Source organism: Seriola aureovittata, chromosome 4 (genome assembly GCF_021018895.1).
Source record: "Seriola aureovittata isolate HTS-2021-v1 ecotype China chromosome 4, ASM2101889v1, whole genome shotgun sequence".
NCBI classification, from domain to species: domain Eukaryota; kingdom Metazoa; phylum Chordata; class Actinopteri; order Carangiformes; family Carangidae; genus Seriola; species Seriola aureovittata.
This window is the reverse complement of record NC_079367.1, coordinates 15,326,909-15,471,087: the sequence shown is the minus strand read 5'-3', so window position 1 is coordinate 15,471,087 and position 144,179 is coordinate 15,326,909. Positions and strand designations below refer to the sequence as shown.

The 144,179-nt window shown below is 39.7% G+C and overlaps 2 protein-coding genes across 17 annotated transcripts; both read left to right on the top strand.

The window, feature by feature from the left end:
- The first annotated feature begins 30,000 nt into the window (after window positions 1-30,000).
- On the top strand, window positions 30,001-79,504 carry elna (elastin a). Of its 14 annotated transcripts, none has more exons than XM_056374149.1 (52): window positions 30,001-30,290; window positions 40,647-40,715; window positions 41,012-41,059; window positions 42,254-42,337; window positions 42,785-42,811; window positions 54,681-54,806; window positions 54,952-55,023; window positions 56,222-56,251; window positions 57,281-57,325; window positions 57,737-57,811; window positions 58,575-58,622; window positions 58,749-58,811; window positions 59,224-59,247; window positions 59,341-59,415; window positions 60,358-60,399; window positions 60,497-60,583; window positions 60,683-60,733; window positions 60,870-60,977; window positions 61,193-61,225; window positions 61,411-61,566; window positions 61,695-61,868; window positions 62,034-62,147; window positions 62,564-62,677; window positions 62,962-63,081; window positions 63,605-63,733; window positions 64,238-64,360; window positions 64,891-64,977; window positions 65,508-65,594; window positions 65,711-65,782; window positions 65,880-65,912; window positions 66,119-66,193; window positions 66,329-66,367; window positions 67,281-67,400; window positions 67,491-67,526; window positions 68,012-68,062; window positions 69,529-69,555; window positions 69,672-69,686; window positions 69,804-69,833; window positions 69,989-70,015; window positions 70,573-70,599; window positions 70,774-70,821; window positions 71,889-71,924; window positions 72,011-72,085; window positions 72,239-72,295; window positions 72,598-72,633; window positions 72,994-73,068; window positions 74,230-74,268; window positions 74,755-74,811; window positions 75,417-75,449; window positions 76,516-76,551; window positions 77,573-77,641; window positions 77,827-79,504. In XM_056374149.1, exons 1-52 carry the CDS (start codon window positions 30,215-30,217, stop codon window positions 77,871-77,873), a joined length of 3,447 nt encoding a protein of 1,148 aa, XP_056230124.1. In that variant the 5' UTR covers window positions 30,001-30,214; the 3' UTR covers window positions 77,874-79,504. The 14 variants fall into 14 exon arrangements, with proteins under 14 accessions (XP_056230124.1, XP_056230135.1, XP_056230133.1 ...); XM_056374160.1 differs by having other exon boundaries at window positions 42,251-42,337; window positions 64,891-64,960; window positions 65,572-65,594; XM_056374158.1 differs by having other exon boundaries at window positions 42,251-42,337; window positions 64,891-64,960; window positions 65,566-65,594.
- Window positions 79,505-81,528: 2,024 nt separating this feature from the next.
- On the top strand, window positions 81,529-135,140 carry limk1a (LIM domain kinase 1a). Of its 3 annotated transcripts, XM_056374586.1 has the most exons (16): window positions 81,529-81,864; window positions 84,233-84,332; window positions 108,367-108,505; window positions 123,320-123,429; window positions 124,791-125,006; window positions 125,311-125,416; window positions 125,935-126,146; window positions 126,262-126,448; window positions 126,739-126,825; window positions 128,895-129,026; window positions 129,147-129,206; window positions 129,690-129,755; window positions 130,206-130,377; window positions 130,540-130,595; window positions 131,333-131,490; window positions 131,731-135,140. In XM_056374586.1, the coding sequence occupies exons 1-16, from the start codon at window positions 81,807-81,809 to the stop codon at window positions 131,903-131,905; spliced, it is 2,034 nt and encodes a 677-aa protein (XP_056230561.1). In that variant the 5' UTR covers window positions 81,529-81,806; the 3' UTR covers window positions 131,906-135,140. The 3 variants fall into 3 exon arrangements, with proteins under 3 accessions (XP_056230561.1, XP_056230562.1, XP_056230563.1); XM_056374587.1 differs by lacking the exons at window positions 81,529-81,864; window positions 84,233-84,332 and adding an exon at window positions 93,031-93,185; XM_056374588.1 differs by lacking the exons at window positions 81,529-81,864; window positions 84,233-84,332; window positions 108,367-108,505 and adding an exon at window positions 117,151-117,342.
- Window positions 135,141-144,179: the final 9,039 nt, after the last annotated feature.

The window sequence follows — 144,179 nt, the reverse complement described above, 5'->3', positions numbered from 1 at the left end:
TACCACGAAACACTGTTTCCATGAATGAAATTGAGATGTATAGAGTGGTATGTTAAGTTTAATTTTTTTAATAAAAACAAGGTAGATGAGTATCCGGGGTGCTTCAGAGGAATGACAAAATTTGATTCACATACAAATAACAAGGAATTCACAAATATATTTTGTTATTTCAACTTTTAGTAGTGATAGTGACGACACACTGTTGTTCTCAAAAGATGTCAAAGATCATTCTCGATTCAAACAAGTGTATTGGCAAAGATACAAGAGTGCAAAACATGTCACTAATGCATTAGATATAAGGATGTTGTAAGAAGTTCCATTCATTGTAGAAGATAACAACAGATGGTTTTACTTGAAGGGGAAATCCTGTAAGGTTTATTTTTCTATGGCTTTTGCTTGTTCAATTATATTCTCATGGTGGTTGGTGTTTATTATGCAGATACACGCATCTCCAAACCGGCAGGGTGTTCCAGTCAGATTATAGAAGTTCCTCCAAAAGAGACGGTGCCGTCAATATCATGGAAAGATATTCTGACAGAATGTGGCAAACATTGCTTCCATATGAGAATAATTTCCTGCTTATGTTCAAAGTCAACAGCGTCAGAAAGGAAAAATGCCCTGAAAAGTCAATGAAGCATGTTTTCCTTTTCTTTTGGTGGAGCCTAGATTGATAGATATGTGTCAAATTAAGGCCTCTGATTGTAACTCGGTAAGACAAACTTTATGACATGATATTAACTTCTTTATGAGATGCACCGATTTCACAGGAATCGAGCTCAAGAGAAACTGGAAACGGTGTCGGATGACTACAGTGTTTAGAGCTGCTCTAGTCTGTGCTTACATTTTACCTCACGTTTACCACAGAATAATCGATAAAATGTGACGTGTATGTCCAAGAGCCTATGACCTGATCAGAGGTTTTTAACTGTAAACCCGCAGATTACACTTGGCATGCATTAACAGCGGTGCTACAACACTAGCTTTGTTACATCCACAAGTGCTGTACAAGTATTCTATAAAATCTCAAATTAACTCATTGTTCAAGTAACGTTTATTTATATTTTTTTCTAACAATTTTGAACAGTAATTGTTAATGTATACTGGAAAAGATAAAACATTGCTGATGATCTGCAGCATGTGTGAAATTTCTCCAGCATTTGGCCTGCACCATAAATCAACAAAGCTAATACTTGGAAAAGGTCAGTGAAGTGGGATTTTAGCTTTTTATGGCCGAAGTTGGGGAAATGATCACTCCAGATCTTAGTCCTGGAAGCTGCACCTCTTCAGTTTGTAACTTTTGTTTCCAAACTGAAATTTATTGCGGAAAAAAGGTTAAACCAAAAGGTTAGAAGCACAGTTTTGTCTTCCTGGATTGTACATACTCCCAAGGCATGATGAATTGTGGCACTTACCTAGGCAATGTTTTCTAGTGAAGTCGGTGTTAGACTCTTCTCACTAACATATTGACATATGGCTCCAAACTACAGGGTACTTACATTGACAATTTTAAGAAGTCTATGTGATGACTTTGTTCTATGTTATAAGAAAAGTTATTTGATCCTCAGTCTCCTGACCTATCACTAGGTCATAGGGTATGTGTAGTGTGGCAGTGTGCACATGTTGGGCTGGAATACTATCTGTCTGTAATCTTACCAAGTCTTTCCACTACTGCAATCATGAGTACAACCTTGCAGTCAGGTTTGTCAACACATAACATTCTTTAGCAATACTGTTGCTGGATGTTATTTGACCATGTATTGGGCATTAGACACTGCCAACCCAGCTTTGATGTTTCCAATGCAATTTGAACATCTGAAAGGCCAAACACTCAAACAGATGTAATCATTTGGTGCACTGTGTGCCAACACGACCTTAAAATTAAAGAGGATTGATTCAGTCTTTTGTATTTTGATGCTACCCAGATGGGAATCATTTTAGTATTCAGTGGAAAACCCAGTTTGACATGAGCATGTTTGTCTGTTTTGCCATAAACATGATTAATGGGGTTTTGTGTGTGTGGGGTATCATTAAGGTTAGATCAAGCTTTATTATTGGTATCAACATTTATTTTCATGACATCTAGTTTTGTCCAGCAAACACAAATTGTCATTCAGCTGATGGTTTTATTGTAAACATTTATATTTTCTGGAAATTGTTTTATTTGTTTTACATGTATTTAATCCACTTTAGCTCCTTTTCATGGTTGAAATGTAGTCAAAGCTGTAGTCAGTCAATGGCATGTTGTATTGAAGATTGATTGCTATTTTGTATTTTCTAGAGAACATTATATTTTCTAAAAGCATCAATGTGCATTACACTTGACACTTTGTTTTAATTTTGGCTTTGTCCATATATCTTATACTGAAAGAGGCAGTCCCCATCTACAGTATGTAAATACACTTTACACTTGCTCAGATAGGTTAATTGTTTCCTCTTGAACTGATAACCCGAGGCTGAGTTCACATATCTTCATCTTGCATTTGGGAATTTTGAATTGATGGTAAGCTGCAGATGATCTGTGTAATTGAAATGTACACTTGGCATTTACCATAGAGCAAAATCAAGTCTTCCCACACTATTACAGCTGAACCAACAACCCCAGGCCATGGCAGGCTGTTGGGAAGATCATCAATTTATATAGCAGAGAAGCAGTTGAAACTTCCTCCACATGTATCAAAGCAGGGGAGTAGCTGATGGACTGTATGACCCCTGTACACTTTATGTGCTTCATGTGGAATTATAGTTTTCTTAGACCTGTTATTCAGGGAAAAATAAAAAAACAATGAGATATCCACCTTAAGAAAAATGTGGCACCACTCGTGATTTATAGCAAAGAAGTGAGAGGAGTGCAGCTTTTGTACAGTCCCATTGTGAATTTGTGGCAGTGACATATAACATGGGAAGTTTATTAAATTGTGATCTCATATTTTTGGCTCTGTAGGTCATCGGCTGCCTTAATGTTATCCCTGGAAAACGGCGTGGCAGACATAAAGTGACATTAGTTATCATTAGCACCTGCAATATTACAAAGTATTTTTCATATTATTAAACACACTGAATTATGAAGCAAAGCTGCTAGGGCAATCTTTTCTAAAGTGCTAGAGTATTATCATCTAAAACTGCTAGATATATTATATGTGTGGTTGCACTTCTATGTCAAAAAAATACAATTATTCAGGTGATAATACATCATATATCCAGGTGTTAATCTGTATTATGATGATAAAGTTTAATTATGCAGGTGTTCAGAAGTGCTTCACCTTCAGCACTTTAACCAGGACACTGTGGTGACTGTGTTAAGGTAAAGATAATAGTACAAACAGTGAAAGTTGTAAAGTATAAATCTACTTAGCCAATGGTGGAGTCAAATCCATTTAAGATGAAGAATTACCACCAAAAAACTATTTAGAATATTCTTTAGTACTTTGTACTGAAGTGGCCTTGCATATAGAAGTATCAAACTCAACTGTACATAGACTTGATGGCGTCCCTTAAGCTCACTTCATTGTTTTTAATTCAGTTTGAATGAATAGTTTTGGCAGATTGGACAATAGTATTTATTATTCAATCATATCTCAGTTTCAGTGAAACATAACAACACTGTTAAACACCACACAGTTTGCAGTTGTCTCATCCATATGATTACATTGAACTGTTCCTGCTCAAAAGAACATTTCAATCATAATTATATAACAAAATACATAACTGTATTTACGTTGAGTAATATTTAAAAAATAACAGTAGTTTATGTGTTGTGTGCCACTCGTTTTTCCAGCACCTGATGTCTGATGTTTTAAAGGTGATCCAAGAGCTGTGGCACGAACAGAACCTGAAAGTTTTCCATCTGATGATGTAAAGACAGAAAACAGGTGGTAAAAATTACACTGCAGACTTTCCAGCTGTACTGTTGTTTCCCACCATGTTCATTGTGTTGACAGAGCAATGACAGATTATGGTTCTGACCGACAAACTTTAACACGGCAAAATTTTTCTCTCTAGTGGTGGTTTTGTAATCAGGTAGGATGGTTTTACAGACACATTTTTTATCTTTTCTGTCACTAACTGTAACTCCTAACGGCAAATTTTAACACCTGTGAACTTTGCAAGGATGGTTGAAAAAGCAACAAATAAGTAAGCTTGTAGTTAAAGTGACAATGAGTTTATGTTGCTCACTCTGAGCTTTAATCTGAGTTGAACTCTTTTGACCCAATTTTGGAGCCAGAAAATATTGATACAAGTTAACATGAACTTAAGTAAGTACACAACTCATAGATATCAATAGACACATGCTATTTACTCAACAAATGCACAGCATGTACAGCAGCCATATTCACTACTTTTTCTGGTCTGATGCAAATAAGCCAACACTATCAAATACCCTTAAGGCTGAAATGCTCAGTCAGGCATTTGACAAAGATGTTCCTACCTTCACACTCATCGTATTTTCCAAACGGTAAAATATCCTACCTATTTAAAAGCTGTTTTAAATGTTTGGCAGTTTATGCTTTTTGTCATGGTTGCCATGACGGACAATTTATGTGAGTTTGGTCATTTCCTGTTTTATTTTGTAGTTGGTTTCCTTTTGTGTCTCTTGACAATTTGACTTCCTGTATTTTTCCTGTTTCCCTCCTTGTTGATTGTCTGCCCCGCCTTAATGTGTTTCACCTGTGTTCAATCACCCTCGCCTCCCTTGTGTCTATTTAGTCTCTGTGCTCCCATTCGTCAGTTGTTGTCCCCTGTGATACCTGTTCAAGTTACCCGTGCTTCTGCTTCCTGTTCATGGTCCTTGTGTTACCTTGTATTTTTGTGAGTAAAATTATATCTTTATCCACCTACTCCCTTGTGTTTGGTCTGCATTTGGGTCCAGCCTTACCACAGACCGTGAAACTTTAACATCAAAGATGTCTCTGGGCTTACAGTCACCATGTGTCTGCATCAGTGCGATTTTACAAATTCCAAGCGTAAGTCACTCTGCCAGCATGGTGACAGACAGGATACACTGCAGCATGGCTAAATGCTTATCACTTTATTGTTTTTACTGTGTTTAGCTTTCCCAGGGTTCCTTAATTCTATTGAGAGTGATTAATTAACTTCTAAACCAGGGGTCATGTGAAATGACTTGCTGCCTGTCACCTTGTGTTTTCTTTCTCATTCATCTGGAGTCAAGCAAAATTGTTTTATTTGATATTCATATAGAATGAAATTGTAATAATATAGAATATAATATCAGCACGTAAGAATGTAGCTCCAGAGATGTATCGGTGGGGTAAAAATATCAGTCTGACTGAGCAGTGGTCACATTACTGCAGATTAAATTGGGGAATTCAGGTGCTGTTTTTCTTTTCAGCCATTAATGTGTCTGTTTTTCTTTGACTTATGTTTGTGTTTTTTGTTTTTTGTTTTTTGTTAAACAAATATTTGTACAAGTTGACAGTGGAAAAGTTTAAGGTACCCATTTAACCTCAAACCCCCTTTTTTTTTTAAATCCTTCTTTTTAAAACCCTTCAAAAAGAAGGGAGGACGTCTTTGTCATTTGAATGAATCTTGCTACTCTACCTGCCTAAAAATATAAAAGAAATCCTTAGGAACTATTCTATATTTCTTTTTTACTTGTACACCACACAGTGTGATAAATACTGTGAGTGAGTATTTGACCAAAAATATATATAAATGCAAGAAGGAAACTATGGTTTGAGTAATTATACTGAGATCAATGGCTCCCTTGATTTGTTTTTTTTTTTTTTTTTTTACAGCTCTGGCTGCTGGAGATTCATCTTGGAATATAGACCAAAAGATTTTCAAGTACCATACCACATCAGCCCATTGTAGACATCTGCATGCAGATAACTAATCTTAATTCAAAAAAATAATTTGCGGTCCAAATGATTTGAACTGCCAAGTCTATGTTCGCTTTGAAATCAAAAGTCTAGTCGTTGCTATGAAAGCATGACAATGAAAACAAAATACATCACCTCTATGATCGTCTCCCTGTTTCAGGTTAGCAGTATGTCAGCACTGTCTTACATTCTTGGTCTGCTTGTGTTTGTCCCTGACAAATTTTTGGCAAATTTGGGTAATTCACTGTTACTGATCTCAGAGCCCTTTGGCTGCCTCTTATGTTGAGGTTTTTTTAATTGCATTTATCTAGCTATTTTTAACATTATTTAAGTTATTGGCAGACAGTAGTTAATGTGAAATATTAGAAGTGTATTACTCTGGTTGAACTTTGTCCCTGTTCTGTATATAAGGGTTGTCACATTGTTTTTAGTACAAGCAATGGGCCACAAAACTCCTTGTTGGATCCTTATACCTGACGTACATATAAATGTGGCCAACCTCTAAACCTTTGCAGACTGGACAGCCATCTTAATATTTGTGTAAAATAAGCTGTTTCATATGTTTTCTCTTGAGCTCTGGACTCTATTTAATATTTATATGGAACATATGAAGGACCAAATTTTACTACACTGATACGGTGTACTGGATTTGTTTTTCACCAGGGCTGATATACTTCTTATACACAGTTCATTCTGAGGGACATCAGCTGTAAAGTAGCATGAATCTCAGCCTCTGTAACAACAAATAATGTTTACATATCCTACACAACTGTTGCTGGTTGGGTACAAAATAAAGTACTTTTAGCCTCCTGCATGCACAGGAACTAGTTTGGGAACACTGGTGTGCATCTCTGCTTGATTGTTGGCAAGGGAGTGTATCGGTTTGAATTTATTTTTGATCCATAACTCATTCTGCTCAGGGTACCAATAAACTGCAGTGTTGGCAGTTCCAAAATCCAGTCTTGTTTCAGGAAGGTAATTGATTTAGCTGCAGTTCTAGGATCACAGGTGGTGTTGCGAGTTCAAAACAGAATTTGAGGCACACGTATTATACCATTTTCATTTATTCCTCTAAGACCTTACTCAAAGAAAGGACGACATCTTTGTCTTTTTGAATAAATCCACCATGGCAGCATCTTTGCTTCTCCTGAAGTGAGGTCAGGTGGCTCGTGCTTGGTCAGATTCTCCATGGCACAATAGGGAGGCAGAATATTTATAGCTTTTTCCCTGTAGTGCCACTAGGTGTATAAAAGCCTCTGGGCCTCATAAATTCTCTGGTCTCATGTTTTTCTGTGTGCAGCATGGCACTGTAAGGAGTAGGCGATGAAGAGTAAATTGCTTGATTTTTGCTTTGTCCTTTTAGGGCCAGTGACAGCTATCGCCACTGTACTCTTCATGTACCTGACAGACATACAATACATCTACTGTTAATGTATAAATGGGGGAAGCCTAAGCATGTTTCAATGACTAATTAGCAGAAAAGGTACAGAGCTGAGTAGTGTTGTAGCACTGAGTTTTATTAGATGCTAAAAAAACATGCATGTTGGAGATACAGTCATCCTCATTCAGCATCTCCCTACCTGGTGATAGATGCTATAGGCACGTTGTAATCATGAAGCATTGTACATTTAGATTACATCCCATATCTAAAAGTGCAGAACTCTGTCCTGCACTTGCATGTAAGGTATATCTAAGGACATCGTGTGCAAATCAGATATACTGACAAGAGATCAAGCATTTTGAATTTATTTGAAGGGCACTTTTTTTTATCAGAAGATTCTTTTGTAATGGCCAGAATTTCTGCTTAAAAGTATTTTCAGCAAGTTGAAAATATATTAACCTCCAACAGTATGTTATGGGTAAAACTGTAGAAGTTTTCACATATGTTGCTCCGCTTCCATCACTGAAAACCAGGAGCAAAATGTCTTGCTTGTCAGTCAGCAGGTGCTCGGTCTTCTTTTAAAATATGATTACTCTATAAATGTCCATCATCTGATATGATTTTCTCACATTTCACGGAGAAACATTGGGATGCCACAGGACTGACAGTTTTGCACCCTCATAAAGGTTGATAGTTTTACCGTGTGCTTTATTTTGATTTTTGAAAGTGAAACCACATTGTTCGTTATACAGCAGTCAGCCCTTAGATGTCTTAGTGACCATATCAAACCAGCAATGGTCTTGTTCTATGTCCATGTTCAGTTTGCAGTTGTTGCTTTGGTTGATTTTTGCTGTTGGTATGAATTCATCGACGTCACATACTGCTCCCTGGTCATGGTGTCTGTTAGGAGAGTGGGACATTTGGGGATACTGTGAATATTGGTGGCCAGCGAGAGATAAAAAGAAGCAGCCGGTGACACTATCTGTTTCCAAAGAGCCATGTCTCTTCACTGATGCAGTTAGTTTTCCTAAACCTAAGACATGTTCGGTTTAAAGGTACAAGTTACGTGATTGTGCTTTTAGATACAAATACTAGGGGCACAAACACTGGCCAGTAAGAAAGTAAACATAATAGTAACTCTATAGGGTTCTGCCACAGAAACAAGTTTTATACTCCAAAATGTAGAATTCTGCTGTGCCTTTGTCTTCCTTTTGTTCACTCTCTCTTACACTGCATCACCAAAGTAATAAATTATGACTGAAAACTCATGGTGTTTACACCATCTTTCCCGCTATTACAATTTCATCATTCGGACTGTTTAAACTAAACCAAATGTTGGGATGCTAGCTTTGAGACAGTCATCCAAAGTACAAGTACTTAGTTCTATTTCTGTAACACACATGCAAACAAAATTCTAACATTTTTGTAAGTTTATAAGATAAAAGGTAAGGGATCCATCCAGAAATGCTGTAGTATTCTTGAAGATGTAACCAGACACTTGATGGGGAATCAGGGATTCTCAGGGTTGCCAAGGCTCATCAAACATTTAACCTCCATACCAAGAGTTTGATCTAACAAAGGGTCCATTAGGCGAAAGTTTGACCAAAAGCATTTCTGTGTTATTTTCCTGTCAAAGTCTGTGGAAAATCTGTGCTGGGCTTTTACTGCTTTCTCTCAGTAACACAGTTTGTCCTGCCTGTCATAACTCTTGACAAGCCGGTCATTCTGTTCTGATGATTTATGAGCCAGTGACACAAAATCTTGACAAATCAGTTCTTTGCTGTTTTGTTTTTATTTTGTCTATTTTGGCAGACAGCTTTATTGAGCTTTGAAATGATATCACACTGACATTTGATTCCACATCTCTTGAGGTTATAATGGCCAACTTTAGAGTAACTTACTTTGTGATTGAGTTTAAAGTGGAGTCAACCAATGGCTGACAGGATGTAGAGTGGCTTTAGAATTTCAATGTATATTTCATATTTCCAGGCTGGTTTATTATCTTACCACATGAGTAATTAGCAGTTATTGCATTTTACAACATACACACATAGTATATCATGAAACTCATGGAGCTGTTCTATTTGTTAACATCTATGGCATTTTAATTGATTTCTTATGATCATATTAATAACAAAACCAAGCAGTTTATGTTAGACAGGCTGTATTTCTCCTTTGCTATAAATACTGGTGGTTGAGCCAGCAGGCTGTTATAAGGGTGTGCACTGATCATGCACCATGTGCAGTCATCTGTCAGCCAACAATCCTTCATTCTGTCTGAAGCTTTCACTGCCTCTCAGACCTGAGCGGTCCTGACAGATCAAACCGCAGAGACTGAGGGCGCTGATTAGAGCAGACGAAAAGCAGAACTGTACCCGTGATAACACGAGTATGGGAGAAGGCATGGCAGGAGCAGCAAAGCAAGCCAAAAAAAATGAAGTCAATGAGCCTGACAAAGTGGACCATACCAGTAGACAATGAGCCATGATTAAAATTCTTTAAGAACCTGTTCACTGAAAGCCTTGAGATGCTGTTGAGCTACTCTTGCCTCATGCACATAGGTGTATGGAGGATTTTCTGTGAGCCACATTATATTAAAGGACAATACTGTGTATATACTATACATACTGTAATTAGATATAGTCATGACTAGGGCTGCACCATAAATTTAAATATTATTGAAATTGCAATATGGCCAAGTGTAATATCCACATCGCAGGAGCTGCAGTGTTTCTGATAAAGGTAAAATGTGTCACAACATACATAAATGAAGCATTGTGGTGCTACAGACATGCCTCGGCCTTCACATCATATTCTCCAGATGATGGGGAATATGCTTGTTTGGTACGAAACCAAACAAAAATAACATAATTTTTAAAAATGAAATGCAAAAATGACCATTGCAACTGAAATTGTGACTCTTATTGCAATATTGGCCTAAATAATTACAATAAGCTCAAGTGCTCTGGACTTTGAGAATCACACTAGCTCGTGTGTGCAGGATATACAGTACATACATATTTACTTATTCCCTTTCACTGGTGCATGTTTTAGTCCAAATCATGAGTTTTATTTGTAATTAGCCATTTTGTCTTTGGTTTATTAATGAGGTTGTTCTTGAAAGAAATTTAAAATGGCTTATAAAGTGAAGCTTCAGATGGTTTGATATTATATTCTGCCATAGTCCAAAGTTGAATTGGAGACTTGTAATTACCCAAAGGTATTGTTGTATGTCTTTCTATCTGTTAATGCTGAGGTCAACTTGTGACCAGTTTGCAGTATTTACATGAACTTTTTCACTGTCAGTAAGCATTGTGCACAGAAACAGGCCATTTGATATCACAAAAAAATGTGTCCTTTGATCATATATGAAATGTAATTTGTGTGCTGTTTCTAATTCTGTCTTCTGTACCAAGCCCATCTTTACAATGGGGAAAACCATTTTGACTGTTGTCATCTTTCAGTGTTCAAAAAACAGCCTACACTGTCTTTTTGTTTGGGATTGTTGATTCCTGAATAGTTGTGCAGTTGCATTCTTTTATTACGTGCAATGAATTTTCTTTAAGGTTTATTTCACAACATGCCAGAGAAGATTTTATTTTATCCATAATATGCCTGTCAGACAGTATTTGTTGAGCGAGGCATTGCCAGGAAATGAGTCAGCTGTGTTCCACCAGTGACTCTGAGACAAGCTATTAAGTGATTTACTGACCCTCTGGTAGATATTAAGTCAACATAAAATCCCCATGTTTTTAAGTCAAAATATGGCACTGTTCAGGCAACGTGAAGATCATGCAAGGTTCCTGTCCTAACCCTAACCCTCACCCTAAGGATGCACACAATTAACAAAGGTGAATGTTTTATGATCACCAGAGGCAACATATGGAGGCAAAGAGAGCACTTATGAAGTTTGAACTGAGTGTTGATCAACATATATCTTTCTAACTGATCAACAAATATCTGTTTAACTTTGAAAATGAAAACAGATGATACAGAAAAGACATACATTATAGATTTTATGAGTATGGATGTTAATCATTAGCATGACTGTCATGTGGTTTACAGAAGTGCATTAGCATGAAAAGTACAGGTCAAGGAGGTCGTTGTTATATTGAAAACTTCTGAGTTATCATTTTCAAAGACATTTTCTAAGAAAGTCTCCAGGATCGTCTATGCACAACAACTTGCTGTAGGTGACTCACATCAATAGCAAGTATACAGATGATATGTTTTATAGTAAATTAGTAGATGCACCAACAGATAAAGATTTTATGTCTGATGTATTACCATCCTTTATGACCCTCTATAAATTGTGATCACTTGCCACGACCTAATGCAGTCTCTCATCGTGTAGTCATGTGGTCTTCCTCTCGGTAATGTCTGGTACCTATGAAGTAAACAAGAAGCAGCCGCTCTCTGCCCCGCAGCTTTGTCTCTGCTCAGGTAGGAGGGCATGTGCAAGCTGTCATGCAGATGTAAGAGAACCCCGGAAAGTTCCTCTCCTTGTAGATAGATTTTGCATCTCTATCATTAGACTCCCCCCGAGCTCTAAAAGGTATTATGGTGCCAGGCTATTTGAACTCTACCCCTCTCTGTTGAGTCCATGCTTTCTCATATATATGCAACCTCAAAAGCAAAAAGGTAAATGGCAAATGAAAAGTGAAGTTACTGCAAAACAACATGAGCCTTACCTTAAACTGAGCCAGTTGCTGTTTCTGTTTTAAATCATAATAAGTCATAACTATTCTATACTGTAGTGGGAACCGCTACTTACCTAACACTGACCCTTTGCTCAACCTATGAGAATAGCCAGACACATGCTCAGGTCCTGCACTGCTGCAGGCCACCCAGCACTCGTTAGATAAGATAAAAAAAGAACAGGAGCAGCAACCAGTGCTGTGCCGGCCAGGCTGAAACTTTTCTACAAGTGCAGATAATTGGGTTCAAGGCGTGTACCGACTGATAATAAATGATTCAAATGCTGGTGTCCATTAATATCGCATTCTTGCTGCCTTCTCAGCTTGCCCCTGATTGGCTTAGGGTGATGTCAAACAGGACTTTTGCCAGTTGTCAAAAATCACAGACAGAAATAGCATTCAGCTGGAAAGAAGACAATGACGACAAGAATAATCACGTTCACTGAAAACTCCTGGATATGATTTTGGAAATGACTTAAGTTAGCGTGATGCTACTACAGTATATTTAGCAATGGTCCTGCTTAATGACATATGTTGTGCCCTATTAAGCTCCCTGCTACTTTTTTTTGCAGCACTTTGGTTTTGGACTCATTGTTTTTTGTGCTGCTTGACTGAGATGTGATTTTCAGACGAGTTATCTGTCAGCACTCATGTAAGTAAGTTGGTCAGGAATTGTAATAAAATATCCGAATATGTTTTTACTTGTGAAATAATTTTTCTCGACTGATGTGGCAATCCAGATCTATTGAGACCACCACATTTTGAATCACACCCGTGTAGGATAGAATAAAGTTTTTATCACTTGTTGAAAACAGCTGAAAATTGAATCAAGGAATGGATTCCTGATGTAGCCTTAGCCTTATATTGTGGACTTACTTACATTTTTGATTTTTTTTACTGCTGTGACATTTTGTGTTCTCTAAAAACACGACTTGCTGTAAAATGTGCAAACACATTCCCAATAAAACACCTGCAAGGGGCCACAAGATGCAAGCTTCTGTTACGCTTTTTTTTTAAAAAAAAAAGCTATTCATGGACTTACTGAGACTCCTGAGAGGGTCTGACCTCGCTGTTGTTGATTACGCTTTAATGGAATATGGAGGCTGTCACAGTTTGCTGATAACAGCACAGGCGGTGAGGACACAAAGGCAGGCAGATTCAGAGGAGATAATGTAAACAGGTTGACAGGAGGATTAACAGGCTGGTGAGTTGACGGACAGCCAGGTCTGGGGAAATGAGGGGGGAGAACTTGGTTTAGGAGAGTTGAGCAGGGGCTGGAGACAGGGACCATTGGGAACTGGGAAGTAGACTGTGACTGTGGCAAATTATACTTTTTCTTTTGGCAAATGTAAAGATTTGGAAATACGAAATTGTTAAATCAAGTCTCCTGTCTACAGAACTTTAAACAGTAACCATGGAAAGCCAGCTGTGCATAGAGATCACTGCAGGCTGATATTCGTCTAAGTCTGATGTTCGCCCTGGAAAGCCTCAAACATAGAAAGAGATATACTTACAGAGAGATGACACAGGTGCACTGCATGATACAATAAAACAATTAACATTTGTTATGGCCTTCACTGTCCCCATAACTCAACCCAATTTAATACTTATGAGAGATTTTGGAGCAACGTCTCTCAACGACCATTATCAAAACTTCAAATGAGGGAATAACTTTTTGAGAAATGGTGTCCATCTCTCTGATAGAGTTCCAGAGACTTGTAGAATCAATGTCAAGGCTCATTGAAGCTGTTCTGGCGGCAGGTGGGGGCCCATGACTTGAACAAGACAATTTATATAGTTACATATAAAACACGTTGACAGATTTCTTAATTCTTAAAGATATTAGAGTCTGTGTATTTGGTATTTCTAAAATGACAAAATATTTAATCAAATATCTATGTAGTCTTAAAGATCAACTCTATAATACTGTCACTGTTATTTTATTGGACCCAAACACATAAATCTTTTGTGTAGTAATATTGTACCTATTCATTTTAAATCATGAACAGATTGTTGGTAACTGAAGTTTTTAATTACTTGGACACACTGCCACCCAAATGCACCTATAAAACAGTTACAGGTGTTTAAAAAAATATATATGTGCCACCTGTTCCATCAGCCTGTGGTGGATGAAATACTTTTTAAAATATATATAAACTTTGACAACAGACAGCAGAAAACAAAAAGAAAAAAACTGGCACATCCTGGGCACATCTTAGTTCACATTTTCCTTTCGTCATTCCCTCCCAGGAAAGCACAGCTGCTGCTAAACAAGAGAACAAGAGGCACTTCAGGAGAACTGGACTAACCTAGAATGGGGTTGGGGTGTGTGTGTGTGTGTGTGTGTGGGGGGGGTGTTTTTGTTTCCCTGGTGCCTACAATCTGACCAAGCTGGCAGTGCTTAATTAGGGCGCATACAGAACAATAATGCCAAACCCTTCCTGAGCATGTTCAGTGGATATATCACAGACGTTACGCAGTGGTTTTGCCCCATTAAGCATCTATATTTTCATGCCAAGAACCACATCCAGAAATTAAGAGGCTAGCTTATAGCTATATGAATATGTGACAACTGCAACAATGTGCCAGTGGGATTGTCAGGAAAGGGCCTCTACTGTTGAATAGTGCATCTGTTTCATCAGGAAATGTTCACTCTTAAGCCCTTTCTTTCACTGCCACCACTAGTGAACAGAACTAATGTCTGCTAAAACAGCAGTGCCAGTAAGCATTGGCTGAATTGAGTGCCTGGAAAAGGAATTCATTAGAAAAAAAATGCAAACCTGGCCTAACACCATAGGGCTGCATGTACACTAACGTTTTGAATATGAGGTACCATAGGTCAGGTTTCATCTAACAAACTTGCTTCTGTGTTACAAAAATAAAATAGAGTCTGGAATCCTGAAAGTTTGTGAAATCAATGGAAAATATGACTTGGGCACAAAAGGTGAGGGAAAAATGGTACTTGCTACAATAAAACTAGCAGTAAGTAAATGAAATATAGCCCTGTCAAAAGTTTGTGCTGTGATTGATTGATGTGACAATGGCTTTCATGTCTCATAACCTGGGCTTGGTTCCTATTACATGTCAAGATTTCTACCAAGAAATTACTATTAAGTTTCCATTTGAAGCTGGTTTTCCTTATTAAATCATGACTGAAGTATTTCCAAGCCTTAAATAATGAAACCCAATGTAACCTAACCTTAACCTAACTCAGTTTACTTACCTGAAGCTAATTCTAGCCTTAAAATTTTGTATTTTGTTATACATAGCTCCTGGTCAACCCCTTTATACAGTTTAATGATCAGGTGAAAATGGTTTGCCCTGGCCTTGGCGGCTCACTTCTCTCCCCATAACGATACAGAGACCAAATAATATGTTCACTCTTTATTTCAATTGTAACAATCGAACATTCAGGATTGAACTGAAAGCAGGGGCAGCTCAATTTTTCATGATTTACCATCGGTGTTTTGACTCTGTTTCCTTTTAATTCTTCCTGTTGCTAACCAGCTATCCATTTTGATACTCCAGTTTTTGCTATGGATGTAATCTTTTAGCAGGCAATGAGAGATAGCAAACAAGTACATGATGTGGTCCAGCAGCAAAGTAGTCACAGTGATAGGCGTGAATTTGCGAAAAAATCAAAAAAAGTATTTCATCAAAATTGTACTGTCGTGTTGCACTGATTTGTCGGCCCACGTGCAATACCTTCACGGCCCATGGGTTGGGAACCACAGTTATAATGAAAACGTATATAGCTGATCTTTTTATTTTTTTATTATCTTATTCCTTATTCCTATTCCTACATATTACCTTATGTAGTGATTTGTCCATTCACATTCTGTTATTGTTTCCCTTTTCTTCAGTAAAAAAACTTACAAATACACATGCAACACATCTACACACACAAGCTCTCACATACTGTACACTTCAGCATGAGCAGAAAAAAATGGATGCTGGTGTGGATAGAGTGACACTACTTGGGCCCAACAATGACTGAGATACTTGTAAATAGAAGTGAATATGGCACATTTGTTCATACTTAAACCAATAAAAAAAAAAAAAGGGATTCAGTGAGTGATGTGATTTTATTTAGTTCAATATAGCTCTTTTTTAATGAAGGAAACAAGGTCAATGAATAGAGTTCAGGGATTACGCATGTTAACTGAAGAGCAGGAGCCATATATAATAAATAGTATTATGTATTGGTTCTTATGTATGTACTCTTCTAGATGATCTGTTTTATTAAAAGAGACTGAATCAGTATACTGCAGCTGGCTGGGCAGAAAAAATGCTATGCTCTCGTGTTTTTTTTTTTTTTTCTATAAAGAGGAAAGCACCGGATAATCCCCATGATAAATGTTCTATCGGAGCCTTTACCATACAATTCAGCTGGTTGCGTCCAGAGTCCATACTAATTCAGATACTCAGCATGTTATATGATACACAGCACACTCTTCTTGAAAATCATGTAAATTATGCACGGCATCTCCTGAGGAAATTTGGGAACAGGGGTCATAATTAACAACAGGGCTGCAGAGGGAGATTTTGAGCTTCATATTTCGCAATGCTAAACTATGCAAATTGGAATTATTACAAGACTGGAAGGCTGGAATGAAATTTGTGGCGCCTTTGAGGATTATAGCAGATGATCAAACATAAGCTCTTTCCTGACTTGACCACTCTCCATGAATTTCCAACTTTAAAGAGAAGGTATTATTGGTAAATTTGTATAAAATGACCATTTGCTTTGCCTGGAGGGGGGGAGGGTATCACAAAACAGTGATCGGATATGTGATATGATGATGTGGATGTGATCCGAATTTCTTTGCCAAAGGTTTGATATCCTCTACTGCACTGTGTTTAAGGATAGGTTTGTAGTCTATCTTAATACATTACGCACAAGCCTTATTGAGAGAGCTATTGGTCACTGTAATTGTCCTTCCTCTTGATTCTGATCCGGAAGAGATGCTGTTGTGATTCAACAACACTTGATTCACAATCCAGCCAAAGATAAAATGAGGCAGTCAGTTGAGTGGCTTTTTTCCAAAATCACAATCTTTTGTGTGAGATTGTATGAAATTCCTTGGACAGCGTTTCCCTGCTGAGCTGCAGCAAAGGGATACTTCCTTCCTACACATGTCTACCAGGACATAGATTTGGCTAACAGACTGCTGAAGCCTTATACCCTATAAGCTAAGACTGCAAACTAAGACTGCATTTTTCTATAGAACAGTGGTGTTTTTAGTTGGTAAAAAAAAATGATATGGCAACAACTACTTTGGGCAGATGCACAATTTTACAGTGAGATAATGCACTATTTTCCATGCAGTGCAATACAGATGAGGATCCACTCAACCTCATACCTGTTCTCTAAATTTGCTGGTTATGCTGCACAATTCCCTGTTTGTATGTCCTGTCAATTTGGATAGCTGTTTGATCTCAATGACTCAAGCTGCTTTTATTTTTAGTAATCCTCTGAGAAAGATCCTTGAGATCCTGACAGATAGTTCTGCAGGTAGGCTCCGCTCCAGAAAACAACCGGAAGGCAAAAAAGCTCCTTCTTTGACAAGCTAGCAGTTGGCTATTTTTCCTGGAGAACCACTCCATGTTAAATCTGGGATTTTTTTTGTTTTTGTTTTAAAACAATGTCCTCAAATTAGCCAATCAAATTGCAGTGGGGCTGACTTTGTAGATTAATGATAAATGACAGCAGCATCTCAGGATTTTTGTCATGAATTAATGCAGAATTATATTGGTTTCTTAGTTATTCTGCCATTCTACCATTAAAAGTTTTTTTCAAACTCTGCCCCACCTCCCCCAAAGTGACTGGTCACCTCAAACATCAAGGACTGTGGATTTTGTTCCCCATTTCGTAAATGGTTTCTGCTATCAATATGGCATGTGAGTAACATATTAGGATAGACTTGAACAAATCCAAACACTTTCTTTAATATGTCAGTTAGGTAAAGGTGTGTATTGGATAAAAGGGTAATCAATATAGTAAAAACAGCTATGGTTTTAGGCCTGCTCTTTAGCTATTTTGTTTGGTGTTTTCTGGTGGCTGTTTGGATCATTATACAGGAGAATACTTTGCAGACAGCAATGAAGTGACATGTGGAAGAGACATCAGTGAAGTGATAGTATCAAAGAATGCTACAGTGAATGATATGTAGTTTATGTACAATATATAAAAGAGGTTGTTTTAGTGTCTTTTTAGTCAGTTACTGCAGCTGTGTTTTGTTAAGCAGAACCTCATGCAAAATCAATCATGTAACAGAACAAGCTCCAATAGAGTTCAAACGGTATTTTCAGAACCTCAGTTTTGTAAGCTTACTGTGCAGTTTATTAGCCTCTTATCACTAAGATCAGTCTTAGAAAATAGGAATATCTACAGTAGTCACTAAAACTTGAACTTTTAATCAGATAAGCTTGATCATCTTACATACAAGAGAGACTCCTGACAGATTTCATAATTGACCTGGATTAAACAATACCTGTATTTGAAAATATCTTTAGTCTTTTAAACTGCACCAGAGCTAGAACAATAGTTGACCTCAGTGCAGTATATATTCAGCCTGTATATGCATGTACAGACAAACAATACATCACCATTATAATGCACAACTTTTGGAGAACAGTGGTGTAAATTTGTAACTTTATAAGACAAGACTGTCAAGAACTTGGACAGTGATCCCTTTGGGGTTTGTGGACTTATCTTTGACGCTTGCTATCTGTGTCAAAATCAGCATTTAAATACATTTGAAAATTAAATGCCTGTGCTATCATAGTGATACACTACTCTGCACTGGGACTTGTGGGGTTTTATCTGATGTGATCTCACCCTAGGTAAACAGCCGACCTGGCATGCAATTTTTTGCAGCTGCACAGAGAATGTAATGACTTTTCAACGGAACATAGAGCAGTAGTGTACTCAGCAGATTGGACTTTAATGATGGACAGTTTTATATTGTCAAGAAAACACAATGGGTGAGGGACAGTTTTAAAATGGCAAAAAAATGCATGAACTAGCCAGCTCAACTAAAATATTGAAGTGCTAGTAACTAAAATCTGAAATGTTTTTTGAAGGGGACCATCTGTTGCCTATGCAACCAATAATCAGCGCTGCACTGCAAACGGTGTGTACACACATACACACATATATACACATTTATACATATATATATTTATTTTTTTAAAGCAGTCTGCTCCTAACCTCTTGTGTGTTCTTTGATATGACTCAATTTTTCTGTTTTGCTCTCTTTGTGGATTGGATTTCATCTCATCAGTGAGTCTCAGTCTCAACAGCTGATCCATGTTGTCTTGCACAAACAGTGGCTTTTTGCTAAAAGCTTAAGAAGGCTTACAAAGGTTCATGCACTGGCATCTTACAGCAGCAGCATCTGAACCTGACAATTTTGTATTTTTCCATTTCCCTGCCAATGAAAGATGTTCCCTGCCATCAAATGCAGGTGTGGTAAAGGCGGTTTTCTTGTTCTAGGTTATATATACAGTTATCTAATTATAGCTGACTTGTTCTTTTGTTTGTCAGCTGTCATTTAGAGTAAGTTGCTAATGATTTTGATCTTGAAATGATCTGTTGTGTCTCTTTCCATTATTTTGTCCACCCCCTGTGGTTTTCCCTGGCATTGAATTTCCTCTTATCTTTTTCCTCTCTTATGTTTTTACAAGTCCATTGTTGTCATATCAACAAGTGCGAGTGCTGAACATGCTTCAAGGAAGTAGATGTCAACTTTCACAAGGGAATTTAAAATGCATTGATAGCTTGTTACTGAATTGTATATTTTATAATTGTATATCTTAATTCCTTAGAAAGTACTTACTCCTAAACTTCTTGCAGTTTCCCCCGTTATTAGGCTTCAGCACTGTGTGTCAAAACCTGCCTCCAACCTTAAAGTTTTGCAGTTTTTCAGAGCTGTGGATCGAGGGCATGAGGGTTTAATCAGGCTACATGACCTGCTTACAGTATAACTAATCACATGAGTGACACTAGAGGAGTTCTGTCACTCTGTCTCAATGTTCAGGAACTTAGTCATTAATCACTAATGTGGAATTCAGTTGCTGGCACAAAACATGTAAGACGGAGACATATCAGTTACATACTTTTAAAAAACACTAGTTATTAGAGCTTAGAGCTTTCTGACATTTAAGAAAGAACCCTTATGAAGCAGAGCTGGTATGTTGTTTTGTGGGATGGATATTTCGAGATAGTCCAGACACATGTTCTTTAACCATTGCTTTTCACTGTGGGCCAGTTTGTTTTTCAGAGGCAGAGCTTGCTGTGCTCTGAGCTTTTTATTTCCATGTAATTGTTTCGCTTTTTTTTTTTTTTTTTTGGGGGATTATTTCATTATTGAGGAAGGGTGTTGTATATAAGTAATGTAATTAAAGGACATAAGAAATGTTTTCAGGGTTAGCACACAGTTGGATAAACCAATTGTAAGATTGGTGGGAAGAATGGAAATGTTCGCTTCTGATGAATTTGATACCACTGTATATAGAGGTTTCTTGTTCTCATTTTCAAATCAAACAATCAAATCCATTTAAAATAAATTCAGTCCAAGCAAAATGCATCTGCATTTATCTATTTGTCTATGATTGATTGGCATTAGATAAAAACCAGTGGCCACAAATACGGCTGATTTTACTACAATATACACACCAGTGGGTTGATGGTGAAATATAAAAAAAATGCTAGTTTACTGGAAACTGGTGACAGGTCTTTGCCTTCTTCAGTATTTCATTATTAGAATGAGGCAGTATTTAATTATTTTTTCAAAATAGTATTTATTTATTCCTCATGTCTGTAATGCTTATTCAGAGTTTATGGCCAACATCTACTGTGTTGATACTGGAATCTGACTGCATTGATTCAGTATGCTGTTATCTCTCATTAAGTGCCATTAAGTTTGACTTATTTTTGCTCGGTTTGAAGTGTCTTTTACTATAATAATGATTTATGGCAAAACATTAGCGTGCAGAGCAACATGCACGCTAATATTTCAAATATGTCATTGTGAGGTTAGTTCAAAAATTTCTTTATAATTAAAATGCCATGAATTTGTCCTTGTGACAGTACTTAAAGCTTAATTTAGCAATATTTTAAATATGATCAAATAAAATTACTTGTGCACTGTGAAAGGAACTGAGGAACCCACAGAGAGGTAGGATTGCAGTGTGCATTACTTTTTATTAGTTTTTAGCAGCTTTCAGCTTTTTAGTTTAATGGTCTGATACTGTAAGTATTAAAAAATGCAATAGACAGCCAGTCTTGGGCCATGAGCACACATGACACACAACATATTTTTTAACAGGAAATACAACCAGACTAGGCATAGGATGAGAGTGAGCAGAAATTAATACTGAATTTACATTGGACAAGTGGAAATTCTAAAATGGCACTTCAGTTGGATGTTTTTTCTGCTGGATGTTTAACTATTAAGGTGTTTACGAACACATTATACACAAGATGATCCGTTGCCGTGGCTTTGTTCTGGATTTCTTTTCTGCCCCTAGTGCTCAAATAGAGAAGCTTTAACTTGGAATGGTACAGCTATAACATTGTCTGTTGTTGTGCACATGCACTGTGTGTGCTCTGTGTTTGTCTAAGCACTCAGCATAGTGTCAGATGAGGAGTGGGCAGACAGTGAGACACAAACAGAGAGGGAGAGCTGCATATGGTTACAAAAGTACATTTGTTGAACAATTGAGGGTTTAGTGAGTTCCTGAAGTGGATGTTGTGGTTTCTTTGGACTGTTTTGAACAACCTCATTTTTGGAAAATTTCTCCTTTAAGGGTGTGACCCACTTTGTCTCGGTTTGAGAACATGCTGGCTTATCTGTGGATTGTGTCAGTTTGTCACATTCTTTCCTTCATGGGTATTTACGAAAATGCCATTAATTTATGTTCACTCACTAAGAGCATACATTAAGTAAACTGAAGTACTCAGTACTTATCACATGAGGTGAACTCCCTTCTGTTGGCCACAGAGCTTGCCCCAACAGTTCCGTTATGGGGGACATAATGAACTTACAACAATGACAAGGAAGTGTGTTAGCGTGCCTGTCGGAAATGAGTGCAACTGCACTTAATTGAGCACTGAGAAATGGGATTAAACTAACTGCAACTGAATTTTACTTGGGGGTATTTTGTATATAAGCAGGAAATTTCAGTTTTGCAGTTTTTTGATGATCACAGGAAATACATGGGAACACTGATAGTTAATCAGTGTTCCCATGTCTTAGTTTCAACCACAACACGTTTTTAACACGTATCCCAAGCTTCTCTGTTGCATGCACACTATCTGACATGATGAAAAGTTGTTTCATCAGCATTTTATTTTGCCCATGAATTTTGCTGCCTAAACAATTTCTCACTCTTTAGTGGCACATTGTCAGACTTTCCTGCCCCTGAGTCCCAAAGAAAGCCTGAGAAACTCTCTGATAAGCCGAAAATCAAACATACTACAAATATGCAAGCATCAGTTACCACTGTGAATTGTCATTGCCTTACCCTGCCAACACTGCTATTTCTGGCTGGATCGCAACAGCATGGTCAGCCCTATAAACGCGAATGTCTGTGACTGACTGACTGAGTTGAGTGATGAAGTTACACCATTGGTTGGCCAAGCGTTGGACCCATTGGCCATTGCCAAAAATGTTTGGCCACTTTCAAAATGATTTAGCACCAACAGTTTCTGTTCCATCCTCAGGGGCATTTACAGCGGATCCACAAGAGTTTTCAACTACTGTATTCCTTTAAATTGTGACCATAAATATGCCCTTATTTGGCTTGTGTTAGAGCAGGGGTCGAACAGGTGGCTCGCAAGATACCAGTAGCTCACCCCCTGTTTTAGAGTAGTTCACCCAAAGGTTCTGAGTATAGTCTGTACAAACCATGAATGTGTAGTACAAACTTTAAGCAACAAAACTTCACACAGTAAATCCACTCCAATTGTAACTAAGTCAACACAGAGACCCTGTAACTGTTTCAAATGAGTGTTTCAAAGGACAGAAACCCTTAATTTCTTAACAGGGCTTTTATTGCTGTGCTGAAATTGTATTGACTCATTTGCAGTTGCTGGTGTTTCTGTTGTTTACATGCTATTCAGATCTGAGGTCCAACCATATGCTATTCTTGTTTAGCTAGACTACAGGTGAAAGAGAGAGCTCTTGGATTGTGCATGTTTCACTTTTTTGTAACTCACCGATTTGGTGGAAACCAATGTGCAGATTCAGAAATTACATTTCATACAATAATTGTGATTGTTTAGCTACATTTTACAAATAAATGTAAAACTTTTCACCCAAACCTGTAGATCAATTGCTTTTAGCAAGGGAAATATTTTCCAAGCGTCTTTTATTCGTGATTTTAGATCAAATATTGTTTTTAAGTAATCCCATGGTAACATCACCTGCCAGTAGTAAGGGCTGTAATGGCATAAAATTGCCATAATTTATTATAGCTAATTTTGACATTATTGAACTTGCTGACCAACCCAGTATGGATAGAATTCACCAAACTACTTCCTATCATATGAACTTACCACCACAAAGTTGGTTGACGCCTGACTGGAGCTCTAAACCCTTAATGCAGTCTAGACTGTGCACAGCACTCTAAGTGCTGTGCATAGCCAAAAGCTTTGCACATGAACCAACAAAGAAAACACACAGCTTTTATAGTGGTACTCCTCCCAAACAACTAATTATGGAAACGACTGTCTCAGAACTTAAGTCATGCTCAAAGGACGGTGTGATGAATTCCTGTTTATTTGTAATCCTAATATTTAATTTCTAAGCTGATAAACCAGTTTATCTTGTAAGCACTGCTATGAAACTGAGAAGCTACACATAAAAGATAAAAGATAGTGGCCATTATAACAAAGCCTATGTCTAACCTCTCCTTTATTTTACACTAAATTTAACCAAACTCTTAGCCTGGCTTCACTGTATACGCAGTTGACACTCATGAAATTAATGATCACTGCAAAGGTTAAAGGAGAATGGGTACATGGAGACTTGGTGGTTTTACTTGAGTGCATGCAAAGCTTTCTTAAAGCTCGACTCTTCAAGATTTTAATGCCAAATGTGAGTCACCCTACTGCCTGGTCTGGCCCTTACCAGAACTCATCAGTTTTCCCTGGGTGCGTTGGCTTGGATCTCATGTTCACTGAGACCTCCTTCATATACAGAGCAATGTTAACTGCAGAGAAACCACATCTGGAGTGTGGTCTGGATGTGTGTATCACACTTTGGAGACAGGCCAATCTACTTGTCTGTGTGTGTTGGTGACAACACAGTCCGTTAAAAGAATGATGTTTGCACTGTACCAGGGCACTCTACATACCAGTGTATGATGGCTTTCACTCTTCAGTGTCCAGCTGCTCAAAGATTAAGACAGTAGACATAAGATTAAAGAATAACTTAATCTGTGGTCATGTGTGACCATAATTGTTTACTTCTTACATGTTTTGTAGTAGCTTAAAAGAAAATCCATTTGTGCATGGGCCTCAAAACCAGTCTGTATAGTGTCAGCTGTAGATCAAAAGAAGATCCAAAGATTTTTGGCGTGCCACAGTGCAAATTGTGCTAGAACCACCCAACACTCTGTGATCATTGCAAGATAATGATCTCAGAGCTGATCCAATGCAGCACCCCACAACAAGATGTAAACACTCAGTGAACAAAGGTTCATTGTGCCAATAGTAGTCCATGTGTGGAGTGTTAAGGAGTAATTTCCCCTCTTTCTACAAAAAGTAGACAAGAAAACAACACCATCTGTATCAGTATACTAGTCATTTGAAACTGAGGCCATCACAGGCAGCCAAACCACTTCACCATGCATGCCACCAATAAAGGTAACATGTTTTTGCTCAGGGAACAGATGTTTGATATATCACATATGACATCATGTCCATACCATATGAGTGGGTTGGAAAGGGAGAGTGGGTGGGTTGGAGCCATACTCAACTCACAATTTACATATAACTGTATGAGGTTGGATGGTGTAAGCATGTTGGGAATTTAAATCACCTTCTCTATGCAGAAGTACCAGCAAGTTAAACTAATAATTCCAGCCTTCCATCAATGTAAATGTGCATGATTCTGTTAGTCACTAACAGTTTTTCTATATTTAGTCAATCATCGGTGAAATGACCATCCGGTTTCTGCATATTGATTCAGTATTGAATAATGATAAGCTACATTTCTGCTAAATTTTGTACGTAAATTGATTAGTTGTGGCAACCCAGCGTTTACTGTATCTTTTGAGGATAGAAAAACTAGCTTGTCTGTCAATCATAGAATCACCTTCTCTTCAGTCTGGCTCGGTCAAAACTATTTTCTCTGATGGTTAGCATTTTGCAGTTTTTTTTCTTTTTCTGCAGTAAAGATGTCACAAGAGTTTATGAAATCATTTACAGTTGTGATGAATCTGTTTCCTGGCAGTAAGACGCATTACACAAGCCTTCAGACGCTCCTGCAGGTTAGACTGGGATAATGAAACACTTTTAAAGCTGACTAACTTGCTAGCCTAGCAACAATATGGCAGACGATGAAGAAGACGGAGGGTAACTGGCATGGTCTCCATTCAAAAGGAAATTCTGTTGTTAACACATAATTGTATAGTGCTCAAAGACGACCAGCCCTTTTCAAATCTAATTTCCAGAAACATTTTATCTTATATTTGGTCCATTACAGTAATTAAACATTTTTTCATTACTTCCTAAATTTAAAACCAAACTGGTAATTCAGACCAAGAGGGGTTTTGCCATAACTGCATTGACAGCGCTCTTAGTCCCTACCTCATTCCAGCAGATTTAATAAATCAGTCTGTTGTCTCGAATTTGTAGATGCATGGCTGGTTGTAAATTGACTGCTGGACTGGCAGAAACTCAGTCATTAAGTTTTAGAGCAGAGAATTAATTAGTATGTCTGTTAGTAAATAAAGCCTCCGCTGCCTTGGAATTTAATATACTTCTACCTCAGTGAGTTCATATGGTTTCTGGCGGTGACCTCAAAAGTTGTCTTTACAGACTTAATTTCCCTTCTGCCGAAGCCAAAAGTACTTGGAAGGTTGAAGTGGATTATATTGTGATGCTCTGCCAACTGTGCCTGCAGATGCAGAGCCATTATAGCAAGGGTCTTTTGTAATCCTTGGTTGTCTCCAAGGGAGCTAGTTCCAGTGCTACAGCCCACATGTTGTAGCATGTCAGGCAATGCATTGGGACAAAGACATAAAGAGGGTCCAAACTCTCATAGAGATTTAGGTGCATGACGCAAACCAATGTTATCAGGCTCATAATCAGCCAATATGATTGGCTAGTGACCTGGGGCTGGTGAAAGAACAATCTTGACTTTATTAGAGCTTCTAACCATTTACCACATTTAAACATCTACTGAAATGATCTACAAGCCAAGATACTAAACAGAGACACCAGCACTCTTAGTAAAAACGATGTATCTTATTTCTGAAACAAAAGGTACAGTTATCGTAGATACATTCTGTGGCTGTATACAATTACACTAATTACATGAAACTATCGTGAAAAAAAAATGATTTAACACATTTTTCAATGGTGACCAAAGTCGCACTAGTTAACGGAAAATCTGCTACTCTTGTCTATAACTATAGTTTCTGAATCAATATTTGATTTGGAAAAAGTGAAGAAAAAGCATTGAGCAACGTAAAAAGATCCCACAGTTTTTGGTTTAATTAATAACAGTAAGTCCTGTGTGACCTCTCCTCAGCCTGCACCAAAGTCTATGTTCAATCTCAGCCTTTTTGGCAAAAACACCATTCAACTCAGCCCAAAGGAGGAGTACCAGACATGAGTTAAAATAGACATTTAGACCCGCAAATAAATCTGCTCTCATCCAGAATACACTTTTGCTTCCCAAACAGCCTCGTCAGCTGGGGCTTTTGATCTTAAATCAAACATTGAAAGAATAGTACCCTGCAGAACACAGCATTAGGTCAGTGTCCCGCTGATGTTTGGACTGTAACTAATGATTTATTGTAATCATAAGAGTTGAGAGCAGTTCAAATGTTTCTTTGTCATTGATTTTTTTTTTTGGACTTATTTAGTGTCTTTTTTTAATTTATGAGTTTACTGAGAAAAACAGATGTTGCACTAACTTACTTGCTGGCCCACTTTGTTTGTTTACATGCAGTTATGTGATCTATGTTAAGATATTGTTGCCTCACCTGTGTGCCTGACCACAAGATGTAGATACAGATTTGCTCTGTGCTGCACAAATTGCAGAGACTGTGCTTGGGCTCAAATGGGAATAATTCCTACTTGAATGAATAATTTGAGCTTATCTGTAGCTGTACTTCATAATTCAAGTGAAAGCATGCTTTGCATTCAGTCTGAACAAACCGTTAACAACTGATAATGTTTTGGATGCCAGATCTAACTAAGGAAATCAGCATTAGGGAATATGAACATAATGGTGGACGTCACTACTATGAAGGATACTATGTGTCTTGGAAAGCAGAACCCATTAGCATGCGTGCAACAGCCCGGTCTGTCACGTTTGTGTCTGAGAGAGTAATGACTTTGGCTGCAGCTCTTGCCAGTAAAAAGTACCTCTGCTCGAGTTCTTCTAATTGAAATCCCAAAAATGTGTCCCAGGACAGAACGGTAAGATGGACAATGACAGCCTTGTCAGCGGTGAGGTGTTTCCTAAGTAATGGCTTGCCTTGTTGAGCCAAGATGAATCTGCACACCAGGTGTCTGGAGAGGATGTGTCCCGTTAGTGATTGAGCTCCGGTGCAAATCTTCTATCAACACAATATCAGTGTGAGGAGTTTACAAAGTTGTTTTAAAGTGATTTGTTGATATTATATGCAGTTAATAAAGAGGAGTTTTAAAACATACTTAAGAAAATACAGCAGTTTCATAGCATTTATTTTTCCTTGTCGCTCTTTTTTTCACCAGTGCATTATAAAGACATTTGCCAAACAGCCCTGTCTCCTACAAAATTACGTTTATATATAATGAAATTGTTTCTCCAATTATGATGTGGTGGCAAACATAATCGCTGCCTGGATTATATGTTTTTTTGAATGAATGAAACCCACCAGAGCCGCCAAGAGATGGTGTGGGTCACTGGCAGCTGTGACTGCACAGACCTGGGTTCATATTCACAATCCTGTCTGTGGTTAGGTTTAGGCAACATAAACGCTTTTGGTTTGGGTTAGATTAAATGTAAATAAACATGTTGTGGAAGTCACTGGTGAATTTTTCTGTTTTAAGCCAGACCAGGATCTTTCCATAACCTTAACCGAGTGCTGCGAGTGTCTAAACCATAAAACTTTAATAATGCTGCAGTCACTACAAGTGGATATTGTACTGTACTAAGATTTGATAGTTCAGCAGAAAATATATATGTTGTCTGTGAACATTTTACTGAGACATTCAGTATCCACACACATATATATATATATATATAAATATTTGCAACTTGCCAAAAGATCAACAACATTTCCTTATTACATTAATAGAAATTGGAATCGGGTCAGAAATATGCTCCCTTGAAATGTATTTGGTGTTACAAATTAGTTTTAGATAAACATGAATTCTAGGAGACAGTATTGTTGCCAGCATGTGACAAAAATGTTTATTCATGTTGAAAATAAAGGTCTAATAGCCTTTGTTGCTCTGGTGATACAGGTGATCACTGATGCACAGCCATAATTGTTTTGGCATATTAGGCTAAGCTCTGACCATAGAAAGCCATAAAATAAATATTCAAGCCATAAGCAGGATTTTTTGATCTCTACTCTGCAGTCATTGTTCAAAGCACATCAGGAGGACTGGTTGTGGAAAAAATTGTAGAGAACAATGATTGATAGTCCAGGGCTGAATCGGCCAGCTCATGTCAACACAAGTAGAGTTCCAGCAGTCACTAGAACTATCTAAAGTGGAGAATGGACTGAGGCTGATCCTTGCCAAGCGGCAACCTCTGGGGATGAAAGATGAAGCCAGCACAGAAGTGCCAAAAACAGTTCTTCAAATGTCCGCTTGATGGTGTCACCAAAAGCAAGTCGACTCCCATGTTAAAATGCCGAACTTTACTGCAGAAATAAACATGTTTACAGCCTCGTACAAAGAACGTTTATGTTTGTTTAGCTAATTTCCGCCTTTGTGGCAACTTTATGGGGGGAAACTTCCCGGCTAATCAGAAAATGGGCAAATTCATGTCCATTTTTGGATTAGCTGGGAGTTAGGCTGAGTCAGGCACTGCCAAGATGGCAACCGTGGAGCAGGTGGCAACAGGGCTGAAAAATGCAGTTCCTCAAATGGCCACATGAGGCTGGCTCTAAAAGTGAGTCAATCGCAGCTTAAAATGTCCAACTTTACAGCAGAAATAAACATGTTTACAGCGTGGTACAAAAAACAGTTTTGGTTTGTTTAGATAATTTCCCCCTTCAGTTACCAAGGTAACTGTACAGGGGGCTAATTTCTAAATGACTCAACGGTTTAAATTTTACTACGGCTTAAAGTTATGTTCAAGACCGCTCTTCAGAAACCTATGGGTGACATCATCAAGTCCATCTTTGTACACAGTCTATGGTGATGCTGACAGTTTTCTTCACACTGTGAAAGGTTTCCACACATGAACTGCAGGGCGCTGTGCACTGTGCATTTCCCACTTATTCATGCAACCAGTGACTTTGTAATATCTTGTTCTGATATTTTGTGCACACATGCTGTTAGTTTCTGTGTTCTTTTCATTCTACCTCAAAGTTTTTAGGATGAATTGCTCAAGAGAAACAGTAAAAACTAATGTCACTGCTTGTGTTGAAAAATAACCAGCTGGAAATTAGAGCCATAGAGAAGAGGTAATTATCTGGGTATGTGGTTTTTGCTCTTCCTCAGTCTCCCTCTTGACTCTTACAGATAAGTACGCTCCGTATCCATGCAAATGCTTGGCAGACAGTTCAATTCCTTCTGGATGAGAGTGGGGGGGGGGGGCTGTCTCTCTCTCTCTCCCCCTCTGTGTGTGTGTCTCTTTCCCTCTCTCTCTCTTTCCTTGCTGGCAGCAGTGTCTGTACTGTTGGCAGGAGTGACCAGAATAAAAACAGCAACACCAGACATAGAGGAGGAAAAAAAGCAACGTGATCCATTGAACCAGAGTCTTTGCCCTCTCTTAATTACGTCAGGTCTCATATCTTTTCCCTTTTTTCACCTTTTCCCCAACTTCAGGCTAGTGGTAATTAGCTAGAAGAGAATAAAACCAGCTGATCGGGAGAGGGGTGGTGCATTTTGGAGCGAGATGGCTAACAGAAACATTCTGTTGCTCTTCTGTGGACTCTTCCTCTTAGCACTGATTCAGCCCTCTCTTCAAGGAGGTAAGTGTATGTCACAGGTGTACTGAGCCGTGATCTTTGCTGCACCAATCATGGACTTAGAACAGGTGCAATTTTGTGTCTATTCCTTTTTGTCCCTCAGAGACATAAAACTGAAGTTTTTAAGTAATTAAAAGTTTGCTGAGGCTTATCAGCTATAATACTTCACTTATTTAATTGAAATGTTTTATGTGATATATAAACCATATTTATATGTTGCAGGGTAACTTAGTGTAAATTTGTATGAAATAAAGTTAGTGCTAACTTTGATTGTTTAATTGTTTCTTTTGGCTTAATCCCAGTTATAACTTTGAAAGGACAGTTCTGCAGTTGCGTGGCTATGTATTTTTGGTTTTGGTGATTTAAATAAATTGGTTATATGAAATCTCTATGCTACAGTCATGAAAATTAAAGACTGTTTAGAGTGACTGAGCTTCTGCACCACTGCTGAAGAAGATGCTACAATAGATAGAAAGAAAATAGTTCTTTGCATCATATTTAAATGTCCATTTCTGGTCTTAAAAGTGAGGTTCAGTACTATCCACAGCATTACCAGATATTTGTTTCCCATGGCTTTATATTGTCATTAGGTTTAAAAGTAAGAGGTAACTCTTCATCTTAACTTTTATGATAGTGCTAACTGGTCATTATCAGTAGTGTGCACAATTTAATTTTAAATTCTAAACTAAGCATCCATTCATTTTTTTTGATTCTCTATACTAGTTTCTCTTGGTGTTTTCAATATATTTCAGACAATTAAATTGCATACACACACACATATGCGTACATAGTGTATGTTTACATGGCTGCAGACCCTATCCTGTAACATGTCAGGAAGTGAAGGTTCCAGCTGCTCCTTCTTCCCACTCACAAACCACAGTTTAAATTCACCCCTGATGAACTCCCTGCTGGACAGGGAGCACACAGTATGTTAGTGTCACTTTGACAGCTTCGACTTGGTCTTCTCTTGAAGTTAGAGTAGCAACATGTAGATTTTAGGGGATAGTTTCAAGTGCAGCTTAAAGTTGTAGCTTGTCTGTTTCAGACAGACAGAAAGTAAGAAAGAGGTAGTGAGCATGCCTTTCCAACCACTTTCATTCAGCCTGTGTGTTTGCTTTTTCTCCCATTCCTTCATTGCTTTGATTTGGTTCTTGGTCTGTGTTTTGGCTGAGATTCTCAGAATTATTCAGCCCCCAACTGGAAAACATGTTTAGCATCTGTGCCTGGGTTTGCTGGAGTCAAGTACCTACTCTGTTGTATTTATTTGCGTAAAAGTCACAGCTGTTTAATTTCCTTATCTTCCAGTGTACAAGTGTCCTCTCAGATGCATTATTGTTAGATTGTTAGATTCCTAAAAGGAATACTTTGTCCATATAAAGCCTCACTTTTCCTAACCGCTTGTTGGCCTTGTCTAATTTGATCATGTTGACAAAGTCAAGTCTTTCTTTGTCAGGTCTTAGATTTTATTATCTAAAAATTTCTTTGCCCTTCTTTTCTCTGTCTTATAGCAGATTTATCCTTTCTTCTCTTAGCCAGCCACATTTCAGTTGAGATTTCAAGGTGCATTCAGGCAAAAATATATAGCAGGTAAAGGAGCCAACAAATATCAGCACTGGCTTAGGAGGGCAACTTTGATCTCCAGTGTTGAATCCATCCATATCAAACATTTCTGTGGCATTCAAACTAGTTCCATCTGTGTCTGTGCACTCTAACTTGGAAATAAAAAAACACTCTCGGCTTGTTCCAAAGTGAAATTATCTGTGAGTAACATGAACCTCATTAACACACAACCATTCAATTGATGCTTCTGCGCAGAAATCACCTGGCGAAAAATCACCCCTTGAATTATGATGGAGTGCTGAATGTTTTCCATCCACAAGTGTAAATGAGTTATGGTCCCAGAGGACACATCTGTGAAGGCGTTTGTTAATAAATATGTCCGCTGTCATGTTACCCTTTGACCATGTGCAGGTATGTTTGTTATTTATCCCTTTGTACGTTGAAGGAGGAAGATTTATTTTACATTCCACAAACAAACATGGATAAACGCGAGTTGGATGTTTCTTCCTATCAAAATAAATTTGTGTTGATGCAGCTTGGACTCAGTGGTCTCTATTTCATGTTGCTACATATTATAACTGAATCAAACCCAGGCCTACGACGGCTGATAAAATTCTTTGAATAGATTCCTCAACCTAGGAATTTAATCGGGCTTATACGTCACTGCCCTAATAAAAAGAAAACTGAACAGCTCATAAGGTCCTCGCAGATTTGTTGCGAAATGACACCAACTTTGAGAGCGTGTCATGTATCCCATTCTTCTGTTTCTTAACTTGACATACAGTATGTTCTAATCCCTCAGAAATCCCCAATAAGCAATTGGTGGACTTGTGCCAAAGTCATTAGTTTAGCTTTTATGACAGACACAGTTAATGGTACAATTCTGACGGGCAGAGACTCATGGGAGATGAAGAGGGAAAATAGCTGCTCTGTTCCTTCACCGTCTCCAAAGAATTAAAGAGGTTGTGTGATTTTTTTCTTTAGTATAACTGGAAGCCAGTTTGCCTCATTTGGCATTGGCTAGGTTCAGCAGCAAGACTTCAGAGGAATTTAATACATTAATCAGTGACACTCGCCCGACTGTAGGTGAAGTTAAACTAAATCAGTGCAGACTGGATGGCGGGCTTTGGCTGTCACAAAACACTGGTGATGAATTGCAGCATTGCACAACCATTACTGGTAGATACCTAAACTGATTGTCTTGATTCCCCAAAGAAGTGGTGCTTCAGGTTTTATTGGTAGCGTGTGCTGTGAACACCTCTTTGGCGCTAATCCCTCTTCTGGCAAGGTTGAGTGCCAGCCACAGCATGCTGGATTAATGTGACACATAGTCATCCCAGTGCTCAACAACTCTACACTGCAGTTAAAGAAATAGACCATTTTAAGTACTGTCTGAGCAAGACGCAGACGTTTTGCTTCAGTGAGGTTTTTGTCCAATTTCTCCAGCTTCTTTAATGTTGGACCCACAAAGGCATTTTAATTTGTTGATTTTGAATGGTTTGGTGTAATTTGCAGTGAGGTGACCTCATTTAGTACTCATTTGGGTAGGACCTCTTTCGTTACAAGCACCAACTGACTAAGGTTTGCTATTGTGAAAGAGTTGTTATTCCATGCATTCATGTCTCGCTCTGGCACACGTCCTGGGAAAGCGTTAGGAGATTGGACAATTCCATCCGCGGTTTGCAGTTTTACATCAAAGCATGCTGCCTGGCTTGAAAGTCACACTCTGCATCAAAGCTCCTAGCCAGAAACGATTACTAACATTTTGGCCAACAGGTTTTCCTATCACCATTTTTACTGTAACTACTGTTAAGATTGTTGTTGGGACCGGAGGATTGGGATGGATGAGTTGTTTTAATAGAAACGTAATTCTAAGGGACTGAACTCCAAGTATCTAGGGTGTAACTCCTTAGCAATATACAAAGCATTTTTACAATCTCCTTGTCCGTCCTGTCCCTTCACAAATGGATGATTGACTCATTGATTAGCAATCCAACATGTTTACGATGCGTCACTTTTACATATGTAGATTCATATGCACCGTTACTGTCGCATAGTAGCGGGTCCTCAGTATTGCTGGAAACACATATCAGTTAATAATTTGTTCAGCTTTTGCTCTGTGGTTGTGGATAAATGTCAGTCCTAGCATCTCCCAGTCAGATGTTTGGTCTGCTCTCAACCGGTGCCAAGTTTTCAACAAAGAAGCACATTAACTCAGATGATTCATTCCAGCCACTCTGTAAGCAGCCCTCACCAGGCTGTGAGCTGCGAGGAGCAGTCTCACTGGGCCAGCAATCTGAAATGGCTCCTGTCAGGAATGTTTTCATCTTGACCCACCACTGTGTGCTGATGTCCAAGCTTTTCTAGGTTTACATGACAGCATGAGCGCAACGTTAGTATAAAAATATTTTCTAATAAAAAACCATAACTGATGAGAGTAGATGGTAAGAAAATAAAATTCTGATTAAACACATTACGTCAATTTAATCAAAATCCTCTGGCATGAAAACATTGTATGCTGTGTTGTATTAGTTTCAGTGTATTTTTTTTGAGGCAGGGGGTGGGGTTAACATGACATCTTAAGGCCTTTTGCATCAATCAGTTGGTCTAAACAAAACAAAACTGCATGTTTATAAGTGTTTTGTTAGATTTTAGAAACAAAACTACTGCAGAACATCTCTAGTTCCGACACAGTGTCTCTAGACTGATTGTGAAGATTTCTTCCTCTTTAACATAAATCACTTATTTATGCTTTCCCCCTTCAACTCTGTAAACTGCTTTTGTCCTTGCCAGGATAAAGGTAAAGAGGAAATGTCAATATCTTATTCATAAATATGATTAATGATTTTTCATTCGGTCACACTGTTTTTCGCCATTCCCAGAGTTCATTCCAAAGCACAACTTCACCATTTTAGAAAACAAAAACGTGATTTATGTCCTCTACTTAATATTGTAGACGTTTACCAGTCACATCAGTTAATTTCACATTTATTTTTGAGAAAAAAAACAACAGTACATTGTATTTTGTCTGACATGTCACATATGCACCAGCAAAAACTGTGCAGTGTGTAGTGAATGTAGTCCTTCATGGGCTTTTTAACATTGCACCCCTAACTGTGTCAGTTCTACTGTATGATATTATCACATAAATCAGTTTCTGGAATACAGTCATAATATGAACTGTTTGTTCCACTGGCGTTTAGTGATTTCACATGGTTGATGGTTATCTTCAACCATGGCGTATTCATTAGTCATGTTCAGCTCTGAAATATTTATACAGGAGAGTGCACTGCTGTTCCAAAACCCTCAAAGAATGTCTCTCCGAATGTTGTAATGATCCCGTCAGTTTCCAGTGGGAAGGCTCCACTCAAGACACCCAAAGGCGAGCACTGACAAGATTACAATCAGGTCTTCTTGGACATTAAAATATTGCCACCCGCGGGCTGTGAGCTTGTTTGCCAGTGCATACCGTACCTCACATTGTTCTGCTTTACACAAATGTCACTGAGACAAGGTAGGGAGAGTGTAGAAAGAGGCGGTGAAGTCAGGTGGGGTGGGTGCAAGAATACGTTTTTAAGTTTTTAAATTTTTAAATTTTCCCATTTAATTTCTTTTTTTTTTTTCCTTTTTCATTTTTTTTTGGAGATGGTCCTCACTCTTTCCTCCTCCGCCCTCCAACATGCTGTGGAAAAAAGACAGCTCAATGGGTGACTGATAGTAAGCCAGCTGTCACATGTCTGATAACGGGACAAGTAAGTGTGCCAGGAACCACAGTGTTTGCTCCACTGCTCTGTTGCTTGAGGTTGCACTATGAAAGCTTTCCGTAAAGACAGAATCAAACTTTCTTTTCTGGGACAGTGGTTTTGGATACAACTGAATGCAAACAGTTGTTAGTTTGTCAAAACATTTTTGATTTTATCGAAAGAGATGGGAATAGTGGTGCAGAAATGTGAAAATATCAGGTGACTAAAGCACATTGAGTAGTTTTTCTTAGGACTGTGGAGCACAGCACTGTGATCACAAATGGTAATGTTCTTGTAAGTCTTTTGTAAAGGACGGGGAATGCCATAGTTAACTTTTGTGAGGTTGCATGTGTTGGTGTTGTGTATGTACTCTCAGGCCTAATTACCATGCATGTTCAATCAACTCGGCATTGAATTATTTAGCAAAAGACCAATTATTAAACAACCGCAGCACAGGGTTGTGGAAATGTCACATTACTCACCAGCTTGTTGTAAATGAGGTAAAACTAAACTTTTTCAAGTTACAAAGAGCAATTGTAAAAACTGTCATTAACATGGGAGGTACTACGGAAAAACCCGTCACCAGCTTTGGTTTGATTCAATAACAAAACAAGTTCTGACTTACAGTTTCCTAACGTCTCTGCTATTCACTCATTATTTGTGGGCCCAGTAACCCATATCCCCCATAAAATGAAGTGTTTTATGCCAGTGTAAATTTTCCACTTAGAGGGTAATTTGTAGATAAATTTATGAATCAGACTTTTTTTTTTTTTTTTTTGTTGGCTGTATCGCCTGTATTGATGCTCAGGCAAAATATCAAATAAATGATCCCTCCCAGTGAAACAGTTGATAAACATGTCACTTCCTACTTTCCAGGCCGACACTCAAAACATGACATTATGCAAAACTAAACATACAAAGGGCTGGAAACAGTCCTTTTCACCTGTTAGCTTGTGTCTGGTGAGCTACGTCATTTTATCAAAATTCAAAACAAGGGAACTGAAGAAACCAAAACACATACACATACACATATGTTGTGTATGAAAATGGTTTTTTATCTAATCCTTTGAGCTTTTCAGGCATTGTATTCGTTGTGTTGTATAAACACAAATTTGAATGCTCTTGAAGCTGAATTCTGATTATGAAATTTCTCTGCAAGTGTCCTGCCTTGTTAGATTTGGGATTTAATAATGATGTGAAAGTGTTGAGTGGTGACATCATTTCCCCTCTTATAGAAAAAAATTCTCCCTAAAATGTAGAAACGTAGAATTTCCGGCCACATGTTGTTTGGTGGAATATTTTTCTTAGCCCTGTATATGATTTGTGAGACACAGATGATGTCTCGTGATGGTGAAATTTGTGAAAGAGCAACAAGTGAGTTTAATTTCCAGAAGTTTTAAAAGACTATAATGCATTGCAGCCACGAGAGAGTGTACATTGTAAGTAAAAACTTTCTTACTGGGCGATGGCTATTACTGTCTTTATCTAAAACCCTAGATCAGTAACAGTTCATAATATTTTCTGAGGTTTGCTAAGGGATTCTGTTGGAAATCATTAAGATATATGAAGGTAATACAGGCTGAGGGAAAGTGGGCATATATTATAGTAAATTATAACAATTCCAGACTAAAAAAGTACTAAATTACAATTAAAAATGTTGAATTCATCTCAGATTTTCACTCGATGGGGTACTCAGTTCCAGGCACAAGCACCAAAATGTGTGTTAACCCGGCCACCACGTCACTTTGGTTGGTTCACCTGCTACCTGACTTCTTAAACAATCACACCACGTCTAAAAGTTTTTGAAGTCCATGTATTAAAACGTGTCTCATGACATGTTTCAACTTTGCATGCAATTTCAAAGCCTCTAAAACATGAGCTAAAGATGGGATCCATCCACTGGCCCCATGGTGTGTGGGGGATTGGGGAAAAAATGGGAATATAAAAAGAAAATGAATAGATTTTTTTTTTTTTTTTTCACTAACCTATGATAACCAATGGTTATTCCACATGGCAGCAGACAGATGTTGTACCTGGGGCCGAGGGTTTCCCAAACAGACCCCACTTTATAGCCCACATGACAACACATTTGTTTTGGCCGAAAGGCCAAAATTCCAGCCCATCAATGTGAGACCCATATGGACATTTTGACATGGAAATTATTTATACAATAGCCCCTACACTTGTTCTAGATACACATAGTTATTGAAATAGAAACATTGCAGAAAGTGTCAGTATGTAATTCCCAGACCATGTACCCTATCCCATGTGCTTGACTTATTTCCTTTTTGCCAATGACTGCCTGCAATCAGAGTTTACTGACACCCGGTTCACTGTGAGTCTTACAGTTGGACCATACTCAAGTCCAAATTGGAGTGATGATAAATTCAAATCACTGTCAGGATTCCTGTGAGTACATGTACATCATCACCCTCTTAATTCACTCAGAGCAACTCTGGGCTCAAACCACAACAGTAAAAAGTTCAGTTGACAACAGTTATTTAATCAATAACAAGAAGGCTTATTACTTGCTGCAGCCTAGACATTGTCTAGGATAATTATAAGTTGTAAAATTCTCTCACATTTCTTTCTGTGTTCCAGTGGATTGAACCTGCCCCAAGCTGAGTAATATAGTTGTAAGTAATGGCTTCTAACCAGTGGTTCGGCAAGATCAGATCACTAATAAAAGTCACCGCATGATGATAAATATTCAGATCTTTTCGTTCTTTGTTTGTTATTCACCAACATTAATCATATCACAAACACTCAGGGCAATCTCTTGACTGGAGTCTACTGAGAAATAAATTCAGCCTCGTCTAATCCCTAGTGCTCTACAAGTCAATCTCGTCCTACCCCCACATTCCAGCACATTCCCATGACCTGGCTGAGTTCACAAGGAACGTAAGCGCGTGATGATGATGATGATGGCAATAATTAGGACAATCATGAAGAAATCTTCAATTTTATTGAGGTGTAGGTCAGGTCACTTGGCAAAGGTCAGTTTGTGCCTTATTTGGACGCATGGTCACAGTGAACCTAATGAACTCTGTAAAAGTGGTACAGTAGCATGATGGGATTCTAAGAAAAAAGGAAAATGGGAGCAGACACACACTCCCTCTTGCCTCGCTTGCAATGCCGAGACAGGAAATCCTCCTTTTGATTGTGAAAAGAAGGAGCAGAGTTAAGAACAATCACTCCACCTCCGCCGTGTGGTGCCTGCACCTAAGATCTCTCCCATGGAGCCACTGGTGTGGGCACAGTGACAGACACATGCACACACAGTCACATTGACTTAGCCATTTGATAATCAACTACAGAACCCTGGACATTATTTATTCCTAATTTTTGTTTGAGCCTGCAGGATTTTGAGTTTTCTTCAGTCTTCAGTATGACAAGGCCAAACCTCAAGAAATCTGATCAGTTCTTCCATCGTCCAGCTCCATGATCTTCCCAGTCAGGATGAGTTAAAAGGCAGCCTCCCTCTCATCTGTCCATTTGTTCATTCATGGAGTCATGGAGAACAATAACTGTTCCCATTTATGCTGGCGCTGAAAAAAAAACATGATATGGCTAATTCTCCTGCATTGCAGATGACCATTTTTGGTCAAGAAGAAAAGAATTTTCCTCTTAAACAAAAACAGACAAAAGTTTTTACCCGGTTCCAATCAGATTTTGAGTTCAGTTTTGGAGTATGTAAGTAAATATGGCTCTGTTGTCCTTGCTAAATTCAACATAAACAACTCACGCTTATATCAACACTTGATTCTGCAGTGTAGACTCTCAGGTTTTTAAGGCATGACAGAAAATATCATTCCTCATGGCTCATTTTCTTTACGAATCAGTCATCACACACTTTTTCACTCAAATATTGTTAGCATGCTGTATATGTCACAATATCTTCACAAACCCATCCAACATGATGGGTTTTGATTCTCAGGGTATGTTTGTTGGATTTTGCATTTCATTGGTTTCCTGCATGGATTGGCACTGACTGCTCGTTTTCTTGACCTTGGCTCTACAATAGAAACAAAACTGATTCTATTGTGGCACAAACCCAATAAATATGTCACAACTTATTAGTGAAAAGGTCAGAGCCATCTTCAATGCAATGGATTGTTACTGTTTGGCATTTTTCAGTGGCATGTGTTGTGAATTTTCATTCTACTAGATGGGACAGTAATACCTTGTAATGTTCTTCCCCTAATGGCCACACTCAGTGGACAGAATTCAAAGCGCAGTGTTCACACAGTATTCGCTAATAAACACATGAATGCTTTTGACATGTGGTTTAAATTAATTGGCCTCCCAACACATGTAAGAACCATTAAACATAATCATCGTGGTCCTGCAGCCCTGATCTCTCTATTTTATGATATAAACCAGGTTTTCCCCTCAAAAAATATAACTTTGTAATTTTTTGCCTTAGCTCAGTGGTCCCGTTGGAATTAGCTGTTAGTCGTCCCAGAACAACTGGAGTCAGTTTTTCATCCTCCCTTTCTTTTATTTCTGTTGTTGTTCTTTGCACACATGAGGCCACCATGTCTGGGATCCAGAACGACCATCTCAGGAGTTACTCTGGTTTGCAGCCAGAAGTCTGCTAGACAATGAGGCTAGGGGATAACGGTGGGGGTTGACGGTGTCCACAGTGTTGCAGCAGCTTTCTGAAAGAAGATTTCCAACTGCAATACCTCATCAGAATGAAAACAATTGGAAGTTTCTCTTAATCAAGCCTATAAAGTTTTTTTTTTCTTTTTCTTTTTTTGTGGTTTCACTCTGGCTCTGTCTGGAGCTGCTGTGTTCATGTTTCAATGTGCGCCCCATCACCTCCATGACCTGGGGCAGATGTGTGCGTCAAGGACAGATTTCATTTGCGCAGTCTGGGTCACAGATGATGAATGTGTGAGAATGTTTGTCTAATAAATGGGGTCATTGTTTAGAAATGCTGTTGCAAGTGATGCAATAAAAAATTTAAAAAAACATTAATGGCAGAAAACTGTTTTGGCTTGTGTTACCCATGTTGGTCATGACCTTTTGTTGTGTCTGTTGTGTGTTCCAGGTGTCTATGTACCACCTGGTGCTGGGATTGGACCAGGAGGTGCTGGAACAGGAACTGGATTCTTTCCAGGTAACAAAGCCTCCAATGACTGTCTGGACAGATTATACAAAAATAATCCAGAATGCAGCCACAACAAACAAAGTCTGCTTATCATTAGCAGAGGTAGAAGAGTAAAATGATACTACTGCAGACCAGAAGTTTCACTAAAACAAAACACCAGTATAAAAGTATCTTAATATGAACTAAAAGAAAAATATTTACAAAACGTGAAGGTCATATGGTGTAATGATGAACTGGCCAGTTGTCCATTACATCACTGCATATAGGCATACCATAACTCAATACTCTGATTGTTGTTTTACAAGGGGCTGCTGGAGGAGTCCCCGCAGGCTATAAACCAGCTAAAGCTGCAGGTGAGTAGAAGGGACATTAGATTTATGATTTTCCCTGTACATAAATTTCATTTTTAAGAATCACATCTGGTTTATCACAAATTGGTTCATGCACTAATGTGTCAGTGAACTGGAAAGAGGAAACTAAACCTGTTTGATTTTTATATCGTAAATTAAATTGTAAAATTTCTTTAGCCTCATCATCAGTTGATACCTGATTTGTGGATGGACCAATGTGCATTCATGATAAACTAAATGTTTGGTTTAACTCATTGCTTTATGGTTATTTATTCCAGGCCGATCTTTAATTAAATGCAGAAGTTCATATGTGAAATGTTTATGTTAACTCATTATAAATTAAATGTTTTCCATATAATAACCTCTCAGTCATGACAGCAGTGTTGCTTTCTCAGGGTTCTGATTGTTTGTTCAAATGTCTGTTACCTCAATTGGGCTTAATGCACAGCCACAGATATTCTATCTGGTGTTTGTCATTTCACACATGCATAGCAGATGCCAGCACAGTCCACTTCAGCAGCAGTTCACCAGCTATATGCAGTGTCCTGGCACAGCTTCAGCTCCCATTTGCTGAACAAGTTTTACCCAGTGTGCCTTTTTTTTAAGCTAGGGGTACTAAAGCCGTGATGAGACTTGAATTGCGAGTTGAAAGTTGTTAGTTGGATGTGTGTAAGTAAACAGATTGCTGTCCTAAAGACCAATTCACACTCACTCTTCAACACTCTTTGCTTTGATATGGACAGCTCTGGGAGAAATACATGGTGAGACTCTCTTGTCAAACCACCACAAGCTAAGAATAATTAAATTCTAGGTATCTGACTGTGGCAATAAACAATGCGTTTGGGGCCAACCACTGTTGGTGAGCCAGTTTACTGGAAAACATTATATGGTTTGAGGCTTGGAAATTGGTTACACATTTCTCTCATACGACCTCTGTTGTGAGTTTAACAATGCATAATGATGATAAGGTCGGACATGTCGATGATGATATTAAAAATGTTAGCGGATGATTGATTGATAGATAGATAGATAGATAGATAGATAGACAGATAGATAGATAGATAGATAGATACTTATTTATCCCCTTGGGGAAATTCATGAAATTTCCCCTTGATGATGCTGAATATTGACAACAATAATGATAATGAGGCTGCATTGATCACATTCATACCTGTTTCTGTTTATCCCTGACAGTAGGAGGTTATGGAGGTGGAGGCCATGGTGTGGGACCAGGTGGTTTGGTGCCAGGGGGTGTTGGGCCTGGTGGCTTGGGCATTGCAGGTAGGAACATAAAAAAACTAAAACTTTTTTTTTGTTTTAAGAAAGCCAAACAGTGAACAGCTGAGTGAGTAGCTGTTCTCATTTCCTATATTCAGGCTGCTTTTTTCAGTATCTTAGTGTCATTAATCAAAAACAGGCACAATTGGAAAGACAAATGTTTGACAAACATTTGTAGCTGTTGGAGTACCCTGGTATACAAACTGTTCCACTGCCACAAATCCACAATGTCCATGGTTCGATTCTGTCTGGGGACCTTTGTTGAAAGTAATAATCACCTCTCTCCCCCTTGTTTTCTGTGTCGGCTTCACTACCAACTGTCCAATAAAGGTGAAAATGCAGGAAGAAGTAATGTTAAAAAAAGATTGTAGCAGTCTATTTCATAATGTTTGAGAAATTGAAAAAAACTGTAGCTGTAACACATGCTTTTCTTTTGTTTTCACCCAACAGGACAAGGTGGAAAGGCCCCTAAACCAGGTAAGTTGGAACATTTACATCTGTTATTACATACAGAATAGGCAGGTTTTAATGTCGCATTTACATACTGAAAATAACATAATAAAATATATCAAAACTTTCTTGTGAAACAGTTTTATGAAATATTTTGAAGACGTAGTGTGTTCTTGCTCTGTTTACAATATAGAGCTCTGCTGTATAGCACTTCTGTTATAGAGGCGAACAGATTTCTTTTGTTTACAACATGGAAAATTCCTATGCATTACATATAAGTGCCTTGAAAGGAAGGAAACAGTGTGCAGTGTATTGTTATGGGTGGATGAAGTAGGTTAATGTATAGTCTGCATAACGCCAGCACACCAACAGAATAGGGAGACATGTACAGACACAGAGCCATGGCTAAAGAGAAACAGTCCTTTGATTGGTTGTCACCAAGTTTTTCTTATCACCCCAGTGTTTTCGTCAGGGTTGGTTTACACTGGCTCGGCAGCTGTTAAGGGCGTCCTGTCTAGGTGGGACCTTACATAGATTCTTCCACTCCTACACCTTAGCTGTATTAATGAGTGATGATTGGCAGAGTGAAAACGGCCATCAACGCCAGCCAAACAATGGTGCCAGAGCACTGATTAATGTTATTGTAATGTTAGACCCTTACAATATCTGGAAACCTCCGTGTTGAAATTTACCACGGCCCGTGTCTCCGATACCGTACAGTAAATATTTTCCTTTGCTGTATTTCAGTCTGCACTGTATTGGAGCTTTAGTAATGTTTAGCCATCATTTAATTTCCGTAAGCACCGCTGATACAATCTCAGCTTACCTCTATGTGTTTAGAAAGATAAGGAATCAAGTAATCGTCTTATAGTCCTGATAACTCATGGAGCCTGTTACAGAAGGGTCCCTCTGGAGTGCCACACCGCCGCCCTCAAACAAGAGTTCCTGGAGAGCCATGGTGTGAAAATGACCTAATATCCAGTATATGCTGGAAGTTGATTTTGGCTGGGCTCAGCAGAGCATTACTTGGGAAATAATCCCCAGGCTTTTGTATGCCTTCAAGTTCTCCCTCTCCTCACCAGGCATATATTGCAGAAATTACGTTATTGAGAAAAAGGGAAGCAATCGATGTTAAAAGCAGCTCCTTGACTTATTTCTTAAATTTGGTTCTGGGTGTTCCTTTCCACATTCCAAACTAATCTCTATTGAGTGTAAAAACAAGCAAATAAAAACCGAACACACAGTGAACAGCTAGGGGTCAGCTAAGGTTCAACAGATTTCTGAAACAAAAGAAGAGACTTAATTTCACTAAGGGGTTATAAGATGTTCCGCTTCATGACTACAACCATGTTCAGCAATCACTGAATGTAGGTTCCCATCAGTGTTGACGTTTCATATCAGTGATTTCTATTCCATCAGAGGAATATTGCCTGAAGTGATCCAAATTTGGATATGAGAACTTTCTACATGCCTCACAAGTATGAAATTTGCAACACAAATGCACATCTTCGTGGCGCCTCTGGTAGCGCATATACCACATGTCCTAACTGCAGCGGCCATGGGTTTGAATCCAACCCACGGCCCTTTGCTGCATGTTATCCCCTCATTCTCTCTCCCTGACTTTCCTGACTGATCTGTCGCTGTATTATCGAAAATAAAGGCAAAAATGCCCAAAAATAAATATATAAAAAAAAACAAAAAACAAATGTACATCTTCAATTCACAAGTGGGTAAGCCTCTCAATAAACATAAAACACAAACATAACCAAACATAGAAGAAATGATTTTCAACCAGCACATGAAAAATCATTGACCCTGTTTTATTAACCATTAATATATAAAGCAGGATTCTGCCGCTAAAGAGACACAAGTGCAAACAAAGGTAAACTACTCACACAAACATCAAGAGAGCCGCATTCCTATGATCGTTCTTATGTTGAAGCCAAGCGGTGACATTGCATTCCCCAGATACACACCTTGCCTGGCCAGTAATAGAGAACAGCAGCTGGCTATGTGAGTAGCGTGACTGCAGTGAATTGCAGCGTAGCTCATGCAAGACCTTGTAAATTTTATACTAATTGTGAAGCCTGTCAGCATCCAGCGTTGACGATACACTGAAAGCTGGAAAGAGGAACTTTCTCCCTTTGAACAGCTATTGGACACTGTCTCCTTTCCTGTGTTCCCTCAAGCAAAGGTGGATTCAATCCTCATGGTGTGATTCCCAAAACTTGGCTTTCGAAGGCTGGCCACTTGTCACTTTCAGGCACTGTGAAGGGAGTTAACATGAAACATAGAGGTTACTGATTTTGCCGTAGGTGTAGTTTTATTGTACCCTTACAACAGTCTGGTGTAGATTGAGAAAGAATGTGTCTGGGTGGGATGTGTTACAGTACGTGTCCATGTTCATCTTGCCAGACCCTCGACTCTCTGAGCAATACAAAGTGAAGACAACATGCTGTCTGTCCCGCCTTTGTCTCACCATCTGAAAGCTGATATCAATGTCACACAACACTTCATTCATCTTAGAGCAATGAAAAAATATGAGCAGTCAGAATCTCTAAGCAACTTCATTTAGCATTTCTCTGCTTATATTATATAGATCATATAATAGATTGATAAAATACTATAGCCACCAATGTGTTTCTAATTTTTTGTCCGACCATTATCATTGAGGGTCTACACAACTACACACAGTATTAGAAACATGACTGGCATTTATTAGTGTCTAGGCTCATAAAGCATGTGGGAGGTGTGTGTGAAAGAAAATAGCAATGACTAAAGGAAAGAAATTGAATGCTGCCTTGCAGTGGGTTGTTTAGGGCTTCCCTGGAGTTGGCATCAGCAGCTAGCTCAAGCATTGGCCCCATTAGGTGCCAGTCCAAACGGTGTTCATCATAGATGTTGTACTAGATGTACTGGTTTCGTTGTTTTGTGGGTGGTCCAAAAGAAAACATATCTGAAGGTAGTCAGCTTTAACAGTTCTCTGAAAAAGACAAGTATGAAAAATGTGTGAGCTCTCTGTCAGTTCAACACTAACTCAGTGCTCCATCCACGACCAGCCATCCAAAAGACTGAAGGAAATTGATATTGTGAGCCTGTCAATATGGGTCTACTCATCCTATCATTATATTGCAGAACAGCTCAACAGCACTACAGCCTCCAAAATGACTTCATGAAGGTAGGATTTATTGCAGGGCTGTTGTATTAGACTGCATTAGTTTTAGATAAGTGTGCCAAATAAACTGGTAGCTGAGTGTATATAGTCCGCACTTACTACCTCACCTTTATTTTGGCTCTTCATTGCCACTGAATAAACATATCAATTTGAAGTAATGAAATAAAATAGTGAAAATGGTCCCGACAATTCGATGCAAGATAAAATCATGCTTGGACAAACTGCAACACACACATCATTTAAGATGATGGATTACAGTGGTTAATGCAGCAACATGTCTCTGTGAGTTGCTTTTGATGGTGTTCTGAAATTTCTGGATTGTGATTTCTGTGACGGCAGCCCAACCTGCAGTAAGAGGGAGAGTTGTAGCTCCTGATTGCACACAGTATGTAGGTGGGTTTGAGTTTTTACAGCCTGTGACCAACAGTTGACTCTATTTTGATGTTAGTACTCACTTTAAAGCGCACACTGGAAGTATTGCTCATATGCAGTTAACATCCACCCAACTATAAACTTTGCATCATTTTGAATATTGTGTGTATCTTCCTGCACATCCCATCTATACACCTGATTCTTTTGGTCCATTTTCAAACTCTCTGGTTCATATCAGGGTCATTGTTTGAAGAAGCACTAAGTGTACTTGTCTGGTTCACTATAGGAAGAGTAGAGGCAAGGCAGAGAAGTGGAAAGATAGGAATAGACATGGGGAGGACAGAGAAGAGACAGCGTGACGCGAGGAGGATGGAACGGGCCGATAACTCATGCAAGCATACCGTATACACTGTATGTCATACGCATTCTCCATCATTCACCAACACACACACAAACACACAAAACATCATATGCACATTTATTCATGCAACACACATGCTCAAGGAGCTCGCTGAGAGGAAGGAGACTGATAGATTGAGGTGAGGATGAAAGTGTTTAGCCAAAAGAAGATGAGCTTGGAGGAGATTCAGTCTCTAGGAGCCCATATGTGTTTCATTACTGGAGCTCAGACATGTCCTCTAAGCTGTCAGAGACTGGAAGCATCTGCATGTGTGAGCGTATGCAAATGCTTAATATGTATCCTAGCATTGGTTTGGGGACATACAGTATCCCTTCCAGCATAAAGACACGCACCGTAAATTAAGTGCTGCTTGTTCAGCTCATCCTCTATTTTAACCCACCTATCTTTCCTCTTTCTCTCCTCCATCTGTTCTACACCAAGTCTCTGTGCTAAGCTTTCAGCATCTTGGAACCTGAGCTGTCTGCAGAGGAAACTTTTTTTTTTTAAATATATATCAGAACCACACTGCCCCCACACTTGACTCAGCCCACCCATTATACACACAGCCAGCAAAGCTTATTTGTTCACATTGGAAATGCTTCCCAAACTATTTTTCTTGTATGATTTCACCAGATGTTGTTGTTAGTGTCTGCAAAATCTCACTAATTCATCTTGAGAATTTAATTTATATCAGAGTAAAGCAAGATAAGATAAGGGCTTTATTAGTTTTTATTGGTGTCTAATCACTAAAGCATGCCACACATTACACTTTCCAACTGTGGTATTTTCCTCCAGGTTGAACCAATACTTTCACTATGACTCAGTAACAGCTCCGCAGCCATTCACCAGCCTTTTCTCCGTCATGTTGTTCTCTGGTGAGCATGTTACCACCAATGTAGTTTTTTTTCCATGTTCACTGTGTTAGTTGATGAGCCATCCCTTGGCATGCTCTCACAACCTCTCCCCTGCTCTGTTTGCCAGCAGGTCTGGAGCATGGACCACTATCCTTGTCCATCTGGCAGCACAGCCTAAGTGTTGTTTATATAGCGATGGAGAAATTCATTGCTCTTATTTCCCTAAGAGTCCATGAAGACAGATCACTGGTTGAACAACCTTGTTGCAGTCATTGGTAGAAGTGGACTGAAGTCATTGTAATCAGAGCACCTAAATTGTGTATCTGTGGCTTCTAGTAATTACAATAATGTTTTCTGAATTCAGATGTTCATTTACAGCAGGTTATTAGTTATGCAAGTTGATTACACAGTATGTGTTCCACATTGGCTGAGTATAGCTGTAGCCGATCAAAATGTGCAACACATGGGTAAAGCTTACATACTCACAGTATATACATGGCAATGTTAGAGACATGGCTGATGGTGATTGTATTTAGAAGTGATTTCTCAGAACTCATCAAAACCCAGTGCTGGACTAAATGATCAATGGAGATGAATGTTTTTTATATGACCTCAGCTTTGGCCCTTTAGGCCTTATAGGTATCCTGATGTTTTAGCCCATGCACCAAGACCTCTGCATACATGTGATGTACAGTTTATTAAACAGCTTTTCCACTTTCCGTGACGCAATTTATCTCTCTGTTTTCTCTTGTAGAGCATCCCATATGCTTCACAATGATCACATCCTTTATAATGACAGAGGAACTTGGAAAATGCTTTTGAGGCCGACTCAATGAATCTAACGTCAGTGGTTCAATTTGCATGTTTTGATTTGAGCCAACCTGTCGAACACTTGTCTCTTTTCCCAACCCTGAGTTGTCAGAAAAGTATTCAGTGGAATAGCAGTTAGATGCATATGTGGACCATCTGGGAGAGGAAACACTCTTGGCCAACTTTACATACCGTAGCCACAGATTGCCTTTGTTGACAGGTTCTCAGCCTATATGTAATTTTCAGAACTATACTTCTCTAGACATGGAACATATTGATCATGAATGAGCAGTTTTACAAAACTGGTCGCTCTAAGTGCACATGTACTCTTGTGTCCTGCTGTATTCTCTAATGCTTTGGGGTGTGTTTCTGCCTTGTCTGAATGCTTTTATGCACATGCTTCAAGTGAGTGTGCCAAGCTAAAATGGGCAATGGCATGAGCTCTGGGTTAGGAATACTCTTCAGACATATTCAGGGTCTCAGTGTTGGCAGAGCAACTGTGACATTCCTTTAGAAGTGGATAAAAAGTACAATAGCATATAGAGACTCTCAACTCTCACAGAAACAAGCAAAAGGGAGAGATGTTTGTTAGATTTGAAAGCTTATAGCATAGCATGTTCTGCTCTGTCTGACTTGTAGCATAGACAATGACATCACAAACTCAGTGGATATGGTGTAATGCATGGTGTACAAATTAGCACAGTTTGAATTAAGGGACAGGAGTAATGGTCTTCGCACAGATGTGTTTGAAGTAAGCCATGTACTGACAAGGACTCAGCCGCAGACGTCACAGGGTAGGCAGCCTGGTTTGGCACGGTGGCAGCGCTTGTAAACCACATAACGTGTAATGGTGACTTTTACAGTTGCCGTCAATTTGGAGCCATTTGCAAGAACTGCTCAATGCCTCAGAAATAATGTGTGTGTTCTGATGCCCAGCTGCGTGGGTTAGTGAGACCCTTCAGAGTCAGGCAAAGTTGCTTCATCAACGTAAGTGCTTACCACATAGCTTAACAGAGCACATTCCCTCTTTAGTATTACGAAAGTTGACCTCTATAAAAGTAAAAGTTGACCACCCATACCACAATGATTAACTATAGTAAAATAGCAGTTTGGAAGTCCAGTTTTATTACACTGATTTTGACCTGGACGCTGCCCCAAAAAGCAAAGATTTCTTAGAATGAGGCAACCTTAGACCCTTTTCCCTGTTTGTCTGTAGGAACTCTGACAGTTCTGCACTTGGGGTCATTTGGCAAAGTGGGAGGCTGAGGCTTTGGGACCACTCATTGATAGTGTCAATGACTCCATGGAAAAGAAAAAGCGAAAACAATAAAAGGCCTGCCGCCAAAGTCGGCTGGCTCAGCCAGCAAGGGAGAGAACTTGTGTGTAGTGGTGTGACTTTGTGAATACTTAATTAGTCCAACATGTGACTAGTCCTGCTTCTCACAGCTCGGTGCCTGTGACTGACAGCACAGAGAACCTGTTAGTGACAAGGAGCAGGGGAGGTCACGGGAGAGGGAGGGGGAGAGGGAGAGGAAGCGAGGGGAGCCTCAGTGAGTCCACTTGTCTCACGCAATCTGGAATCACTACAGCACCTCGCATCATTCCGCTTTCATCCAGCTTGTCCTGCGTCACTTCGTAAGAATGCAATCTATCCACCAACTTGGAAGTGAAACAGTGTGATAATTTGATACTGATAAAAATCTGGTGTCATGACAGTGAAGGACATAATGATGGGCTTAGTTTTCAAAGTGAAAATGTATATGGGACTGTAGCCGAAGAACAGTATCTGCCTGTCAATCACAGTAAAAAGCTGATTCTCTGGGGGCCTCCAGAGAGCCTTTGAGGATGAAGTTATCATCAAGATTTTCCATCACATTAAAGAAAATTACAGCATTTGTATTGCCATAGCACGCCTCTGTGCTTCTTGCAATTAGCTTTTTACTCTTTGTGTGTTTGTGGTTTTTGATAGTTTTACAGCAAATCCAGTGTTTAGGTGAACACAAGACCCAGTTTATCATTCTTCTGTAACCCTCCTGTCATTTTAACACATTGACACTGGTTTCCATGTCAGTCAACGCTATTAATGAGACATGCGAGTTGTTATCTCCTCCCCTGGCTTTTCAGTAAATAAACATTTGTTTTCCGACTGCTTGCCTGATTAAATATGTGCTCAAACAAAGAATACAATGAGAAACAAGTTGCAAAAAATTTCCTGGACATTCCAGAGCTCCAGCTCCAAAGTCTGCTTTCCGAGCGTCTGCCGTCAGTTACAGTGGATCTCTGCCATGGAATTCTTTGCTCTCTTAAATTAAACCCTCCACCAGGCCCAGCTGGTTCACAAAGTAGACAGAAGGGGAGAGGGGGACGAATAAGGAGGAGAAGGAAATGTGCGAGCAAATCCATCTTTCACTTCTCACGATTGGCTTCCTCTGGTTGCTGCCATTAACACCTCATGTCTGGTCAACGCAACCCCGTAGACAAGAGAAGAAAGAGCAAGAGAAAAGGATGATGAATCAGGGAGAACAAGGGCAAGAGAAAGACAGACTGAGAGCTGAAAACAATGTTTTGATTAATGTCTCTTGTATTCCTCTGGTTCTGAAACACAGGATTACCTTACCTAACCCCAATGGAGAATGAGCAAGACATTTCAGTGGTGAGATTGAAACCAGATATTTCTGTTCACACTGGCTCATATCCATCACTTGTACTGGACCCGAGTTTGAGAACATGACTGGTGACTGAAAGAAGTAGCAATACTGTCTGGCTTGTTTTATTCCAGTGCCAGTCTTCATTTTAAAGACCAAGGCACATAACATGGTGCAGCAGGAGGCAGTGGATATGGCAGCCTCTCCGTCATCACATTTTGATTCCTCTGAAAACAAGACTCTTCTTTGTCGGAGAAGGTCTAGACTTGGATTCACTTGTGTACCCCCTCGCTGAGATCACTCTTAGACCAGCCACCACAAATGAATCACCACCGCTGGGTGATGCGCAATTATTTGCTGCCACACCATCCCAAATTTCACCTCAACAACCTGCTGGTGCACTTGTCCCTGCACAGCTGTGAAAGCCAGTGGTCTTTTCTGAATGGAAACTGGCTAGTAAACCATGTTTCTGTCACACTTTTTTTAGAAATCTAAATGGAGGAAACTATGATGCATTGCCTTACTGCATCACTTACCTTCCAATTTCCTTGGCCCCCAGTCCTCCCTCCTGTGTAGTATTGGGTTTCTGTCCCTTCCATCTTGTATTCAGAGCATTGACCTTTTGTAGGGTTCCTTTGTCCAAGGTCCAAAGGCAGCTGGCGTTTCAAGTGTTCTCTCGGGCTTCCCACTATGCCTTGAGGGTCACCGAGAAAAATTAGCCACTACATTAGTGTACAGAAATCCTTCAGGTTGTCAGCAATCAACTAAATACCGGGAGCGGCACCAAAGAAAAGCAATGATTGGATATCAGGGTCATCGTGCAGACTTTCCATGTGTGCGGTTCATAACAACAAACAACATTGGTTTAGACTTCCAATAATGTGTGAGCTAAGACGGGTCTATTTGTGTGAGCTGACGTGCTGTAATGATGGTAGTCCAACAAAAGCATGCTTGTTTGAGCTGACAGGATGGTGTAAATATGGCTAAACAGAGAGCTTTTGTGCAAAAACTCTACTCTCCATCTCCCAAAAATACAATCAGTGCTTGGACGCCAAACCGACAAAAATCCAGATTTTGTTAGTGTGTCCTCTCACAGTGACCCTGAAAATACACAACCTCCAGGGTAGTATTTTTTTCACTTGAGAGCATTTTATTTTCCCAGTGTCTAGTGATGTCAGAACCACAGAAAATAAAGTTTCTTTTCCTTTCTTCCTTGTCTAAACTTTATGTCTGCCCAAGGCCTGCGCTCATGGTTACACACACACACAGACACACACACACACACACACACACACACACACACACACACACTCTCAGGCCGACTTCTGCATGTCTGCATCTTGTCTCCTGATCTCAAATCAGAGAGCTGAGCTCAACGTGGCAGGTGCTGGTCGACTCTGAGCACGACTGCCAGGGCCAGGTTGGGTCATGCACATGTGAGCACAGGTGGGCCAGATGACGGATGAATAAGCTAAAAGTCTCCACAGTTCTGGCTGTCTTCACTCTCTCTTCGTGTTTCTCTTCCATTGACATACATAATCTCTCTGTTGCACAGACTGTGCTGTATATTTCCAACACTCACACTGACAATTGCATACACGTCAGACTGGCCAACGAGACATTCTGTGATCCGGAGGCAAGATCAGACAGTACAGTTTTAAAGAAACATTTCAAGCCAGACTTGGTCATTTCAAGGGGTTTTAGGCATCTGCAGCATTCAATATATCTTGTAACACATTTGTTCTGTGTCAGTTTTCTGTCAATTCCTTAAAATTTTTATAGTATGTGGAGCTCACTGATAAAAACGAGACAAATGATACAAATTCCTTGTGTCAGCGCAAGAGACACTGGAAAAGAGAAAGCCGTAGATCAGTCTGATTTATATAAGAATTGATTACTGTTATTATTACTTCAAGGTGTGTCTGGGGATGGTTGAGCAATCGAGGAGAATCAGGCTGAAAACTTTGAAGGTGATGGATTATCACAAGGACGCTTAGCTTAGCAGCTGGGCTCGCGTTGCATGCTCAGTCTGTTTGCCAAGCCCTTGGCAAGGCTAGTGCCCACATTTGTTTTGACTAGGTCATGAAACTCCACACTTCCATCTTTCTCTCTGTCTCTCCCAGCACATTCCTCCTCCTCATCACTATCATTACCTGCACTCTGCAGATTGCTGGATTGACTCCATGCTCTCACCCTCCAGTCTCATGTGTGTCTCTCTCTCTCCCCCCTGTTCATTTGCTTCCCATGCAAAGTTGTTCTCACCCCAGATTTTTTGGCTTAGAAGTGTTGATGAAAACAAGTTCCTTGGTGGACTAGTGTGTTGGCCTCATTCTAATTTCTCCTTGTTTCAAAAACAGTCATTAGTCCAGCATGTTTGTCTCTGATTGGGCGAACTTGTTCAACTCACAGCTTTTTTTAATGTCTGAGAAACATGTGACCAACAAGTTATAAACATATGGAGTCTCATATGTTAGTCCTTGAAAATAGGCATTTATCTGGAAGTACTTGTGTTTAACTTAATGCATCTAGATTTGAATAATATCCCACCTTCACCGTCTTTCTTGACATTTTTCATAAACTGCACTGAAAAGACTTTTATAGCATGTTCTACGTTTTGCAATGGATGACAAATCAAAGGTAAATAAAGTTAAGTTGAGCTTTCCTGATGAGTTAAATTACTATATTTTATATTTTAATAATTTTAAATTTTTGACATCCTGTCATGACATCCACTCCATTCTTGACTCCTCAAGGAAAGTAGCAGTTGGTTTTTACTGCTTATTTGCTTTGTTAACTCGAGCCACTAAGCACAAGCAAAGCAAACCTTCACATAAAAGTATTTTTCAGTCGTAAGTCTTCCAATGGCTTTTTTAAATATACACATTTCAAGATTTATGGCAGAGATAACATAACATAATAATGACATACTGTACTTTAATATTCCCTTAATGCTATCCTGGACATTGACCGTACAGTGGGCTCCTGATTATAAGGGTCTTCCGGCCTTTTCTCAATCCAAGTGCAGGTGGTGAGCATTGTATTCCATGTCCTTTCCCCACTTTCTCCATTTCCCTTCTTCGTCTTGTTCTCACATTTTTGGTCTTTTCAGCAAACAGAGACCCAAGCAGGGATATGACTTTATTCATACATCGAGTCAAGCCAAAAGTTTTTGCCGCCCATGGATTAGTCTGGGGCTTTTTGTCTCCCAAAGAACAGATTGCTGCCTCCAGTGTTTAGAATACAGCATAAGCAGAAGACAACCATGTTATGTCTATCATGTCTCTTGGTCAGTGGGGGTCAGCTCTTTCCCCTGTGCCTAAGGTGCAGTCCTTGGCTCTAGAAACATAAATGTGAGTGTTTTCAATGACATTTAATTAAGCACACATGAATTTGTCATATTTGATGTGTTTGATTTTTTTTCTTAATCTAGAGTTTGTAGTGCTTGCGGGTCCTGGGAAATGTTTTGATGAAAGATTGAGTGATGGGTTGTTTTTATTGAAGGGTAATAGTATTATAGTGGTATTGTTTTTATTTGAAGAATGTACTAGTAACTCATTATAGCCACAGTTATAATAAAGTTACAAGAATGTTGTTTTTTCTTTTCCCTGACTTTTCATGCCCCATCTTTACTTTATTTCAGGTTATGGTAATCTAGGAGCTGGTGGACTTGGTGCTGGTGGATTTGGAGCTGGTGGACTTGGTGCTGGTGGATTTGGAGCTGGTGGACTTGGTGCTGGTGGATTTGGAGCTGGTGGACTTGGTGCTGGTGAGTACTTATAGTCTGGAACTGAAATGATTGGTAATGTGTCCAAGCATGGTGCAACATTTAAACCAATCTCATAAGGTTTCACAACAAAGATCTAATATGTCTTTTGAAAGTTTGCTCACCTTTGCCCCTTTATATCATTTAGGTGGTTATGGTGGATATGGTGGAGGCACTGGGGGCTTTTTCCCAGGAGCTGGACAGAAGGCTGCCAAAAGAGGTACATCTTCTGGTTTTATTAAACTTATATTTTATTTCAACTTCACCAAACCAGAGTGCAAAGAAACCAAAGAGAAAGGGAAAGATTTAATAAATAAAGGGTTAGTTTATGAATGTATATATGAATATATATGAATAGTCTGAAAGAGTGACATGAAATAAATAACTTTTTTCCATTAGTAAGACTCCACCTCTTTATAAATTTTGGCTTTTGGAGTCTTAATGCATATGTAATTTGCTCCATCTCATACAGGTCCCATACTTTATGGATCTAAATGTTGTGTAATGGAGGATCAGGTTTCAACCACCTAACTGTAATACAAAGAGTGTCTTTTACAGAGGTATTGAATTCAGCATTAGTCACTCTGGTCTTTGCTGCTTGGAGTATATTTACACCATAAAAACCAGAAAGATGTCACTTTAGCGGATCCTATCATTTGTAATATGTCAAGAACAATGATTCTAAAGAAATTACACAAGAACCCAGCAGAAGTCAGACATTTGATGTTGGTGTATCGCTTATTACTTTAATAAGAAGTTAAGAGGCATGTGTGCATCAGTTATTTGCTGTGGGTTTGATTCCTGACATCTGTTGTTTATGGATTCCTCCATTGGACACAAACACAAGCGAAGGGATCACAGGCAATGGAGTGCTTTTTCCCTGACTTCTAAACAAAGTGCAATGCTGTAGGCTCACTGACTGTGATGGAAACTGGGGGTCATCAAACATGATGATGGAATATTGGTTGTTGGCATGAGCCGCTGATTATGTTCCACTTGTTTGTTTTGAGTTGTTTGTTTTGATTGCTGGAGTGATCGGTTTCAACCTTTCTGTAGAAATGCCTCAGATCCAAGGTTTGGCAAGTTTGGCTCTCATTTTTGCATTTAGGCTCGTGGTAAAAGATCCATCTGTGGAGTGTTCATGGTGTACCATTTAGATAGACTATCTCTTCCTTTAACTGCTTTCACTGTAATTTAACACAGGCTATAGTGGTCATCTTCCTGCATGGTTTAGAAAGTAATCATAAGTATTAGCTTGTAAGCAAGCATTGTCCAACAGTAAAATCACTTGCTGATGTGTCATTAAAAAGTTGCTGAAACAACAAAAAAGATGCATTGTTTCTGATAAGGCTCCTTGACGGTTATTCCCTAAATCTCTCATATTAACGAATACTGCTGAAATTCTGTTTTTTCCACAGGTGCAGGAGGCCATCTGCTACCACAAGGAGGTAATCTGATTCTTGGCCTGATGACAGACTACTGTACAATCTTGAATTGTACTGAATACTGACACGAAGCCTTTCAGAACTTTGAAAGATCGGCATGCTTGCATGTTGTGAGAAAGCCAAAATGAATGTTTCGCATTAATAGTAACTCAGCATGAAAAACACTGTTTGGCAAGCACAAGTACATTTTTATCATGTACCTGCAAACCCCGGACAGTTTGAACTTCAGCAGAGCCCGGGCGTGACCTTAAGCTCTGTGCTCTGTATGTGCACATGATTTGCTTTAAATTAGACAGGCTGATTAAGCATGGACTCAGGAGGGTCCACTCATGGCCAAGACTGTACTATGGCAAAGAGCCTACTCTTAAGTATTGGTTGGCAATGATGAAACTTCAGTCCCTAGAATCAGTCTGTACTCTTTTCATGACACTCAAAATAACAACCCATTCCTCTGAAAGAGCACAGATAAAACAAAACATTACCTTGCCAAACTTTTACTCACCAAATCTCCCAGGCCACATACTTACAGGCAGTGCGCAATGTCTGTCCGGCAAAGTATGGGGAATTTAAGATTAAAAAATGAAAGAAAAAAAAAACAGTTTAAACAAATAAATGAATGTGTTTTATTCTTTTGCCAAGCTCCCTTACAAGTGAAGCTGACAGCTCATTTCCTCCACTAGGGGATAGCCAAAGAAATGAGGCATTTGATGAGGCAAGACAAATGCCATGCATGCTGGCTGCCTGTCCTGATTACATGAAACATCAGCCGTGTTGCTTTTGATCATGTAGTGATGACAGAATAGTAGGGCCAGATTAGCTACTCTCAATACCAATGGTCAGTGGAGGGATCTGGCTCCCTTCTGAGGAGGTGATGTCTGGCGCTAGCCACATACCTGCTCATTACTTCTCCTCAGTATCACAGGGCCCTCTAGTGGTCATGGGCTGTACAGCTATAGAATATTCATATTGCAGCATTTCATTGGTGTGTAACTAATTGTGATTTTAACATAAAACCTGACATTGTATGGACAGGAGGAGGTCCAGGAGCTACAGGAACTGGAGTGGTGCCTGCTGGAGGCAAGTCACACACATAACACATCATTCAACCTACTTTCTTATTATATTTACTCTGCACTGCTTTTTAAAAAAGAGAAGTTAAACTTGCCTTAGTTACAGCTTGTGTTTACTTTTGTCATACTGTGATTTCTGCTTCCCAATTACATTTTCGAGCCCAAATTGGCTCAGGTAGAGTGGAATTGATCTCTCTGACGAGAAGCCAATTTGGGCTCCAAACATAGAACCTTTCCTAATGTAATAAAGTAACAATTTTAAAGAGGGCTGTTAACCATGTCCTTGGGAGGCAGAAATCACAGTTACAGTTGTTTGGACTCAGCACCTGGACATGAAAGACATGTGAATGTTTTTCACACTTTATATTTGTCATACTCCCCCAATGAGCCAAGTAACATTTTATGTTTTTTCTTTCAGTACCTGTTATTCCTCAAACAGGCCTTCCAGGAGGGGCCGGTGGTGGCGCGGGAAAGAAAGCTGCCAAAGTGCCAGGTTTTGTAGACTCAACAATAAACTCATAAAGCTGAAGGCAGACAGGACGTTGTTCACAAGGCAGCAGAACCACATCCAGTTCCTTTTCCATTGCATGTGGCAGGTGTTCAGTGCCACTGCAAAAACGAAAAGATAATTATTTGTAAAACAAGGATGTTTTACTAAATCTGGGTCTTCATTTTTTACTGTTGGCCCTCTTCATGGGAAATTGTGATACTTTTGTTTAAATCAGCTTCGTCTATATTAGTGTACTCAGACTTTCAAACATAAATATTGAGCTAAACTCAACCATAGATATATTGCACTTTCAACACTTCATGCAATGTGCTTTACACAGCAAGGGAAAACAACAAAAGAAAGACAGACAAGGAAAAATACAGAATTTGAATTGAAAAATATATATCATATAAACACAGTATTAACCTAGCCTGAGAAAAAGCAGCAACTATTTTGAAATACAGAATGTTTTTGTTATATATGTTGTGATTTGTTTTCCTTATTTCCTTAAATTATGTCTATGCTAGTCAAATTTAAAAATCTGGCGTCCAACACTTTGACATCTCTTCAATAGATATATATAATATATATATATATATATATAAACAGCAACACAATTCTTAAAATACTTGTGCACTCTTTGTAGCTCATAAGAAATTAGACGATTATGTTAAAATTGCTGCTTATGTATACTACCAGATACTTCTCATATATTTGAATGTGGATGCAGAAGTGCAGTACTGTCTTCTCTCATTGTCTGTGGCAGGTGTGGGTGTCCCTGGACTTTACCAAGGTGGACTGGTGCCAGGAAAAGGTTTGTCTCTTTCACTGATTAATCTCAGGCAGTATTTGTCAAGAGTTTCACCATGTGAATGTTGAAAACAAGCGCTGTACAGGGATTTAATGTGTTTGTTTTTTTGCGTTCTTATGGCTCCCTCAGGGTTTGGTGGACGTGGAGTTCTACCCGGGGTGGCCACAGGCACCGGCCTGAATCCAAAATCAAGTACGTTTTAGTTTTTTACTCATTGGTGTTGAATTACTGTCCTCGTCATTGAATGCAATATGGGGGAAAAAAGGAGTTCTACAAAGGTTAAACAATACATTACACACTTTACACAATACCTTAATAGAAAATATTACAGATTTCTTCAGTGAAACACATACATAACAAAAGATAAATGAATAAGTACATGAAATAAAAAAAAGTAGATTAAGTGCTGGTGATGGTTGTCAAAGAACATTGTATATCCAAAAATGTCACTGGTCTCCGGACCACAATGGTACAGAGGAGTTTAAGTTTCCAGGCCAGTGCTCTGTTTGCTGTGTTTGTTTCATTGCTGTCTAGTATTTACATTCAAACAATGATCTTCTCTCATCCATGTGTCTGATTGCATGTTCTGATTTTTCTCATGCAGTCGGAGGGGGAGGACAAGGACCAGGTAACTGTATTTATGATTATGATTATGTTTATTACAAACAAGTACATTTGTATTTACTGGTATTAGCTGATCAATTTATTTCCTCCGACACAGGAGGCCGGGGGTATGGTGGACCGGTGCAGCCAGGAGTATTCCATGGATACCCCCTCAAATCACCCAAAGTGCAAGGTGAGATCTGAATCCAGACTAACTAACTGTGTTATTTGGAAGTCACATTCTTGTGTTCATATGGGATGATGTTCATAGCGACCATCTGAACTTTGTCAATGTTCACAGACAGACACAGATAGTCTTACTCATCTTATGACCTGATAACCAATGGGCACGTCCATGGGTAGCACCCTAAGGTTTTCTATGGTGGGTTTATCACTGGTTGATTCTGAAGAGAGAGGTCTGTCTTTGGGGTCCCTGAAAAGCCCCACAAGCAGAACATTGCCTGTTTTGTAGAAATTCCCACTGCAATGCTACTTTGTTCCTAGTTCCACAGTGGATAAGGCAATTCAAAATGCTGCTACTAAACTTCGCTGCATTAGAGTATGATTGCCAACTCTCCCATGTCCATCAGGGTGTTTCAAAATACCATTAAAGGAAGGATGACGGATTTAATTTAATTTATTTAAAAAGATCCATTTAAGCGCTCTTTGGAGGGAAGTATGACTTGTATTTCCTTCCAAGTGAATTCTTTTTTTTTCTCCATACTTTTCTCTAGATTTCATCATTTCCCTTATGTAATCACAACTGTAATTACTGAATAAAGACACTATTATAGGTTAAGGGGAGATAATGATGGACCAGACATCTCTACAAAAATCACACCAAACTTCAACAGCAGTTCACAAACACACTGAAAAGCATAATGCTCCTGTAGCAATGAACTACATGTCATAAATCTTAACTTTTACTGGGACTTACCAACTAACCTCTTTATTGGTTGAATGTAGTTGTGAACAGTTGCTCATGCATTTCAAAGAAATTTGGACTCGGTCGGATCAAATTAATGGCATTCAAAACAATTACACTGCATTTTAAAGTATGGTCATTCTCTCACATAATTAATGTTAGACATGTTATTAACATAGTTGTTGCATTCTGCCCCATCATTTTCTTCAGGTGGCTATGGAGCAAAACCTGGAGGTGGCAAAGTTCCCTATGGTACAAATACTTGTTTGCATTTTTACAAAGATTCAGCTTAACTGTGGCATCAGTTGAAATGCAGAGGTTACTGATGTGTCACATTACAATGTTTCAGGTTATGGGGGCTTTGGTACTGGTGGAGCTGGACTGCCGGGAGGAAAAGGTGGCCCTGGTTCGATACCTGGATATCCTGTTGGAACTGGTGTGTGTTTGTGCAAATCTGCTGTTAACTGATATGAAGTAAAGTGGTAGAAAAGACTAATTTTTAGACAAATGCCCAATGTATTTTTACTTTCTGCAGGAGTGGGGCCCGGAGGCATCTCACCTGCTCAGGCTAAAGCTGCCAAATATGGTAGTCTACCATATTCATTACCAAGACAATGTTCCCTATTGTTGCTTTGTTTTCTTATGAAAAACATGTGATGTGTTGTGTTACAGCAGTACTGAACATATTTGTATCTGACTAATATCTGTGCTGTCTGCCCCAGGTTTGGGTGGTCTTGGGGGTGTCGGTGGTGTCGGTGGTGTCGGTGGTGTCGGTGGTGTCGGTGGTGTAGGTGGTGTTGGTGGACTGTATCCAGGGCAAGTGCCAGGAGGTAAAATATCTAGCAGTATACATAAAAATACTGATATACAGATATGTAACCCTGAATCAAAGACATTGTAAATGTTTTAGAGCCACACTTGCATAGCTTAAAAAAGTAATTAAAAATACTTTCTATTGCTATTATCTCTGTTTTTTCTATTCTAAATGTAATGTAATGTCTATTGTAAAATATAATATTCCCTATCTTTAATTATTTTACAACAGGATATGGAGCTGGGTCTAAGGCTGCAAAATATGGTGAGAACTTTCATATTTTTGCATATAATAGAAGTATATTTATAATCATATCCTCACACTTTTTTCACATTATCTATTCACCTAACATGCAAGTAAAACTTATTACTTTATAGTACCTTATGTTGTGTAGAACATCTCTGTTCTGCACACTTGACCTGTTTCTGCTATTGGGGTTCCCTGGACAGGAGTACCAGGGGGAGTACCAGGGGGAGTACCAGGGGGAGTACCAGGGGGAGTACCAGGGGGAGTACCAGGTGGGGTACCAGGGGGAGTACCAGGTGGTGCACCCATTGCAGTACCAGGAGGAATTCCAAGTTTCCAAGCCAAAGCTGCTAAATATGGTATCGTGCATAAATGGAATTATCATATGCACTTTTTTCAGATCAAATGCACATACATCTTCATAAGTACAAAACATGTACTCAGTATGGAGTATTAGCTCTAATTACGGTTTCTCTCTCCCTCCCAGGGACAGGGATAGGCGGTCATCTAGGGGCAGGAGGTCAACTAGGGGCAGGAGGTCATCTAGGGGCAGGAGGTCAACTAGGGGCAGGAGGTCATCTAGGGGCAGGAGGTCAACTAGGGGCAGGAGGACAAGTAGGACCAGGAGGATACTCCCCTGCTGCCAAAGCTGCTAAATATGGTATGGTATATAAATGGAAATATCATATGCACTTTTTTCAACTCAATATTATTCTTAGGTTATGAGCTCTAAAATTTGTACATACATATGGCTTCAAAAGTACTAAATAGGTTCTCAGTGTGATTTAAGTGTTACCTATAATAATGGTTTCTCTCTCACACCCAGGAATAGGAGGTCAATTAGGGGCAGGAGGTCAATTAGGGGCAGGAGGTCAATTGGGCGCAGGAGGTCAAGTAGGACCCGGAGGATACTCTGCTGCTGCCAAAGCTGCTAAATATGGTATGGTAATTTCTTAGGGGATTAAGATCCTGTCTAATTATCTGTTTAATTATAAATTATTCAAATGTTTGTTTTGGACAGTTGAAAAAGTCCAACTGAAATTAAATTGTGTAATTTGTTTCTGCTGCCTCATTTTTTTATTATTCTGTTGGAATACCATTAGTTCTCAGTCTATATTGATTGAGAAATTATCAAGCAAGATCACCGTACTTTAAACAATGTTAGGTTTGTTGCACTTTGGTAGCTGAATGGTTACAGAACATGCCCTGTAACCATGACCTCTGCTGTTTTATGGGGACCTTTTTCTCTCTGTCTTCCCTCTTTCTACTGCTGACTGTCACAGTCAGACTGACTGTCAATAACTGCCAAAAATGAACTTTAAAAAATACATATTGGACAAACTTGTTTTCCCACAGGAGTAGGGGGACTGGGAGGAACGGGAGGATTGGGAGGAACAGGAGGACTGGGAGGTGGAGGATACCCTGCTGCTGCTGCTGCAGCTGCTGCTGCTGCCAAAGCAGCTAAATACGGTAATAATGGAATACTATAATCAAATCTGAGAACTTGTTATGTGGTTTCTTTGAGTGGATCCAGATTCTTAGCAGCTGAGCCCAGTGATATGTGTTGCACTTTGGTAGCTGAATAGTTACAGCACATGCCCTGCAACCACTATGGTTGCTGTTTGATTCCACCAGGGGACCTTTTTTCTCTCTTCCTCATGTTTCCTGTCTGCCTCTCAAATGCTTCCTGTCAAAGGCAAGAACTGCCAAAAATACACTTAAAAAAACATATCAGATAAACTTGTTTTCCACAGGAGTAGGGGGACTAGGAGGAACAGGAGGATTGGGAGGAACAGGAGGACTAGGAGGGACAGGAGGACTGGGAGGTGGAGGATACCCTGCTGCTGCTGCCGCTGCCAAAGCAGCTAAATACGGTAATAATTGAATTCTACTGTCAAATCTCAGAACTTGTTGTGTGGTTCCTCTGAGTGGATCTGGATTCTTAGCAGCAGAGCCCAGTGATATGTGGAGTAGAGAATACCAAGATATGTCATTAACAAGCCTGAAAGAGTTTGAGATTAAATGCCGGGGTTAAGATCACGAGTAATAGTGTGGCTGTTGTATGGTATGGTTACAGTCTTGACAATGCTCCAACCATGTCCTCTGGTACTCACCATTACAACTTAGATGCAGCCTACTTGATAACACTTTCAGATGTAAAGCCAGTGAATTGGAAGTGATACATCTGTTTATGTAGAACATGAAAAGGAGGAGGCTCACTTCAGCTGCAGGGGCTATTTTTAATACAAACTGTGGCAATTTCAAGATCTGCTCAGGGGAAAAAGAGCATGTTACTTGATCTGAATTGCTGTCAATACTCTAAGTTTAATTACCAGAAAAAATGACCATATTAAACCATATCACCAGCATTAACTGGGAATAAATTTATCTTCACAGGAGTAGGAGGACTAGGAGGCACAGCAGGACTAGGAGGAACAGGAGGACTAGGAGGAACGGGAGGACTGGGAGGTGGAGGATACCCTGCTGCTGCTGCTGCTGCTGCCGCTGCCAAAGCAGCTAAATACGGTAATAATGTAATACTATTCTCAAATCTCATAACCTGTGATGTGGTTCCTGTGTAGAGCCCAGTGATATGTGGAGCAGAGAATACCAAGATATGCCATTAACAAAGCCTGAAAGAGTCTGAGATTAAATGGCGAGGGGTTAAGATCACAAGTAATAGTGTGGCTGTTGTATGGTATGGTTACAGTCTTGACAATGCTCCAACCATGCCCTCTAGTGCTCACCCTTACAACTTAAACGCAGCCTACTTGATAACACTTTCAGATGTAAAGCCAGTGAAATGGAAGTGATACATCTGTTTATGTAGAACATGAAAAGGAGGAGGCTCACTTCAGCTGCAGGGGCTATTTTTAATACAAACTGTGGCAATTTCAAGATCTGCTCAGAGAAAAAAGAGCATGTTACATGATCTGAATTGCTGTCAATACTCTAAGTTTAATTACCAGCAAAAATTACGATATTAAACCATATCACCAGCTTAAAGTGAGAATAAACTTGTCTTCACAGGAGTAGGGGGACTAGGAGGCACAGCAGGACTAGGAGGAACGGGAGGACTAGGAGGAACGGGAGGACTGGGAGGTGGAGGATACCCTGCTGCTGCTGCTGCTGCTGCCAAAGCAGCTAAATACGGTAAAAATTGAATTCTATTGTCAAATCTCAGAACTTGTCATGTGGTTCCTGTGTAGAGCCCAATGATATGTGGAGCAGAGAATACGAAAGTATGCCATGAACGAAGCCTGAAAGAGTCTGAGATTAAATACCGGGGTTAAGATCACAAGTAGTAGTGTGGCTGTTGTATCGTTTATTTTACAGTTTTGACATTGCTACCAGGAGTTACAGTCTTGACAATGCTCCAACCATGCCCTCTGGTATTCACCATTACAACTTAAATGCAGCCTACTTGATAACACTTTCAGATGTAAAGCCAGTGAAATGGAAGTGATACATCTGTTTATGTAGAACATGAAAAGGAGGAGGCTCACTTCAGCTGCAGGGGCTATTTTTAATACAAACTGTGGCAATTTCAAGATCTGCTCAGGGGAAAAAGAGCATGTTACTTGATCTGAATTGCTGTCAATACTCTAAGTTTAATTACAAGCAAAAATTACCATATTAAACCATATCACCAGCTTTAACTGGGAATAAATTTGTCTTCACAGGAGTAGGGGGACTAGGTGGAACAGGTGGACTGGGAGGTGGAGGATACCCTGCTGCTGCTGCTGCTGCTGCCAAAGCAGCTAAATACGGTAAAAATTGAATTCTATTGTCAAATCTCAGAACTTGTCATGTGGTTCCTGTGTAGAGCCCAATGATATGTGGAGCAGAGAATACGAAAGTATGCCATGAACGAAGCCTGAAAGAGTCTGAGATTAAATACCGGGGTTAAGATCACAAGTAGTAGTGTGGCTGTTGTATCGTTTATTTTACAGTTTTGACATTGCTACCAGGAGTTACAGTCTTGACAATGCTCCAACCATGCCCTCTGGTATTCACCATTACAACTTAAATGCAGCCTACTTGATAACACTTTCAGATGTAAAGCCAGTGAAATGGAAGTGATACATCTGTTTATGTAGAACATGAAAAGGAGGAGGCTCACTTCAGCTGCAGGGGCTATTTTTAATACAAACTGTGGCAATTTCAAGATCTGCTCAGGGGAAAAAGAGCATGTTACTTGATCTGAATTGCTGTCAATACTCTAAGTTTAATTACAAGCAAAAATTACCATATTAAACCATATCACCAGCTTTAACTGGGAATAAATTTGTCTTCACAGGAGTAGGGGGACTAGGTGGAACAGGTGGACTGGGAGGTGGAGGATACCCTGCTGCTGCTGCTGCTGCTGCTAAAGCTGCTAAATATGGTAACTACAATTAAAACTCTGGAAAGGACAATGGAACTAAACATTGCACTTAAAAAAATTGCAAATAGTGTTTTAAGTGAATGTAGATGATTACATGATACATTTTTACATTAAAGGCCCAGGTGGTGCAGGAGGAATTCCAAATGGTGGTGGTGGGGGAGGAGTCCCATTTTTACCAGGATATGGATGTAAGCGTCCCCCAGAAACTTTTTAATCTACATGATTAGTGAGAGAATTATTTTATTACTTTTAAATCTAACTTTTTCTGGACATGTTGTGTTGCAGCTTTGGCGGCTGGTGCCAAACCTCCTAAATATGGTGAGACTGTGATTTACTATTCCATATAGTGTATTGATTAACACTCTATAAGATGTAGGCTGACTTATTGCTCCTATGCCGTGCTGATGTGTGCAATAATTTTTTATGTACAACATGCTTCTAGACAAAAAAAAATGTTGCACACAAAGGTTTTATAATTTAGTAATCTTTCATTCATAAGGTTCAATCTTAATTCTCCCCAACAGGAGTCCCAGGAGCAGGCCAAGGAGGAGTTCCAGGAGGAGCCGGTCAGATACCACCTGGTGGTGGCGGCTATGGTGGTGAGATTTTAAAATGATATATCAGTGGAGACAAAAAGAGTTTGTTCAATGCAAGTGTCTCTGCTGTTTCCTTTATGATAATTCAATATGATCTGATGAATTTTCAGTCACAGACATTATGTCACTTCCTGACAGGTTATGGAGCTGGTGCTGGAGTCAAACCTCCAAAGTATGGTGAGATGTTTTCTTGTTTTTGAGATTATTTTTACATTTTTTAACTAATATGAAGAATCATCTGAATCATTTTTATGCTTTCTGGACCATAAACTGTTTCATCACATATTTATGGATTTGAATTAAATTTTTTTAGCAGCAGTGGTTAGAGTGCATGTGTAAATGTAGTATTTAATTAAAGTAGTTTGAGTAGGACAAGGGCCTAGTGCCGGATTGGGACTAGGGGAACAGGAGGAGCAGGAGGAGTATCTGGGGTAGTAACTGGAGGAGGGGGATACTTCGTTACTGCAGATACTGATAAATATGGCAGCAGGAATAACATTCCTCAGCAGCCTGGATCTGTGATCTCATTGTTTTGGTTGTTACCCCAAACTCCTGACCATAGCTGAGGGAATGTAGACTGACTGGTAAATCGAAAGCTTAGCCTTCATGCTAGGCTGCCTCTTCCCAATGCAGCACCAGCCTCCTGTCAATCTCATGCTCAAGTTTATCCTCATTCGTGAATAAGACTACAAGGTGCTTCGACTCCTTTGCTTGTGGTAGTGACTCAACCTAAAGGGAGCAATCCACCTCTTCCCTCTCATCATGGCCTTAGACTTGCATCTGTTGACAATTTTTCCCACCCCTTCATACTTGACTCCAAAGACACATAGACCTGAAAAAGCCAGAACCACCTCAAAAAGCAAAGATGCAGTCTCTTATTATATCTTATGCCTTGGGTGACTGTATCAGGAGTTACTGTCAATGCAGCCCAAAATGACATCCAACAATTATACAGAGGTCAGACAAGAGGTCAAGTGTCCAGAAGTCCACAATAGAGTCTGTAGTAGGGTAGAAGTTTGTATTCTTCTGTATTGTAATGCAGCAGATAACAGTGGCATCAATTTGCTGACCTCTTGTGTGCCTCTCGCAGGCGGCATCACTGGAGTAGGACTAGCTGTGCCAGGAGCTACTCCAGGTACAGGCGTCGGTGGCGTTCCAGATGGTTCTGTTGTTGTGTTACCAGGTGGTACAGGTGTTCCTGGAAAACCAGGTGAAGTGTTAGAATACAGTTTCATATATTTTTAGATGAGCCTTTTTTATAAGTTGTGCATTGTTGATGATCTTTTCATTGCTTTCACAGCAGAGGTTCAAATTCCCGATGGAACTCCTCAACCAGGTACAGTCTATGTGTGTTTTGCAGTTTTTCTTTTGCAGTAGCTATGTATAGCATATGGGAGGAGGATTTTACTGCCAAAACCTTAAAGGATATATGTACAGTATTTATTTATTTATTCTTTAACCATGAGAGGCTCATCCAGACTCCTTCAGCAAACCCCTTGCAGCACTTTAAACAACAGACTGACAGCTACCCCGCTGCAGCATCCACTTATATTTGGCAATGGCACTCTACCTTGGAGTCACCGCACCAGTACTGTGCCATCATTTATCCCCTCTACATTTTCTTCACCCATTTCTGCCCACAAAACTCACATGTTGTTTCTAAATCGAGTGCTACCAGCTATTGACCACCTCCAGCTTACAGCCTCCCAGCTGTGGGAGTATCAAGGTGCCCCTTACAGCTTCTGCCTTGTCTGGTCTCTCTCACTCTGCGGCTGTTTTAAAGCAAAGTGGATGAAATTGCGACCTGTTGTCTTTTGCCAGAGTCTACACCTATTGTCGCAACTGGCAAGGCCCCAGAGGTCCCGCAGCCCAGTAAGACTTGCTGTTTGCATGAAACCTTTGACCATGAAGTTAAATCTGTGGTATTTGAGATATATCAAAATTGCAGTGGAGCTGTAATGTATTTTCTACTCTGATGTAGTATGGGACAGTCCACTCAGTATTTGTGCATGTGATTATTTCCTGTCCCAAAAGAGACATTTAAGAATCTTTCGTTTATTCTAAGTGTTTTGAATTTCTACATCAGGGTTTTAAACATTGATGCAAATTTTCATCTTTGTCTAAATCTAAGTCTTTATGTATTTAATTATACAATATGGGAATATACTCATAATTTATATGGCTAGAAATTAAATCTTGGAATTTAAATTTTCTGATTTAATGGGAATTGTCCATCTTCTCGAATACTGTTTGGAACAACCATAGAAAACTGTCTTCAGTATACATTCATTATTTTTCAACTATTCTGTTTTGGGACTGTAAAGACAGGCAGTAGTCAGTGTTTTCTTTCAGCATTACACAAGATATAATACATGATATTGCCATTTTTTGGACACTGGCATTGTGTAGTCAGGATACAAGAATATTTACACATGACAGCTGTGCTTCAGACATAATGTTTAGACGATAGGCTTCATGTAATGCTGAGAGAGGAGTTGATTTAGCCTGTCTGGCCCCTACAACTCCCCCAATACTACAGTATGTCAGTAGTGGCCACAGGTTGTCTCTTTTTCTCAACGGTACTTGTCTTGTGCGCTCCTCTCCTTTTCACTAACAGCTCACTATGCTTCATTACTTTTCATCATATCATAGCTGTAATTTTTTGGATAATGGCAAACCTAGTTTACTTATTGAGAAGACATTCAGAAAGTGGTGTTAGATTAATGCTGGGACTTTGCTTGCTCTTAGAGGTTTGTTTTTGACAATATGAATGCTTGCATTTATAGTACATTAGTTCTACAGTGGGGGATTTCTGTGATATTTATAGAGTTTAAATGTCATAAAACTGTTGACATCAAAGTCACATGGTAATGTTATGTATTATCTAAACTTTTTATAATTATATATATCAAATGACGTGTGAAGCCCCTGCTATAGAATGTTACCTTTCAGTAGATTGTTGTTTTGTATGTCTGCTGTCTTGACACAATTTTCTTGTCATTTTAAATGTCTGTTTTATATTATTTTGAAAGGTGTATGTCTTGCCCTCAGTCCCTGTTTGTTATTCGTCCTATCTAGAGCAAATATATATTTCATTGTTATTAATATAATCAGACCAAACAGACAAAATCATTGACATTCAATATTTTAAAAGACATTTTGACTAATGTGACTTTCTATTTATTTATTCTTTTTTGCACTTCGTCCTCTTGTGGTGGATGTGTGAAAACAGGCGGTGGGTTCAGATTAAGTGCATACATTTGCAGCTACTTTATTTCATCCTATAGTATGTCTTAACTTGTTCTCATGTACTTTTATTCCTGCCTGATTTTATACAGTTGGTGGTGGAATTATTCAGCCTAGTGGTGAGTAGTACATATGAGATTATATTTAATTGATACTATACTATGACAATAGAGTAAACTGTATATACACTGACTGTAGATAGCTTACATGATGGTACTTTTTTTTTGTTTCACAGCTGGCACAAGTGTTGGTAAATATGTGAAAAAATGTATCTCTATCGCATGTTGAAATATGCCAAAGAATACTCAACGATTTATTATTTAGATACGTAACAAAACTCTAAGAGCCTTGTATTTATATGTTACAGGTGGAGCAGGTGTTGGACCGTCTCCCGGTGGTAAGAGCAGTCTTGTTGATTTATTTATTTATCTGTTCATTTGCATGTGTACTAATTATGTGCAATTAATCAGTTCACAATATTCTGCTGTATTTGTACCAGATGTCATATTTGTATCGGAGGTTAATTGATGTAACGTCTGCCTGTGTTTTTAGTTGGTGCCACAGGACAAGGACAGCCTGGTAAGCGTAAACAACCTCCGTTTGTTTAGCACTGTTCCTCTAAATGTGCTGCTTTGGCCTTTAAAGTGTAAGAAATCTGAATTATGATAATAATGATGATAAAAATGAAAGTTACTAAGCCCACAAGGAGACCAGTAATATATAACACATAGAAGAGTAAGGTTACACCATGATGACACACTCATTATTTACCTGGTCATGTGACAAAGAAAGCAAAATAAACAGATCTAAATTAATTATTTCACCAAACAAATATGATATATAGTTATATATCATGCAACCACTAGGTAAACCATCCTTTAGTGTTTAGTGTTAATGCTGTATATACAGTATTTGATTTCATATGTGGGTGCATTATTATTTTTTTCTGATCTCCTTGCTTCTGACATCATAAGATTTTTTCTGTGGATGAGCTCTGCTCTGTTTCCCACAGTTTAAATTGTTTCACTCTCTGTGTTGTATGTTTTCTGTCTTCTGGCTCATTTGCATTAATTTTTAGTCCATTTACAATAGGGAATGTTAGACTGGACACGCTTTAACTCTCTTCTCTCATTTAGTTGCAACTGGAGTCCAACAACCTGGAGGTGGGCCACTTTACTGTTATTTATTCAGGAACTCCATGTTGTTCTTTTTAGCCTTGAGGTGCAATTCATCCTGCTGGCCACATGGTGGAGACAAAGACAAATACAACTACTATAGTTGTTTGTCTAGCTGCAACAGCCTATGACTATGATAACTCTGAACACTGCTGTTTTCAGGTGTTGGTGTTGGCACAGGTGTCAAAGCACCTAAACCATTTGTACCAGGTATGAATATAAATGATTAATATTTACTTTCCAAAGACAACAAACTCTTCCTCATTCTGTTAAATTATTGTTACTGCAAAAAAGTGATTTATTTGTACCGTTTTATGTTAAATTTGGCAACATAACATCTCCTGCTTGTGAACCTGCTTCATTCAGTTGATCTTGCACATTCCTTTGCCACAAAACCAACGTTAAATCAATTGTATATATACACCAGGTACTGATAATGCATAAAGGTAATTTCTAAATGCAACCCCAACTGTATGATGCAGTTAAATGACTGAATGCTTGTGTGCTTATTTCAGTCCTCCTGCAAAGCCTTGTCATTTCATAATCAAAACACCCTAATGACGTTATCATATACCAATACACTTTTTATTCACATTCTAATCAATGTTATAGATCGTTCTCAGGCTGTATTTACTGTACTTACCATGCACATTTTGTCTAGACAGTGAATGGCTCAGCTTTAATCAATAAAGCCAGCAGTTAATACATGAGCAAAAGCTGCATCAGACGTTTCTTCACCCAATTATCCCACCAATGGACTGAACACTCATCAGTTTTGTGTATCTGTGGGTTCGCAGTTTTAGTGCATTTTTGCTGTTCTGCGCTATTTTACCTGTGATGGACACGAGACCAAGTCCAAGGTGTTTCTGCATATTATTTAGTCTAACTCAATCAGTCAATCAATCACTTTGTCGTACTGAATGTGGGCTTTGAATGAAAACAACAAACTGGAAATCTATAATTATGACGATAATGATCTATGTATATAAAATCTATATCACATAACCCTTTCAGCTTTTATAAGCAGAATCGGAAGATAGATCAATTGATTTTGTTTCTCTGGTTTTTGCTGGGAACAGAATTCTTTGATTAATCTCAGTTTTCCAAATAATAAGTCTAATAATGTATGAAACAATTCATAGGACTTACAGTAAGATGTAGCTGGAGAGGATAAAACTAGCATAAATACAAACAGTTTTTTATTCATTGTAATGGAGAATCTTCTGTTTAATCTTCTGAATTCACACCTTCAGTCTTGTAACTCTTTAACTCCATAGGTGCAGGAGGATATCCCTATGGTGGAAACTACGGAGGCAAGTTCCCTATGTTTATAATTTTAGCATTTATAGATTTGGTTTAAATTGCAGTGAGTATTACTTCTATCCTTTCTGCGCTTCAGTTCCTTATGGTGCAGTTACCGGCACTGGAACTGGACCTGGAACTCTGCCTGGAGCGAAGCCTCTGAAACCTCCAGGTGTGTGTATGTGTGTGCATTTCTGTTTTAAAACAAATCACCCCATTCAATAGTTTGAACAAAGAGTAATTTCAAATTGTATATTTATGTTTTTTTGGGGGATGTTTTTAGCTTTTTGCATGAGTAAACTCATATACTGTTGTTTGTTTGCAGCAGCAGGTGGAACAGGAGGCGGAGTGGGAATCCCACTAGCAGCAGGAGGTTATCAAGGTTAGAAGGCACCTACATTTCGTTCAACATGTAAAATTTAGTGAACCCTAAGAACACTAGACATACTGTAAGTGTCAGGTAATAGGGGAAACAAGAGGCATCAAAAGCATAAATACGTTTTGCGTATGCGTTTTTCCCTTTTCAAAAAAAAAAAAAAAACTTTTTTCTTTTAAACTGTATTTTTCAATAAGAATCCTTTAATTATTACCATTTCTTCCCTGGGCCTTTCCCCGACAAAAACTGTAGAAGATGAGCTAAACTACTCGACAATAATGCCACTTTTCTCTGTCGTCATAATTCAGGGGGATACAGTCCATATCTTCATGGTTATGGACAGGGTATGTATGAAAGGAGAGGAGGCTGATGGCATTAATACACAATGTTCCCCCAACTTTAAACAATAACAAGAACGTTCTGCCCAGTGCTCAAAGTGACAGTTGGTCAGGAGATGCCATCGCATTGCACTTCCTGTGCAGGAAATTGGCCAATGTGCTGATAAGTTTCTGTGTGGGGCGTAGGATCAGGAATGAGAAGACAGTTGGATTCTGTGATGCAGAATGTGATGAAGGAAATCAACTGGTCTCTTAGTGGAGGCAGTATTTACAGTCTTTCTGGAGTTTCTTTGTCTGGTTTACAATCCTGAGCAGTTGAGGGTCTTTATCACCTCATCTAAGCCAGTCTTCTGTCTCTTGTGGCAGGTGGGCTGACGTATCCCTCTGCAGTTGGACTGGGAGGTGCTGGTGCTGGTGCTGGAGCTAAAGCACCAAAACCAGGTAATAAAACAGGCCTGTTACTGTTAGAGCACCTGGTAGCACAATGTATATGTGTTGTCAGGGTGTCTGCCGGGCTTGAAAAGCCTTAGAAAGAACTGACTTTAGTTTCTTCACTATAAGGCCTTACAAAAATGTCTTAAATTTCATTTACAAAAATTTGAAATAATTTCTCTTGCTTGCCATAGGCTGTAATGTTATTTGTAAAAATCGTTTTATATTAACATATTAACTAAAAGAAGGATTGGTTTGACAGTGGATTCTGTGTGCAGGAGATGGTTTAATCATAAAAATGGACAATGTTAATTTTTAGCAAAAACCTGGTCCAGGTTGTCTTAATTTAATCGATTAACCATTAGGAATTATATTCATATGCGGGAGAGGAGAGAAAAATTAGACATGATAATAAATACTTCTAGGCCATATTTTCCCTTCCAGTTTTCCATCATACCTTCATATTTTGCCCAGTATGACCACGAAAGGGGATTAAATTGCATCGTATGTGGTCTTAAAAAGGTCTTAAATACAACTTGGTGAACCCGGTATATGAAGGTCCAAGTTTTCAGCTCATACTATCTTCCGCCCTGCATCCTCCTTTAATATTACTAGAATATTTCCAGTTTTTATTTGTATAGTTAGAAATGAGTTAATGTTTGGCAAAACAGTTTCTTTTATTAATTTAGTAAAATTAATTGTATTGAATGATCGTTTGCAGCATAAACATGTCCAAGAAAGTGGAGTTAGTGGAGTTGGGTTAACAGCAGTAGAATAAAATCAAACCCTCTGGTAGGTATATAGACAAAAATTTTACAAAACCCAGCTCCACCAAAATGTCAGTGATCCCTGCAGTGTTACAGCACCGTCAGGAGTTTGTAAATGGAGCAAACAACAACACAACATTTCCCAATGGAGACTGATTACTGTTAGTAATACTGTGTAAAACATCAAAGTGTGACTGTTTGAAGATAACACTAACCCCTGGAGAGTCCTGCCCTGAAATAGCAAAGCCCTGCCAGGGGAAGTCTGGAAGAGGTTGTTGCTGTGACTTCAGCTGAGCCACTGGCTACATGTCACAATAAAAAGCTGACAACAAGTCATGTTTACTGGACATCACAAGAATACACACTTTCTCATGATTTGTTTATTTGCTTTTTGTCTGAGCAGGCTATGGCAATCTTGGAGGTGGTGGTGGATATCAGCCAGGTGAGGACCTCTGCATGTTCATTAAATATTTTCTGCTTCCTTCTGTTAGAGAAAATAAACAATAGTTGGCTAATTTGGTGCCTGTTCTGCCTCTGGTCCTGCCTGTCCTCCTCTTCCTCTGTCCATCAGTGAGCGATGAGTGTAATCACACAGCAGCAGCCTCATCTCACCGCCCCACAGATACTGTTCCAGCCAGTCATAAGAACTCGTGGCCCTAATCCTCCTCCCAGTGGCCACAGACATATCCGTCTGTGTGAAATGCTACTACAGATGGTTTAATAACTTTTATTTGCTGGCATAGTTTTTCCAACAGAGAGACTATAATCATGAAAACTAGGCCAAGTTGTCAAATTCTCTGTATTTACTTTACGTATCGCTCTAAATTACTGGGATGTTTAGTCTATTGAGTTAAGTGTAAACACTGTATGACATTTTCTCTCAGTGGGTTTACTTAGTCTCTATGGTAACTGCTTTTTAATTTTACAGGTGTGGGTCGTGTAGCTCCCGGTTATGGAGGAGCTTACCCCCCGCAGTACTACCAAGGTACTTGTACTGCTTCCTGTGCATTACTATGTGTGTGTGGGTGTGTGTGTGTGTGCACAAAGTAAATGTTTAAACTTTCACTTTCTGATGAGGATTTTGTCAAGTGAATTTCATTTACATAGCCCAATATCACAAATCAGACAGATCTATTTTGTAACACGCTATGTATTTGTGTTGGGTGGTAACCGGCATTCTGTGTTGTGACCTTTGAGGAGCATCGGTTGTGCAATAAATCAGTGGAAAGGACCCAACAGACAACAGAATAGAATCATTTATCATAGGGAGGTGGAGGCAAAAGAACACAATAAAAGGATGATTGTGTGTGTGTGTGTGTATGTGTGTGTGTGTGTGTGGGGGGGGGGTCTACTTAAAAAGACAATAGAGTGCTGTTTCAGAGATTCAGAGTACTGTGTTTATTTCAGTATAGTTAATGAAAAGGTTTTAAAATCATTTCCAGTAAATTCATAGTTTGTCATTGTTTTTTCTGCTACTGGAATCCAAACATCAGCCCCAATAAGTTAGCTGGCATCCAGACCTGCCTCCACCAACACAAGGATTTAGAGCACAGATGATTCTTTAACTTTTCATCCTTGTCTCTGGATCAGGAGGCGGATTAAAGTCCAACTGCCGGCAGCCAGGTAACACGGCTGGACAGATGAAAGGACAGGTTAAACTGACCCGCTGCTTACCCTTCTGGAGCTGAGAGCATAAAGAAAGGGAGAGGGGAACAACTGCATGCTGATAGGAAGTTTCACCTTCCTCGGTTATCACAATCCTTTCATATCTAGTAAAGGATGACGAAATACCACATTGTATAAGAAAATTTCTCTTTATGGCTCATTAGCCCTCCAAGTTTCACCTTCTCACTCTCCTTCCCTTTATGCTGGACTCCTTCACTTAAACACAATGCAGCTTCTGCACACTTCCCCTATAATTCTAGAGGTTGACATACGTGAGAAAGATTATAACCACAATTATTCTCAGGTTAAATTGAAAAGTCCTGAATTTTTGGATATGAATAAATTTAATCACGAATACACATAAAATCCTGATTAAACACATTTATTGAATAAATACTTAATGTTCTTGTGGTTTCTTTAAACAAAATATAATTAAGGGCTTTTCATTTTAACTTAAAATTGTTTTTTTCAATTTGTTCATACACATGGGAGGTTGATTTTGTAAATTGCATTTGAATGACACTCATCTGCATTTTACATCCCTGTGCACCTAATTACAGAGAGATTAATTGGATTACTATAGACAGTGCAGCAAATCAAAATAATATTGATGTTTAATGCAATCTTTCTCCCATTTGCAAAAAAATGAGTGAAGAAAATTAGGCTGTGCAGTTTGTTTCAGAGCTGACTATTTATATTTGTGCAGATTTATTAGGCAAAACCAATCCAGGTTTCAACAAAAGTTATGTGTCTGTATGTTTGAAATGCAAAACGGAAAATACACATTGTCTACATAAAAAATGGTTACTCTGAGCATCTCTGCATCAGACAGCTCAGCACCAGAGTGCTAAGCACTAAGTGCCTCCCATGTGATCATATCCAATGTCAACAGTTTTCTTCTTACCGGATCACGGCCAGAAGAAATACATCAACCACTGTGACAGATCCAGAGTGGTTTCATCGAAGCATTTGTCCGCTGGCACCAACTCATCCCTCATTTGTCTTTGTCTTTAATGTTGTCTAGGTGGATATGTACCAGCTCCACTGACTCCTCAACAAGGTAACAAACACCTACCTCCTCACATTTTCTCATGCACTCATTATTAAGGGATAGTAATTTGTTTCAGTAATGCAAACGACCGCTGCACTTCACCTCATTTTGCAAGTCCTCTCTCATAAACTCTGCTCTTTGGCAGAGGTTAGCAACATGTCAGATTATTTGGATGAAGGGTGGAGTGTGAGTTGGTACTGTGTGTGCTTGTGGGTGCAGATGGTGCAGCACAACCAGTATGCTGAATGCGTGATAATCTGCATTTTACTGAACATCTGAGATTAATGCTGGTGGGATTATTTCAAGGAAAGCACGTCTGGTGTCTTAGATAACTACATTTTACTGGTTTAAACTCACAATGTCTGAGTTACTGATGGCCTTAGAGTTCGCCTTTACATATAAAGAAAGTAGATACGTATACACAGAAAATAACAAAATCCAGGCAGTTCATTTCAGTCGGTGCTGATGAAGTTGCATCAGTCTTTCCCCAACTAAAAAGCACAAGTTAGAAAAACTTTCTCTTTGTGATGAATCACAGATTAAGATTCAAAATCATCAGGACTCACTCATTTAGCTTGTTAGCACAGTTGCAATTCATCCTTACTCCACATTACAACTCAGACATAACAACTTGTATTTGCTTTTTATGCCAAACAATAGAAGTTGCATATTGTTATGATAAACAATATTATTTTGTGTGTTAGGATGCAGAACACAAGCAGCTGCCTCTTCTTCATGCAAAGGCCTTAATAACAGTATTGAATGTCCACTTAGATTGTGTGAGTTGTTCTGTCATCAATAAATCCATCTGTAATTTCATTTACCTGTGTTTGGTTCAGTGGTAGTGGACATCATCGGCTCTGCTGTCTTTACTGCTGAATAGAAGCTGTGGTTGAACACCACACAAGCACTAGTCATAAACTTCACTCAGCCATGCAGGAAAAGTCGTAGACTCATTAAACATTTGTTCGCCAGAGGAGCATTTTTGGTAAGTAAGTAAATAGCTAATTTTGTTTCTGTTCTTTTGCAGCCAAAGCAGCCAAGTATGGTCCACTGCAGGGCTTCCTCGGTGGCGCAGGAGGAGGAGGGGTCTACAGAGGTAAAAGACTTTCAGACTTTATGTTTTTATGTATACAGATTATTTATAGATGAATCAGAAAAATCCAAGCAGTTGTTGTGTAAAGGTGCGGCAGTGTCAATGCTAACAAACAGTATTCGGCACATGTGTGAACCAGCTGATGCTGAGCAAAGACTAAACTGTAATTCTGGTGATCTTTGCTGCAGGTGGAGCCGCAGGATGCCAGGGCAAATACTGCGGGAGGAGGAAGTAGAGGATCTCTTGAGATCCAGTGTGACCTCAAGAAACTATGGTGCTACTGCATGATGGAGAATGTACATTTTATATGCAAACAAACCAACATTAGACAATGTGCAAAGATGTTTTTTTACTGACTTGACTTTAACATCTGTTTTTATACGAACCCACCGACCCAGAGTTTTGTACACGTTCTGATGTGACGTATGTTACTGATAGTGCCTTTAGTCATTAACGTGGTCAAGTTAATTTGCTTTGACTCCCCATACTGCACCAGCCTAGTTAAAACACAAAGTGTTTGTTTGTGTCAGCATATATTGCAGTGTGTGTGTGTGCGCGTGTGTGTGCGTGTGTGTGTGTGTGCGTGTGTGTGTGCGTGTGTGTGTGTGCGTGCGTGCGTGCTGTGTGTATGTGTGTATGTGTGTTGTTTTGGCATATGGTTGTACTGTTGTGCGAAAGACTGTCTGAACCATTGGCTGCCGTTGTGACCTAATGAATGATTTCCCTTTCGGTTTGAATCCTAAAGCGAGGTGATCTGTCCTTAGCATTACAGCCCACACTGTCACACCTCGCTGCGCAGATCTCTTCTCTGACATGTCAGAGGGGCAGGGTTTGTCCAGGCTTGTCCAAAAACTGATGAAATCTAGCCAATCTCAGCATCGTTTTTGGCTCCCTGTCTTCTTAGCTGCTATTTTTAGGCCTGTTGGGTATAAAGCAGCAGGAATCGGGGCTCCGGCCAACCCATCTGCTCTTAGTAACTTTGCTGATTCTTGTTGCTATGCAGTTCAGTCTCCTCAGCATTTTTTATCCTGCCAAACTTGTGATGTATGAAGAGCAGCTCCTGCTCTGAGGGACAGTATGCTGAAGACAATCAAAAAAAATGTTTCATTCCTTAGTGTTTAAAAACCACAAGAAAGCAGTGTTTCCTTTTAGTTCCAAGTAGAATAAAACATCATTCAGATCCTACTCTGGCATGTACATTATGTATGTATGAATGTTTAATTATGTGTCCCTGTCCTAAAGTCTGGGATAGAGCGCTTTAGTCTGCTTCAAATGTTTAGTCTCATCGCAGCAATTATTTACATTTATGTCATTACATGATTATCCAAGATTTTTTGCACCATGCTTTGACTCATAGCTTTATTGTTATCAGGAATGTGTGAACATAAAACAAGAACAATCCTTTGCTTTTGCATTTATTCACTGTTAAGAATTGTAACACAGAGTAAGACTTTGTTCAATGGAAGAGCCTGCAGTATGAGTTTATGTGAGGCACATGCTCCCATTGTTCTTCATTTACTTGAGCTGCTTTTAAAAAGGCTTTACTGACCAAAGGTTCATGAGCGCTGTTGCCAAGTGACCCCATCTCTTTCTGTAATTGTGTACTGTATTTTGTACTAATTTGATGCTAGCCAGCTTCAGTTCCTTCACTCGGTGCTGTGTAACAACTGTCTTTGAGCCTCACTAGGTCAGACCTTGTCTTATGTGCCGTGGGATACTCTTCATCTTTATTTAAAACTGTTTTTATAAGGAGGAACAGTGTGGTTTTGCACTTTTTATATTTCCATGACACACGTGATTTGTTCCTAGATATCCCGGCATTTTATTTGCTTCATTAGATAACAAAATAAAATGTGTTTAAAGATCTTCTGTCTTCTGATTGTTTTTTTTTCTCTCTATCTTAATGCGTTACAAAGCAGCAGCAGCAGCTTGACCTGAGAGTTGATCAAAACCACCTGGCCTGCTGGTGGATCAGTTTGCCGTAAACCACCTACCACATAACAATAATATCCTGGCTTCAGGTCCAGCCTGTTCTGGACCTCTGAGACATCTTCTTCTTTCCAGTCTCTCCCACTGGGCAAAATGAATCAGGATCCATCAGATTTTCTAAATCTGACTTTTTCCTTGTGATGAAAACAAACCCTAGATGAGGAGTGGACATTTTGCCAGTGTCTCAGTACAGTGTCTATAAACTCTGTTCTTGTTGTGCCAGCTGGAAATAATGAACTCATGCTGCTGTTCTCTGGAGATCTCCTGGGAGAACCAGTGACCCGTGATCCACATCCTGTAAAAGTAGCTTACACTGTTGTTCCATCAGCAGAAGTTTCACTCTTATAATGTCCCGCTCATAGGTCCCGCTTCAGGAATGCCAGTGTCACTATAGAGCTGCAGGACGATGCTACAAAACTAATCTACAAACCCCTGTATCACAGGAATATTTTAACTCAGTCATACCAAAGGCACTAGAAAGTAACTTGGGGCCAAATCAGGGAAAATGGAGACAAAGTTTTGGGACTTTTTGAGGTGTGTTAGATTTAAATGTAGTTGTTGATTTCCAAGGTAATTTTGTTGGGGGAAAATGTTCCATTTAAATCCAATGTATTTATTCAAGATTCATTCAATATGAGAAACTTTAGTCTCCAGTAAAAATTGAATTTTATGTTGGCTTGTGGACAAATTCAGCATTATTGCATCTTCAGTTGGCCTAATTTGCAGTTACTAAAAGACTTTTTTAAATTTAACTGCTGTTAGTCTTTACACATCAAGTGACACTTCAACTGCTTACAGTGCATGCACTTGAACTGTACTACTTTTACCACCTGCACATCATCTGACATTTCAGTTACTTAAGTTTTGATTTGTGTCTGCATCACAAATCTCTTCGTCACCCTATTTCACTCAGCAAACAACAAAGCCACATCACAGCCAACATCTGGTGCGGAGTGGGACAGACAGTCCAGCTGACCAAATCATTATCTCATGGTTGGGCTGTGTCTGATAAAATCAGCATGAATCCAGGATAATGACAACAGGTCTGCTGGGTATTTGGCTGTATTGGCATTTAAAATGGACAATCATAGTGAAAGTTAGAGATGACTAAAACTTAATTTTTCAAGCACACAGGCCCTGAACTTCACTGGGCTAGCATAGGTCTGTTTCCCCTGTACACTCACTTTACACACCCTGGAGGTCATTTTGAAAAAGCTCTGTTTTCTGGGACAGAAAGGCTGTTTTTGCCTTTTGGATGGGGCCTAAAACTGAGAGAAAAAGATGCTTAGAGAAGTTTATAGGAGCTATTTGTAAGTTTTGACATTGTTACATAGCCAGCATTAGCATTAACAGCCATTTACTTATCAGTCTTGGCAAGAGCTTCAGCTATCCTTGGTTTTACCAGAGGTTGCTACAGTGACTCAGTATCGGAAAGTGGCAAAACAGTCCGACTGGACCAGAGCAGGCTGGTTAGCAGGCTAACTTCAGTAGAAGAGAAGAAGTGATTGAGATAGAAGCACAAATCAACTAACTTGGTTTCATGTCAACTGACCATACTCTGACACTTCAACTGCTTTCAGCTCTTACACTCCAACTGACATTTGACCCTCATTTACCTCCTACCTTTTAATGAGAGTTCATGTTTTCAGTGACTACACTTCAACTAACACTCCAGCTGCTTTCAGCACTTCCCACTTTCACTAACACTTCAAACCCTTTCAGTTTTTCAACTGACACTTCAGTGTGTCCGTGTTCTTTAAATTGAAAACGTTTTTAAAATGTTGCAAAAGACTAAGAGACTCAGCTGTAATAAGTGACTGTCAGTATAATTTAGCCTTTTCTTCATTATCAACCCCACATCAGAGTTTACTGCACTGCACTATCTTCCTCCTGATTCCTCCTCCTCCCCCTCCACACAAGATGCATAATTATCCAGGGAGTGTCGCTGGTTGGTCGGTGTGTGTCTTCCTCTTCCCGGCTTAGCAACTTCATTGGTCAGTAGCGCTCTTGAATGAAGCGCCGCAGAAACGTGCAGGCAGCAGGCAAGAGGAAGCTGTGTGGGCCGCCGCAGGGAGAAACCAACGCACAGCAACAAGACCGGCGGGCGGGCGGGCTGCGGTGGTGGTCGGACACCGGTTATCTGACGACCAGAGGTGGCTGGCTCTCTCCCGGAGAGTGAATGAGGTTGATGCTGCTCTGCTGCACGTGGAAGGACGAACGCATGGGAGAGGAGGAAGGTGAGAAGCCGCGGGGATGTTTACAGCCTCTCGGTGCGTGCGGCCGCGGGGCGGGAGGTGCGGACACAGCAACGCATCTTCTGCTGCTCAAAACACAGATGATGCTCCACCGAAACTGGCAGCAAACAAAAAATGCTTTGTACTATTTTCCTCACTTTGAGTGTCGTTTGTTGTCGGCGAGAAACAGATGAGGGTGTAGCACTGGTGTATCTGCAGGGAGCGTCAGGCTGCTATGTCCTTATTGTGCTGCCATGTTTTCTCTCCGAGTGGATGCACCCATCATGTTTGTATGCAGTGTTCACCCTCAGGCCACGCACACTCTTTATTTGCAAGCAGTCTTATAAGACAGCTAAAAATATTCAGCTGATGAACAGGTTGTCACATTAATGAAATGAAATGAGGACTTTTTGGGGTGATTAATGCAAAAATTACAACACAGGAGCAGCTTAAAGTTATAGTATTGTCTAACAAAACATAAAGGTCTTACAAAGTTGAAATTAAATAATCAACATATTAGGGACTTTTTCCTAATGTGGAGCATCTCATTTAATTGTTCAAAGACTAAAAACTGCCCAGAACCTCCTGGTGTGTGACAGGTAGATATTTAATAGCGAAAATCAAAACATGATGACATTTTTTATTTCACCTTATTGTAATTTGTTAAGATTATTAAATGGAGAACAGTGATTCTTACTTTAATTACTTTAGAACAGTGATTCCCATCAGAAGGGATGGGACTCTTCTGTACATGGAGATAAATTTGAAGGGTTGCCAGATGATTTACAGAAGAGGAAAGCCAAAGAATATATAATATGAATGCAAATACTTCCCTTTAATCTTTAACTTTTTAAATTACTAACAATTTTTTCTCATAGAACAAAGGGGAAAAAAACCTGGGAACTGCTCAAGAAGAGGCGTTGATCAAAGACACTTTGCCTCATCATTGATATTTTGCTTAATTTCTGCCTTAAGATGGGATGTTGTGTAAGTTTGGAGTGCCGTGCATGAGAGCTTCACACTGTGACTGTACTGTAGCTGCCAGTCAGGTTCACTGAACTTAACAATAGACCTTTTATGTGATGACTCACTTTGCGATACAGTGAGTTTACTGTAGCTCATGTGAAGGAAGAAGTGCTTCAAGGGACTGCGTTTGTGTGAGCTGGTGATACTGTATAATGCAGGTGTATTGTTTACCTTTACTGAGGTATTTATGACTGTGAGACCTTTGCAGACAGCAGAGGTTAAGAGGACACAGCTGTCAGGGAGAGAAAAGCTCCAGAGATGAGATGGAAAAATATTAACTGATAAAGAGATGAGGTGAAATGAGGCATTGGCACGAATTAGACCTGCCTCTCAGCCGATCTGATCAACAAATCTACTATACAGAAGAGAGTCGTTCGCTGGATGACAGGAATGAGCCGACCACACAAAACCTATGCCAACACATTTTTCAAACTCTTATAGGCAAATGAACAGCAATATCAGCTGTATGTAATCTAATGTTTTCTGTTTGCTGCTGCCACCTCATCTTTTCTGATGAAACTCTCCGCTGCTTTCTCTTTTTGATGCATTACAGAGAAAATTGTATCATCTCCGCCAAATTGCTTTTTCCTGAAACTCTAATCATAATTAACATTTTCCTCATTAGAGAATGGGAGGAGGGATTTGTGGGCTGCAGCTAATGACGGTCCTCTCATGGAAACAGTTCTTATCAGAATGTGTTCAAGTTGACGGAGAAACGTATAAAACAAGGTCTATATTTTTTTCCACAAGAAGTTAGAATCTTTGTATTTTTACCTCGGTTCATCCAACGTTTGTGTTGTTGGCACTTTGGATCTTAATTGTTGAATATGAAAGTTTTAAGAAAAGTGTGGAGTGTGCAAGTTAAATTTATTGGTGTTGGTTTATTGTTGCTGTTAGCTGAAGTTTTGTTTCCCTTATTTCACTAAATATTATGATTCGATCTCAACCACTGATGACTTTCCATTAATCAGTGAGATGCAGCAGTTCAGTTTCACCCTTGTTGGGTAATGCTCTCAAAGCTGCCTGTCAGCCATCAACAGACGAGGAACAGTTCACTGTTTCATTTTCTCAGTAATGATGAAGGATTGTCAGAGACACTGTGTTGTGTGTTTGATATCTGCTCCTCTTTGAGCTTCAGTCGGATTATTAACCAGCGGTGGTGATTTGCATTGAAGGCGAGATGAGGACAGAGAGAACGGCCACATGCAAACACACATCAGCAATTATTCTCATCATAAGAGCAGTAACTGATTTTATGCTTACAGTATTGAGCTGTAAAACCTGAACATGAGTCGTTGTGTACGTACAGGATGACCTTTGACCTGTTGTGTTGCTGTTGTTGCAGCTGGAGGAAGTTTGCCCGTCTGTGCGGGATGCAAACAGAGGATCTACGATGAGCAGTACCTGCAGGCCCTCAACACTGACTGGCACACCGTCTGCTTCAGGTACTGTTCAACACAAACTCAATGGACGTCCATCCCCAGCATGTTAGCATGGAGATTTATGTGTTCACTGTGTCACTGTCCACCTGGTGAATTTAAGTCCAATGCTCACTCTCTGTCAGCTCTGTTTTTGGTCTCCACCAGCTCCTCAGGGAAATATCTGGCTCTTTAGCTGCTAAATGCTCCACTACGTTCACCGGCTAGTTTCGATATTTGTTACTGAGCAGCTAGTGTTCGTTGGGTTTTTAAAGGTTCTTTTAAATCTGAAAGCAGCTGCTACAAGAGCGATGAGTGAACCCAGACAGTTGGTTTACAGAGCAGGCAGCAAAACAATGAGCAAAAACTCACTATAAAGTTCTGTAAAGCCGAGGGGTGCAGCAGCTTCAGGTGATAATTCTCTGCTGGTTCATCTCTACGGGCAACTGGGTTCACATTGTCATTTGATAAACTGTTATCATAAAAGCATCGATTATAGCTGCTCCAAAGAATGGATGAGTGAATGGAGGAGTATAGAGCTGGAACAATTAGTGAATTAACAGAGAAAATAATCAGCATATTAATCAATATGGAAAGTCTTTGTTAAACCTGTATTCTTAATGAATGTGGAGACTGTTGATATCACATTTTACCACTGCTGTATCCAGTCCTATTTCCCCTCTGCATGACATCAGGCTTGTTTCTACCTGCGTGTGCTATTGGCAAAATGTCAGAGTTAAACTGTCTGTGAATGTACGTGTGAGCATATTAATGCACATATTTGCACCTTGGTCTTGAAACTCTTCTTCTTCAGTCACCTTTTCTTTTCCTTGTTGTGAGAAAAGTCTTTGGTTTTTTTGTCTCTTTTTATTGTCTTTGGTGGCCTCAGGTGTAGCTTGTGATTTTTCTGTGGGGTCTCTTGTCATTGAGCAGGGTGGTGGTGTTACAGCTGTATTGTTAAAATTCAGTCTTTGATGAGACTGATTTCTGGCCTACAGAATGCGACATGATATCACTCAGGCAAGAGATTCGTTTAGTCAAATTTGTAAACATGCGTTACCTAACTCATGTGACTCATCTTTATCACCTGCAAACATTACAACATCATCGAGCCTTCAGGTCGAAGCAACTGGCACAGGTATTACAGATGCTGAGAAAGAAGAAGCAGATGTTCCGAAGCAGAAACACAGCAGTGGTTCTGAGCAGGTTCTGACTGGTTCACAGTCAACTTTGCTCTTCTTCGGTATCTTATATACTTACATACTGCTTTTTGCTGTATGGAAGCACTGTAATAATGCCTCCAGCCCTGGCTGTCGCCGGCGTGGAGGCATAACAAGATTTTCACTTTCATCAAAAAGTCAACACAGCAACAAAATCCCTGACATCATCAGTGAGCGTCTTTCACACCTCACCTAACCCTAACCCAAACCTGTAATATATCTTTTTTTTTTTTTTCTTGAAAACTTATATAGTCCCAGAGATGACCAAAGTGTCCGCCACACTATGCTAACCAAGGTTTTTAAATGTGTTATTGAGCAATTACCTTGAATTCAAAATAGCTTCAGAAAAATTGCTGTTTTTCCTTTGGAAAGGTTTTAACCCAGAACTGCAGACTGCTCTGTTTCAGTGGAATATAACAATCAAAATGAGCTTTAGTTACTTCAATGAAGCTTCTTCTTATCACGTTGAGCTCTGGCATCAGACCTGTAGCTGACACCGTGATTAACATTTCCACTGCGGTCTGTGTGTTTGGTTTTATTTTCCCAAGGTTTTGTTTGGAAAGAAGAATAGGCAGGTTTGTGTTTCAGTCTCAGGCAGGTTACTCTCTACATGAGGTGCCACGTTTGGAAGACTGAGTGCCGTACACCCCCGACACATGAAAACCGAGGCAGTATAATAGACTGATATGAATCGAATATGAATATTGAGACTGTGCGCAAAATGTCTTCTTTTTCTTCTCAGTTGGATTCTGGCAAATTATCCTGCAGCGTGTTGTGCGTGTGCAGGTAGTGAGATTGCATGTGTCTCTGTGTGAAATAAATCTACCCACATATTTTAATTTTAACCATATCTTGGTTTTTAATGATGAGTGCCCGTCTCTCTCTATTGAACTGATCTGACCTCAGTGGACAAAAAAACAGGATCAAATTCAGGAGCCCGGACTGGACGGAGATCATTCATTTTTTGATTTAATTATTTAATCATTATGCATTACTGTACAAGCAGTATGAGATAGCAGGTTACAATGCATTTAAACTAAATTAAAAAACTTAAAACTTTGCTTCATGTTTTCCTGATGCGGACCTTTTAAAAGAAAGTCTGGAAGTTCAGGCGTCACTGAATCTTCAGATCAATACAGTCACCTCAGTTCGTATAACACAATGTATATGAGCATATGAATAACCAGAGATTCACAGATGTTTGAGATGCACTAATGGCTATCGATCCTTTAAGCACAACAAAATGCAATTTGAGACTTCCACGGAGGGTTTCTGTCAAGCTGGGAAGGAAGGAAGTTCTATATATATGAAATTTAAGACTCTTAGACAGTGAGTAAAAACAATCAAACAAACTGTTTTTATGAGGGAATTTCCCTTTTTATTAAGTGGAAAACTAATATTTATTATTACCTGTATGTAGCCTTCCTTTAACTGAAATGCAATAAGTAACCTTTGACAGAAATTGATTGATTGATTTGTTTTGGGCTTGTTTGTTTGTTTGTTTGTTTTATTTATTTACACACACACTGAGTGTTGTTGTCTTTCGATGATGCCATGATACTGCAGCAAAACAATCAGCAGGATCTATGCTTCGTAACTCTCGTTAGCACTAATAATCACATTAAGCTGAGACAGGAGAACTTATTTACTTTGAAAGTGGGGCAGTTGCCAAAGGGCTGCTGTGTATATTTTTAATAGGACTCAGTTGTTGATGTTGCAGCAGCTTTTTTTGTTCCTGGTGATCTTATGTAATATCTCCACCTCTTCCTCTCCTCTGCTCTGTCGCTCTCATCCTTCATCGAGTTAATCTCGCTTCTGACAAGCGGGAGATCTAACAACCTTTTCATCGAGGAGTTCTGCTGAAACATTTAGCTTGTCATTGTTTGCAAGCGGGATGAAGGGTGGGGGGTAGTGGCAGTTGGCAGTTAGACCATATAAAAAACAAGTCCTCTGGCAGGATGTCTAAAAACCACATATTGATCAGATGTTCATCAGTCAGATTAATAAATAACACATATTAAAAAGATACATAAAATAGATATAAAAACAACATATATCAAACAACAACATGTCAGACATCAGTTCACCGGCCAGTCTTTTACAGTTTAAAATGTTACACAGACTCTGTCATTACACGGTAAGAGACTGTCCTGGAAGAAACGACCCCACAGGTCGTCTGCGCCAGCAGCTTATTACAACCCGTGATTAGATTTTATTGTTAGGTGACCTCTAGTGGTCGTAGTAATAATGACAGTACGCCTGACCGTTGGAGATTCAGGCGTGTTGAGATAGTAGAGATGAGGAGTGCGCTGACTTCAGTTATTTCTGACTTCACACATATTTTCAAACTTGTGGTCTCCAGACACAACCACCGCTCACTCAAGCGACATCAGCGACAGGAGATTTCATCTGGAGGAACAAAAAGCTTCATACAAGGAGTTCTTGTTGGCATGGGTTCGATGGATTAGTGAACGCTTGAGCTTCAGACTAAAAAAATTAGTCGGTAATACTGCTACAGAGTTGGTTTAACCTTCATTTGTTTGACAGGTGAATGACCTATATTCTAGCTAACGTTAGCCACATGAGCTAATATTTGTTGTTGGTACATTGGCCAACATCAGCTCACCACAGCTTAGTCAGTTATATTTTACAAACATCCAACTGTATGCTTATTGTGCCTGATGTTGTTAGCAGCTTTGTTGTTTTTAGTTTGTAAGTTCACAAGCATGAAATTGAACTTAAAGGCTGAATGTGAAACATGGTAACTTAGCACGAGCACTGTGGCTTCATCTCACCTGAGTGAGTTTTTATTTCCCTCAAGGGAAATTTCCTGTGGAAAAAAAGCTGATAAAAAGAGCCACATTTAACTGAACTGGGCACATTGACACATTTTTATGTAACTCTTTTCAAAGTCTATAAAATGCAGCAGTTACAATTTTATTCTGAAAAACTGATGTTTTGCTGCCTGATCGGTTTCCTCTTGCTGCCCTTCCTTGAGTCCAGCTGCATCATCCATCGTCGCTCCTTCTTTGCTTGGCTGTCACTGTGTGGAAAACTCAGTGTCATGAATGATGTCTGAATGGGAAATCTGAGGAGGGTATCTCGGCACAGGACAAAGTCCTGTGCGTGTGTGCGTGCGTGCGTGCGTGTGTTACATCTGGCTGCCTCAGCACGAATGAAGGATTTCTTTAAGTGTTGACATTTTTGCATTTCTCTTTTTCAGGCTATTTATGTGTGTGAACTTATTTAACACCTTTTGTTTATTTGCATATTCATGCACTTTGTGCTGTAGCTGGAAATAAAAGCAACACTTTGCATTTCTTTCTAAGTGTACTATCATTAAGTGGGATGTCTGTGCAGTAATGGATTAACGAACAGGCCTGCTGGCCTGAGATTTAAGAGAGCCCCTTGGCCAGAGCCTCTATATGGCCTGACAGCTAATATTTCTGTTTGAAAGCCATAGAGCACAGTTAAAAGATACAACATGATGACTACAAAGAGATGCAAACTGACCCCAAAGAAGGGCAAAATACTACAAAGACGTGAAACAACACGAGACACGAAATACCAAAATGATCCCAAGTAGAGGCAATGGGTCCTGTATTAGAGTGATGGGGGACTTTTTACCTGTCTGTGCCCAGGGGTCTATTTTCTCATAATTCATCAATGTAGCCACACAGCACATATCAGAAATGTTGAATTGACACAAGTAAATTCATGTGAGTTACTAAGTCTTTAAAAAGAGTTAAAGTCTCCCAAGAAAGTGTTGCACCCTCCTAGAATCATTGTGATGTTTCCGCATGGAGAAAACCATGTGAGGATATTAGAGGGAATCTTTTTCTGACCTACATCCAAATCCTGAGGAGGGGCAGGATTGCCATGTAAAAGGAGGATTTAAGATGGTTTTCGCTAGTCAGACAAGACCTCCGTGGAAAATTGACTCGTGGGACTGGGGAATGGAGCTTACATCCAAACAGAAAATGTCCAACTGCAGTGCCCGGTGCTGTGATGGAGCATTACTTCAGTGAAAAGGAAGTGGAGATGGGAAGAAAAGAGAAGAGGGGGAATGCAAAATGAAAGTGCCAGAGTGTTATTTGGAGACCGTAGGGAGTCCCTTCGGTGCTACTCAGAAAATAGCAGCGGCTCGCTGTGCTGAAGGTTTCATGGGAAAATACAGCCGTGCTCTCACTGTGAACTGTTCTCACTGTGACTTTTTTTACTGACTTCTGTTTGTCCCAAAGCTCAACTGCACAGACTGAAAAACAGAGACTCAGCTCTCTTCGTGACATTCATTGTCATGAATGACAAGGAAACTACCAGCATGGTTTTCATTGATCTGATGAATCACTTTGGACTAAACTTTGGGACTTACTTTTCCTTCATTCCGACTTGTGTATGCACTTGTGCTCTCAGAGAGCTATGTGAGAAAAATGTTGCATGTTACAGTATTGGCTTCAGGTTTGGAATGCAGTAATCTCCCACATTTTTCCATGAACACATCTTTGTAGTTTCACACTAATAAAACTTGAACCGAGTTGACATCTTGTCACATTTGTTGCTGTTGAGGAATTTCTTTCTTGGTGAAAAACAATTATCTGCAATAACTTCCTATAGCACTGCAAATTGTTTATAATAACAGTGAGGACTAAACATGACCAGAAAATTTTGCCATGAAAAAATCCCAACAATAAAAATGTGAAAGTTTGGGCAACGTAATGGTTTTGAAGTGTCCTCTGTCAGACTGTACGATGTCGGTTTGAGTTGTGTCAAATTGTGCAATGAATGTGTGGTGAATCGTAGCGCTACGATGTAAATAGACAAAAAACCGTAGAACACGCAGTCACCTTGTGTCATCGGTCTGTGGCGCCCTCATGTTGTCAAATGTAGTGTCTCATTATTTTTCGTTATTCATTTATTCATTGTTTCTGAAAAGGCCACGAGGACTCAGACTAAAGACTCTCTAGAGCTTCTCAGTGAGAGCTCTCAGCAAGGAGCCCCTGGGTGAATTTTATTGCCTTCACTGGGGTTTTGAGGGGATTAGGTTAAAGCAGCTCTTGACATTAGACAGAAGACGACACCTGTGTAGTGGGGAGGTGTGTAGCATCATTATAACAGGACTCTGGAGTCCGGCCCAACCTTGATTGCCTCCTGGGAATGAGGAATAAGAGGATTTATAATGTTAGGCTTGTTAGAATTTCGGTTTCATGGTTTTTATTCACCGTATGGAATTTGCATTTCAGTGTGTCCTCTTATCTTCAGTCATTATTTAAATTCTGTAAAATAGTCTGAATCACCAGCTTACAGTCATTCAAAATAATTCTCCAGCTTTGGGAATGTGCATGAAACTGGATAAAGCAATACTGAAAATCAACATCATTTCAACATCTATATATCTGTACTCCAGCTGATGGCTGGACCTGTGCTGCAGTCTCTCTGCAGTACAGTGCAGCACTGTCCTGTTCCCAATGAAACTATTTCTGCTTGACAGCCCCTGCCCCAGCAGTTGTCCCAAAAGACTACAAAGGCTTGTGCTTCGTTAGCACTTTAGCTAACAAGCTCTTTTTTTCTTTTTTTTTTCATCCAGTCTGCGTCTGCTGATGACGTGTAGAATCAAAAGTGAGATTTCAGATCATGAACTGACAGCGTTTTCTAATGTTTGTGATGTATTAACAATTGTCCGTACACATCTGCATGGACACATACACATTGCTGTTATGAAAAACTGTGTGAGTGAGTGAAAGATCGCCCTTTGCCAAGGACGAGCTGACACAAAGCCTGCAGCTCCCCTACTGTCTTATTGTGCTGTACAAAGACACATCGGTCTGCATGTGTTCCTCTACACCCGCACTCACATCTGCAGGAGCAACATTACTGCCACTGTCTTAGGAGGAATTGCTTCTGATTATTGATTTGGTTTAATGATTGAGCATTTTGTAAGTCTGACAAGTCAAAACAAGAGGTTGAAGGAAGCAAAAAAAATAGTGAACAACAACAATAAATCACGATGCAGATGTAGGAGGTGATCATTTATTGGTGAAATATCGCCTACACCACATTTGGCCTTCCAGCCTGTCTTACTGCTCAGTAACAGCCAACATAAAGAGCTGCAGTGACTCAGCTGTTTCTACCTGCAGATGAACTCTGCCTGGTAACAGAAGCTGCAGGACACAGTGGAGGCAGACGAAGATGATTCATGAAGCCATACGTCTCGGATTATTTACTGAGCTGAGTTAGAAAATAAATCTTAAGGCGCAGCCTCGACACTGAACTGTTACAGTGTCGATGGTTCAGGAACGTTAATGAGGAGATAATTGAAAACAGGGAAGAATCCTCAAGGAAAACAAGCTATTATGGATGTTAATTGGCTCTGAGGTTTATAAATAAAGGAAAGAAAGAAAGGATAAACAAACAAAGCTGGTTAGTTTGACTTCAGTTGATCAATCGATTAGTTGATTGAAAGAAAAATAATCTGCTTCTCACATGCTTCATTGCTCAGTCTCATTTTAACTGTGAACATGTCCAAGTCTTAAAAAGTAGTCAGATAACTGTTTGTGCAGCCTAATGCTGCAGTACTGTATGAATGTCTATATTGATCTATAGAGATTGTTGCTATGGTGACATGTGGTTCAGACATACATGTTGGATTCAGCCTCCATCATTTGCTGACTTTTTCACTGTAACTCATGTAATAAAAAGGCAGAATGAAAGGAGGCTGATCTGACACAGATATTTGGTATCCATACGAACATTTTAGATATTGTGACTATGACAGTTGCTGATGGGAACAATTTACAGCTGAAGTGCTCTCCACAACGAAATGTTTCTAAACTAAATCAAACCGAAATATGAGATTTCTTTACTGTGATTTCTTTTTTCTCATTTGATGACACACACTGATACCAACATGTGTCCGATGTATCCATAAAGCTCCGAAGTGTTTCTCTGTCGAGATGTCTGAAGATGTTTGGATCGCTCTCAACAGTGAGTCGATGATACTGACAGAAGAGTAGACGACATGTGACTCAGCTGATTTGTGTGAGGCTGCTTGAACAGACTGTTACTGCAGAGGTTACAGCCTGAATGCGACTTCTCAGAGCATCTGTGAGTGAGGTTACGCTTCACCTCTCCCTCATCCCTTTAGAAAACAGAGCACCCGAGGGCTCACACGCGTAGGTTGGTGAATCAAATTATTTGAAGAGGAGGTGGAAGGGTTTAATAGATGATGGATATTAGGGAAATTTGATTTGTCCTCCCAGAATCTTTAACCATATTGGATAGTGCAGGAAATGGGCAGGTTCATATTACAAGGCCGGGTCTATACAGAGTCTTCATGTGATGTCACAGGGTCATGTCTGCTCCCACAGGGCGGGCAGACGACAGGAAATAGTCAAAAGGCGAAGCGTGACCCCCTCGGTAGAGCTACACTGAGAGAGGAAGTAGAGGAAGGGAGAGACGCTGCGTAGAGAGAGAGAGAGAGAGAGAGAAAGAGTGTGTGTGTCATTGATGGTTGTGACAGCGCGGCTGTGAGGCTGGTGGAGCTGTTTAACATCAGAGCTGCTGACATGAGTCTGTCTTCTGACTGTCAAAACAAGACCCTCGCTCCCACGGGTGACATGTCAACAATGACCCAACGCAGCAAGAAGCGACTGCAACACAGAAAGTAAGTGGACCAGTGAGTTTCTGTGGGTGGAGGATTAGTGACTTTATGGTCTGATGCTCATGCCTCATAGTATGACACTTAAAATGATGAAAAAACAATGTTAACCAAATGTCCACGGACTTCGCTTGTTCTTCCTCAGTCAGATGTGGTTTGTTGTGTTATTACGTAACTGCAGACGTACAAACTTTTCATTATTCTGAGCACTTACATTCTTATCCGTGTAGTTTTAACTTATTAACCCTGTGTGTTCATTTGTGCAGTTGGCTGTATAGGGCTGCAACTAACAATTATTGTCATTATTGATTAATCTGCAGATGGTTTTCTTCAGTTATTGAGTAATCGAACATTAACCATTAAACCATTAAACCATTTAATATTAAAAAATCACATTGTCCTTGTACACAAATGACGACAGGAAACATCTGTTTTTCTCCAACTAGCAAGTCCATAACCCCAAAGTCTTATCTACCCACTATAATATGCATGACCTTTGTGTGTGTTAGACTTTCAGTCTGACTAATTGATTAATCAACTAATCATTGAGGCTCTGCTGTGGAACTTGTGTGTGTGTGTGTATAAATGAGGTTGAGTTGAGTAACAGCGAACAGATGAAGATGATATAGTGACTAATTTTGGCACAATTTTAATATTTGTGTCAAATAAACAAAGTGAAGCAAACAAAATTCTTTCAAGAACTTTGATATAAACAAATTTGAACTCAACTTGTTTCCTAGTACAGAAGTTGAAACTAACAGTTAGTCTAAAGCCTAAATATATTCAGTTTAAAACCATAAACATTGAATGATCAGTCAGGTGGTTCAGCTGAATGTCAGACCTGCTGTGTTCTTCTTCATGTTTTCACACAGCTGCTGTCAAACCGACAGAAATGTAACAAACAGCTTCACCGTTCAATGCTTAAAATGCATAAATTACATTCATTGTCTTTTTCAAACCTACAGAGGGATGTAGTTATTGAAATGTGGTTTACATGATTTACTTATTTCTCTTTAAGTTGTCTCTCACTTCCCTACGTCTACTGCAAACATTAGTCTGTCGTGCCAGTCGCACTTCTGCCTCTCTGGATCCAAAAATCCCCTGTAGTTGTTGGTGACTTCTCTGTTTTCAAATACAGTGAATCAAACCCTGCTGTCCCACATGTGACTGGCATTGTCCGTATGGCGTGGACCTCTTTGTCATCACTGCATGTTCCTGTCCTGACATGACAGGACGTGATATGATATAAGCCAGCGTACATTTGCTCACATCATCGGCTTTAAATAAACGGTGTGTTTCCACAAGTACATACTGGTGCCATTTTTGGTTTTAAGATAGTTTTTTGTATCTCAAGAAGGAAACCATGAGTATTTTGTGTGTGTGTGTGTGTGTGTGTGTGTGTGTGTGTGTGTGTGTGTGTGTGTGTGTGTGTGTGTGTGTGTGTGTGTGTGTGTGTGTGTGTGTGTGTGTGTGTGTGTGTGTGTGTGTGTGTGTGTGTGTGTGTGTGTGTGTGTGTGTGTGTGTGTGTGTGTGTGTGTGTGTGTGTGTGTGTGTGTGTGTGTGTGGGGCAAAGCAGATAAGCATGTTATCCAGCACTGTCAGGCTGTGAAAGGGGAAAACTCATTTGGTCATCTCATAGGAGTCTGATAATCCAAAGAAGCCAGAAATAACATTGTGCGTATTTGTATTTATTTATTTTTATGTGTGTAAATTTGTCAACAGAAAGGAAATTAGACCATAGGTCCGCAGACTTAGACTTAAAAGGGTTTATTTGGGGTTTAGAAGATGTAATTAATGGATCTATTACTGGTCAATAAATCATTTACTTATGCTTTTCAGATCAGTTATAATCCATTGATATGAACAACTTTTGGGTATCCAGGTTGTTTTAAATCCTCCTCCAGCATGAAACTTTGCTTGTCTTGTTAGCGAGCTCTTTAGGGAGACCCCTCCTCCCCACTGGACTGTTTGACCACTTCAGGCAAAGCACTACAGGACATCTGGACCAAAATCCATTTACAATGTGCCGATGAACATGTACAACTGCAGACTTGATGGATTATCGTGGTAACCTTTATTAAAGGCTCACCACTATCTATTGCTGCTGACTTGGTGGCTTGTCTCACTAATGATTCGAGGATTTTCTACAACCTGGCAACCCAAAAGTCATAGTTATTAATAGCTTGATCCGCAAAATGTTCGTAAACAATATATTAACCATTAATAAGTACCATTAGTTAATCTTACCAACATATTTATTGATAATGTACCAAATTTTCTGAAAATGTACTCAATATTCTGTTTTTTACAGTGCGACCATTAAACTGAGACATGAAATGATACACTTTATTCAGACTTTGTGCTTACAACACTTTTACCTAAAACCAGAGCCCAGAACCAAACTAGAGGGCAGGCACATCAGTCCCTCTGTAAAGCTAAACTTCAGTATATCATTGTGTTTAATAGTTACTTACTAGTGACATGTTGTGTGGAGATCTGCTCACCCTACCAGTTGCTGCTGGTGGTGTCTGTAAATGTCTGTCAGATGTATTAAACTGGTTCTGATCTGATCAAACACATCAGGCATGAACTGTCAGTAACAGAAGGACGACGTGTCTGTGCTCAGAAGATTCAGATTTTATGGCACAATGCTGTCCAAAGTGATTGTTTGTATAGTATAATAATATTTATAATATATAATCGTTTAACTTTGGTGGCTGATTGATCAACACACCTCAGAATACATCAAAAATACACATAAACTCATTGATTAACACAGTATGCCCAGAACATTATTCATTACTACACAGACAAACAAAATACCATTTTTAGTATTCTGGGTTTAGGGTTCTAAGAGTCCTGTGTCATTGTATGTCCATTTCATATTTTGCATCATGTTTAATACTGTAACAAACAGGTTCTGTAATTGAACTTATCCTGATTTGATTCTTTTAACTCTTAATTCATAATTCAAAACTATTTTCTTGGGACTTAAAAAAAACAAAAAAAAAACACCCTCCGACAACCTATCATTAAACTATTATTGAGGATCTGCGTTTAAACAGGTAAACACGTCCCTTTTTTGGGTTAAGCCAGATTTTCCATCATATTAGCTTCATTTTATTTGGCATCATGAATCCATTTTTCCAAATAGTCCAAGTTGGTGTTAAAAACCTGAAACTGTCCTATTGTACGCATCTTCTTTTTGTCTTTGAATAGGAAGGTGTACGATGTGAATGTGGTATTTTAGCAGGAAATGAAACTTAATTTAACAATGTTTAAGCAGGTTGTTTTAGAGCTTCACTAATTTGTGGTGTGTTTTTGGTTTTCTTATTTTAAATACAGCTGTTGTGAGATATTTTCTGCCTGTTACGTCACCATTAGTCCGACATTAAATATTTTCATGTGTCATGTGTGATATTAAATGTCATGTTGAAGCTGTTAGATATTCAAGTGAAGTCATTTTTTCATATTCTCTTTTCACACTCACTCAGTGACACTTTCCTCTGTCACCACGACCTCCTGCTCCTCACGTGACGCTGCAGGGGTTAATACCTGATGATAACATTTGCTGAGGGGAAAAAGGAGTCGTCCTGTGTGTTGGTGCATTTTGATTAATCGCCTATTCCCAAGCCCTAACCTTTGGCTCTCGCCACAGTACTTTAATCACACTTTGAATATTACATTTTGTCGCTTTTTGAACAGATAGAGTCCAGACTTAAACCCTGAATGTGATTAAAGAAAGGAAGATTAACGCCCTTATTCTCCCCCTATTTAGTGAGTCCTGTCACTTTCAAATTTGACCTTGATCATTTTATTTTTAAAAATGCAGTCTTTGTGATTATTTAATTCACCTTTGACACATCAAAATATATATTATCCGAAAAGTAGGTTGCAACTTTATTTTCTGTCAGTCTGTCATGATGTCACTGAAACTGTCCAGTCATTGAGTTACCTGTAAGTCCATATAGTTTCATGCTTACAGCTCTTGGTTCATTTGTAAAAGCCAGTGTGAACACAATGTCACAACAGCTGCAGATAGATTTTAAACCTGTTGCAAAGTCACCAATCCTTAAACCAGCACAAGAGGAGCTCATTGCAGGATCAAGACGTTTTGAATCCCACATATGAACTTATTTTCAGATACAAATGACTTGTCTTAGATTTATAATGAAAGGATGTTGATATAAATATGATTTTAGATGAGAACATGCTCGTTATTGTAAAATTACTATGATCGGTTGGTGTAATTACCAACCTATGATACCTGATATGATAATGCAAAATAAAATTTAAGTAAAATAAGAAATAAACAGTTCAACCAAAAAGACATGAACACAATTAAAACATTTTGACTGTTAAAAGCCTGAGCATAGACATTAGACTAAAATGGGAAAATGTTATTTGTACAACAAAACGTATAAAGTGAGTGATGAATCTATTGCCCTAATGCATGTTGATGTACCTGCACTCACATGATCAGCACTCAGCCGATCATATGAATGCTGATCATGGTTCCAACACTCTAGTCATTTTACCTTTATTTCAAAATAAAACCACACAGTTACTCAAGATAACTTCCTCAATCCTAAAACTATGTCCAGTTCCTTAATTTAGCTTGTTGAGAATAAAAATAAATATTTTTAGACTGATATTAGCCTGAGTTAGTTAAACCACTTTTTAAGAACAGGGCCAGAAACTAAAAGGAAACAATGTAAAAGTCTTTTTGAAATGAACAGAACTACCAGGGTCAATAGACCCTTTTCCCCGCAGACATTTTAACTTGTCAAAGCAGGAAAAGGTGTAAAAGATAACATTAACAATGGCTTCGTTCCATCAAGTGTTCCAGTTAGCCATGTCAGTGAGTGACCTACATACACAGTGCCAGAGCCCTGGAACTGGCTCACCTAAATGAAATGCCACTAGTTTCACTTCATGTGTCAGTGTTCCCCTGTTTGTGTTTAAGCCTAGAGTTTTGAAAACAGACTGTAAAAGAGAGCTGATAATGAATGGAGCTCTGCTGTCTCTCCTGATTCCTGCTAAACAACTCTCATCATGGTTCCCAGAGCTCGCTGAAACCTTTTATCATTTCCCCCCACAGTGGAACAAGTGCGAAGGCCCCAGACTGACTGTGCTGACAGTCAGTCAGTCCGGGCAGCTTAACGGTCACAAAGGAAACTGCTGCAGTGCACATCATCTACTCGCAGTCTGCCAGGGCTCCTGTTTACCAGCTGAATAGACCACAGAGCCTCAAATAAAGAGGTTGTCTCCCACAGTCTGAAGCATTTGTTCAGCAGAGCCAAGCCTATGGAGGGTGCAATTATTTCCACTGTTTAAAATGCAAAACCTGCTTCCTTCTACTGCATTTGTACTGAGTATTTGAGGGGTTAATTCCAGTGACAGTACTGCTGAGCTCGTGTTTGCAAAAGTCCTTGTCCGGGAAACACTAAAGTAGAAGGCCTGTCAAGATTCATATACACTGGCCTTGCACCAGATGTTTGCAAAGAGTGATGCACATCTGTAGCTAATTTTACATGGAAAAACACAACTCAACTCATTTAAAAGAATGTGGGTATGAATAATCCAAGTAAAGGTGGAATTTTTGGAATTGATGCTTGAGGCTATGAATACTACATTTAAATTTGAATGGATTAAATTGGATGGAGGTCTAACTTTTTTATTAAGATGTAATTATAACAAAATCCTGCTGAAGCTATCACTTTTAGTAGATGCTGCTGGTCTCACCACATCGATACTTCCTATAAAATAACATAACATTTCAGAACAAGATATTTTTTAAGAAGAACTGGTTTGATGAGAGAATTATGTTAGTAAGTCCACTTGATTCTGAAGGCCACTTACTGTCATATAATTAATATATGACTTTCCTATTCAGCCAAGAGATGAGACTTTAATTCACCTGTATTGCGAATGCACCTACACTTAAATACTCCACACTGACACAATGACATTTGTTTTATTTTTTTTAAGTATCACATATGTTAATGTATTTAATGCCATCTTTAATATATATCTAACACCCTGAAAGTTATGGGTCAGTCAGGCCAAAAATCCACCAAATCTATTTATCTTGTGTGATCAAAAGCAGGACAGGTTGGGTTGTATATACATAACCTGCAGGAGCTAGCATTGCTAGCAGGCTAACAACAGCAGTCCACAAAGTTGTAAATTATACAGCCTTTAATCAAACATTTTACTGCTGTAAACTTCTGTCACTGTCTGTACACTCACTACAGCTCAACAGCATGTCTCCCTCTCTGGGGCCGGTTTTAAGTCACTTGCAGGTATAAAACAAAAATATAAACAAACTGGGCATTGGAGAGCCATTGAGAGCATAGGAAAACATGCACATTTTGGCGTGACTGCACCATTAGTCAAAACAGCAATGCCGTGAAAATGTGTACATGAAAAACTGTGTCTTATATGAGCTAAGCCCCAAGCACCATTTTTACTCTGTATTTCTTTAATTCCTTTTATTAAATATCTGCATTATATTGCATTGTAAATTCTGCTTTGTCAATAAAGTAAAATAAAAGAGAAAAGGAGGAAAGAAAAGGTCAGGGGAACAGATTGCAGCCTGATTGGCTGAGGGATTTCCTTCCTGGCAGAGTTTGAAACCACCCATTACAGAGTGGGGGGGGGGTTGCAGGAGGCGATGAGGTAATGCCTCTTCTTTATGTGAGAGGCTGACATCATCGCTGTGGCATTTTCCGTTGCCATGGAGAGAGAGGAGGCAGGGTGCATAGCGGGCTGATAAAGCAGGGGGCACAGAAAGGGCTATGTGGGAATGAGATGATTGTGTCTGCTGGGAGTGTTAATGTGTAAAAGCAAATATTCCTATATCGGCTCATTTAACCTCTTTCTTTTAAATGTCTTTATTTTTAACAATTAAGTATTAAGTATTTTGCAAAAGAAAGGGGGAGGGGATGACAAACAACAACAAAGTGTGGGAACCAAGTAGAGTATACATTTCCTGTATTGACTCTTTATCCACTTTGTTCTTGATATTATCCAATGTTCAGGGTGTCATTTTTTCCCATTACACACTGTATATGTCCGTCCATGTTTAAGCCTGGGAGGTTCCTCTTTATTCTTAGTTACAGCTTGTCTGCAGAGTTCTTCTATTATCAATCCAAGATCCAGACTTCTCACTGTGTGTAGTGGATCTCAGTTGAGGGTTAAAGGTATATTCTCCCAAAACATGCTGTCGATTACACATGTTTATTTTAAATGAGATTAATTAAATTTCTTCAACCAAATTCCCTCTTCACATAGTTTGCCAATCCTCCTCTAATATCAGATTTATGTAATCTACATTTATTTCCAATTACAATTTTACAATTATCTTTATGGGTCTGTAAAACCTGATGCAGTTTTGAAATGTGTCCTGAATTTGTTTTTTATTTTGCTATGAACAGTTCATCAAGCACTAAATCTAAAAGCAAATCTTTGTTTTCAAGATCAAATTCCTTTTTCAATTTAAATTCTCTACCTCACATTAATGTGCTCAGGGCAGTTATACCTTTGTTTTTCTAATTGGTCACTTTGTTTACAAGGATACTGATCCTCCTTTAGATTTCTGGAAAATATCACACATGGAAATATTGGCTCTGGACAAGGAATCCTGGTCTATTTATGTCTCCTTGGAGGAGGAAGAGAGGGGTCTCCCCCAGACAGTCTGCCATTTCCTCAGCTTGACTTTAACTCGTCTATGTCTCTGTGTGTGTGTGTGTCTGTGTGTGTGTGAGTTCATCCTGCTAACCCACAACCCCCCTGTCTCTTTCCCAGAGGTTGTATTTTCTCTTTGTCTGCAAGGATTTCAGTTTAACCTGCAAGTACAGCACCAACAGCCAAGTGCTCTGACCGTTTCATGTAGTAGACACTTTTGTTGCTGTCACTATCAGAGTCCTTACACTTGACGTTTATTGTCTATTTTTTTCTGATTTTACTGGAAGGCTGGGCTGACCAGTGTATTGGCTTATTGATCACGAGATCAAGTGCTGAAAGCATTTCTGCTGTCTGATGGAAAGGAGATGATGTCCTTCTGAGCTGAACGCAGATGATGGAAGATTAAATAATTAATGAAGAGATACACAGATGTGTGTGTGTCTGTGCGGGTGTGTGTGTGAGAGAGAGAGAGAGAGAGAGAGAGAGAGGTGTGGCCCCTCGTAAATCTTTCAGCTTTGCATCTGTCAGTTAGTAATGATCCTGCTCCACAACCAGGACACACACCGTTTCCTTCTGACTCCTCCTGCTTCCTCCTCCTGTGTCAGCCTGCGCGTCATTTAATGACCTGTGGCAGCTTGTACACACACAGACCCACCCACCCTCCATCCCCCCACCTTCCACCCAACACCACCCCACCCGACACACACACACACACACCACACACACACACACACACACACACACACACACACACATACATATCATAAGATGCAGACCAGAACTGGATGGTTTGTGTGAGAGTCAGATTAAATTCTGGTTTTATTTTAATGCGAGGCATACGAGGGCTCAATTTAAAAGAAGTCACTGTAAGATCAGAGACTGTGTAAAATCCAAGTGTTTTTATCCAGTTCACATATTGCTTTCTTCAAATTAGAGCTGTCAATTAGTGGATGGAATGATTGACAGAAATATAATATAATAACTATTTTGATAATCTATTAATGGTTTTTAAGCAAAAATAGTGGCAAAATGCCCCAAATTGTTAAGTTTAACCCTCCCAAATTTGAGGATTTGCTGTGTTTTTTTTATCTTATGTCATTATAAAAACACTATTATTATTTATTTTTTTACTTTTGGTAAACAAAATGTGACATTTTAAGACATCACACTGAGCTCTGGGCAGTTGTAATGGTCATCTTTACAATATTTTTTGACATCTTATAGACTGACAATCTATTTATCAAAAATAATCTCAAGATTAAACAATAATCAAAATAATCTCTAGTTGCAGCCCTAGTTCAGTTGCATACGGTAGATACATGAGGCACAAAATAAAGATAGAGCATCATCTTGGTGCAGTTTTATTTGAGCAGCTGCTGGGCGAATTTGAGACACATGTTACACCACAAAGTTGTACATGTCAGTTCAGGTTCACCAGCAGACAGCAGATATGATGCAAACGTTTATCCCTAATAAATAATTAATTGTCTATCGGCGTGTCTGCCATTTCCCTGTAAGTGTGTATGTGTTTCTGTATGACTTTCGCAGATAGATAACTGGTGCAGACTTGCAACTAATGAATATTTTTATTGTTGATTAATCTGCTGGTTATTTTATGTATTCATTGATTAATCATCCATTAAACATCAGTGAACAGTGAAAAATGCTTTTCACAATTTCCAAGAGGCGTTTTCAAATGGCAGCTCAAATCCCAAACAGATTTAATTCTAACATAAATGACAATGAAAAGCAGTAAATCTTCTTTTTGAAAGCTGGAACCAGAAAATATAATATAAAAATGCCTGAAACTATTAATCAATTATCAAAGTAGTCACAGATAAATTTTATGTAGATTGAATAATTGTTTGATCTGTAGTTGAAACCCACATAAACAAAAATCAATATAACAAAATACTGTAGTATGTCTTTATACTGTATTGTTGCATACAGTATGCTAATGCTGATTTGTTAAGGCACATGGATGTCATTCTGTCTGGTTCAATATATTTAGATTTTCATCTTCTTCAGCAGCTCAGTCCCTCAAGGGATTTAAAATCCATTCATTCACTCATACCTGATGTTTTTTCATTCAACTTCAGCTCATTCACATCAGCTGGGACAAATGAATCATGTAAGGTATCGACCTGGGTCGGGCTGTCAGCGTGATAAATTGGATGCAGAGTCGTTCAAAAACATATTACATCAGGAAACTGTCCAATGTGATAATCTCTGTGGGAATAATAAATATGAATAATAGCAGAGTGATAAAGAGCAGCACATGGCTAATTCATCTTGCATTAATTAAAAAAGATAATTTCAGTCAAGTCAAGTACAAGCACACACTTAGACAGATTTTTTTTATTTATATGTCCACAAAAATGTAATCATAATCCTGATCATCACACTATATTTTTTCAGCAGGCTACACTGTCAGTCAGTCCTCCACTTTTGGTCCAGATTGAAATAACTATTGGAATGGACTGCCATAAAATCTTTTACATATATTCATGGTTCCCAGAGGATGAATTGTTATAGCTTGGGTAAGGTTGATTTATACTCATCTCAAAGACACAGTCAGTAAATGTGACGGCACTCAGCCGGAGTCAGATGTTAGGTGAGAGGCCAGGGAAAAGGCTGCCTCCCTCTGACCTGGAAAAGGAATTTATTACTCTCTCAGACACTTTTAGCTAATTCCATCAGGGATTTGCACAGGGTAAGGGGGGGGGCAGATTTACCAACACTCCTCCCTCGTTCTCATCTTCTCTCTCATTGGTGTTTTCCCGGCCCTCAGGGAATACAGCTGGGTTTCATGGTGTCTGAAATCTGCTCTGCTCCCTCTCAGTTATTTACGTCCAAGCAGCCTTTTCTTTGCCTTTCACTTTTTTCTTGTTCCCCTGGTCATTGTATCTTCAATCAGTCAGGCCGCCAATGTTGTTTAGTGTTCATTATCGTTTTGTCTGCCCTTTCTGACATTGCTTTTTCTATGCTCTCTTATAGATTTCCTCAAGCTCATTTCTCTCTCTGCTGACCTTGAACATTTTTAACTGCTAAGCAAAAGGGCATGCAGTATTTAGACTGTCTTTGTTATTTTGTTTGTTTTTTTTTGGGGGGGGGGGGGGGGGGGGTTGCACAGTAAGGTGTCGGAGCTTAGCAGAGTGTGAGAAACTGATTTTCAAAGCATCATAGCACAGTGTGCAAAGACTCACAGTATTTTACTCTGATAATCCTCTTACACGTCAATGCCGATCCACACACAAGTGCAGTCACAAATTCGTCCGAATGTGAACACAAAAAACACACATTAACACATTAACCACAATCTTGGTAGAAGTATTCATTTTTATTTATTAGGGTGGTGTTTATTTTTCTTTTTTTCCATCCATGGGAGTCTTGAGTTGTAACGGAGCGTTCCTGTCTGTTTCCTCTCCCTCTGAGATAAGATTCTTGTCCTAAAGGCAGAAATTTGCCTTCTCCATCTGGGAGTCACTAATGTATTCACCCATATCTTTAATACTCTGCTGCCACTCCCAGCTCTGCTCAGAGAGACATTTCTGCGAAGGAGCTGAACCTCGGTGCATTAATATCACTCTTGCCTGTGTGTGTGTGTGTGTGTGTGTGTGTGTGTGTGTGTGTGTGTGTGTGTATAGAGTGCATACAAGCACTTCTTCGTGCACCTTCCTGTATCCTCCCCAGGTATGACTTTGCCCCAGCAGGGGTGTGCAGGGTGTGTGTGTAGTGAAAGGCAGTTACTGAGCAGCAGAAAGAGCCAAGACAGCTGAGTAGCTCCTGGCTCGGTGCTGCGGATGTCTTCTGAAAGCCTTGACCCACTTCCAAGTCTCGCCCTCCTCCCCCCTGCTCACCCAAACATGCTGCATACTGAAGCAGCTCTGCCACAATCTGCTGAGCTGCGGTGAAGCTCAGCATGCAGACACTGAAGAGAGTGGGTGTGTCTGTGTGCATGTGTGTGTATCTATCTAATAAATAAATAGTGTGTCTGCATGTGCTGCAAGGTCATGTATGTGCATATGTGTGCGTGCACAGGCTTCCACTTGGTGCAAGTTCTTGGGCAAAGTCGTAGACGAGTTGGTGCTTCTGATGAATATTTTAATGAGTCCTCCACTAGTTGTTACTTTACCAAGCAGCCACATGAGTTTAACATGTGTGTCTTCTTGTCTTCGTGTGATATGGAAGGAAGGGAGTGGGAGACATGTAAATGCAAAGATTCAGTGTGAGGTTTAAGCCCTTGCAGAGCAGTTCTGCTGCAGAGTTGTGAGTCTATGTCTGCAGCTAGCCAATTATTTTTATTATTGATTAATCTGCTGATTCATTTTTTACATTAAAAGTCAGAAAAAAGTCTTAAATTTCCAGCAAAATTAAAGCATGCATTCATTACAGTTGATTGTATTATGGAAATGTTCATGTTGAAATCAAGATTTAATTTTATGTATATGTGTTTCATGATGATCTGTGTTTTAAGCTTGAACCTGAATATGTTTCTGCTACTGTAGAGTTCAGTTGCAGTCTACATTTCAAAATGATCTGTTTACCGAGTTTATTTCAGCCAGAGCTAAACAAGAGTTTGCACAGAAACATGTGATGTGTCAAAGACAGAATGAGTTATGATCGGTGCAGTTTAGTTACACACTTGACTGTGTTAAATTATAGCCAATGAGAAATAATGGGTTTGAACTCAAGCTGTCTTTAACCAGAAAAAAAACGAAACAATTGATTTTACGTGGATTTTGTTGTGTAATTATAAAAATGAAAATATATCTGATGAATGCCAAATATGTTTGATATAACATAAATTATTGGCAAAAATTCTTCAGCAAGCCAAAGCCACAGGACGGCACACGAGTGGCAGTGGCAATGGAAAACATGGAAATAGGGATGAGATTAGGGACAACGTGAATTATTCTGCTGCAGACACTGAAGCCGTGCACAGGCCTGGTTTTAAGCTGATGGGAGGGACGCTCTGCTGTGAAGGACTGGAGACACTCACTTAGTCACAGAGATTTAGACAGATTACAAACAAGGACACACAGAAGCAGTGCACTATCTCACTAATGGATGAATGTATATACCATACGCATGGCGATTAGCACACATTTCGATTTATGGACACACGCAGAGTAAATGTGCCTGCTCACGTGAAGACAGTGTTTACAAACAAGTCATAAGCCGACGTGTAGATACAGACATGCTGTCTAATCAATAGGAAGATCAGTAAAGTGCTATCTGGTCTGTACAGGCTCAGTTTTCCACTTTTCGTGTACAACCAAAGCTCCTGAGTCATATGAGATGGTTCACACCCTCTTTCCTCTGAAGTAGCTCTTATCGTCTGCCATCACCTACCAGGAAATAACCTTTACTCACCTGTTTTCATCCTTTGAATATTTAATCCAGCACGTGCGGCAGTGTGTGTTATTTGCATTACAAGTGAATTTGGAAAGTGTGTGTGTGTGTGTGTGTGTGTGTGTTTGTGTTTGTGTGGTGTGTATCGTACACTGTACAAACATACTCTTTGCCACTGTATCATCACCTCCTGACTCTCTCCATGTCTTTATCGTCCACCCTTCACTGTGATGTCCCTCTGGACTTTTTAGAGCAGTTTGCTATTAATAATCTCTGGTGACAGACCAGACACAGAGCTATACACATCAACATGCCTGAAAGTGCTTGGCGTCAGACTGTCTTTGCAACAGTTAGACTGATGTGGCTGATCAGCCAGTGCAGCACTTTAAAAGTTGCATTGATAAAATACGACCTGGAAAAACTCAAATTTAACAACGCTGTGGTCACATTAACCTGTGAGGGGGCAAGTATTTGTTGCTGGACCCTATTGACCTTCACTATACGCAAATTCATTGGCAACAATTTTGTCATCATGCTTAGTTTTTTTGTTATTGTTTTTTATTCAGCGGTTCCAGCTTCTCAAACATGAATAGTTCCATATGACAGTAAACTCTTTGTATTTTTGACTGCAATTTTCATATGTTCACATCAATTGATTATTAAAGAAAATAATTGTCTACATATTGAAAATCTATATAACCGTTACAGTACTCCTATGATGTTAATTACTTGACACAGAAACAATGGAAGCAGTCTGCAAAATACTCCTATAACAAACAATTAAGGTGGCACAGAGTTTCTCGACAAGTTAAGGCTACAATGTGTCAAAGTTGATATTGTGGATATTTGCAGTGCAAATTTCAAACAAATTTGTGATCATTCAAATTTATGTAGACCTAAACTCCCCGACTGTTAAAACCCTTGGCAACTGGTATCTAGTCCTGTAACCTCAGCACTCAACAAGTTTTAGGCACTAAAAGTAAAGTGAAGATGCTTTCAAAAATAATGCCATGAAGAGTTTTTATTTATCAATAACATTGCACAAAGTTCAGTAAACAGAAGAATACCTGACAGGTAGATTCTTCATCTTGGAGACTTAGGCAGACTCGGTGTCTTCTGTCTCCTCATGTGATCCCAGACTGACTGCATGATGTTGAGATAAGGGCTCTGTGGGGGCCAAACAATCTGTTGCAAGACTCTTTGTCCTTCTTTATGAAGATAGTTTTTCTGCCTCTGGCTGTATTTGGGCTCGTCCTGCTGCACAGTTCATCCGGGACCGATATGTATAAGAATCTAAACTTCTAACGCGTCTAAAAGCGTCTTTGCACAGTTCATTCTTGGCAAACATCCATTGACTTTACTTTAATATCTTTGACTTTCTCCTCTATGTGGATTCCCATTAGCTTCCACAAAGCGGTCACTGTCTTCCTGGAGTCCACAGATTGACGTAATGTTTAACCACTACATATGGCTTTCCCTGTGGCTGTCTGAGTAAATGCACACACTGTACTGAAAAGCATGTTGTTGTAGTTGTAGACCGCAATGATATGATTTTATCTTTGTGTTCTTCCCCTTTTTGCCATTACTCTGTTCTTTTTAAGGCTCAGTCATAGTTGTGTGTTTTGGTGTGATCTCATTTGTCTGCTCCACCTCAGCTTGGGTGGTGTGCGATAGATCCACAAAGAGAAAACTATAATTTGGGGCCTGCTGGGTGTCATCAGGAGGGTTAAATTATGGCTTTACAGAGTACAGTACAACTTAATAGGCTGTCAACACAATAACAACTACATTTGGTGAGCAAAGTCTTTTACAGTAAGTGCTGAAAATAAATGTTGACTAGTCAGTTACTTTATTAATAGACAGTTAATCAAGCATTTTCATGACCAATTAATAGTTTAAGTCATTTATCAAGAAAAAATGGCTCCAGCTTCACGAATGTGAGGATGTGCCGATTGTTTTCATTTTTCTATCATTGTTTCATTGTAAACTGAATATCTTTGGGTTCCTGGAGTTGCATGTGTCACTCATCTTCATTGTTGATCTAAAGGAGTAATGATATGATTTCATCGTCAAATGCCAAATAAAAAGTGTTTATTAACTGCTCAGCTGCTCATGCATCTCTTTTTGTCTTTTCCTCTGTCAGATGTTGTGAGTGCAGCGCCTCGCTGTCCCATTGGTATTATGAAAAAGATGGACGGCTCTTCTGTAAGAAAGACTACTGGGCCAAATTTGGGGAGCTGTGTCACGGCTGCAATGATCCGATCACCACCGGCCTCATCATGGTAAGAGGATGTATCCGCTGACTCTCATTTCTCATCACCTGCCTGCTTCTTTGTTTGCTGTTAAACCTCAAGTTACAGCTTGGAAATGTGGCACTTGCTGCGCGCACAAACATGCAAGAGGACAAACACACACACACACACACACCTGCGTCCATACATTTACAGTCCTACTGGTTGGTGTGTGCCGTCAGACATACATGCACGTAGGATTGGTGCCAGACCTGTAACTGACCCTGATTCCTTTGGCTGCTTTGTCAGATTGTCTTACAGACCACCAGTGGAAGTCGGAGCTGTTGTTGTGACGCAGCAGAGAGGTTCATGTAGGTTCATGTGCTGGGTAGATTGGGTCGTGGCACCGGAAAGCAGATAAACAATAGACTCGACCTCTGCTGATAAGTGCTGCTGCATTATGGAAAAGATGAGATACCAGCATCAAAGGAGAGTTGTGTCTATTTGTTGATTAGTGATGGAATCAATCACATTCAAAGCTTGAAAAAACAGATTAATACTGTATGTCGGTGTAATACAATATGTCTTTATGTGTCTGAAGGCCCAATTTTCCTGCCGCACAAAGCCAGCAGTAGCACAAATGCGAGGAGTACTTTAATTTTCGTCAGGCAGTAGTAATTCTTTGTGGCTGTCAACAATGTCTTGACTCCAAATGAACTCACCTCCGCTGAGGTGGTTGGAGAGGTGCAGCTGAGGCTGTGTTTATGCTGATTAGGCAGTGCAGACTAATTCTGATGCTCCTTTGGCACAAAAAGGGAAGACAAAAAGAGACACTCAAACACAGACCTCTCTGAAATATTCATTAAAATACTTAAATTCAATCATGCCAGGTCAGTTGCTTAATCACTTAGTTGATCAACAGAAAAAGAATCTCCATCTGAAACTATGTTGATAATCAGTTTATCATTTAAGGATTTGTTTCTTTTCTTTGTCTAATGTGATAATAAACACAACATCTTGGTGTTCTGGTGTGAGTCAGGCAAAATGACACATTTGAAGATGACAACTCAGGTTTTTATAATTTATGATTGTCATTGGTCTGTTTTTTATAAAGATTTATTTCATAATGGGCAGATACATTGATAATGAAAATAGCCTATACTGTTCCCATAATTACCAATGATGCCTTGCACATATCAATGAATATAATCAAGGTTGACTGGGTCCTTAATGTGTTTTGATGTTCAGAGTCACTTTGAAGTTTGTTTGAAAAGTGACAGAGCAGCTGGACCCTGCGGCATGATTAACGTATTTAGAAATGTGGTCAGTGTGAAGAGTTGATCCTAGTTAACAACAGCAGGATTTATGAAGCGCATACCCCCCCACCCCTTCTCATTCATCACTGGTCAACTTTGCAGAATTGCTTTTGATAATCCTTATGCTATTCACACCACCCAGTGAGCTAAAATTTGAATTATCAGCTGTGGCAGCCGACGATATGAAAACTATGTCAGCTGTGTGTGGAAATATGCGAGGCTCATATTCTGGAAAACTACCGCCTGTCGACTTTACATGAAGCTCATATGATAGGGAAATTATCCACAGAATACACGGGCTAACCATTTGCATTTTAGAAGGTGTTATTAGTCTCAATCATCAGTCATTAGTTGGTGGGATTTAATTTAATCATCTCAATCTGCATTTCAATAGCAGGCAAATAGTATTCCATTTTTAGGTGCAATTTTAGCCAAAATATCAAAACTGTTATTGTTTAAATTTCCTTTTTAAATAATTTAATGTCAAAAATGTGATAGTTGCAGGATGTTTAGTGGCCAGTTTAGGTCATAAACTTCCTCTAAAGCCACCTCAAACCCCACTACTGACTAAATCAATAAACCGCTGAGTGCTTGTGGTCCTTTGTATAGCTGGAGCTGATTAAAATAAAAAGCTGAGTCCAATTGTTGCACATAAACTGCATTCTCTGACACATTTACCCCCTGGTCAGATACTGCAGCTGTCATGTGTCATGGTCATGATGAGCAAAAATTATTCATGGCTCGGCCTTTCTCTGCATCTCTGAGTGTGTGTGTGTGTGTGTGTGTGTGTGTGTGTGTGTGTGTGTGAGTGTGTGTGTGTGTGTGTGTGTGTGTGTGTGTGTGTGTGTGTGTGTGTGTATTTCATCATTTACACTCCCTCCAGACAGCTTGCCCTTTGCAGTGCAATCTCAGTAATGAAACATTTAGGGACTCTAAAGTGAATTAGGTGGAGGGATCACTGCACCACCTCTCCTCTTCTTTCTCCTTCTCTGGTTCATTGCTACTCTTACAGTGCAAAGACACTGATTGACTTACACTTAAGTAAATCTGAGATGGGTCAGCCAAACAGGCTTTATTGCCAAGATGGCCAGACGAATTGTATTACTGTGTAGACATGCAGACCAAGGTGAGCTCCCTACGTCTGTGCCACAGCCAGAAGAAGGTGAAGCGACACACTGAAGTCCTGCACAGTCACTCTGATGCCTGTGCACATCAGCAGGGAAACACAGTCCTGTTTTTAAAATTCACTGATGGCGCTCCACCTGAAAAAGCTGCTGTCAGAGTCAGTGAAAACATTTCGATGCGTCATGATGTGCTGATGAGTCAGTCTGCAGACAGACACGTAGAACTGATGGTCAGCCAGAGAGAAACGTTAAATGAGTTAGGAAGGTAAGAATGAGCCTCATGGGATTTTTCATCACTCCTGCCACAGTGATGTGCGACACACAAGCTGAGCCTTGCTTTGCTCTTTTATTTATATGTTATTTATATGTTTGTTTTATATGTTTGCCCACAACTACACTTTTGTAACAGCCTTTTTCTCTGTACTGTACTATACTCACTTTATCTGACCTGTTTCCCCACAGTGTGTGTAGTATTTCATGTTGGGCTCGAGGACTAGGATGTGTCATCCCTCTCACCCATCTTTGAGTTTTTATCATCATCACACTGATAACATCAAAGTGACAAAAATAGGCAATACAAAGTGTGTTGCAGCAGGACAACATTAAGTGCTACAGTATAAGAGCACAATAATTTTGTTTTTCAAAAAAATCGCCACTCAAAATAAGTAGTAGCCTGGTGTGGAGCTTTCAACTGCATTGCATGGCTCTCTTCACGAAGATTGAGTTTGCTCAGTTGGCATGGAGCTGCAGATGTTCAAACTTTCCACTATTCTGAGCACTTTAAGGACTTTGTGTGTATGTAAGTTCAATTGTTTTATGGTTGAAAGCTCCAGAACAAGCAAGTAAGAGGACCTTGAGTGGAGATTATGATATTTTGTCTGCTTCTGTTTCCAAGGTCAAGAATGAACCTTGGAGCTCAAAATAACTTTCCTGTGAGTGAACATAGAAAATGTTCTCCTGTTTAAAGTGTTGTTGGTTGTATATCCTTTGCATCAGTTACCACAGCGACCCTGTGGAGGGGGAAATGGTCCTGAACTGAATACGATTTCTTAGACTATAATATTATATTGAGGGGACTGTCTGTGTGTAGCTTCATCTGCAGGTTCTGCTCCTGTCAGCAGCTCCAGCCTTAAGTAAACTGGTAGTAATTCAGCCAGAGGACGTCACTCGCTTATTTACTACCTGCACTGTGAGTGATTCATGTGCTGAATGCCGAGTTAACTTCTGTAATTGAATTTTCTCTCCTTCCCATCACTCCCTCATTTTGTCCATCCATCGCTCCTCCTACTGACAGATGAATGTGCAGTAATCCAACCCAGCTCCACATTCAGTTTAGAGTCAGTCAGCCTGTCTGCAAACACCCCATGGCTGAGAGCCAGCTGACGGGAGCGGGGCCAGACTTCGACCTGGGCTCGTTAGATGTCCGCAGAACTTTGTGGTTTCACTGTTTCTCACTCTCGCTATCTTATCTTTGCCACGATGTTCTGTCGTCAGCCTGTTCTCCACCCTCCTGTATGTCTTTAGAGTGAACACCAGTTCAGTGTTGAACAGCCAGACATTAAGGATTGATGCGTTCGTGTTGGGAAGCAACAGTGTTTACAGCCGCAGTGGTCAAACGGCCACACTCATAGTTGGAGTGAAAAGCCAACCATCACAGAGAGGTGTGAGATCTGATAATCATTTAAATATGGAGATAATGCCTCACATTTTCAAACAGTGTTTCCTGGAAGACATTCAGTGTTGTATTTGTGTGTTCACACAAAAAGTGACAGAAGTATTTATGTAAAGAATGAAAAAAAAACCTCACCTCAACACACCTGGATAATTGTGGCATAAAATGAGTGTGAATGTCAAATCATCGGGGGGGGGGGGGGGGTAGAGGGTTTCCAGAGCTGTTTGACCATTTGACAAAGCAGTACTGACTGACTGTGCTGGCAGCTTAAGGCCTAGTACGAGGGACCAATAAGTTGCATTGGTTCAGGCTTGTAACTAATACTTTCCTTACTAAGCAGACCACATATCTGCCGTGGTGTGACCAACTCATATTAGATACACTTTCTTTTTCAGTGTCCTCATATAATTTAGTGTTTCTGTTATCAGTTTCATTTATTCAATCATGGTTGGCCACTGCCACGGTTTTTAGTGCCACAACAATCCCTGTTCTCCTGTTACCTTACATAAAATGATTATGAGTTCCACGCAGTGTGGTTTATAGATTTTCAATTTGGGAAGCAGGGCACTGGTATCAGATCTGTACCTAAAGTTTAGGAATCAGAAAGTATCACGAGTCAGATTGATGCATCCTTACTTACTGGCCAGACTTCTTCTACAGCTGCATAAGTGTTGGTTGGACATGAAAGTCACAGCTTTGAATTACAAAACAAGTAAGAGTTAGTTTCTTTCCATAGACTTAGAATGATGAATCAGTCTCACACTCTTCGTTCCATCTGGCAGTGATTTTGTTGTGAGTTCATCAGGCCCCATTATTGTTTTGACATGATCAATTACAATTTTTTTGCATTGTTATCCAGTTAGTTGCCACAAAAGAGCCTCTGTCAGATGGTTATTGGTTTAGCCTGACTGGCACCATGTTACATCTTGGGGACTTTCATTGCTTTTGTTTCCCTTTCTTTGTTTCTGAGATTACATAAAAAGGTGAATTCCAAGACGTTTCCCTTAAATCAGAAGTGCTTATGAATCTTTGGGATTTTTTTTTTTGGGGCATTATGTGTGTGCTGTCATGAAAAGACAAATCACATGTTCTGAAAGTTACCACCATGTGGCTCTCCCCTCACCTCGTCTGTAGTAATAATTGTTTTTGGTTTCAACCTGGCAGATACAATTGAAGTGTTTCTTTTGGTTTCTAAACAAGATTTTTTCAGAGGAGTGCCACGTTGAACAAATGATAAATGGAAAACATAAAGTAAAGTAATAATGGACATCATATTGTCATAAATAACAGACCTGATCTGGTGTGAATTCACGAGTGAGACTTAGTTTAAATGTTTTCATGGAGGTTGTTTCATTCAAAATGTGCTAAATTATGATTTATATTCATTATGTGATGTTAACACTATAGTTCTGTTAATTAAAATGTTGTGGTTATGGTTGATTAACTTTAGATACAGTCATAATTGAAGTGTTTTAGAGTGAAACAGTCAGACGGGCAGACAGGGGGTGAGGTTGAGTGGCTTCTTCTGCGTATTTGTCATCATTGCATTCTGACTTCATGAGTATAAAAATACCACATAACCCAAATTTCAATATTAACAACATATGTCCTCCATATGTGATTGATATTGAGAAATGGAGATATTTTTGGGTTGACTGCCACACCATTGGAAAGTCCCAGATTTACAGTGTACTTTATCAGCCCCCACTGGTGTGAGGTATCTCTGTGTGAGTGGGAATCTGCCAGTTGTTTCTGTAAACGCCTGATGATTGTTTTGACTCAAAGTGAAGACACTTGACGCTTGTGTAATAAAGGTTGGGAAATGTTATTTGTTAAGATCTTGTAGCTGTTCAGGTTGTGATACTGTTTTCTTAGAAACAGGTTCAGCTGTTGATGATCTCATCGGTGACGAGTAGAAAATTGCTTTGCACAATATTCAGGTTCAGGGAGAGTTTCTTTTACTTTTACTTCTTTAGATTACCCCAGAGAGGTCAGAGGTCAGGCTCACATACAGAGGAAGGATGCAGCTGCTTGGGCCTCTGTGCCTTGCTCAAGGACACTTCAGCTTGATGACTGCTTGCTCTAATGGGGCTTCAAAATTCAGGCTTTATGTTTTCATCTGTTTTCTGTTGTAGATATCGCATTCAGTATCTACACAATGAGAGTATTTGTAGAAACTTGTTTAGTATCGTCTCCTTCCAGAGTGGAAACACTGACGAAAGCAGCCGCCTCTGTGGGCTGAAATCCCCCCTGTGGTACAACTGTGGGCTGCTGGGTTTCACTTCTGAGCCGGCTGCCGGCAGGTCTGACTCAACTTTGAAAATATTTGTAAAGTTAGTTTACTTTAAGTCCATTTTATAGCAATAGCTTCCTAGAATTTGCTAACATCAGATGTTTAAGTAAAGCTGTAGCAGTGTTATAATTTTCATCTGTAAGAGGAAGAATGTGTTCTTTATTTTTCCACAGTTATATAATCTTGCTTTAAAGCAAATATGCCCCCTAAAATATTTGCTGACTAGTGGATCTTTTGTCTTGTTGTTCATTTCTTCAGATAATCAGTCACATGCAGATGAATGTGAGATATTCATAATCTGTAGCCACAGTGGTGATGGGAAATGATCAGATGCCTGGAGACAGACTTAATTAGAATTGTGAGAATTACAGAGGAGAAATGTATTTTCAGACTCACTTCGAGATACCACCAGTCGTCCTACTTTATCACAGACATGTTGCTTCTGAGCAAAAAGCCTGAAGCTTAATCTCATTTTCATGATGGGAGGAAATCACTGTGGGAAATGCAATAATTTCCTGAACATCAGCCTAATGATGTTTAGAGGTGAAAGTATGAGGGTGGAAGTGTTGTCCAAGTGTAAGACAATAGTGAATACCACAAGAGTATAAAACTAATACCTAGCTCTTTGCAAAACTGATGTCTTAATTCATTGTTTAATTGTATAGTCACTATACTAGTTGTGAATACTAACACAATTGATTTATAACCAGCTGCTGAATGTTTCAGTATCCAAATAGAAAGTTCTGTGAACAACCTGATCATTCAAACACCACTGTAGTTGGATCATCTGCTTGTTGGCCTTCACTCTGAAGTTGTCCACTGTGTGGTTTTCTCTGCGTTGTCCAGTTACTGATGCAGCTTCCATAACTCTCACAGTATCTCCACTGACTGTCCATCTGCCTCCACCGCTTTGACATAGGAACCACCAGACAGCGCAGAGAGTTCATCTGACCATCTATTAATATCTGCCCACTTACATGGCCCTCCAGCACTGGCTTGTAGCAAGCAGAGGGGTCAACACTTCTCTGCAGGCAGGACATGTTACGGACACAAACATCGTGAGACAACAAGGACAGGTGTGATTAGACTTGGAGAACGTAGAGTGGAGGAAAGAGTGACGCAGCAGCAAAGATACAGCCAGGAAGAGAGGGTGGGCAGACGGATGCTATTTATAAACATCACACAAGCATATCACATGTCTTCATTTATGCGCCATGCCTTGTCACTGCAACCAGTACTTCACAAGCAAAGACTGACAATAAAGTGCACCATCATTACATCTGTTCTACATGTTACTTAAGACTGTGTCTCTGCTGAAAGTGGAAAGTTCTGGCATTTTCTTAGTTTCAATTTCATGTGGTGACACCCTGCAGATTTTTACTTAGTGTGGGACAAGAGAATCAACTTCTCTTATCTGTTAATATATTAATTAAGCAGTCTACAAAATATCAAACAAGGACTTTACCATCAGTTTTAAGAAAAAAATGACATAACACACACAAAAAAGTTTTTTATTTCACCTTTAACTACCATCCAGACTAGTGCTGAAACAGTTAATTGATTAGCTGGTCATCCGTTTTGATAATTGTTTAAGTCCCTTATAAAGCAAAAATGTCAAAATTTTCTGTTTCCGCCTTCTCAAATTTAAGATTTGCTGCTTTTTATGTCCATAACATCTTTGGGTTTTTGGTTGTTAGTCCTGAAAAATAAATGAATTTGAAGTGAATGTTACTGAAGGCTCCCAGACATTTTTTCTGTATTTTTAGACACATAGGCCTGACAATTAATCAATTACTATTGGATAATAAAGATAATCATTAGCTGCAGCTGTAATAAGGACATGTTGACATGTGAGCACTATAACATGTGCTCTGCTGGACACAAGGCCTTTGTTTCACTTAAACATAACAAAAGATTCAGTAACACAAACAAATATGTAGCATTATTCCCTCACATGACATCCCATAAGTCAAGCCTCTAAGTGTCACTCTGATAGTTTTCACGGGTTGTTTAGAAATGTGATTGCATCGTGGGAGAAGAGGAATGAGGGATTTACTGAAGACACCAGGGGGTGGGGGCGGGGGCGGGGGGGGAGGGCAGGGGGTGGTGGAAGTAGTTGGCTGGCGCGTGTGCAAGAGTGGGTTGGGCCAAACAGGAAACGATGAGGTCATAGCAAAAGTGAGAGAGGGGAGGAAGGCAGGGTGGGAGGGGGGAGCGAGGAGGAGTGACACTGATTCAGAGATGAGCTCAGCTGCAAAGGCGTGGACTGCTCTCTCTCGCTCGCTCTCTCTCTGTCCTCCCTCCCCTCCCTACCCTGAGAGCTCTGTCTCTCTGCCAGTGTTGTGTTGTGACAGCGGGGGAATCGCCTGCCTCAGTAGAATGAACTAGATCAGCGAGGAGAGACGCCGGCTCTCGCTGACATGGTGGGAGACTTGTTTTTCTGGAGCTTCTGCTGTCTCAGGCTGTGGAAAAGAGATAAGAAGGTGAGGCTGTTCATTGCTGCTGCTGCTGCTGCTGCTGCTGCTGCTCTGGGTTTCCCGGTGTCTTCTGGGTGATATTCATGAGCCGGTGAGGAGGCAGGGAAGCAGATAGTCTCAGGTGGCTGGTTGAGATGGTTCCCGGTTGCTTCAGCAGGTTCTCCTTCCATCTTTATGCTTGTCATTTTAAAACTGAAGCTAAAGCATGCTACTGGACGCCGCTGTGTTTTGTGTGTGTGTGTGTCCTTTTAAACTGGGTCAGTGTATTGCTTTGTAATTACAGATCTGTTCCTCTTATTCTGCGCGGCGCCCCGTTTTTTTTTTTTTTTTTTCCTTTTCTTCATGTCATGAAAAACTGATGAGCCATGGAACGAGGGCTATTTATAGACAGCATTCTTCCTCAGATAAAAGTGGGATTCAAAGTGTGTGATCGCATTCAGAGATGGACAACAGTTGTCATGTCTAATAAGTGTGTCGCAGCACTGTGTTATTTTTATTTACCACCTCCAGTGCACACAAGCCACACCGCAAACAGTTTCTCATTTTACCACAGTGGATGTGAGACTTGCAGAGCGTAGGCAAGAGGCTGAATATATTAACAGCATTTCCAAAGCTGAGGCCTGTGTATGTTGTGGTACTGTACTGTTTGTAGGAGAGAGGGGGTTTCCATTCAGACAGCATGAATGTGGCCCACTGTCCCCTCTCTCAGGCTTTCAATCTAATTCTGTTTACCTAAATGATGTCTACTGTAGCTAAAAAGTCTGAAAGGGGTTTTCATTGATCAGGATCATGTCTGCTTTTGACTCTTTTTCCCTTCAAACAGCCTTGATTCCAGCTTTGTGCCATATGCTGATCATACATTGTGTATTTAAGCTTCAGGAATTCCCTTTGACACATTTCTGAAATCTGACCCAGTTGTAGCTCTCTCTGTGTGGGGAGTATCAAGTAGGCTACCTCATGCACGTGTTGTTATTACCATTTCCTCACAACGTCCACATGAGGTCATTTTCTTAAAAACACATTTCTTAAGCTGCGTGTTGATTCTGTGAGCTCAGTCACATATGGACTGTGTTTTTGAGTTTAGCCAATGAAGGAGGCTCTGGAGTAAAGTTCATTACATCAAACATGAGGTTAAGCAGAGCCAGATCCCCCATCATTTGGTGAGGCCATTCAGAAGCACCCACAGCGCTATTGATATGAGGTCACTGTGCCACATTTAGCTGGAGCGGAGTGAAGTCAGAGAGTCCGACTGGCTGTGTCTATAGATGTAGAGGTAGAGGGACGAGGCAGCACGTAGAGGTTCATGATGCGTATAAATACACCTGCTGTAACACACATTTACTGTAGCTCTTAAGTCATAACTGACACATATTGTTCCATATCACTTCTGACCTTTGTGTGTCCAACAAAGCCATGCACTCGACATAAAGTTAAATAAATGAAGTACAGTGTAAACAGAGGGATGTAAGGTTAATAGAATGGGTGTTCACAGCTTCCTTGGACTGCCTTACATTAGTGCTGTTCAGAAAATAGTGGAAAATGTTCATCACAATTTCTCATAGGTGGAAGTGATGTCTTCATCTTTCTTGTTTTGTCTGACCAACAGTCAAAAAACCAAAGATATTCAGTTACATATTCTGCAAACCTAAGAAAACCAGCAAGTATTCACATTTTGGAGGCAGGAAACAGTGAATTTTTGTCACTTTTGATTAAAAAGTACTTCAACAATTGATCAATGTATGGCATCCCAGAAGTACCAGGTGTCACTAATGGAAAATCATCTGATAAGTATAACTGAATACATAAATAATATTGATTTTAATATTATAGTTAAATTAGTAAAATATACTAACAAGTTTCATGTTTTATTTATTTTCTACATGCAGCATTTCCCTCACATTTGCCAGTTTCCATGTCACTAACTGTTGTTTCTTAAATGCATGGGAGGTACTGGATACATCAAGGACTGTGTCTGACAAGAACGTTTCTACTTTAGTTTGGGAAGTGTTCAGCTACTTCGTGTCATGATTTTACGCAGACAACAGATATAACAATCACTTTGCTTTCATCTCCAAGTAAACCTCGCATACACACCCATTCACATCATTCACATTTTCCTTGCTAATTATATTTGGTGAGGAAAGGATGGAACATGTCATGGGTAAAATGTGAAATGTGTTTAAAAAGTGTTAGGTCGGAAAAACAGGAGCTAAGTGATTCCGTTTGAAATATGAATATAAGAAAGAAAGGGTGAGAGATTGTCTTTTTTCCTCTAATTCAAAACAGTTGGACAAAGTTAACATTTTCAGCTCAAGTCTGTCTGACATTATGAACAAGCTAATTACAATGTGCAAAGGTGTGATTACCCAGACCTCAGCTCAGGAAAAGTCAACACGGGTGACTGATGACCTGAGGGAATTGTCAAGAAATCCACCCACACGTTTTTTTTAACATGTTAAGTGTCGCAGAGAGCATTAAACCGTCATAAATTCCCCCAAATGGCTTGAGAGGGGTCTCGTCACATTCCACAGCCAACTTCAGGTCACACATATAAATCATTAAAAACAAATAAAGCTTACGGGCCCTGGCACGCCAAGCCGACAGTCTCTGTGGATGACCATTGCTGGTAGTTTTTTTTTTTATCGAAAGCACCACTGGCTTCAATCATTCCTTATGAATTGGGCATGTTCGATGTGGAAGCATTTGCCTTTTCTGTTTTCTCCACGATCAAAAGACCCAGAGACTGCAGCCAATTAAAAGTCCTAATGATAAATTGTACTACTGTCTTTAAGGAGTGACTGTTGTCAGTGTTGCTTTCTAACCTGGTGCTCGGGACCACCAAAGGGTTAGAAGAGGAATCTAAGAGGTCACACAATGATTAATAGAGTAAGGAACGAGAGAGAACAAAATTCTGCTCGTAAAATAATGTTTATTTTGTAGGCTTTTCTCCAAGCTTGAAAAAAGCTCTTCATTAGTTAAGATTTAGCCTAATTATAAAGTAAGTGGAGATTTACTTGTAACGAAATTAAAATGGGTTGTGAGACAAAAACTAACGTTAGCTTGCTTATATATGACTTGTTTAGAGGGAAAGATGTAATAAGGAATGTGGTCGGCATGTCTGACCTGACAATTGATTAATGATGTAAACTGGGAGGATTTTAAATTACATTTAAAAAAATAACCCAACATACCTCAAATTACAAAATGCTATGCCAAAAAAAAAAAATGACAGTAAATGACATTAGCTAGTTTTACATAATCCAGTGTTTCCCACTCATTCTGCATCAGTGCTGCTATCACTGAAACTATTTCTCCATGTAAGCATATAGAAATAAAATGCTGTAATATCTTGTTTAATATATTGTTTGCCCCCCAAAGCTGTTATCTTCAGCTTTTTGTTTACATAGTTGTTTATTTTTAACTGGACAGTGCTACAAATGTTTCCTAACAACAAATTACACATTATTAAAGTCCTAATGAGCTAAGCGTTTTTACTAAGTTTTAATTATGCAACCCTGTATAGTGAATCAGCTAGTTACAAGGAACTATGGAAAGACTACACATAAACCTGGTGCAACCTGCCCAGGCCTCCAGAAGATAAAATTAAACAATCTTTAAAACTAGTAGAATGGTAGATTTTATATTGAGGAGTTACGAGCAAGAAACGTCAGTAAATTCTAGACTAAGACGTTTCTCACACACAAGCTACTAAGATGTAATGTGTCTTTTTGTAATTTAGCTACATTTCTATCAGTGAGCCCATATTCACGGGGCACATCACACTGTTTCTGAAGTCAAGGTGACCGTCACCCATGGCGACTGAACATTGTGCCTGCAATTTGACCCAGTTGTTCCTGGATTTTTGTTGATCCGCTCACCACCCCCAGGGAGACATGTGCACACGGTTTGGTTTGTTGCCACTAGACGAGGCCACGAGGCTACAAGACTGGCGAACACACAGTCACACACATGATGAGCTCATACACAAATAATGAAATACTCTCTGAGGCTTGAAGACACACACGCGCACACACACACACACACCAGTTCTGTGTTTAGTGAAGATAAAAAAGTGGAACCAGTGGCGCGTTAACGCACGTGATGTTCCTTGAATCTGTCTTTAAATGCCAGTGTACAGTCAAATGGAGGGCACTTTTAATCTTAAAGTTCTTTTATCAGTTTGAATAAACTTGTGTTTATTCTGTTTTTTAACTCCAAAAACAGGAAAAGAAAGATTCAAAATATACAAATAAGCCAGGATGTTACGATATCCTTCCAAGTATCAAAGCCATGTGGTGGCATTTTTTTTGGTATTTAGCTGGAAGGAGCTGCTCAGATGAATTACTTACAAAAGCTGTTAATTAATAGATTTGTACAGTGTCTTCATCCCTGCAGCCTGAGGGTCCTTGGCATGTGTTTATCTGTTTGTGTGCGCTCGTTGTTTCGCTGCTGCTCCCCCAGGAGGGTGGGGCAGCAGACATATGGCAATAGACAGTGATTTTATTGATTCTTTGATCTTCACATTTTCTCCCTTTGTGTCTCAGATTACCCATTTTGTTTCAGTTTTATTGACCATTTAGAGGAAGCTTTCTCTATTTGGACAAGTGTCTGTTCTGCTTTAATTTTACTTTTGAGGCTTCAGCTGTGGCTGAGTCTGCTCCGTGACAACAACAAAAAATTACTCAACCCTTACGATCCAGGAATTTTCTCAAAATATACACTAACAGTTATTTTCCATTATTGATTAATTTATTTTCTGAATAAATCCATGATTTTTTATGTTTAAATAATGTCAGAAAATAGTGAAAAATACCTTTTATAATATCTGTCAGTCCATGGTGATGTATTCACATTGCCTGTTTTATTCAACCAGCAGACCATAACTCAAAGATATTCATACTCAAAAAAACAAGAATACTCACAACTGAGAAACAGGAAACATTCAAATTAAACTAAAATGTTGCAGATCTACAGTATGTATTTTTAATATCCTCTAAATATGCCCTTTTAAAAAAAAAATGTGCATGTATTCAGCTTTTCTCTTTAAATAATGGATCTACAAAATAATTAATTCTGCATTTCTTCGATTTTTCTTTTGTATTTGATTGATTATTCTTTGTTCAGCAGTCCACCATGCACTGCCCCTCCTCAGTCTCGGTAGACTGAATTAGCATTGCAGATCATTGCAGTCGAGAAGTGCCGTCAGGCGGCCCACTCCCTCCAAATTTTTCTGCCACTCAAAGCAAAACGTGTGGCTCATGTTTAATCATAGGAACCATTAGGTGTTTGAGTGGGTGGGTCATTTGCATCAACGGCCGCAAAATTACCTGAAGGAGTTAAAAAGGGTCGATATTGATATGTGAAGCTGAGGCTACTTAATCAATTTCTCGATCAGAGTCGATCAAAGTCACAACAAGCAAGGACACATAGATTTAATGAGCAGCAGTAAAAGTGAGGAAGCTTAATGAAGATGATACTTGATTCTTTTTTCTTCTTTTTTTTGTGATTTATCTGATATTTATAGTGTTTTGTTTTCTCCCGTTGATCTGAAGAACACCCAGACCTGAAAACTCCAGCGAGAGCATTATCCTCTCATCTGCCAGTGTGATTAATCTGCTCATTGCCTCCTTTGCTGTTTGGCCATAACTCAATTCCCTCTCTTGTTTGCAAAACTGCCCTGAGCTCTGGAGGGGGATCTGGCTGCAGCAAACTCAATCTCCCAGCTTGTAACTCAGCATTACCCTCAGCAACCAGACCTCGCCCTACTGCTCCGACCAGTTATTAAAGCCTCATGTTGCCTGTTGTTCTGCTCACATCAAAAACACTGTTGTGAATTCAAGCCCTCAAGGGTTTTCTCTGTAGATCAAAGAACAATCTATTTGATGTCCTTGTACATCAGTTTTTTACTGTGTTTACACCCAAGTTTCTAGGAAACAAATCGAACAATGTTTATTTAAGTATGCATGTGGTTTTTCTCTAACAGGTCGCAGGGGAACAGAAATATCACCCAGAATGCTTCACCTGTCTGAACTGCAGGGCGTTCATCGGTGATGGAGACACATACGCTCTGGTGGAGAGATCCAAACTCTACTGGTGAGTGTCAAGCTCTATGAAATAAAAAATAAAAAAAATGCACAAAAATATAATAAAATGTCCAGTTTTAACACTGGAGCTAGTAGATAATACGGTTTTTGGTGCTTTGCTTTGTGAGCTGTATTTCCCTCTAACTTATCTAACTATTACTTGTTTTAGTTAGTTTTCCTAATTCTATCTTCTGCCACAAGCTAATCCACTTGAAATCCCTTTGAAGTGCAACCAAACCCCCCCCCCCCCCCCCCAAAAAAAAGCCAAAACTGCTGTTGACTGACAAAATCTTAAATTTATGCAGCTTATTTTGGGCTTCAAAGGACTTCTGACAGCTGACTCAATGCACAGTGGATAATCACAGCAACCACACTTTTAACTGGCATATTTTCATTTATGGTTTAAAATTTGGCGCAGTTGGTATTGTGCCCACTGAAAGTTCCAGCCAGAGAAACTGCTCAAAATACACATGTCTCCAGCCGATGACGGTGACATACTGTAGAAAATCACACAAGAGACAGAAGCTTCAGAGTCGATCATTTGTATTAACAGTAGTTAACTGTTAATTGCAGTTACAGACTCAGTGCCACCGTCTGTATCAGTAAACCTGTCGATTCAAATCAGGAACATAATGAACATCATTAGTCTCTCACGGGTCTTATTATGTGTCTATTTCAGGTTCAGGGTGTTCTTCATGTGTGCAGCTCCAGAGTTGTGTTGTTGTGACTGTCATAAGCCTCAGGCTTTAAGAACAGGGTTTAATGTGAAACAAGCTACACAACACAGAAATACATAGACACAGAACAGCCTTTGTCTTCTTCACTGAGTGGAAGTGGATGATGACTGTGCGATTGAGTCCGATCATTACATTTATTGAGAGCTTTGCATGTTGCCACACTGGGTGAATTCAGGCAACAGCAGGAAAGAAAATCAGCAGTTACACGCTGTAAATAGCTTGAAGCATAAATGAGAGAGTAAAGTGCGCTCTGTCATTCAGATTACATTTCACCACTGCTTTGTTAGTTTTGAATCACCTCATAGTTATGTCCTGAGTCATTCTTAAATTCCCAGAATTTGGGGGAAAATAGTTATTTGTTAACCAAACTGATCAGAGGTCACGCTGACCCTCAAATCTGAACAATGACTGCACAGTGTGTTCCCAAACCAAGCTAAAGCAGCATCTTGTCAACAACATGTGATGCTGTGAAAACTGTTGTAATGAGAACTGGACGTTCCTCTTATGATTGCATGGACGGTTGTAGAGCCAGAAAGCTCACGAGGACTCCTGTTCTCTGTACTAGACGACCCCTTTTTTATAACCTCCCTCCTGCTTTCCCTCGTCTGTTTCTCCTCGTCCTCTCTGGCTCCAGTGGTCACTGTTACTACCAGACCATCGTCACCCCGGTGTCGCTGCCGGACTCACCATGCTCACGAATCCCTCACACAGTCACGCTGGTGTCCATCCCAGCCTCCGCTGAGGGCAACAACGGCCGCAGAGGGCGAGGATTCTCTGTGGCCGTCGACCAGCCGCTCAGCCCGACCAATGGCTACAGCCCTGATCATGGACACACTGTCAGGGTCTCCCAGTGAGTCTATCTGTCTGTGTGTGTGTGTTTGTGTGTGATGTCATTTTGCGTTTGTGTGGGAGTAACAAGGGTATGAACAATAGCGCAGGTTGGAAAAGAAGAGGTCAGTGTGTGGTGGAGGGCAAAGAATGAAGGAGGATTAAAATGGAGGACAGGGTGATAGATGAGATTCATTTAAAATAAATAATTGAGTGGAAGGAAAAAGGAAATGAGCTGAAATGTAAGTCACTCTTATTCAAATGAGATGAAAGAGGTGGTTTTTTTTATTTTATTTTTTTTATGTCTGTTGTTCTACTTTATCCAGGGTGGACCCAGACTGCATCAGTCCAGATGTGAAAAATTCCATTCACGTTGGAGATAGGATCCTGGAAATCAATGGGACACCCATTCACAATGTTCCTCTAGATGAGGTATTCACCACACTGTTGCCCAGACATTGTCACTGAGATTATACTTTATTGTAAATATGCAAATGAAACCGAGATTTTCTTTTCAGGGAAGGTGACGATACAATAATTACCAAAACTAACCAGCTGCTCATTATTATCTATTGAACAGGAAACTATGTGACTGTGAATGAAAAGTAATAGAACATTTAGTTGATACATATAGGAACTGACTTATTAATGAAACAAAAAGTTAATGTTTTCTTTTTACAAGAATAATGAAATGAATCAGTGTAATTCTCTGTCATCTACTCAAATTTACACAGTGGTGGTCTTGGAAAAGCTTAATATTTCTCTTGTGTGAGAGGGAAATCAAATATTCACCCTGCTAGACGCGCTAAGCAGCAGAAATGAATATTTACAGATCCAAGCTGAGCATTACAAAGGTTTATTTCATCCACTAGACTGCAGCAACAAGAAGGATCTTGCTGTTCTAATTTTGGACCGACCAGCCCGCCTTAAAACCCCCTCTTCCTCTCCAGATCGACCTGCTGATCCAGGAGACAAGCCGGCTGCTGCAGCTCACCATTGAACACGACCCTCACAGTCAGGGGCAGGAGGCAGGCTCCTCGGAGGCTGAAGAGCAGGTGGACGGTCCCCTGTCCACCCCTCTGTCTGAGGGGCCCAGCCCCACCCTGCCCATCACCCAGCCCCCCAACCCCGACATCAGCAACCTGAGATCCCGCATCATCACGTAAGAATTACAAATAGATTTTATTGCTTTAGCACAGCACCCAACTCTACTGTTTTTCCCATTTCCTCTTTCCGTTCTCTTCTCCTTACCCTGTCTGTCTCCCCTCTCCCTCCAGGCGGAGCTACAGCATTGATAAGTCACCAGGCTCCAGCAATGCAGCGTCCCCTATCTCCCAGAGGAAGGATATCAATCGATCTGAGTCGCTCCGCGTTGTTTCAAACCGGACGCACCGCATCTTCCGCCCATCTGACCTCATCCATGGAGAGGTGCTGGGGAAGGGCTGCTTTGGACAGGCCATCAAGGTAGATTTGGGGCATTTAAGAGACACTGCCATTATATTTTTATGTGCAGCATGCAATGTTGTCATACGTATAAAGTCCAGGAGATGGCAGCATCGAGATAAATCAGATGGTGGGGAGAGGCAGGGCGGTAAATGTTTGTGGTTTTATCACATCTCGGACTTCCCATGCTGACATACAATCGGTGGAGTGACAGTGTCAGAGCCAAATGTTTATGTTTAATATTGCATCAGAATAACGTTTCCCAGCTGGTTGCTCAACTTGAATTGTTGCACCATTGTGTCTTGTTATAGGTGACCCACAGGGAGACAGGGGAGGTGATGGTGATGAAGGAGTTGATTCGCTTTGATGACGAGACACAGAAAACATTCCTGAAAGAGGTGAGTGGAGGAGGACAATCCCAGATGTTACATCACTTAGATTTACTCAGTTGTATTCAGAGGCTGAATCAACTGTTTTGTTTGTCCTAAACAAAAATCTGAAATCAATAAGTCCTTACTTAGTCTTTATAAGTCTTTCAAAAAATTAGTATGTTGATAATGAATACCAACATAAATTTATTCAGACATTAGTGATGATTCAGTCCAGGTGATAAAATGAGAGCAACCAGTACCCCAAAGTTATTAGTGAAGAAGGTTTGTTATTTGAAAGATTTTAATTCCTGGACCAGCTGGGGAAATCTATGCTGTGAAAATAAAGAAAAAAGTGTTTTGTGCTTAACCAGGAGCTGAGGATTCTTGTCAAATTAGAAGCTCCTCTGTGTGACTGTGACTGGGAGTGTAAACATAACCCTTTCTCCCATAAATGAGGGATGAGCAGAACATATTTTACCTCCCACACGAAGCTTCATGTCTCTCTCGTCCTTTCATTAATTTGAAAAGATAACAGAGTGACTCATGCATAAAAGTTGAGACTTCTGTAAGAGTTTCTGAGTTATTGTTACCCTTGAAGTGGAACTAAATAACGCCTGATGTTCCCGTTTGATGTTTAGTATCGTAGACTCATTCGTCCATTTTATAGCCTTGTAATTAAGATGTTTGATTGTGTGTAGTGTGTGTGGGGTTTCAGTTTTATTATTCTGTTGCAATAATACTGAGTCTTTGCTTTGTAATTGGTGCGGATGACGACAGAGTAAAAGATGCGCCTGTAAAACAAACCCCGACCACAATTAAACATGATTATTACTCCCGCTGGCTGTTTGTTTGTAGGTGGCCCATGTCTCACATTACTGAGTCTCCAACCATGTACCAAACATTTCAGACAAAGACATCATGAGGCTTGAATGGTAATATTTCAGGTTTATGTGTGTGTGTAATAGTTACTTGCCTCCTCCTTCACAGCCCGACCTTCAGGAGGGAAATGTTTTATGAGGTGTCAGAGTAGCGCTCTGAGCAGCAGGAAGTTTGGAAGAACTGTGCAGGAACTTTCTCTGTTGCCTTTCAAATGAGAATAGATATAAATAGTAACAGTAGAAATGAACTTACAGCAGTAAAATGAACTTGAGTGCGTCACGGAGTCACAGCTACAACAGGACTCAGGCAGAGACAAAGCTTTTGTTTTTCTAGTATCATTGGTATTTGGTTCAGAAAACAAAATCAGTTTAAGCTAAATCTGAATGTTTTAATAGAATAACTGATTATCCACCTTTGGACAAACAAAGATGAGTGACCCGAAACCCTGAATTCACTGGTGCAATTCTGTATACCTACAAAAAATTGTCAAACTTTATTATGACTCTCCAACGTTCATAAAGTTATAAGGAACAGGGAAATACACTTATTAGCTGTCTTGCCAAAAGTAAGATAAGAGGATTGATACCACACTGATGCTTGAATTGTAAATCCGAAGCTACAGCTAGCAGCAAGTTAGCCCAGCATAAACACTGTTCCCAGTCAAGTCAGGCCCAGCACAGCATGTTGTTCTTACACTTTTTGTACAGACTAAAAAACACAAGATATAACATCTTAATTTGCAATATTTAGAGGTGCTGGTAGGCAGATTTTGTTGCCTTTGGACAGAGCCTGATGAATTGTTTCCCCCAGTTTCCTGTCTTTATGCTAAGCTAAGCTAACTGGCTGTAATAAAAATCTTCTCAGCTAACTCTCAGCAAGAGTAAGTAAATAAGTGTGTGTCTCAAAATATCAAAGAATTCTTTTTAAGTTTCAGACTGCTGATTGACTTTTACACTTAGAAGATAATGCCAGTGGTGTGGTTGATGTTTCTAATTATAAAGCATAAGAAAGCAAAGAGCAGAGAGGCTGATACTTCATTGGTATAACTAAACAGATAGTGAGATCATACTAACTTCAGCATTAACATTTACCAGTCCAAGTGACGTGTCATTTACAAGATGAACTGCATTGATAACTCTGATGTTGACTTAATCCAAAGAAATATGAAACAGTGTGACAGACACAGTGTGTAAAAATACTTGTCCCTGTTTCATCAGGTGAAGGTCATGCGTTGCCTGGATCACCCCAATGTGCTCAAGTTCATTGGAGTCCTCTACAAGGACAAGAGACTCAACTTCATCGCAGAGTACATAAAAGGAGGCACCTTGAGAGAAATCATCAAGAAAATGGTGAGGGCAGAGTGTGTGCCTGCAGGAATATCGGTTAGATGACATGATTCATCAGCAGCACTGAAGACAATAGCATTTGAATGTGATTTTTTATTTATTTATTTATTTTTTCCCTCACAGGACAGCAGCTATCCGTGGAACCTGCGGGTCAGTTTTGCCAAGGACATTGCTGCTGGGATGGTGAGTTCAGAGACTGAAAAGTGCATGTGATTGTCGTAGTTTTGTAGTAGTAGGTTGGTGTTTTGCCTGTAAATCTAATTGAGGCAGTGAAATTTCTTGATGCATGTAGCATTGAGGGAAGGTGCATTGCTTCCTGTTGTCTTTACTGCTTTCTCCCTCTGGTGGTCATGTTAGTGAGCTACACATCTTCTCATATTGTGCACAGTTTTTTCCATTCCCCTCTATGGAAATTACAACATGAATTCCTGCAGGATTAGACCATGGGTTCTTAATGTTTTCCCTTGATATGAGCACATTGATGAATGTTGTGCATGACTGGATTATTGTATTTACAAAATCAGCCATTTGAGATGAAATAAGGCAGGATTGTTCCTCTTGGCATGGATTTGAGATTACCAGTAAATGCTTCAATTTTTTCTGTTTGTTTTTTTATTCTTCCTGTCTTTCTGCCCTCTCCTATCTGTCTATCTATCTGTCATTCAGACATATCTGCATTCCATGAACATAATCCACCGGGACCTGAACTCACACAACTGTCTAGTCCGAGAGGTAAGAACTTGTATAGTCCTGTACACTTAAAGCATGTGTGTTTGTGGACATACCTGTGCATATACAGTATGCTTTCTTAGAGGATTTAACAAAGTGCACCTGTCCTTTTCTGGGGCAGTTCAGATACAAAAATAAAGGAGAGCTTTGTTAGCAGTAGCTATAAGAGACTAAACCTTCCTCAAACACACTCCACATGAGTAACTTGCAGCGGAAACATCCCCCTCACGCTATTCAAACAGAAAGATCATTGTAGTCGTGTCACATGAAAACAAACGGTTTGCATTGTAGAGCTCACACCTGAAGTTTTTCTACACTAAGAGAAATTGGAAGCTTGGAGCTGAATTTCAAGCTTTCTAACCTGGTGTTGTAAACACTGCTTGAAGCTTTTGTCTCTCTTGCCACTCTCTCGCAGTACAACATTAACTTTTTATGATAATTTTCTTTGTATAGAACAACACTGTGGTGGTGGCAGACTTCGGGCTGGCTCGGCTCATGATTGATGACAAGCATGAGGAGAAGTTGTCGCAGGGTAAACTGTCAGGTCTGAAGACGAAGCCCGACCGCAGGAAGAGGTACACTGTGGTGGGAAACCCCTACTGGATGGCTCCTGAGATGATCCATGGTATGATCTACTGGGACACTTTGATATAGATGTATTCAGTATACCTATTCGCCCCTTCTTGAGATATCTAAAGAAAACTGCAGTCACTGCAGTGCTGCAGTTGTTGAACGTATATGGCATTCCTCCTAAATACTGATAACATTTGTCCTTTTTCGTTCTCAGGGAAGAGCTACGATGAGAGAGTAGACATCTTTTCCTTTGGTATCATGCTCTGCGAGGTAAGTGACCCTCCGCTCTCTGCAGTAGTTAAACACCTAGGATTTCAGAGAGGTTATTTAAAAAATGATTTCACAAAAGTTTTTACAGTCTTAATTTGGAATAAATGTGCAAAAATTATAAAACAAGCTGTTTTTTCCTTAGTAGTATGTTGAACTGTCACTTACAAAAGTCACTTTCCTTGTCACTTAACATTAAATACTTTAAACCCCTTTAAAACCTTCTGGAGTCTAAGATGTTCCTGCAGTTTTACTACGCACTTAATAAGGCCAATGTTAAAATTCAGCTATAATTTTGCAAGTGTTTTCTACAGTATTCAGTTCATTTTATGAGTATGATTTTCCATATTTCTGGAGGAGCTTTCCAGAGCCCTGGAAAGTAAAAGACGCTTACTCCCTGAAAGAAAATACCAACCTCGAAGTATGGTAGGCTTTAGGCCTGGAGTCACACCATCCAGTTTGGTTCAGTCCCAGATTATGACCTCCCCAGATGGACACCATTAGCCAGTGAATAGTGCAGGGATTAGAGAGAGCAGAAAAACAAAGTTGTCTTGATGTGGCTTCTGACAGGCAGGCACACAGTAGTTGTGGTATGTTGGGAACGATCAGCTTCAGTTTGAAGGGTTTACTTGTTTTCAACAGATCAGCACTGGAGGACTCCCTTCAGAGAACCCTCCTATGACTCCTCCATCTTTAATTCTTCTTACTCTTTGTCTCTTTGGTTGTCTTGCCCCCTCCAGATAATCGGCAGGGTGAACGCAGACCCAGACTACCTCCCCAGGGCGATGGACTTTGGATTGAACGTGTCTGGTTTCCTGGAGCACTACTGTCCCCCAGATTGTCCCCCTGCCTTCTTCCCCATGGCTGCTGTGTGCTGTGACCTTGATGCAGACAAACGGTCAGACATCTACCATAGATTCACACTGACATCTTACTGTACCTAAAGGGACAGTTCACCCAACATAAACCTTTATCTTTTTCTTCTCACTCAAAGTTTCATAGTAATTTGCTGAGTTTTGCCCCAGTATTGTATTCAGTTGTATTGATTTATTTTTTAAACTCAGTAGCAAAGTTAGCAAAGTCTTTTTGGTTGTGAAAATATAAATGATAGGTAATAACCTGCTTTCTTAATCCGTAGACCTGCTTTCTCCAAACTGGAGGAGTGGCTGGAGAACCTGAAGATGCACTTGGACATTGGTCTGCCCCTGGTGTCTGAAGTGGACCAGCTGCACAAGGCCTTCTGGGAGAATCACAGCATCATGCGCCCTGAAAACGGCCTGCACACCCACCCCGAACAGCCAGAGCAGGACTGAACACAACCGGAGGAGTGGGAAGTTACGAGTTAACCCCACCAGGGCAGCGACTGCCTGCCTCAGGTGGTGCAGTGGCTGGAGGAATCCATGTTTGAAGCAGATGCAGCGGGCTCAGGCTGGCTCAGGCTTAATGAACAGACTCAGGGGGAAAATGTGGATGTGAAAAGCCACCTGTGCGAGATGCACTCACACACATACACATACACACACACACACATACATTCAAAGCAAAATCAAGAGACATTAACTACGATAGCTTGATTCTGCTGCACCCGAAGCTAAAGTGGAACATGTCATATGCAATCAGACCCGACTTAGAAATCATGACTCAACTCTTGAATCGTGTAGATTTAACATTAGAGGTCATACTATTCAAGAATACTTACTGTAGTTACTGTAGTGTGTATATTCATGTGGATAAGGTAGTCCAAAAAGCAAGGCACAAAGCAAACCTTCAGCCTCACTTTGGGCCTCTACAGAGTACATTGTGCACCACGTGTTTCTGTGTGAGTTTGGTTTGATTTTGCTTTTTGGTTTGGATCTCAAAACTGAACTTCTGAAAAATGCAGAGGAGAGGGGCCTGTCAGCCTCTCACGACGCAAAGGTTGAGATCAACTTGCTGTCCACTTGTACAAGTCAAACAAAACCTTTCAAGCTTTAAATAGCTCACTGAAGAGTGCATGACTGTAAATAATGCTGTCAGGTTAGGTCCTGGTTCATTGTGTCCCTCTCATCTCAGACCTACTTGTGTCTGTGGTGCTGCCCCTCTCCCTCATTTATTGTGTAGCATTGACTTAACACTGAGGTACACATCTTTGGCATAAGTTCGGTACGTTGCCTCCCCAAATTTAAGAGCTGTTAGTGTATCTCAGTCATGTTCACGTGGCATCTTTATTCATGCATTCATACCAGTGTAGATAGCTGGCAACATTGTAAATGTTTTAAATAGTGTAAATGTACAGACATATTTTATATACGTATGCTACATTGCCATATTTTTATTGGCCGACCAGTTGAAATTAAGGAGAGTAAAAGTTTGACTGCAGTTATAAGGGCACAGCCGATAGTTTTATTGTTTATTGTTTCTACGTTGTCACTATTGGGGCAGGTTAGAGGCTTTTAGCATTTGAGATATGAGGAATCTTATCACCATAACACATCTCCGACCCTCAGTTCAAGCTCAGTAAATGTTACATCCTGTCATTTCCCTCCATCAAAAAAGTATTTCTCCACTTTGGATCGGCCCTCTTGGAGTTTTCATGTAGCTATAGATGTGTGCCGGAGTATATCAAATTATTGGAAAGGGTTTTGTTGCCATTTTAAACTTGCTGAACTGAATCTGCATCTCATGATCAACAAAAATTATGTGTGATATGATGATTTTTGAGGGCAATCGATCTGTTATTAATTATTCACTCTCGTCTCATGTACTGTACAGTGGTTCAGGTGTGGGGATAATATCACCAGGTACTGTCTCATCATGTCGGCTGTCTATCTGTCTCTCCTCCTGTGGATGACCCACTGTTTGTTTACATGTAAATGCTAGCTGTAAATATCACTGTATATACGTGTCTGTCCTAACATCTGTCTGCGTGCATTGCATAAATATGCGCACTCCTCAGAAATGATCTCTTCCTCTGGTCAAATTTCTCTCTTGCACCTTCTAACATAAGATTTCTGTCTCTAATCTTTTTTTATTTCCTGCTGTTGTTTTCACGAGCTGCATGATGCACTACGTAGGTCTGTTCAGCTTCTAAACCAAGCTATTTTTGTCTCTAAATATTGTGATTTTAAGTAAGAAAACAAAGAATGGAAAAAAAAGTCAACAGAGAAAGCGAGGCTAAAAAGGAAATGAGAAAAAAACAGCATTTGTTTTTATATATAACCACTGAAATCTTTTTGTATAGATTTGAGTACTTTAATTTGCACTATATTACCAAATGGCTGGTTGAAGCCATGTTTATTAATTTCCTCTCGGGCTACTTGTGATAAGGAAATAAATGTCGGTTCAGGTTGATATATGAATGCAAGACACTGATAGAGCCTTTCAACTGTAAAAATGGGATCTGGGGAATTCATCCTCTTGATAGCAAACTGGACCACGTGAGGATACGTTTCTGATTATATAGATGCAATTTTTGTGCATGGTTCAGCTTTAAAAATGTTTTGGCAGGAGCCAGTTCGATCCCTCTGTGATCTTACTGTAAGTAAAGTTATACATCTGTGGCAATATTGATTATGTTTTTATTTCTATTATTTTTAAGCAAAAGGCTCCAAAACTGTTAAAATACTTTCATGCCCAGTTGAATAGCTCCTAAGAGACAAGGTTTCCCAGTCTTTGCTACCAAGAGGATATGATGTCCCAGCTCTGCCTGCTGCCTACAGACTGGTCCTTTGTGAATGATGTTCTGTGTTGTTTCTGACTGCTTGGTTTCATATGTGATGCCCACAGAGGCTGCAACCACTGCTGCTGCTTCTGATAATAGAGCACTGGCCTGTCTCACCTCTCACCTCCTCGTCACACTCTTTTGGCTCAGGGCCGTAATTTTCTGGAGCTTACTTCACAATTCAGTTAATTCAGCAGCTTTATAGGAAAGCAGAACTCAACAGTAACAGTGCAACTCAAATAGCATGTAACCTCCTGTCAATGTATAGGCTGTTAACACAAAATACGCTTCTGTAAAACAAGCCCCTCATGGTTGATGTGTTCGTCCGTGGGCATGTACTGTACATGAGTGGCTTTGCCATGTTTCTGTCTCCATTTCCAGTCTGAGCCATGTCGAGCATGTTAGATGTGTCTGCGAGGACGTGTTGATGATCAATGAGAATGTTTCAGCAGCACTTCTTTGCAAAGGATCGTTACCTCTGAACAATGCTGTGCCTTTGTTGTAAGCTAGCCTTGCCAACGACTCGAAAAACGTGAACTGATTTCCTTTTTTTATGTATCATAAGTGCAAGCCTGATTCAAGTGGATTGAATATCATTGCTGATACTATGTTGTATGAGATTTCATTTTATTCTGTATCGTATTTATATTTTCCAGATCTCCATTGTCAGTTTTGATATTTTAATATTATATTCCTTTTTTTTGTCTTATTTAATTTTTTACACAAGCTGTGAAAACAATTCTGCACTTTAATCCTGAACGTGAACATTTAGACTCTGAGGAGGCGACTGTTTTTTTTTCCTTTTGTCACAGCTAAAAATAAAACTGTTGCTCCTTAAACAAACCAAAGACTCAAAATATGTGTTCATTAATGATGATGCCTAACTCAATCTCTGTTAATTCACGACATCTAGTGATAAAAGATCCCAAGAAACCGAATTTACTCAATCAATGGCCTTTTTCAACTACTGAAGCACACAGCTCCAATAATATGTGAATTCACACCAGAAGAGCACTGCATTACCTGGGCGGACAAAATGTGTTGGCCACGTTAACGTGGTAAAAATAGTGCTTGCCTCTGCTCAAAAAAGTATAGAGGAATTCATTAGAAATGTGTTTACACATCAGCCACAAGATGTCACTATCCGTCTCTGCTCTCCATTTTTATGGTGAAACAGAAAGCACAAGAAGCTCATGAGGTGTATAATTAAAAAACTAAATGCTGCTGTGATTTCCTAACCTTGTATAAGGTATGTACTGTCACTCCTGGTATGAATACTGCAAAGCAACAATGACGGAAGAAGAAGAACAAGCACAATACTACGTTTGTATGTTTTTTGTATGTAAAATCTTCAAAGTAGTAACTACATTTGTCAGATTAATGTAGTGGAGTAAAATGTACAGTCTGTCCTTCTAAAGCATAAAGTAGATTGACAATGGACCCCTGAGCACAGACATGTAAAATCACTCTCAAGTCTTTATGGTCATTTTGTGTCTGCTTGTAGTTTTCTGTCTCTTTGTGGTCGTTTTGCATCTATTTATGGTCATTTAATCGAATTTCCAACAAGAAATATTAATGACCATTCCAAACAGTCTCTGGCCTCGGGGTCCCCTGACCCCTTGGGCCTCTGGGCCTGTGCCAGTAGGCCTGTTCAGTGAGCCATCCATGTTCAGATTCAGAAAATGTGGTAAGATACACAGCTGAAGTATTAGTTCCTCAATACTGTATTACAAATTATTGTTATTTAAAATAATCGTTATACAATTTTGTACTCAACTACTCTGAAACAGTACTGTACCTGGTACAATGAAGATAAAGACTTTTCCACTGACTTTATACTACTACTCTTACATCTATTACTACTGCTAACATTAATGATAATAAAATTATGCTGATATTGTAGCATATAAACTAAACCACCACATTAATGCATGGGGTTTTACAGCTGTCTTAATGATAAATCATACATACAAATATTCCAATAATACTCGTGTAAACACTGTAAACACTGCTTCGAGTGAGTGAGCAGCAGAGTAGTATAAGTATTCAATGCAGATAAAAATTCCCAGTAAGTGTATATAGTTCACTGTACTAGTCACTATATTTGTTCATTTTCGCGATGAACGGTGCATTCTATTATTTTTCCACGCAGGTGCACGTGACCATTTTCCCATCTCATCCACGTGCGATTGTTTTCATTTCGAGGCTGCTGCTGCAGTAGCGGGTGTCTGTCGACGTCACCGGCCCGGCAGGCTGGAGGCAGGCTCGTCAGTCAGTGTTGCCAGTTTGGACGGTTTTCCCGCCGAATTTGGCTGCATTTTGTATCAGTTCGTAAATCTTTGCCTATTTAACAATTTTTCAAAATGTGAGGGAGGTGTGGACGGAGATACGGAGTTGTGTGAGGTGAAGGACAGCAAAGTAAATTGTTGTGGTTAGACCTGCTTATCAACACTAGTAAACAGCTGCATCAGAGACAATTAAGGTTGGCTATTGTAAAACCCTTACAACCCCAAAGACTCATAATTCAATCAAATCTGAGCACGCAAACATGATACATATATATTTTTTACATTCAGACTCACTTACACTTTCTGAGGATAGCCTACTATTACTCCCGAAGCATAGCAGATGAAGACGCTCCTTATAACTCCAGAACTAAAATATCAAAGTTAATTGTTAATAGTTGTCAGTACATACAACTGTACATAGCAAATTGCTAACTACTAACAAATAATTTGTCGTACTTAGTTCATTTTCCAAAAACGTTAACAATATAGTCTAAAAAGAAACGGGGTTCAAGTTGAAGGCCACAGATTACTTTTTGTTAGTCAAACCTGGCAACACTGTCTTCAGTTTGAACGACTGTGAGTGTGTGCTGCTGCTGCTGCTGCTGCTACCAAACACACTCACTCACACACTCACAGGGGGGACGGGTTTGTCCGGTCAAACGCAACACGCAGACTGTCATTACACCGCAGTTGTGTTCAGATTGAGAGGGGACTTTAAGGAAATACCGAAGAAGACGACGAAGAAGGAGGAGGACGCAGCCCTTGGCGCTTACTGAAACTTTGAGCGATGGAAAATTTGTCCAGCAACAACCGGTTTCGGTCCGCAATGTTCAACCACGGTGAGTACTGTACCAATATCACATCTGACAGTGTGTGGGATGTTGTATTACTCAGGCGATGCCCGTCTACTGTCTTAAATTACGTCTTGCCTGACCCATAGTTAAACCAATACATCTTCCATTTAAATGACTATTTTTATTACGGACACACGGGGGTGTACCATGCACCGTTAAAACGCATCACTAGCTTGATATCGGGCCTGTTTGGCTTCAAGTCAAATTTTATCCAGGTTTATAAACCGAAGATAAGGGTGTAGATTTTTATTATATGTGCAGAGAAATTACACTATCACAGGACACAGGTTACACTCGGTTCTGCTAAACGAAAAATCCCTGAAAAGCCTGGCAGCCAGAGCTCCACACGGGACACAGCAGCAGCAGCAGCAGCAGCACACTGTAATTCTGCAGTTATGCAAGAATGGTACCAAGACTGGCCACACTAAACTATTTCTGGACCACCAAGATATAGCTGGATTGCACCGATAAACTGGGCTGCAGCCGGATGGAGAACTCTGCAGTAAATCCCTCAAAGATTCGCCCCATCACCCTGTTTGCTTATTTACTCTACAGCTGTCTCAAAACAAGCAGTTCTGGCTCAGTTTGTTGTGTCAAGAAGCTTTACACTTCGGCCTCTGTAGGGTCAGATATAAAGAGGATGAAATTTGAAATTGCTTCCCTAACTGGTTAACACAATAAACAGTTTATGTTTGACACTTTGCTGAAGGGCTGCAACTAAGGAGTATTTTCATCATTAATCATCGATTATTTTGTAGATTAAATGATGAATCATTTGGTACATAACACATCAGAAAACAGTAAAAAATTACAGTTTCCTGGAATAAAATGTGACATAGTCAGATGTCTTGGTTTGTCTGATCATCAATCCAAAACCCCCAAATATTCAATTTATTAAAATGATTGAAGAAGAAAAGTAACAAATTCTGAGAAGCTGTAACAATCAACATTTTGGTATTTTAGCTTGAGAAATGACTTGATTATGATAGTAGGTGCCAGTTCATTTTCTTTCCATCCAGTAATGGATTAATCGTTGCTGCTCTGCCTCTTCTTCACTGATATATTGGCATAACCCATAAATTGAGCTAGCTCCACCCCTTACTTACTCAGCCCAGAGTATGTCCATGTGTGGTGGCCTCGAAGGCAATATTTGGTTTCCTGTTTCAAACTGTATCAAACACAGATCACCTGTATCTTATCCTGTCTGAAAATTGTGTTAGCTCTCAGCCTGTCCCCGTCATTTGAGCTAATTTATTTTCAAGGACTCCAGTCTCATGATATAGTATACTGGAGGCAACAGTCACACTGAAACATCTGACTCGTTGAAAGTGCTGCCCTATATGTAGAGGGATGGTGTGTTGGAGATGAAGCTGGAGAGAAGAGAGTGGGAAGTGATGAGTGCACCCGTGCAGATAGTGGACAGAGATAGTGCTGAGCTTCCATGTGGTTTTCTTTGCATCTATTGATTGTGGCTTATGCTGCACCTCAGATTTGATGATTAAATTTGATTATAAATATATAAACCAAAGTTGACAGGGAACTCAAATGCTCTGAAATCTGGTAGAAGCCTCTAATTTCTCCTTTTACTCACTCACTAATGGTATAAATATATCACTAAAGTATATGAATAGATCTAAATATAACACTATATATAATGCACTAGCTTAACCAGAAACAATGGCCGCACCTCTTAATAGACAATGAGAATCTGACCTGTTTTAAGTCATGATTGCATGCCTCAGTTTTGTAGTTGTGTTATGTTTTCTCAACCAGAAAATGAAACTGCTTGCCCAAAGATTCACCTTTGGTATCTTGCCTGTTCATTTTTCATTCAGCCACTTCAGATTTTACATGTTGATGACAAGTTCAAATGTTAGTTTTTCCATGTCTGACTTGTGTCTGTCACTAACAACTGTCAGCTAACTGGAAAATCTTTTCTACACATCTATTCTATGATATTTCTTTGCAGAGCTGTTAACATGTGTCAGTGAGGGTATTTAACAGCTTGAAAACAAGACAGCAGTTATATAATTTATCATTTCATTTCTCAGTTAACTTCTGTTTTAAACTGAACTGACATGTGAGCTGGAGATGGAACTAGACCTGCTTTATTAAGAGCCCATAACCCATTTAACAATTAAAGCAACACTAGCCCCTGATATCAGGCCAGACTCACTTAAAAACAAAGTGTAACTGTGAAAGGCACCCAGAAGGAAAGTGAGTGTGGTGCAGATGGGTGGCACAGTCAGCAGTGGCTTACATTCCTCAGGGAAAGCCTTGTGGAGAGATACTACCATCCTCGCCGCTGTCTGTGGCTACGCTGACAGCATCACTGGTGGAGGACCTCTGCATGTAGGTCAACACATCAACCACAAGAAAAATGAACAAGTCAAGCGAGTAGCCATTACAGTACAGCACAAGAATTCACATGTTCTGCATCTCAGTAATAAGATGTTTTCAGGTCTAAATTTGCACACATATTTGGAGAGCTGTGGTTGTTGATGTTTAAATTATCTGATCGTTTGTTTGCTCTGTCAACAGTGCGCAGGACTCTTATTTGCATGTCATCCTGCCACAGTAATTTCACTCAAAGTGCATCTGGAGTGATACATACTAATGCCAGTTCTGTTTTAAAGAACAGCAGCAGCAGCAGCAGCAGTAACTCACAGCTCATACATTATATATTGTCCATATGCAAGGGCTACTGTAACACTGCTGCTGTTTCTGAAGTGGTCGTAAATGTTGGCAGAGGTCATAATGATATTTCAGTCCCCTGACCTGCGTCTCAGCACAGTCTGGTCTGCAAGCTTACTGGCTGTGATGGTCCTGAGTTTAAAGTTGTGAATCAATATTTGTAACACTGCCAGTAAGTTTCCCGGGACAGGCAGCTTGGAGTAAAGAAATTTGTTTTGCCTCTTAAGAACTGAAAGAATCAGTAAATGGCAAACATCATGAATAATTTGGACCGGCGTCTGCTCTTGGCTAATTACTGGAGAGGCTGTATGATCTGAAAATACCAGACTTTGAGATAAGTGCCAGTTTCATTACTTAACTTGCCACACTGCTGCTTTGTTTCCACAAGCAAGACACCAGCAGGGTGTTTCCTTCTGTGGAAATTGTAGTTTTCCAAATGTGTTGTCCAGTATTAATTAATGCAACCCATTCTTGTTGTTTTCAGTAAAACCAAGTCCCTCGAGAAGTGGCTGATGTTCTAATCGCCCACTGTAAATCTGAAAACTCACCAAGAGCCCACGCGTTAATTTTTTTGGAAACCACAATCACGCTCAACCTTTGATGAGTAAATTTCATGCAATCTTTGAAGCATGCATACAGTCTTTTGCACCATCATCACTCAAGCTTTATCACACACATATGCACACTCACACTGGTGCTATCATTGCCAAAAATCTAGACACTTTGTAATCAAAAATTAGTTCAACATGTGTCAGTGATAATTCACACGTTTAACTGAGACATTTTTGTTTAGACAGCTTTGCATAAATGACATCAAAGCTGTAAAACTTTGAGTGTGGAAACCCAGTATTGAGCCTGATCCAAACATCTTCACTAGACCTAGAAATGTACAGAAGTTTAATCTTGATCAGAGTCTTTGGTGGAAAGATTAGTTGACAAGTTGGTCTCGAGAAAGTCATATATGTGAATTTATTTGCTCTGCCACTCAGTCTGGGAATAAGTTCCTTGGCTGTCCCGGCGTTGAAAAAGCATGGATGGTTTGTTTTTTGGAACATATTTTTAGAAACTTTAATAAAGCCCTTGGAGAAATGAAAAAATTAACTAGTCAATGATGTCTAAACAAATTGTAAGCCTAACGACAACACAGGGTCTCCATTTCTTGAAAAAATAAATGATGTCAGGCAGGTTCTGAAAGCTGATGATTCAGGTGTCAGATAAGATGTGATTACCATAAGAATGTCAGAGGCCTTTTCAAATATTACCTCAGCATGTCAGCACCAATCAGTTGTTTCGCAGATTATTATCAGCATTTTATTGCATAATAAATGTTCACTTAACTAGTCAGGTTAATGTTGATCATATGTTTCTGTTCCTCTCCTATGTGTCGGACCTCTGTTGGATACGGATTTTGAAATCATTTCTCCTGCTGATAAATCATCTTGCTCTGACCAGACGATGAGGTAAGAAACCAGAGTTTTCCTGAGTCCTGCTGCTGAAGACGAACTAGGTCATTGGTGAAGGGAGATTTGGCCTCAATTATCTTGCCAAAATGAGGACATTGTGGTTTGTTGATGTCAGCCCATTTTAACCCTGACAGCCTGCTACTCATGCTTGGATTTTTGTGCAATTTCATTTGCGAATTAGTTTTAAATAAGTGGAAAAGTCATTGGACCTTGGAAATTTTAGTATTTCAAACTCTATCTACCAGGCCTACTTTTCAGTCTGAATGTTTCTGTCTGTCTGAATATTTCATAATTATGCATGTGACTAATGTTTCCAATTCAGTAAGTGTTCAAACTGAGCTTCTGATTTTTGCTGTAAATACTCTGAGCTTATGTGACTTATCTCTGCCTATGTGCATCGTGGTTTCTCTTGACACCACAGAGAAATATCTGTGTGGGAATAGGTGTGTTCACGAAGCCCAGATTTTCTTGTTCCTTGTCTCGCTAAGTGACAACTGAGTATCTGATGTGTGTGTCAGCTTTGTCTGTGTACCTGCAGCTTTTGTCTGAGTTTCACTCTTTACATTTTAGTGGCTATAATTGCCTTCTCTGCTCCAACATCCTACAGCAGAGTCAGCAGCTCTCTTGAAGCGCATCCTAGCTTCAGAGTCATAATGGTCATCTGTTATCACCTTTCCAGTAGCAAGCAGCCTGTCACCTCAGTGTCAAAACTGCACCCCCCCCCCTTACTCCTCTTCTCCATGTCAGTGTCTGCATCCCAAAGCCCTGCAGCTGTGTTTAGCCCGGCCGAGTGGGGATGAAAGGGGGGCGTGTTTGTTTTCAAGCCCAAGAAGTTCACAAACGAGTGGAGAGGAGTGAATCTGTATGGGTGTGACAAACCCTGGTTACTTCCTCAGCAGCATTCCAAGCCTATGTGACAAAGCTGCTGTGTATGCTGCCAGAGGGAACACCTTGTGAGGAAACATTCAACATCTGTCCAAGGCCCAGAGGCTACTGCTGCTACTGCCGACAGCATTTACTGGTTATTCGTGATGGTTTGGCACATCTCTGTTCCTGCTCTTGAAAACAAACCCATTGTGTGATTCCGATTAAACACAATGTATCTCTCTTCTGAAAGCCATCACTCAGTCCAGGTTGACATAACTGAAGTGCCTTTCCCCTGCGTCCACACCCCAATGGCTGCATAACCAGGCTGCAGCACTCTGGGGTGTGGTGAAGCAAGAGGGTGGCTGTGGCTTCCTTTTGTTAATCTTAAAATGCCCCATAACCTCACACACATGCACTCACACACATACACAGACATAGAATGACGTCCCTGTTCGTGGGCAGTACAAGCTGTGGACAGCGAAGCATAGAGGAGAGGATGGTTGTCTCTCTTGAGATGGTTGTCTTCACCATGGTGCATTCCTCTGTGGGTTTTATTCAACTAGCCATTAGCTTCCTGTGCCTTCAATTGCTGCTTGCCACTGCAGCCAAAGTGTAGGCAGTCTATACTTGGACTTTATTAGCCCATTAGCTAGCAAGCTAGTGCAGTGGATGCTGGATTTACCCTCTCCTCTGTTTCCCCTGCAGCTGTGTCTGTTTTTCTCATTTGCTGTCACTGCCGGTGTGTGCACAATCATTGCATTCATTTGCAAACTGGAATGGCAGAATGTGCACCACACCCGCCTGTCCACTAATTTCATTGCTGAAGGAACATATACAGTACATATTATTGTGAACAAAACATCATCATCAGTAATTAAGCCAAGGGTGTGTGAGGGTGTCAAATTATGGGTATGAAACACGATCAGATGACATTTACTTACAGGACATTCGCTTTCATTGTTCAACACATTACGTGCTAAATGAGCAGGAATTGACACAGACTCAAGCAGTTGTCTCTCTTCCTTCACACAGGTCTAGTCATGTTAGCTTTCATGTGAATCTTCACCACCGTACAGTGACAGATGTTAACATTATACCCTAGCCTGTGCAGTATTTCTGTCATCCATTACATTATCTCGCTGAATCCACACACCAACAATAGTGCCACTCTACTCTGCGTGCCCCTCAGTGAGAGAGGGTGGCGCATCACTCATCAGTGAAACATGACCCATCGTTTTGTATAACCCACCACTGGGTGAAGTGTGTGGGCTTTATTCTCCTGTGCATGTAGTGATGGCACATTGGTGATCCAGACACTGAGGCTGTAGCGGTGGGGCCTGTGGGTTTGGCTTTGACAGGCGGCCCTTCTGGGCTTTTTCAGTTTGATGCGAGGGCAAACAATCGGGTTAGGGAGCAGGCACGCAACACTTGACTGAATATGAGGCCGCCGTAAGACAACAATAGAGAGATGGTGAAAGATATGTGCTTAAAGAGGGGTTTGCCGTGAACAGCATCACATCATGTGTTCAGTTTTCAGTCATAAGTGCCAGTTTTTCCACAGGAAGAGAAGCTTATTGTAAGGCAAATGTACCTTTCAGTCATTGTGAATTATGTAGGTTAATGTGGGGGATAATCAACTAACCCCATCATAAAGGTGTAAAATATTTCCAGTCCATTACAGAGGAATAATCATCAGCAGTGGTGGCTAGAGTTACTAGTTT

Coding starts and splice junctions, on each gene's coding strand:
- limk1a (XM_056374586.1), top strand. CDS start 81,807: ATGAGGTTGATGCTGCTCTGCTGCACGTGGAAGGACGAACGCATGGGA. Junction 84,333..108,366: donor TGGCACACCGTCTGCTTCAG/GTACTGTTCAAC, acceptor TTCCTCTGTCAG/ATGTTGTGAGTGCAGCGCCT. Junction 131,491..131,730: donor GACCTTGATGCAGACAAACG/GTCAGACATCTA, acceptor CTTAATCCGTAG/ACCTGCTTTCTCCAAACTGG.
- elna (XM_056374146.1), top strand. CDS start 30,215: ATGGCTAACAGAAACATTCTGTTGCTCTTCTGTGGACTCTTCCTCTTA. Junction 65,595..65,710: donor TGCTAAAGCTGCTAAATATG/GTAACTACAATT, acceptor TTTACATTAAAG/GCCCAGGTGGTGCAGGAGGA. Junction 72,634..72,993: donor TCTTCATGGTTATGGACAGG/GTATGTATGAAA, acceptor CTCTTGTGGCAG/GTGGGCTGACGTATCCCTCT.